We start from the raw sequence: 104495 nt of genomic DNA, 5'->3' as shown, positions 1-104495 counted from the left end.
TCAAGCGATTCTCCTGCCTCAGCCTCCTGAGTAGCTGGAATGCTGGAATGACAGGCATCTACCACCACACCCAGCTAATTTTTGTATTTTTAGTAGAGATGGGGTTTCACAATGTTGGCCAGGATGGTCTCGATCTGACCTGGTGATCCGCCCTCCTGGGCCTCCCAAAGTGCTGGGATTACAGGTGTGAGCCACCGCACCCGGCCTAATTTTTGTATTTTTAGTAGAGACGGGGTTTCACCTTGTTGGCCAGCTGGTCTTGAACTCCTAAACTCAAGTGATCTGCCTACCTCAGCCTCACAAACTGCTGGGATTACAGGTGTGAGCCACTGTACCCAGCCCCAATAATGAATATTTCTAATAAGACAGAAAAGAAGAAAACAGAGAGACACATAAGGAGAAAGCCATGTGAAGGCAGAGGCAGAGACAGAGACTAGAGTGATGGGTCTACAAGCCAAAAACACCAAGAATTGCTGACAGCCACAGGAAGCTGGGAAAGTGGCATGAGGCGGATTCTCTCCTGGAGTCTCCCGAACAAACCTGCACTACTGACACCTTGGTTTGGGACTTCTGGCCTCCAGAACTGTGAGAAAATTTCTGTTGCTATAAACCAAGTGTGTGGTAATTTGTTATAGCAGCCCAAAGAAATGCATCTACTGTACAAGAGTGAGGTCTCCCTCATCACTGCAGTTCCCTAAGGAGGGATGGATATTATATCTTGGGTAAAGGCTGTCTTTTGTGGGTCAGACTCAGGATGCCAGGGAAAGGCTGAGAGTCTCAGGAGAGCCTTCACCAGGTTCAGACTGAGGTTGAGCTTTAGGCTGTGAACTTGCACTTCCTGGCCGAGCTCCCTTACTTGCCCAGGGTAGCACGGATATTGCTGCCCTGTGTCTGAAGCTCTTGGTCCAGCTGGTCCCTCTCCATAGTGAGCTGAAGGGCAAGGTCCCTGATGCTCTGCAGAACCTTTTCAAAGCTTTGGTTGCTAGGAAAGGAGTCAAGAACAATAAATGGAATATAGATCCCGGCATTGACAGTGGAAAGATGACTTGGCTTTGACCCCAGCCCAAGGAGGCACTGCTCTGCCAGGCCAAGCTGGAGCCACAATCCTGGGGACTCTTTGGATAACTTCCATCCTCCCCCTTAACACACTGAAGAGCATTTCATACCTCAAAGCACCTCCCTGTCAGTCACTTCATCTGATCCTCCTATCCCTGAAGCCCACAGGGCAGGGGTTATGATGCTTAGATTACAGATGAGAAAACTGAGCTACAAACAGCACCCTGGCTCCTTGGCTAGCAGATGAGAGAGCTGGGACTAGAAAAAAGATGGGTCTGCAGGCTTTAGGCCAGAACCTTTCTCCATGGACTCCTCTCAACTGCAGAATAGGACCCCAGCCACGGCTGGACTGCCATAGCTGCAGAACTTTTTTTTTTTTTTTGAGACAGAGTTGTACTCTTGTTGCCCAGGCTGGAGTGCAATGGCACGATCTCGGCTCACCGCAACCTCCGCCTCCTGGTTCAAGCAAGACTCCTGCCTCAGCCTCCTGAGTAGCTGGGATTACAGGCATGCGCCACCACGCCCAGCTAATTTTGTATTTTCAGTAGAGACGGGGTTTCTCCACGTTGGTCAGGCTGGTCTCGAACTCCTGACCTTAGGTGATCCACCCGCCTTGGCCTCCCAAAGTGCTGGGATTACAGGCATGAGCCACTGTGCCTGGCCTAGCTGCATAATTTTCACTTTAGACTTGGGGAAAACAGATGTGTGACCAAAGGACCGAGAGCATTACAAGTTAGAAAGCAAAGGAGGTGTATGTAAAATTATATCCTTCCATTTTATGACTGTCTTTGCTTCTTTTTTTTTTTTTTTTTTGAGACGGAGTCTTGCTCTGTCGCCCAGGCTGGAGTGCAGTGGCGCAATCTTAGCTCACTGCAAGCTCCGCCTCCCGGGTTCACGCCATTCTCCTGCCTCAGCCTCTCCGAGTAGCTGGGACTACAGGCGCCCGCCACCACGCCCGGCTAATTTTTTGTATTTTTAGTAGAGACAGGGTTTCACCGTGGTCTCGATCTCCTGACCTCGTGATCCGCCCGCCTCGGCCTCCCAAAGTGCTGGGATTACAAGCGTGAGCCACCGCGCCCGGCCTTGTCTTTGCTTCTTGAAGGAAGCTCAGCTGCCCACTCAGGCCTGGGGCATTTCTGCATGCTGCTGACCTGTTTGGATTGTATTCTGAACTGTTAGTAGTGTACCTAGAGGCTCACTGGATAAGAATTCATGAGAATTTAATCCCTCCTTCACCACCTACTGGCTGTGTAACCTTAGGTAATTTTCTTAACCTCTCTGTTTAACCACATCAAACCAATCTCGTCCAACTTAATTAATTAATTTATTTTTATTTTTATTTTTATTTTTATTTTTTGAGACGGAGTCTTGCTCTGTCGCCCAGGCTGGAGTGCAGTGGCACGATCTCCACTCACTGCAACCTCTGCCTCCCGGGTTCACGCCATTCTTCTGCCTCAGCCTCCCAAGTAGCTGGGACTACAGTCGCCCACCACCACACCCGGCTAATTTTTTGTATTTTTTAGTAGAGATGGGGTTTCACCATGTTAGCCAGGATGGTCTCGATCTCCTGACCTCACGATCCGCCCGCCTCGGCCTTCCAAAGTGCTGGGATTATAAGCATGAGCCACTGCGCTTGGCCAACTTTATTTTTTATGAGACAGGGTCTCACTTGTTGCCCAGGCTGGAGTGCAGTGGCTCGATCACTGCTCACTGCAACCTCAACTTTTGCATCTCAAGCGATCCTCCTGCCTCAGCCCCGCAAGTGGCTGGGACTACAGATGCACACCACCACACCTGGCCAGTTTTTGTAGAGACAGGGTTTTGCCATGTTGCCCAGGCTAGTCTGGAACTCCTGGGCTCAAGTAATCCATTTGCCTTGGCCTCCCAAAGTTCTGTGATTACAGGCGGGAGCCACCACTCCCACTGCACCTAGCCTGGTCCAACTTTTATGTAACAAAGTTGTGAGTTGTTTTTCAGTTGCCAGGGACCCCCAGGTTGAAGATCATGTAACCTGAGCATGACCAGATGATCCAAGCATGCAGCCAATAGTGGAACCTAAGTGCTCAGATCAAGGAGCAGGGACTGAATTAAGAGGTGGACACCTCGTGGTGGGATCCAAGATTCAATAAGATGGAGCCCTGGCATCACCCCATGGCAGGATCCAGTCAGATCCTGCCTCCTGGTATCACCTCATTGAAAGATCCAATCAGTTCTCACCTTATCCTATGTTTATAAAACCTGACCCATCCCCCAGCTCAGGGAGACAGATTTGAGAGCTTCTTCCTGTCTCCTTTCCAGCTGACTTGCAATAAACTTTTCTCACTGCAAAAACTTGATGTTTTGGTGTTTGGCTTTCCATTGCACATGGGCAAATTAACCCAGTTTGGTTCAGTGACATCTGAGCTTCAATTTCCTCAGCCACAAAAAATGAAAGATAAGAATAGTACTTCACAGGACAGTCTTAAGGATTAAAAGAGAGAATACTTTGGGAGGCCGAGGCAGGCGGATCACGAGGTCAGGAGATCGAGACTACAGTGAAATCCCGTCTCTACGAAAAATACAAAAAATTTAGCTGGGCGTCGTGGCGGGCGCCTGTAGTCCCAGCTACTCGGAGAGGCTGAGGCAGGAGAATGGCGTGAACCCGGGAGGCGGAGCTTGCAGTGAGCCAAGATTGCGCCATTACACTCCAGCCTGGGCGACAGAGCAAGACTCTGTCTCAATTAAAAAAAAAAAAAAAAAAGGATTAAAAGAGAGAATAAATGTGGAGAAAATTATTTGTAAGCTTGTAAGTTCTTTACATATCACTTGGAGGCACTAATAGGATTTTTAGGGGTCGCTAAAATCAGTTTCTTTATTTTTATTTTAGTTATTTTAGAGACAGGGTCTTGCTCTGTCACCTAGGCTATGGTGCAGTGGTATGATCATAGCTCATTGCAACCTCGAACTCCTAGGCTCAAGCAATTCTCCTGCCTCAGCCTCCCGAGTAGCTGGGACTATAAGCACTTGCCACTATGCCAAGCTAATTTTTATTTTGTATGGAAACAGGATCTTATCATGTTGCCCAGGCTGCTCTCAAACATCTGGCCTCAAATGATCCTTCCACCTCAGCCTCTCAAAGTGCTGGGATTATAGGCATGGGTCACCACACGCGGCCTTTTTTTTGGTGGGGGTGGGGTAAGTGTCTTTTTTAATTGAAAAGCTAACAAATTTTCCCAGTCCATTTCTCCAAAAAAAACCCCACAAACTGTGTAGTAACTGAGTCTCTCAGCAATATATTCAAAGCTAAGAGGATTTTTTTTTTTAAAGTCCTCAGATGCAATTAAGGAAGCCCTGCTACATACAGGTTAATCAATATCAGTAATACTCCTTGACTCTAGGAGGCTGGAAGATATCCTAGTAACCCCACTCAGATCAATTGTTTCAAGTAGCCTTTTTCCAGTTTCCAGCTCATGAGTAAAGATAATATTTTGTGGCTAGGTGTGGTGGCTCACACCTGCCATCTTAGCACTTTGGGAGGTGAAAGTGAGCAGATCACTTGAGCCCAGGAGTTCAAGACCAGCCTGGGCAACATGGCAAAACCCTATCTGAACAAAAATTACAAAATTTCAGCAGTTGTGGTGGTGTGCACCTGTAGTCCCAGCTACTCGGGAGGCTGAGGTGGGACGATCACCTCAGCCCAGGAGGTTGAGACTACAGTGAGCCAAGATGGCGCCATTACACTCCAGCTTGAGTGACAGAGTGAGTCCCTGTCTCAAAAAAAAAAAAAAAAAAAAAGACCAGGCATGGTGGCTCATGCCTGTAATCCCAGCACTTTGGGAGGCCGAGGCAGGTGGATCACAAGGTCAGGAGATTGAGACCATCCTGGCTAATGCAGTGAAACCCTGTCTCTACTGAAAAAATACAAAAGTTAGCTGGGTGTGGTGGCGGGCGTCTGTAGTCCCAGCTACTCAGGAGGCTGAGGCAGGAGAATGGCGTGAACTCTGGAGGCAGAGCTTGCAGTGAACCGAGATTGCGCCACGGCACTCCAACCTGGGCGACAGAGCGAGACTCCGTCTCAAAAAAAAAAAAAAAAAAAAGATAATTTTTTAAAATTCTATTTCAGAAAACGTTTTGCAAGTTGTTTTACTTACAATGCCAAATTTTTTTTTTTTTTTGATGGAGTTTCGCTCTTGTTGCACAAGCTGGAGTACAATGGCGTGATCTTGGCTCACTGCAACCTCCACCTCCCAGGTTCAAGCAATTCTCCTGCCTCAGCCTCCCACGAAGCTGGGATTACAGGTGCATGCCACCACACCCGGCTAATTTTTTGTATTTTTAGTAGAAACGGGGTTTCACCATGCTAGCCTGCCTGGTCTCAAACTCCTGACCTCAGGTGACCCACCCCCCTTGGCCTCCCAAAGTGCTGGGATTACAGGCGTTAGCCACCGTGCCCAGCCTACAATGCCAACTTTTAAAAAGGTCACTAAAGTTAACTGGACAATAAATTAGGCAGGCATCACTTTACAAAAACAGGGGAAAGCCCAAAATGCCACTTTCTTTAGAGAACCCACATTTCAGTTTTATGCAGAGCAAGGAAGACAGGAACTTTTATCACACTGGAAGAAACTCAGCCATAGGTTTGGAATCTGTACTCAAACTATGCATGCAATGAGGACAATATTCTGCTGGTATAATTGATTTGCGGTTGCATTTGTCTACTGTTTGTCTAATATTCATGATTATAAACAGCAGTGCAACTCGTATTTGAAACAATCCTTACAGTGCTACAGAGTCAGGCACAACATCTGACTTGTCTTCACATCACTGGTTCTCTTTGGGTGCCTGGGCTTCCTGCTCTTCAGTAATGTCATTTTTGATGTTGAAGTTCTTGCAAATCTCCTCAGGAGCTTTCCCCTTGATAGTATTGGCAATGGTCTTGCATGTAATACCAAGCAAGCCTTTGATGTCTCAGGAGTTTGCAGCCAGAATAAGTTCAAAAAGTGTTCCTTGGTCAACTTTCAGGAATTCCTGGTCCCAAACAGAGATATCATCTGTGCGCTTTTCTTTCTACTCATTATCCTCAGAAGGAGGAGGGCCGTCCTTGTCATGTGCAGAGGGCCAGTGCAATCGCTCATGCTTGTAATCCCAGCACTTTGGTCGGTTGAGGAGGGAGGATCTCTTGAGCCTAGGAGTTGGGGACCAGCCTGGGCAACATGGCAAAACTCTGTCTCTACAAAAAAATACAAAAATTAGCCAGGTGTGGTGGCACACGCTTGTAGACCCAGCTACTTGGGAGGCTGAGGTAGGAGGATCACTTGAGCTAAGAAGGTCGAGGCTGCAGTGAGCTGTGAACATGCCACTGGACTCCAGCCTGGCAACAGAGTGAGACCCTGTTTCAAAATTACAACAAAAATAAAATGAAAGTGAGGCTGGGTGTGGTGGCTCACTCCTATAATCCCAGCACTTTGGGAGGTTGAGACAGGAAAATCCTTTGAGGACAGTAGTTCAAGACCAGCTTGGGCAACATAATGCGACCCTACCCCTGCAAACAAAACCAAAACAAAACAAGGAGAACAACAGGTGGAACATCCACAAGAAGATAAGGAGAGCTCTGTTTGCAGGTCTGGCTTCTAGAGGCCACGGCTGCCACTTCCCCTCCCTACCCTGCACACCCAGGAAGGAGGACATATGACCAGATGTCTAACTGAAGCCCAAGACAACATTCCCCACTGCGCCGCTCCCAGGTCTTGAAAGATAAAGCTGGCTACCTGATGTGCTTATGCGCCTGGTGTTTGCCTTCATTGTTCCTTTGGTGCTCTTCATTTATTTTTTAATTTTTTATTTTATTTTTTTTGAGACGGAGTCTCGCTGTGTCGCCCAGGCTGGAGTGCAGTGGCGCAATCTCGGCTCACTGCAAGCTCCACCTTCTGGGTTCACACCATTCTCCTGCCTCAGCCTCCCAAGTAGCTGGGATTACAGGCGCCCACCACCATGCCCAGCTAAATTTTTTTTGTATTTTTAGTAGAGACAGGGTTTCACCATGTTGGCCAGGATGGTCTCGATCTCCTGACCTCCTGATCCGCCTGCCTCGGCCTCCCAAAGTGCTGGGATTACAGGCGTGAGCCACCGCGCCCAGCCGGTGCTTTTTTTTTTTTTGAGACGGAGTCTCGCTCTGTCGCCCAGGCTGGAGTGCAGTGGCGCGATCTTGGCTCACTGCAAGCTCCGCCTCCCGAGCTCACGCCATTCTCCTGCCTCAGCCTCCCAGCTAGCTGGGACTATAGGCGCCCACAACCATGCCCAGCTAATTTCTTTTTTTGTATTTTTGGTAGAGACGGAGTTTCACCATGTTAGCCAGTAGGGTCTCAATCTCCTGACCTCGTGATCTGCCCGACTCGGCCTCCCAAAGTGCTGGGATTACAGGTGTGAACCACCGCGCCTGGCCTTTTTTTTTTTTTTTGAGACAAGTATCATTCTGTTGCCCAAGCTGGAGTGCAGGGTGTGATCAAGGCTCACTGCAGCCTTGAACTCCTGGGCTCAAGCGATCCTCCCTCCTCAGCCTCTAGAGTAGCTGGGACTACAGGCATGCACCACTGTGCTCTGCTTATTTATTTATTTGTTTGTTTATTTATTTATTGAGACGGAGTCTTGCTCTGTCTCGCAGGCTGGAGTGCAGTGGCACGATTTCGGCTCACTGCAGCCTCTGCCTCCCGGATTCCAGAGATTCTCCTTCCTCAGCCTCCTGGGTAGCTGGGATTACAGGCACATGCCACCACGCCAGGCTAATTTTTGTATTTTTAGTAGAGATGGGGTTTCACTGTGTCGGCCAGGCTGGTCTCGAACTCCTGACCTCTGGTGATCTGCCTGCTTCAGCCTCCCAAAGTGCTGGGATTACAGGCGTGAGCCACTTTGCCTGTCCTGTGCCCTGCTTATTAAAACAATTTATTTATTTATTTTTTTATTTTTTGTAGAGACGAGGTCTCACTATGTTGCCCAGGCTGTCTTGAATTCCTGGGCTCGAGAGATCATCCTGCCTCACCTTTCAAAATGCTGGGATTATAGACGTGAGGTACTGCGGCCAGCCTTTGCTCTGCTGCTCTTCCTGTCCAGCCTCAGCTGTCTGGCTGCCACCTGTGCAGGTTCTGCAGGGGCTGTGTGTTCCCTCAGCCCATTTCCCAGCACCACCTGCCTGCTTGCTTCCTGCTGGTCATGACTGGGCTCCTGCTATACGTTAGCCTTCCCCTACCCAGAGCCCACCCCTCCTCTCTCAAAACTGATCCCTCAGGCCAAGAGCCACCTCTGGTCTCCTCAGGAAGATCCTAACCTGTAACCCCTCCATACCTTGTGAGGCTTGTTCCCCCCTTGGGCTATCCTTGCCCCATTCCTCTGAGAACCATTCCCCTTCATTACCCAGAACTCCCCAAACCCAATCCTGCCCATACTCTGCCTCCTCTCTCATCTGCCCCGATGCCTCTTCCATTTTCCTCTCTCCCATCCTTGACTCCTTCACCTCCATCATCCTCTCCTAACTTCCCGCCCTCCACTTGTCCCTTACCCCATTTTCCTCTCCTGATTCTACTCTTCTCCCCATTCTGACCCAGCCTTGAGTTCCCTAAGCCCCTCCCTCCTGCCTTATCTCCCCACAGACTGGAACATCTGCTGCTTCATAAGCAATGGGGAGCTGTATGAGGCCATTTTCTACAGTGGCCTCTTCCTCAGGAACAACACATATGACCTTCACTCCTTCCTTAAGTTCATCTTCTAGGTGTAGAGGGGGACTTGACTCTTCCTCTACCCCTGGGAATTTCCCTCTGTTCCCCCAGCTCAGCTCTACTCATACCCCCATTCCAGAATCCCAGTCTCCCAGAGCGCCTGGGTTCACACCCGCAGGAGTGTCAGATTCTAGGCTTCACAGTCCCAGGAACCAGAAGCCAGCCCACCCAATCTCATTTCTCTATCCCTTCTCCCTAGGGGGTTATTTCTGGGCAGGAAACCTCTCCTCTCAAACTTTCCCTTACTCCTAGTATACAAACACTATCTTTGGATGGAAGCCCATCAGAAAAATTTAATCCAACCTGCTGGGTGAGGTGGAGCTAGTCTTCGGTGGGACTGGAAAGGGTGGTACTCTCTGATGGTTCGTCTTTATCCTGTCTCCCCCAGACTTTAGCCCTCACCAAGGATCAGCAGATAGGATTGTCCTCCATGGGCCTCAAAAGTTCATGCTGGGCCGGGCACGGTGGCTCATGCCTGTAATCCCAGTATTTTGAGAGGCCAAGGTGGGCAGATCACTTGAGATCAGGAGTTCCAGACCAGCCTGGCCAACATGGTGAAACCCTGTCTCTACTAAAAACACAAAAAAATTAGCCGGGTGTGGTGGCAGGTACCTGTAGTCCCAGCTACTAGGGAGGCTGAGGCAGGAGAATAGCTTGAACCTGGGAGGTGGAGGTTGCAGTGAGCCTAGATTGCACCATTGCACTCCAGCCTTGGCGACGGAGCGAGACTCCGTCACAAAAAAAAAAAAAAAAAAAAAAAAATTCATGCTGGGATGCTTGTTCAAGCTGAGTTGGAGTAAGCAGTCAAGAAGAGCCTCAGCAAGACTGGCTCCATGAGGATGGTTTGAGGGAGTGGCTAGCGGTAGGGGTTGTGGGGAGCAACCCAAAGCAGGCTCAGTAAAGAGCAGTTTGAAGCCCACACTGACACAGTCAGGACCCTCTAGCTAGAAAAACAAATGCTTGGGAGGGAGGCACAGCTTTTAGGTTTAAATCTCACTTTAACCACAATGGAGTCACATCACTGGCACATTTAACTCAGGGCCAGGATAGCTATGTGCATTCAGTAAAGGGCAATTTCGTTGTAAACAGCTGGCAGGGTAAGAAGGGAGACAGCATCTCAGAGACACTAAGTGTGAGTTTAGTGATTCGAGCATTTTTTTACATAACATGGACCCTTAATGCAAGCCAACTTCAAATCTGGTGCTCAACCACTGAAACCAGCAATTTGTTCCAATGATAGACAAAAACCAGACTGAGTTGGATTTATTGAGAGGCCAGCTCTACTTTATTTTATGGATGATTTAAGAAATTGCTATGGTTTATTTTGAAAATATTCCATTTTTGACCTATGTATTGACTTTAGAACCTAATCTCTTTGTACGTTATAATTCTGCTTTACTTATTTTGTGATCTTTTCTCAGTCGTTTAACCTCTGAGCCTCCATTTCCTCCTGTGTAAAATAGAGTTAGAAAAACTGGCCTTCAACCGGGCGCGGTGGCTCACGCCTGTAATCCTAGCACTTTGGGAGGCCGAGGTGGGCGGATCACGAGGTCAGGAGATCGAGACCATCCTGGCTAACACAGTGAAACCCCGTCTCTACTAAAAATACAAAAAATTAGCCGGGCATGGTGGTGGGCGCCTGTAGTCCCAGCTACTCCGGAGGCTGAAACAGGAGAATGGCGTGAACCCGGGAGGCGGAGCTTGCAGTGAGCCGAGATTGCGCCACTGCACTCCAGCCTGGGTGACAGAGCAAGACTCCGTCTCAAAAAAAAAAAAAAAAAACTGGCCTTCAAGTAGCCTTGTCCTCTGCCTTTGTCTTCTGTGCTGATGCCACCTCAAGCTGGCCAGTCTCCTTGGGACCAAACACTGTGCCTTCAATTAAGGTGCAGAGTTCTGATGGAGAGATATTTGAAGTTGAGGTGGAAATTGCCAAACAATCTGTGACTATCAAGACCATGTTGGAAGATTTGGGAATGAATGATAGAAGAGATGATGACCTAGTCATTTACCACATTTATTATTATTATTAATTTTTTTAGGTGGAGATGAGGTCTCGCCATATTGCCTAGGCTGGTCTCAAACTCCTGGGCTCAAGTGATCCTCCCACCTCAGCCTCCCAAAGTGCTGGGATTACAGGCGTGAGCCACTGCACCCAGTCCTCTCCTTGTGGTTTATTCTCTCAGTAAGTCTAGGTCCAGGTGGAGGAAGAGGCAGAATGTACCCAATTAGCCAGCACCTATTAGGCAAAGGACAGCCCCTCCTGCACCCCATCTTCATGCGAGGTTGTATCTTGATATACTGACATGGAATAGGAGGGCTTCAATGGGGTGCTCCAGGGCATCTCTGCTTTACTGCTAGCCTGGCCTACCTAACTTGAAATTTCCTAAATCATAACTCCATCCCATTCCTGATTCTTCCTGCCTCCAGTCCTCCCACCTGTCCCACTTCAGGCTTCCATCTATTCTCACTCCTGTGGGTTTTAGAACATCCCCTGGGGCCACCTCCTGGCAGTGAACTGGCTGACCCAGGAAAGGTAGAGGAACTATTTTTTGTCTGATAGGTGGCTGGGGACAGAGAAGTCCTAGCCCCAGATCTCCCAGGGCTGCTGGGCGTATCACAATACCTAACTTTTATCGAAAGTTTATTCTGTGTCAGACACTTTCTAAATTCTCTATATCAGTTCATCCTCCTAACAACCCTCTAAAACAAATGCGATTATTACCTCCACTTTAGACAGAAGGAAGTAAGGTCAAACAGGTTAAATAACTTGCTCAGGGTTAGCCATCTATAATCCCGGTTGGGCAAGGATTCAAAATAGGGGTGTCTATTGCAGGAGCCTGTCCTCTGAACCACGGTGCTGTGATTCCTCCAGGGATCTCCATTTGAGTTCATGGCACTGGCGTCCTTCCAGTTCCTTCAAACATCAGCATTGCCATCCATCTTTCCCACTACTCACCACCCATGACTCAGTAAGGAATAGGATTGTATCCATTCCTCTCCTTCCTTCCCCAGGCCCAACACAAATGCCCTAATCCAGGTCTTTTTTACTTCCCATCAGGATTCTTTTTTTTTTTTGAGATGGAGTTGGAGTCTCGCTCTGTCGCCAGGCAGGAGTGCAGTGGCCCTATCTCGGCTCACTGCAACCTCTGCCTCCTAGGTTCAAGTGATTCTCCTACCTCAGCCTTCTGAGTAGCTGGGATTACAGGTTCATGCCACCACACCCAGCTAATTTTTGTATTTTTAGTAGAGGCGAGGTTTCACCTTGTTGGCCAGGCTGGTCTCGAACTCCTGACCTCAAGTGATCCACCCACCTCAGCCTCTCAAAGTGCTGGGATTATAGGCATGAGCCACCGCGCCTGGCCCTATCAGGATTCTTTGTCTTTTATGGTTATTATTTGTTACTATAAAGATGGCCTGGGCCAAGAGCGGTGGCTCATGCCTGTAATCCCAGCACTTTGGGAGGCCAAGGCAGGAGGATCGCTTGAGCCCAGGAGTTCAAGACCAGCTTGGGTAACATAATGAGATCCCATCTCTATTTTACATATATTAGCCAAGTATGGTGGCTTACACCTGTGGTTCCAGCTGCTAGGGAGGCCAAGGCAGGAGGACTGATTGAGCCTGGGAGGTCAAGGCTGCAGTGAACTGTGATTGTGCCACTACACTCCAGCCTGGGTGACAGAAAAAGACCCTGACGAAGAAAAAAAAAAGTAAAAGAAAAAATGATATTTATTGTATTTATTTATTTATCGAGATGGAGTCTCACTCTGTCGCCCAGGCTGGAGTGCAGTGGTGCAATCTCAGCTCACTGCAACCTCCATCTCCTGGGTTCAAGCCATTCTCTTGCCTCAGCCTCCTGAATAGCTGGGATTACAGGTGCGTGCCACCACACCAGGTTAATTTTTTTTTTCTTTTAGTAGGGATGGGGTTTCACCATGTTGGCCAGGCTGGTCTCCAACTCCTGGCCTCAAGTGATCTGCCCACCTCAGCCTTCCAAATTCTGGGATTACAGGCGTGAGCCACCTCACCTAGACAAATATGATATTTAAAAAGGTAGCATGAGTACATTAAAGGAAGCTTGACAAATAAGCAAAAATCCAACTAGAGCCCAATCCTCTTTTTTTTTTTTTTTTTTTTTTTTTTTTTGAGATGGAGTCTCGCTCTGTTGCCAGGCTGGAGTACAGTGGCGCCATCTCAGCTCACTGCAACCCCCGCCTCCCAGGTTCAAGCGATTCCCCTGCCTCAGCCTCCGGAGTAGCTGGGACTATAGGCATGCACCACCACGTCCAGCTATTTTTTTTTTTTTTTTTTTTTTTTTTTTTTTTTTTTTTTTTCTGTCCCAGTATGCATCGCATTCCTCACTGCGCTCCGCTCCATTCCCCTTCTCCTGCTCCCTCCTAGCTACTACAGCCCCCACCCCGGCTAATTTTTTTATTTTTTGAGACGAGTTTCACCTGTTCCAGGATGTCTCATCTCCTGACCTCATCGCCCGCCTCGCCTCCATGCTGGATACAGCTTGACCACCCCCGCCTAATTTTTGTATTTTTAGTAGAGAGGGGGGTTTCACCATGTTGGCCAGGATGGTCTTGATCTCTTGACCTCGTGATCCGCCCACCTTGGCCTCCGAAAGTGCTGGGATTACAGGCATGAGCCACCGAGCCCAGCCTAGAGCCCAATCTTCTTATTACCACCAATCTTCTTATTACCACCCATCTACCTTTTCCTATCACACAAGTTTTAACAGAATTGAAGCCACTTTGTAAGATTTTTTTTTTTTTTTTGAGATGGAGTTTCACTCTTATTGCCCAGGCTGGAGTGCAATGGTGTGATCTCGGCTCACCGCAACCTCCACCTCCTTGGTCTCAAGTAATCTGCCTGTCTCAGCCTTCCAAAGTGCTGGGATTACAGGCACTAGCCACTGCACCTGACCTAGCAGCCTATTTCATAAGAGCAAAAAAGTGGAAATCACCCAAATGTCCATCAATTGATGAAAGGATAACTAAAATGTAGTATATCCATATAATGTAATATTATTGAGCAAGAAAAAAATTAAGCCAGGCGCAGTGGCATGTGCCAGGAGTTTGAGTCCAGCCTAGGTAACATAGTGAGACCTTGCCCCTTAAAAAAAAAAAAAAAAAGAAAGAAAGAAAATAAATACTGGTACTTGCTACAAAATGGATGAGTCTTGAAAACCTCATGCTAAGTCATAGAGGCCAGTCACAAAAGGTCATATATTGTATGATTCCATGTATATGAAATGTCTTATAGACATAGATTAGTGATTACCTAGGGCTGAGAGAGTGGGGAAAATGTGGAATGACTGCCAACGGATACAGGTGTTCTTTCGGAAGTGATGAAAATGTTTTAAAATCAATTGTGGTGATGGTTGCACAACATTATGAATATGCTAAAAGCTGTTGAATTGTATACTTTGTTTACCTATTTATTTATTGACAAGGTCTTATTCTGTTGCCCAGACTGGACTGCATTTGCCTGATCTTGGCTCACTGTAACCTTGACCTCCTGGGCTCAAGGCATCCTTCCACCTCAGCCTCCAGAGTAGCTGATTACTACATGCTTGTACCACCATGCTTGTCTAATAGTTGTATTTTTTTGTAGAGACAGGGTCTTACTATGTTGCCCAGGCTGGCCCCCAGCTCCTGGCCTCAAGTGATCCTACCACCTCAGACTCCCCAAAGTACTGGGATTACAGGCGTGAGCCGCCTGGCCCAGCTGAATTGTCATTTTTATTTTTATTTTTATTTTTATTTTACTTTTTTGAGATGGAGTCTCACTCTGTCACTGAGGCTGGAGTGCAGTGGCACCATGTCAGCTCACTACAACCTCCATCTCCTGGGTTCAAGCAATTATTGTGCCTCAGCCTCCCGAGTAGCTGGGATTACAGGCACCCACCACCATGCCCGGCTAGTTTTTTTTTTTTTTTTTTTGAGACAGTCTCGCTCTATCCAGGCTGGAGTGCAGTGGCGCCATCTCGGCTCACTGCAAGCTCCACCTCCCCGGTTCACGCCATTCTCCTGCCTCAGCCTCTCGAGTAGCTGGGACTACAGGCGCCCACCACCACGCCCGGCTGATTTTTTGTACTTTTAGTAGAGACGGAGTTTCACTGTTAGCCAAGATGGTCTCGATCTGCTGACCTCGTGATCCGCCCATCTCAGCCTCCCAAAGTGCTGGGATTACAGGCGTGAGCCACCACGCCCGGCCATGCCCGGCTAGTTTTTATTTTTTTAGTAGAGACGGGATTTCACCTTGTTGGCCAGGCTGGTCTCGAACTCCTGACCTCAGGTAATCCACCCACCTCAGCCTCCCAAAGTGCTGGGATTACAGGTGTGAGCCACCGCGCCCAGCTGTCATTTATATTTTTTATTTATTTGTTTTGTTTTTGAGACAGAGTCTCACACCATTGCTCAGGCTGAAGTGCAGTGGCACAATCTCAGCTCACTGCAAACTCTGTCCCAGGTTCAAGTGATCTCCAGTCTCAGCCCCCAAGTAGCTGGGATTACAGGCACCTGCCACCATGTCCAGCTGATTTTTGTATTTTTTGTTGTTATTGTTGAGATGGAGTCTTACTCTGTTGCCCAGGCTGGAGTGTAGTAACGTGATCTCAGCTCACTGCAACCTCTGCCTCCTGGGTTCAAGCGATTCTCCTGCCTCAGCCTCCAGAGTAGCTGGGATTACAGGCATGTACCACCATGCCCAGCTAATTTTTTTCTATTTTTACTAGAGACGGGGTTTCATCATGTTGGCCAGGTTGGTCTTGAACTCCTGACCTCACATGATCCGCCTGCCTCAGCCTCTCAAAAGGCTGGGATGACAGGCATGACCCCACCGTGCCTGGCTCCCATTTATTTATTGAGGGGCCTTTTAAAAAGCAAAACAAAACATATTTTGCATAAATTAATTATACAAAATTTATTTATTTATTTATTTTTAGGATCAGAGTCTTGCTATGCTGCCCAGGCTGGGCTCAAACTCCAAAGCTTTTTTTTTTTTTTGAGACAGAGTCTCGCTCTCACCCAGGCTAGAGTGCAGTGGTGCAATCTCGGCTCACTGCAAGCTCCACCTCCCGGATTCATGCCATTCTCCTGCCTCAGCCTCCCGAGTAGCTGGGACTACAGGCACCCGCCACTATGCTCGGCTAATTTTTTGTATTTTTTAGTAGAGACGGGGTTTCACCGTGTTAGCCAAGATGGTCTCGATCTTCTGACCTTGTGATCCACCCGCCTCAGCCTCCCGAAGTGCTGGGATTACAGGCATCAGCCACCGCGCCTGGCCTCAAACTCCGAAGTTTTATAAAGGGATCCTCCTGCCTCACCCTCCCCAGTAGCTTGGACTACAGGTGTCCCACACTGCACCCTACTTATACAAAAACATTTTAACTCTTTATCATATTTGCTGCAAATATATTTCTCAGCATATTGCTTTCTTGTTTGTTCTATTTAGAGGTTTGGTTTAGTTTTTACTTATACATATATACACCAAAGTTGTAAATTTGTATGTAGTCAAACTGGTCATTCTTTCCTTTTTTTTTTTTAAATTGGGATAAAATTTACTCTTCCTTTTTGATTTCTTCTATAGTATTTAAGCTTGCAAGTTTATCACCCACACACATATTCCTACAAGGCTGATGAATACTATTTAATCTCATTTTCTTCTAACTTTATTTACTTACATTTAATTCTTTAATCTTTTTTGTTTTTCTTTTTTTCTTTTTTCTTTTTTTTTTTTTTCTTTTTTGATGGAGTCTTCTCTGTCACCCAGGCTGGGGTGCAGTGGTGCTATCTCAGCTTACTACAACCTCAGCCTCCTAGGTCAAGCAATTCTCCTGCCTCAGCCTCCCGTAGCTGGGATTACAGGTACCTGCTACCACACCTGCTTTTTTTTTTTTTTGTATTTTTAGTAGAGACAGGGTTTCACCATGTTGGCCAGGCTTGAACTCCTGACCTCAGGTTTTGAACTGCTGATCTCAGGTGATCCACCCACCTTGGCCTCCCAAAGTGCTGGGATTACAGGCGTGAGCCACCATACCCGGACTAATTCTTTAATCTTGTATTTGTTATATTTTATAAGTTAGCATCTTTTTGTGTGGTTTGGTTTGGGTTTTCTACATTACTAGCAGCATGGACCTCATAGCCTCCTAATTAGTTTTCCCTCTCCAGTTCTACACACCTTGTGATCTGCCCACCTTGTCCTCCCAAAGTGCTGGGATTACAGGTGTGAGCCACTGCACCTGGCTGGTCAGTTTTTAATGAGAAAATTGACTTAAAGGGTTTCTCACAGTAGCTGGTGCAGAATGAATGTTAAATGCTATCATTATAATTATCATCCACACTGCAGCCTTGTCCAGTCTGGCTCCAGCTTGTCCCTCCTGCTACCATTTGCCCTTGCTCAGAACCCACTGGTTTTCTTCTAATTTTTTTTTCTTTTTTGAAATGGAGTCTCACTCTGTCGCCCAGGCTGGAGTGCAGTGGCATAATGTTGGCTCACTGCAAGCTCCGCCTCCCGGGTTCACACCATTCTCCTGCCTCAGTCTCCTGAATAGCTGGGACTACAGACGCCCGCCACCATGCCCGGCTAATTTTTTGTATTTTTAGTAGGGACGGGGTTTCACTGTGTTAGCCAGGATGGTTTTGGTCTCCTGAGCTCGTGATCCACCTGCCTTGGCCTCCCAAAATGTTGGGATTACAGGCATGAGCCACTGTGCCCCGCCCTTTTTTTTTTTTTTTTTTGAGATGGAGTCTCGCTCTTTCGCCATGCAGTGGCATGATCTCAGCTCACTGCAACCTCCACCTCCTGGGTTCAAGCGATTCTCCTGCCTCAGCCTCCCGAGTAGCTGGGACTACAGGCGCCTGCCACCACGCACAGCTAATTTTTGTATTTTTTAGTAGAGACGGGGTTTCGTCATGTTGGCTAGGCTGGTCTTGAACTCCAGACCTTAGGTGATCTGCCTGCCTCAGCCTCCCAAAGTGCTGGGATTACAGACGTGAGCCACCTTGCCCAGCCTCTTTTTTTTTTTTTTTTTTTTTGAGATGGAGTCCCGCTTAGTTGCCCAGGCTGGAGTGTAGTGGCATGATCCTCACTCACTGCAACCTCTGCCTCCCAGGTTAAAGCAATTCTTGTGCCTCAGCCTCCCGAGCAGCTGGGACTACAGGCATGCACACCACACCTGGCTAATTTTTTTTTTGGTATTTTTAGTAGAGACAGGGTTTCACCATGTTAACCAGGCTGGTCTTGAACTCCTAACCCCAAGTGATCCACCTACCTCAGTCTCCCAAAGTGCTGGGATTACAGGCGTGAGCCACCGCACCTGGCCTTCTTCTAATGTAATCCAGCGAGCACTCCCCAGCATCAGAGTGTGTTTCCTATACCTGAAATCCTATTCCCCATACTCTTTACTTGACTAAGTCTTCCTCATCCTTCAAGTCTCCGCTGAAATATTCCCTCAGAGAGGCTTTCCTTAACACACCAGATTAAATAAGGTCTCCCTGTTATATGTTTATCCTACACCATTTGGTTATATCATAAATTGTCGGCTGGGTACAGTGGCTCTCCCCTGTAATCCCAGCACTTTGAGAAGCCGAGGAGGGAGGATGGCTTGAGCCCAGGAGTTTGAGACCAACCTGGGCAACATGGCGAAACCCCGTCTCTACAAAAACATACAAATATTAGCCAGGCATGGTGGTGCATGCCTGTGGTCCCAGCTAGTCTGGAGGCTGAGATAGGAGAATTGATTGAGCCCAGGAGGTTAAGGCTGCCTCGAACCATGATCGCACTACTGCACTACAGCCTGGGCAACAGAGTGAGAGCCTGTCTCAAAAAAAAAAAAAAAAAAAAAAAAAAAATTGTCACTGCGTATGTGTATATGTATGTATGTGGCCATTTATTTATTTTTTTATTTTTGAGACAGAGTCTTTTTTTTTTTTTTTTTTTTTTTTTTTGAGACGGAGTCTCGCTCTGTCGCCCAGGCTGGAGTGCAGTGGCGCAATCTTGGCTCACTGCAAGCTCCGCCTCCCGGGTTCATGCCATTCTCCTGCCTCAGCCTCTCCGAGCAGCTGGGACTACAGGCGCCCGCCACCACGCCCGGCTAATTTTTTATATTTTTAGTAGAGACGGGGTTTCACCGTGGTCTCGATCTCCTGACCTCGTGATCCGCCCGCCTCGGCCTCCCAAAGTGCTGGGATTACAAGCGTGAGCCACCGCGCCCAGCCTTTGAGACTGAGTCTTGCTCTGTTGCCCAGGCTGAAGTGCAGTGGTGTGATCACTGTTCACTGCAAACTCTGTCTCCCAGGTTCAAGTGATTCTCATACCTCAACCTCCAGAGTAGCTGGGATTAGGCGTGTGCCACCACACCTGGCTAATTTTTTATTTTTCATAGAGATGGTGTTTCACCATATTAGCCAGGCTGGTCTCGAACTCCTGACCTCAAGTGATCCACCCACCTCGGCCTCTCAAAGTGCTGGGATAACAGACGTGAGCCACCGTGCCCACCCCCATTTGTTGTAATATCTATTTCTCCACCCAATTGTATAATATGCCATATTGTCTTATTCACTGTTCTGTCTCCAGCTCCAGGCATTTTGTAGATGCTCACTAAATTTAGCTTCATTGGCTGAATGGATGAATGAGCTGAGTAGAGTTTATATAGCAGGGACTCAATAAATTTAATTTGAGTTAACCCTAGAACTTCTGTAGTAAAAGCACTCAAGCTTGGGCTTCAGAGGTGGAAACATAAGTTTGCAGAGACTACTACTAAACATATAACCAGGAAAAACTGCACATTTACAGTAGGAGATGGAAGTAAAATTATGGAAATACTCTTCACAATAGCCAAAACCTAGAAACAACCCAAATGTCCAGTGACAGGAGAATGAATAACTGGGTAGAGTCACAAAATGGAATATTACAGAGTTCTCAAAATAAGTAAACTGTAAGCAATATGTAACAATATAAATCTTGTTAATACAATATAATAAGCCACCAAAAATTACATACAGCAATACTCCCTTATAATAATGTAAAAAATAACTAAACTTTAAAAAAAAAAATTTTTTTTTTTGTGATGGAGTAATCCCAAGTAGCTGGGATTACATGTGCCTGCCACCACGCCTGGCTAATTTTTGTATTTTTATTATTTTTATTTTTATTTTTTTGAGACGGAGTCTCACTCTGTCGCCCAGGCTAGAGTGCAGTGGCGCGACCACGGCCCACTGCAAGCTCTGCCTCCCGGGTTCACGCCATTCTCCCACCTCAGCCTCCCCAGTAGCTGGGACTACAGGCGCCCACCACCACACCCAGCTAATTTTTTGTATTTTTAGTGGAGACGGGGTTTCACCGCGTTAGCCAGGATGATCTCAATCTCCTGACCTCGTGATCCGCCCGCCTCGGCCTCCCAAAGTGCTGGGATTATAGGCGTGAGCCACCGCGCCCGGCCAATTTTTGTATTTTTAGTAGAGACAGGGTTTCACCATGTTGGTCAAGCTGGTCTTGAAATCCTGACCTCAGGTGATCCACCCACCTCGACCTTCCAAAGTGCTGGGATTACAGGTATGAGCCACCGCTCCCGGCTAAAAATTCGTATAAATTTTCAGGAATACATACAGCTGATAAGTATGTAAAAGGAGCCAGGTGTAGTGGTGCCACCTACAGTCCCAGCTGTGCATGTAGTCCCAGCTACTTGGGAGGCTGAAGCAGGATGATTGCTTGAGTCTAAGAGTTTGAGGTTGCAGTGCACTATGATCGGGTCTGTGAATAGCTACAGCACTACATTCTGAGCAACATAGTGAAACTCTGTCTTATAAAATATATGTGTGTGTATATATAAGGAAAACAAGAGAATGATGGATATCTTGAGAGATGGAACACATAGCTAGATTTAAGTTATTGCCAAGGTCCTAGCTTTCATGTTGATTATTTCTTTTTTTTTTTTTGAGACGGAGTCTTGCTCTGTCACCCAGGCTGGAGTGCAGTGGCGCGATCTCGGCTCACTGCAAGCACTGCCTCCTGGGTTCAGGCCATTCTCCTGCCTCAGCCTCCCGAGTAGCTGGAACTACAGGTGCCTGCCACCACATCCGGCTCATTTTTTGTATTTTTAGTAGAGACAGGGTTTCACCGTGTCAGCCAGGATGGTCTCAAGCTCCTGACCTTGTGATCCGCCCGCCTTGACCTCCCAAAGTGCTGGGATTACAGGCGTGAGCCACCATGCCCGGCCCATGTTGATTCTTTCTTTTTTTTTTTTTTTTTTTTTGAGACGGAGTTTCACTCTGTCTCCCAGGCTGGAGTGCAGTGGTGCTATCTCGGCTCACTGCAAGCTCCGCCTCCCGGGTTCACGCCATTCTCCTGCCTCAGCCTCCCGAGTAGCTGGGACTACAGGCACCTGCCACCACGCCCGGCTAATTTTTTTGTATTTTTAGTAGAGACGGGTTTCACTGTGTTAGCCAGGATGGTGTCGATCTCCTGACCTCGTGATCTGCCCATCTCAGCCTCCCAAAGTGCTGGGATTACAGGCGTGAGCCACTGCGCCTGGCCGATTATTTCTTATAGTCTTTTTTTGAAACGGAGTCTCGCTCTGTCGCCCAGGCTGGAGTGCAATGGTGCAATCTCCGCTCACAGCAACCTCCACCTCCCGGACTCAAGTGATTCTCCTGCCTCAGCCTCCCAAGTAGCTGGAATTACAGGAATGCACCACCACGCCCAGCTAATTTTTTTTGTATTTTTCGTAGAGACAGGGTTTCACCATGTTGGCCAGGCTGGTCTCGAACTCGACCTCACGTGATTCACCTGCCTTGGCTTCCCAAAACGTTGGGATTACAGGCGTGAGCCACCGCACCTGGCCCCATATGATAGTCTTATAAGTAAATAAATGTGTGCTGTGCATGGAACAATGATGAGAGTATGTCATGAACCAAGGTTATGATTAATCTAGTTCTGTGCATCTGAAGTCCGTTAAAGGAAAGGGAGAGAAATTAGCCTACCTCCTCCTCCAGGCAGCCTCAGTTGTTGGGGGTGATGGGGAGAAGATTCTTCTCCCCTAAGCTCCTTTGGGACTTTTCTCCAGGGACTGGCCCTAGGTCCTCCTCTTGTAGAGGTGAGCTGGTGGCATAGAGGTGGGGCAGCAAGGAGGGAAGTAATCCAGGGTTTGGCTTCCTCTGGAAATGGGTCCTGGAATCAGTGGGAAAATGAGCCTCTCCTGAGGCTGAAGAAGGAATCTGGAAGTGTGAGTCAGCTTCCATTCCCATTCAGCTTCCCACACTCCCCAGCTTAGAACTGTTGGGTATGTAGTCTCCCATCCATTTCATCTATGACTTTAGGGTGGGGGTTAGGAGGAGCCCCAGAGCTGGGCCCTGAGTGAATGGGGCTGTGGCCACATGAATGACAGTCATAGTCGTTATAAACATTCTGGGTACTAGGGAGCTGGGACCAAGGTCTTGTGATGTTGCCCAGCTGAAGTGCAGTGGTGCACTTGGTGCTATCATAGCACACTGTGGCCTCAAGCTCCTGGCCTCAAACAATCCTCTTGCTTCAGCCTGCCACCTGCCAAGTAGCTGGGACTATAGGCACAGACCTATGTGGGCACAGTCCCACTATGCCCAGCTTAAACCAGCACCTTTGAAGTCCATCATGAAACTAGGGAGCCGCTGACTCAATATATATATATTTTTGAGACAAAGTGTCACTTTGTCGTTCAGGCTGGAGTGCAGTGGCGCAATCTCGGCTCACTGCAACCTCTGCCTCCCAGCTTCAAGTGATTCTCATGCCTCGGCCTCCCGAGTAGCTGGGACTTCAGGTACATGATCACGCCCAGCTAATTTTTGTACTTTTGGTAGAGACAGGGTTTCACCATGTTGGCCAGACTGGTCTCAAACTCCTGACCTCAGGTGATCAACCTGCCTCGGTCTCCTAAAGTGTTGGGATTACAGGCGTTCCGAACCACTGCACCTGTTTTGTTGTTGATGTTATTTTTTGAGACAGAGAATCTTGCTCTGTCACCTGGGCTGGAGTGCAGTGGTGCAATCACAACTCACTGTTGTCTCAACTTCCCAGGCCCAAGTAATTCTCCCACCTCAGCCTCCCAAGTAGCTGGGACTATAGATGCACCACTACTCTCAGCTTATTTATTTATTTTAGAGATGAGGTCTCGGTTGGGTGGAGTGGCTCATGTCTGTAATCTCAGCACTTTGGGAAGCCAAGGCAGGCAGATCACTTGAGGTCAAGAGTTCAAGATCAGCCTGGCCAACATGGTGAAAACCCATCTCTACTAAAATTACAAAAATTAGCTGGGCGTGGTGGTGCGCACCTGTAGTCTCGGCTACTAGGGAGACTGAGACAGGAGAATCACTTGAACCCAGGAGGCGGAGGCTGCAGTGAGCCGAGATCATGCCACTGCACTCCGGCCTGGGCGACAGAACAAGACTCCATCTCTTAAAAAAGAAAAAGTAGGCCAGGCACGGTGGCTCACGCCTGTAATCCCAGCACTTTGGGAGGACGAGGCAGGCGCATCATGAGGTCAGGAGATCGAGACCATCCTGGCTAACACGATGAAACCCCGTCTCTACTAAAAAATACAAAAAAAATTAGGCGGGCGCGGTGGTGGGCGCCTGTAGTCCCGGCTACTCGGGAGGCTGAGGCAGGAGAATTGCGTGAACCCGGGAGGCGGAGTTTGCAGTGAGCTGAGATTGCGCCACTGCATTCCAGCCTGGGAGACAGCGAGACTCCGTCTCAAAAAAAAAAAAAAAAAAAGAAAAAGTAGAGATGAGGTCTCACTATATTGCCCAGGCTAGTCTTGAACTCCTGACATGGTGAAACCACGTCACTACTAAAAATAAAAAATAAAAAATTAGGTGGGTATGGTGTCATGTGCCTGTAGTCCCAGCTGCTCGGGACGCATGAGAATCATTTGAATCTAGGAGGCAGAGGTTGCAGTGAGACGACATCATGCCACTGCACTCCAGCCTGGGTGACATAGCAAGACTCTATCTTGAAAAAAAAAAAAAAAAAAAGTCAGGCTGGACTGGGCTAAGGGTATAAAAGAGGGGTTGGAGGTTGCACCAGACTACAGTAGGTTCCTAGGAAAGGGGATGGAGCTCTCTGGCTGAATCAGATCAGACCGGGTCAGGAAAAATGAGGAAGGAGCTGGGAGTCTAGGAGGGACAGAGGTTTGGGGTTGGGTTCAGACCTCTGTGGATTCAGAGGCTCTGGTTAGGATACATGGTCAGACTATTCGAATGAATTAATTCACCAACAGACACATACATAAACATATGCATATACATGCCTGCATACAAACACAAGTATACACTCACTTACCTGCACATATAAACAGATCCAGGCCCTCCCTAGCTCAGCAGCACAAAGCTCTTCAGCAATGTGCTAAGGCTTGGGACTGGGCCCACACATGTACCTGAAAACAAAGGGCATGAGGGCTTTGGAGGGTCTCTCTCTTCCCTCACCCTAGTAATTCCTCTTCACCAGGGTCTCCTGGGGGCAAATGGGGAAGAGCCAGATATGGGGCTCCAGAGGAAGTTGCTGGCCACTGTGTTTCCTGAGTTCAATAGTGTGTTTTCCTGCTTCTCTGCCCTACCCCCTGCCCCCAAGTAGGATGGGGTCCAGGCCTGGCAATCTACCTTTTCCTTTGACTACCTCCCTCCATACACAAACATATACATACAAGACGTGAACCTACAAATACCCAACCGAGTCACACAACCACTGTCCCAGCAGCCCCATAACTCAACACAGTCACACTGCTAAGCCACACATTTAACAACACATCTTCATTTATGGATTTATAGCCTTCACTCACACTCAGCAGTCACATCTTCTCTGCTTTGTTCAACATCATATCCCCAGCACCTAGAATGGGCCTAGTACCTAAAGAGGGCTCAATGAATAATATTTGAATGAATTAACCAACAGACACATACATAAACATACGCATATACATGCCCACATACAAACACATGTATACACTCCCTTACCTGCACATATAAACAGATCCAGGCCCTCCCCAGCTCAGCAGCACACACATACACACAGACACACACTCAGGCTAACGGGCTAGATGTACACCCAGTGCCAGACACAGACCCACTGTAGATGTTACCTGGCACTCTCAGGGTGAGTTGCTGGTGGCAGTTGGCTGGTAAATGTCCTTCAGGCTGGCCAGATCTACAAAGGAAGAGTTGGGGGTGGGGTGCAATAGCATTCCTTGGGGTCCTGACGCACTGGGCTATGAGAAGCCGGGCTGGCAGCAGGGCAGGGCCAAGATAACTGTAGATTGGAGATTGGACAGGTCATACAGTCCCTTCCTCTAGTGTCTTCCTACCAGCTAGGGAGGTGAGGGTAGAGGTGCAGGTCTATGGGGCTTTATTTCAGGTCCAGGGAGACCTTAGGAGGGGAATAGTTTGAGGCCTCAGTTTCCTCTGCCTGGGATGACAAAGAGGGACACTGGATAGGGAGCTTTATGGGCACTAAGACCCCATCTCCAATCCACAGCGGGGTCTCCATATCTTCCCAGTCTTTAATGGTGAAGAGGAGGGGACTTGGAGAGTTAACTACCTGGAAAGGGGTCTGAAAAGTGCCCTATTTATCCTCCCATCCACCCATAGAGCTTCAAGCTACCCACTAGCAACTGAACTGTCTTCCTCCGTCAGCATCCTCACCCAAAGTCAGCAAGGAGACAAACAATCCTCCTATTCTCTTAATCCCCCACCAAGGGACCTTAGCACCAGGGGAGACTAATTTAGACCTCAGCTGCTGACCGGGCAGAGTGGATCACGCCTATAATCCTAGTACTTTGGGAGGCCAAGGCGGATGGATCACCTGAGGTCAAGAGTTTGAGACCAGCCTGGCCAACATGGTGAAACCCTATCTCTACTTAAAAGAAAAAAAAAAAAAAATTAGCCAGGCATAGTTGCGGGCGCCTGTAATCCCAGCTACTAGGAAGGCTGAGGCAGGAGAATCACTTGAACCCAGGAGGCGGAGGTTGCAGTGAGCTGAGATCATGCCACTGCCCCCCAGCCTGGGTAATGGAGCAAGACTCCATCTCAAAATAAATCAACCAACCAACCAACCAACCTCAGCCAGGCTAGTAGGCTGGGGGCTGGGTAGGGGTAGGAGTCTCCCAGGTACTCTAAGTACCCCAACACCGTCTAACCCAAGCCCCCTCCTAGGCCAAGTCCCCTCTCCCACCCCTCCTTCAACAGCATAACCCAAGGCAGTCTATCCCAGGAACCTGCCCCAGGAGGGCCACCTGTCTGGCTGCCCCGACAGCTAGGGGTGAGAAGCAATAGTCCTGGGGTGAGAGGTGGGGAGCAGACTGAGAAAGCCAACTCTCCCTCAACTTTTGAGGGAGATGGGGCCAGGCTGGGACATCTGGGAACAAACTTTAGGGTCTTGGGTGAAGGAGAGGTATAATTCAGGGAAACAACTTCAAAAGAGTGAGGGGAAATGTGAGGTGAGTGAAGGGAGTCTTAGGAACTGCAAGGATGGGGAAAAGACTGCCTTGGACTGAGTCATTATTAGGCATCAATGACCAACCAGGACACTCTCAAACCGAAAAGTCTCTTTATTGATCGGTACCATACATGACTCAAATGGCCCAAAAAAAAAAAAAAAAAAAAAAAAAAAAAGGCATTACAGTTGGGGTGGGATGTCCACCTTCCTCATCCCTTCCCTCAGCTCCTGACTCAATATCCTTCCAAAAGTGGCTGCCGGAGTGGAGGAAATACGGTGTGGGGGACCCCAGAATCCAGAGGGAAGAGTGGGGAGAGAGGAGGTGCTAGCACTTCCTGGGACTGGCCACAGGAAAAGGCAGCAAAGCCACAGAGCTGGCCCAGCTGCGTGAAACCCTTGCTCCTGGCTGCACCCTGGCAGAGCTGAGGATCCCGGCTGCCTCCTCCTCCTCCCTTCTGTGAGGAAGGAGCAGCAGGGGATACTGGCAGGTGAAGACCCTCTACCTCACCTAGGGGGACAGAGGCCTGTTTCTCTCTGGTGGGCTTAGAACTGGGACGTCATCTGTGGCTCCTTCCCCTCTATGAAGGACAGAGTAGGATTACATATGCAGTTGGAGGGGTTGAGGGAGGATTCTGGAGGAAAGTGGCTAAGACCCTCTCCCATCCCATGCCTGCCCAACTGAAACAAAACCAAAAATACAGCAACAAGGCTGCTCCCTTCTCTCCACGCTCCCTAAGGAAAGGAGCCTCCCCGCCCCGCATCCTAGACAGCTGCTCTTGTGGAGGACTTGTAAGGAATATACATACCATGGGGGTGGGGCTGGAAGAGAGGGAGTCACAAGCACTAAGAGGGCAGGCCAGAGTTGAGAATGGGGAGACAGAGACAACAGCAGGGGTCTGTCACCAAGATGTGGCCACCAGTGTCCCCCTACACCATGGCATGCTTTCCTCAACTGCAGTCACCCCAGAGGAAAGGGGGAGAGATGGCAACATGTCTCCTTGGTCTGAAGCTCTCACACACAGATGTATAAAATGGTATGCATACCTCCCTCCCCCACTCTCACCCCCACCTAGGCCCTAGGCCCCCATCTACCAAGAGCAGGGAGGTAGCTGGACTTTTAATAGGGGGAAGAGGGGGGGACATGAGTGATTTTTTTTTAACTTACATTTTTAATAATATTATTTTTTAAAAAACTTGGAGCTGGGTAAGTGGCAGCAGGGAGGAAGGGCCCAGAGCTTTACTCCTCTATTACCAGCTGCCTAGGGGAAGGGGCATTCAACCAAGCCCCGTAACTTTAAGTCCCTAAGGGCTGTGAGTATAGACAACCCCAGGCTTGAAAGGGGTAAAGTCAGGGGGATGGGAAACCCACAATCTGGGGTGAGGATGGAGGCAAATGCCCTGGGGGGTAGTCAGGACATGTCTCAGAGGCCCAGGTTCCAAGTAGGCATCCACATGAGTACCCCCTTCCCCTAAAAGGCTCTGCAGAGGCCAGGCCCAGCCCAGGGCCACTGGGGGGGCAAATCTTGGCACCTGCCCCCAGCAAGTCCAGTTCCTCCCTGAAGCGGGTGGATGGAGCCTGCCCATTTTAGATGCTCAGTCTCTTCATTCTGTCTTCTGCTCCCTGGGGCTGCGAGGGGTGGGGCAGGTAGGCAGAGCACTGGGTGGCCATGGCAGGGCCTTTTACTGGGAGGCCTGTGACGTGGGGTTCTCCGATTTGCTTTCTTGGCTGGACGGAGGCTTGCTGTTCCAGGGGCTGTTGGCGCCCAGTGCAGGGGAGTTGTTAAAGCTGTCCTCGTCGTCAATGCCGTTGGCTGCGTCAAACTGGGTGTTCTCCAGCCGGGTGATGAGCCTCTCGTCCTCGTCCCCGAACTCCCCGCCCATCAGGGTGGGCTCCCCCACCACCATCACATCCTGAGAGTGGCGGAGGTCCCCAAACATAATCGGGGCAAGGGCTCGCCCGGCCCAGGGCGGCAGATACCCCCAGAGCCCCAGTACCCACCCTGGAAGCTCAAGAGTCTCCACCCCCTCCTCATACCCAAATTTAAAACCCCAATTCCTGACACCCTCAGCTCCTGGAATCCTTCCTACTGAAGAACACCAGAGCATCAAAGCCTTTAGCCCATATCCATTACATTCTAGAAGTCACTCTACTCCCCTAGCTCCCTAGCCCATCTCCCCAAAATTTTAGGGAATTCCTCAACTTCTGTCCACATGTAAGAAAGGGAGCATTTCAAAAACATGAGGGAGGGCAGTGTGTGCATGTGCAAGGATGTGTATTCTGGATTTGCAAACACTCCAGTCTGCGTGTCTCTCTATCAGTGTGAGTGTGTGCGCTGGATGGTCTGTGAGCCCCAAGCTGTCTGTCCTGAACGTTCGTATGTCCTCATGGCTGTCTCTGTCCCTTTATGCCTTAGCTTCCTAAGGCTGAGTCTGTGTGATCACACCCATGCAAGTGCCTGACAAGGACTCTCTCACCAGTAAAAGCAGTTAGCCCATGCTGGCAGAGTACATGAGAAAAACTGTCTTTGCTTCTAGGCCTGCTAGTGAGCTCAGGCTTGGACAGGGGTCAGGGGTGAGTGGTGGGGCAGCCCAGAAGAGAGAAGAAAGCCGAGATGCTTACAGGTACCTGGCTGGAGAGGGCGAAGGTGCTAGCTGGGCTCTTCTTCTTGCTGTTGCTGTTGTTGGTGTTGCCACCCCCCGAGCTCATGGTGCTGCCCCCTGACATCTTCCGTTTCCGCCGTTTGCTGGGCTGCTGACGTGTGGGCTCCGCTGTGCCGGGAAAAGGAGACTGAGATGGGAGAGGGTCCCAGGTCCCCTATTCTCCATTGTGGCTCCCAAGGAGCATGAGCTTGTCCTGATCCCAATTTTGTAGACCCAGGAACAAGGAAGGGGCAGGGAAAACTTTAAAAGGAAATAAAGATACAGCTTTGGGGAGCAGTGTGAGATCCTGGTAAGAGCAGGTGCAAGGCACTCACCAGGGGGTGCTACCATGCGCTGCCACTTCTGGAAAAGGCAGGTCTTGAGGCAGTCGCGGGGGCTGAGGCTGTAGGTCTTGTGGCGGGACATGAGCTCTTGCATGGGCTCGAGTATCACACAGAGCTAGGGGTAGACAAGGAGGTGGCTTGTCAGGGGACAGACATGGAGCCGAGACTGTATGGACTGGGGCAGAAACTGGGTGGTCGGAGACTCACTCGGAGGTAGTTAAGAGTGGAATTGGACAGCCCACACCGGGTGATGTTTTTGGAGAGCTGATCCAACATCTGGGGGTCTTGGGCCTAGAGTGGGAGAAAAGACAAGAAAGAACATTGACACCTGGGTTGCCTCTGCTCATCTGCCCTATCATCTGAGCATTGTGACACTCCTCAGAGAGGACAGTCTCTTATTAAACCTGCTGGTCAGATGAAGAAACCCTAACCCTCTGTCTAAGTAGTCAGTCGGGAAATGACAGACCTTGTTCCACCCTTCCCCCTGCCTGCCTTCACTCTTGCATCCTGGGTCCTACCCACGACTCACATGCATGGCAAGGATGCTGCGGGGGATGAGCTCTCGGTGCTGCCGGATGCTGAAGTGCCACGTCTTTATCCGCATCATGTCGTCAAACATGAACTCCAGGTACAACCGGCCCTCCACACACACCTGGGGACAGGCTTGTCAGAACCCTGCCCCCTCCCCACATACCATACCTGAAGGTATGTCTATTACAGTCTCCCATTTGCTTACAACTCTCCCATTGCATACACTTTCGTCACCTGCACATTAAATCTGGGTGCATAAATGTCACAGTACCCCCCACCCATATACCTGGCCCTTACACACACAGACACACAGTAGAAAAGCTTAACCGATCCTTGTCCTCTCACCATGTGGCTAGCGATACACCCACCTGCTCTAAGCTATATGAGGGCAGACTCTTGTTCACTCGTGTAGCCCTGGGGCCCAGAAAACTATCCCATACAAACACAATACATGTTTGCTGACGGTTGCAACATGCCTACCCGCCCTTCTTATTTTGCCATTTCGCATTATGGCTCCCTGGGGAACAGCTGTGAGTATACACTGGGAGAGAGGATGGGAATCAAACCCAGGTGCCATGGTGTTCCACATCCAGCTGGGTTGCTGACCTGGGTGAACATGGGCTTGCCATGCTGGGTCACCATGCTGCCCTGGTCACAGTCGAGGGACACAAAGTTGCTGTGGAATGCCTCCTTGGGGTGCTTAAGAACATAGTACAGCTCCGTAGCACCCCCCTCAAAGATGCTGCGGAAGTAGCGTGGGATCAGGGTCCGGCCAATGGCTGTAGAGATGGGACAAACTCTTCAGGACAAAGGGACCGCAAAAGGGGCCAGGCAGATGCCTCCCCTACCAAGCTAGATATCCCCTGGCACTCCCAGACCCACTTCTAGACCTTAGAACGACATAGGAGGTATACACTCTCATAGCAAGACCCCAGAGGCCACTTACTATATCTCTTTGGTCCATCCTCCAGGCAGAAAGTGATGGTCAACATGGCATCGTCCTCAAAGAACTCAGTCGTGAATGCATCCCACCAGAGATTGTCACATTCCTAGGGAGCACGGTGAGGGGTGTTCATGTGTCATAAGATATCCCATAGGGTGCCCAAATGGCCCTCCTGCTCCCAGCCCCTTTTCCCTTGGCCATACCTCTGTCCAGTTCTGAAGCCTTTTGTTAAGCTCAAATATTCTGTAGTCAGTTTGGTTGCCATATGGTGTGTGCCTCCTGGAGGAAGTGAAGGAGGGAAGTCAGTAGGAGCGGAGCCTGCCCATTCCACCCCCTACCTCGGCCTTCACCCAGTGGAAAGCACCTTCTTCCCCACTGGACTCCACTTACCCAATCCCTGGCTCCAGGTATGTAGGCGGGTACATGGGAGTTGGGCTGTGTAAAGGAAGAGGCTATAAGAATGGGGGTTGAAGACAGGAATTATTGGGGGCAGGGGGCTACTCCCTCCCCTTTCCAGGCAGGATCCCACCTGGAGAAGGGTTAAGAAGTGGCCAAGAGACTTACTTACCCCACATCCCTATCCAGCATGGTGCCGGGATGGAAGGGGGGAAAGGCGTTGCCGTTCGGGGGCTCCTTCGGCGAGTACAGCTTGAATGACTTTGAGGAACAACCTAGACGAGAAAGAAAGGAGTCATAGCTGGGAGCGGTGGCTCACATCTGTAATCTTAGCACTTTGGGAGGCCAAGGCAAGAAGACTGCTTGAGCACAGGAGGTCGAGGCTGCAGGGACCAGCCTGGGCAACATAGCAAGACCTCGTCTCTAAAAATAATTTGAAAAGTTGGCCGGGTATGGTGGTGCATGCTTGTGGTTCCAGCTGCTTGGGAGGCTGAGGCAGGAGGATCACTTGAGCCTGGGAGGTCGACGCTGAAGTGAGCGGAGATCATACCACTGCACTCCAGCCTGGACAACAGAGTGAGACCCTGTGTCTAAAAGAAAAAGGGGTACCCTGACCCCCTCTTGGGAGCTCTCCGATAATCCTGCTAGACTGTGTGGATAGGGATAGTCTTTTTTTTTTTTTTTTTTTGAGACGGAGTCTCGCTCTGTCTCCCAGGCTGGAGTGCAGTGGCAGAATCTCGGCTCACTGCAAGCTCCGCCTCCCGGGTTCCCACCATTCTCCTGCCTCAGCCTCTCCGAGTAGCTGGGACTACAGGCGCCCGCCACCACGCCCGGCTAATTTTTTGTATTTTGTATTTTTAGTAGAGATGGGGTTTCACCGTGGTCTCAATCTGTTGACCTCGTGATCCGCCCGCCTCGGCCTCCCAAAGTGCTGGGATTACAAGCGTGAGCCACCGCGCCTGGCCAGGGATAGTCTTATGGAGCTCCCTGGCCTGATTACAAGAAAGTGGTGGACTAGGGGAGGGGGCTACTCTAGGGAGCACCTGTCTCTCCTTCTAATTCTGGCTCCAATTAAGAAACAAGACTATTCCACCCTAATCCCAGCGCATACCCAAGATCCCATTTCTTCATTTGGCTGAGTCCTAGATGACAGAAGAGGAATTGAAGCTGGGAAGAATTATCACAGAATAAATAAATATCCAATCATTAGAATCTAATTTTGATAAACCCCATTTTAATCTACATAGTTTCATTCAATCATCACAACAACCTTATGAGGTAGCAGGGCTGACCATAACATTCCCATTTTATAGATGAGGCAACTGAGGGCTCAAAGGAACTTGCCAAGATCATAAAGCTAGTAACTGTCAAAGCTAGGACTTGAGCTTGGATCTTCTGATTCCCACATTCTATACTATTTCTACCATCTGACCCCTCTATTGCCCTCTAGAGACCGAAGTGGGGGAGGAAAAGGGAGGATTTTCGAACTCTGCCCCTCCTCCACCCTCAGGGTCTCAGGAGGGCAAGGGATAGAAAGATAAATGGGGGTGGGTGCCTGTTGGGTGTGGCCTACCAGATAACCAGTTGGGCCTTCTGCCTCCCCACTAACAGCCACTCCCTTATCAGCCCAGCCCCCACCCCCGCCCCCGCCCCCAAGGGTAGACAGTATTGTCTCCAAACCAGAAACCCAAAGCCTCAACCCCTTTTCTCTTCTGAGACTTGGGAGTGGGGGAAGCAGGCAGATGAGCCTCCTTTGGATCCCACTCTACCTATAATTGAGAAGTAGGTGGTCTGGGAAGAAGCCTATGTTCCTCAGTCTAGGGGCAAGTGGTCACTAGACAGGGGTCTTGCTAGTGTGTATCTGTGATGTGCAACATGTCCTCTCTCTCACCTCACCTAACAGCAAACAGTTCCTGGAATACTGTTTTCTGACTGGAAGTAGTGTTAAATTCATAGTTGGGTATGAGCCAGGTACCCCTGCAACTCTGTTTCCCCTTCTCACCAGATAGGAGGGGAAACTGAGGCACAGGCCCAAAAGTTCATCTGACTCCAATCACATTTGCTTCCTTGGGTCCCTAAAACTTGACTGCATTTGGAAGGGTAGCTAGATTGGCTGTATCTAGATCTCCTCCCCAACTTAGATGCAAAACCTATTTTGTTGCTTGGGGGGAAGAGACAAAAGAAGACCCTGTGCCAACATGTGTCATTTAATTCTCTCCCCAGGGCCCCGTCCTCACAATGCAGGCAAAAGGAGGGTCCCAGACTGCACAGTCTCTGAAGGTGCCAAGTCAGAGCCTGTGTGTGCCTGCACACACGTGTGCCTCATCCTGCCTAGCAGGCTTTCACCCTCAGCTCGCCCTAACATGCCTATCAAGGGCTGGAACCCAGCAGCCCCAGGCAGATTCAGATGCCCGTAACAGGCCCTCACCCCATGCACGAGCTCTCATGGGCCACATCCATATGCTCCAAGAACAGCACACACAGCCTTCACATGCCAGTCTGGACTGAGCCTGTGTCTCCAGAAAGACAGTCCCCATCCAGCCACCAAGTCTCCCTACTCCACAGACAGGCAGACTAAGGCCACACAGGAAGCCCAAGCTCACACAGCCCACCAGAGGCCAGGCCTGGGCAATAAACCCAAGAGTAGATTTTCAGAACTGGCCCTCATCCCCCAATTAGGCCATCCTTTCTCCCATAGCTTAACCACCCCTGCCTCCTCAGTTTCGGGGCCACTTGAAATGTGTTAGCTCAAGAACCTGAAGAGACAGGAGGCAGGATGCCTGGGTTTCTCTCCAATTTTGTAAAAAAAAAAAAAAACAACTCTCAGAGCCTCCATTTCTCTCTCTAGAGAATGAACAGGCATTGTCTAGGCCTGGGTAAATAGCTCTGAGGAGCCAAAGCCCAAAGCTCTGGGCCTCTATTTACACCTCCAGTGAATGGACACAAACTCAGCATCTCTCCAGAGCCACGACAACTCCCAGTGGCTCCAGCACAAGGGCTTGGGAGTGAGTAGAGAAGGGGAGGGACATCACCCAGACCATCTGTCCCTGTTGCTGCCTGTCCCCAGCAGCAGGAGTAGAGGGAGCAAGGTGGGGGGACGGGGGAGATGTGTCATCCAGCCCTGGAGTCAGCCATAGCCCCCCTCCCACCTCTAGCAAATTGGAAGCCTTTAGGAAGGGGGTGAGAAGAGCCCAGAACTAGTAAAGTTTTCTCAGGGTGGAAGCTGCATCCCGGGGCTGAGGGGGGCACCTCCAGCTGGGTATTGCCATGGTAACCAGGCTGACCCGAGGGCAGGCCCCCTCCCTTTAGGGGCTGGCCACAGGTCAGCAGGCCTGAGCGCCCGGGCGGCTCTGGGCTGGGGCACCTCTCCCCCAGCCCGCAGACCAGGCCCGGGCCGGGCTGAGGGCCTTCCGCCCACCCCCAACAGGCTTGCAGGGTGCCCAGACTTACCTGGGAGAACTGAGGGGGCCAGGAGAGGTGCGGGGAGCGACTGCAAGCCCAGAGGAGTCCTGGCAGGGGTGAGGGCTGACGCGGGCACAACTTCAGCAGCTCATGTCCCGAGTGGGACAGGCAGGCCCGACTGGGAGCTCCAGTCCGCCGGCCGCACAAAGACTGGCACGCACAGCCTCGGCCCGCCCCGCGGCGGCCGCAGCCCCGGGGGAAAGTTACAATGGTCACTGGGCCGGGGGCTGGGGGCCAGGGGGCCTGCCTGGGGGGCGGGGGGCCGCGGGGAGTCCGGAGCCTTCTTTGTTTGCAAGGTTTCCCTCAACAATGGCTGCTCCGCTCTTTCCTCTCTCCTCCTCCTCCTCCTCGGCTCTCCCCGCCGCCGCCTCTCGCTGCCTCTGCCTCCGAGCAGCCCGCCCGCCCTCCCCAGGCCAACGGGCCCCTCTGCTGGGGGCACCAGAAGAGGTAGGACCCGGCACTCACACTCACTCACACTCGCACACTCACACACGCAGCGCCCGCCGGCTGCCTGCCTTTCTCCCTTTCTCTCCCTGCCTCCCTCCCTCCCCACTCGCTCTCTCCGAGCCTCTCTCAGAATGAGGCCCCAGGGCGGGCGGAGGGTGGAGCTGCCCCCACCGGCCCCGCCCCCTCCCTGAGAGGAAAGAGGAAGAGCAACGGAGGGAGGGAGGCTGGGACGGAGGGACTGCTGAGAAAAACAAAAGAGAGATAGAGACTGGGAGAGACAGGGGACGGATCAGATTGGGCCAGGAGAGACCTGGATGGAGGAGAGGCCTGTGGGGGCCAGGAATGAAATGCAGCCCGCCTCCCCGGAGCCCCAGGCGCGGTGCTCAGGAGTGAGCAGGAGGACCAAAGCCACTGGCAGAGATGGAGGAGGGCGGGCTCCTGTCTGCAGACTCCAAGATCTTCAAAGCACCTCCCAAACCTCCCCCAAATCTTTCTCGCCCCAGTGATCGCTCAGGTTGAAGGCTGGCCCAGGCTGCCACCCTGGGCTCCCCTGGTGAAATCCTGGAGCAGCTGTGGGGAGAGGCTCCAGGGGGTTATTTTTGACAGACACACATTCTGACATCAGCCTGTAAACACTGATTGGAGGGAGGGGGACACTCCAGGCTTCCCTGCCCCCAACCCAGCTAAATTCCAAGCCTTGACTTAGATCCCCCTTAACAGGAAGCCCCCTTCCCCACCACCACTGAAGACAAGTGGGTGCCAGGGAAAGAGGTATTGTCAGAGCTAGGGAAAGCCAACTTGGCCATCCAAGGGTCCCCAGAAGGAGCTTAGTTTGCTGCTGAATCCTCCCCACCACCCCAGAAAAAAAAAAAGGTGTGGTTAGTGGATAGGGCCTGTTCTCCCATCCAGCAGGGCATCCCAAGGGAGCAGGTATTTCTATTTTTTTTTCTAAGGTAATTTTGTTGTAGCAGGAGGGAGTATTTCTAAAACTTGGGTAGTGGTCCAGACCTTACTCGTGGACAGATAGGAAAAGGAAAATACATAGCGCGCGCGCACACACACACACACACACACACACGGGAAGGGGGAGCACGAACCTTCTATTTCCTTCTTTGCAATTTGAGTGTCTATTTCTCTACTTCCTGCCTCCTACCCCCAACTATATTCACACATAACTCCAAGGACAGGATTTCTCATGACATACTCACTAGTTAACTGTGCAGTAATATTGCACCTGGCTCTGTGAACATCTTCACATAAATAACACATCTCACTTTCACATAAATCACTACCTGATACACATTTCAACCTGTGATGTATCTTTTTTCCAAGACGGAGTCTCGCTCTGTTGCTTAGGCTGGAGTGCAGTGGCGCAATCTTGGCTCACTGCAACCTCTACCTCCTGGGTTCAAGCAATTCTCCTGCCTCAGCCTCCTGAGTAGCTGAGATTACAGGTGCATGCCACCATACCCAGCTAATGTTTGTATTTTTAGTAGAGACAGGGTTTCACTATGTTGGCCAGGCTGTCTCGAACGCCTGACCTCAGGTGATCCACCCACCTTGGCCTCCCAAAGTGCTAGTATTACAGATGTGAGCCACCGCGTCTGGCCATCAACCTGTGATGTATCTCAAGTCCTAAATATACCCAAATCCTGGATATATACACACACACACAGTCTAAGTCATACACACTGGGACCTATGACACGCATCCTGACCTCAATACACACACCAAAACTGTGTTATAACCCCTAAACCTGTGACAGCCTATCACATACACACCCTGATCATTTATTATGCAAGGACTTAACCTATAAATCACCCTCTCTGAAGCCTGTGTACCATTCCTCATCACAGCCTGGCCATAGAATAAACCCCAGCTTTCACAAACGTACTGAAATCTGTAACATTCAGCCAGACCCTGCAACATACAGCCTATCACTAGGACTTAAGGCATTCCCACTGACTCCCAAATTTACAGCTTAACTCCGGGGTAGTCCCACTTCCCCACTGCCTTTAAACTTTCCAAAGTGCATTCACAGGCAGTACCTCAAGAGATCCTCATAGCACGTAGGGCCAAATATCCTAACAGTGAGATCCTAACAGAACCCACTGAGACAGGATGACCAGGGTGGGTTGGGGGGTGGGGGTGTTGAACCCTGCACTTCTAAACCCACCAGATACAAGCCAAGCCCTGCAGCCATTCCTACTCCCTTCCCCCTCCAGGCCTCAAATCACTGTCCACATGGGGAGGGGGGAATGCGCTCTGGCTTTTGCCTCCAGCCCAGAGCTCAGAACCCTGCACCCACCCTGTCTCCTCAGACAGGAGGGACTACAAGGGCCCTCTAGTGTCGCTGTGGGGTGGAGGGGCCCCTAAATGCCAAGATGTATCAAGACTGGCAAACCATTCAGAACAGGCCTCCTAGTTCTCCTTCTCCAGCAAGTCTGCTCCTTTCTCTGCTCTGACCCGATTCACCCAGTTGCACGGGGGCAGAACAGGTCCAGCTAAAAAGAGCAAGTCTGAGTTAGAAGGCCTTAGAATTGGTGGTGAGGTGGAGGGAGCAGCAAATAATGACAAAGATGATGAGGGAAAGTACTCCTCCTGGAGGTGGGGACTCAAAGGGCAGCAGCCAGCCCCAGCCCACAGGATAAGGTACCAGCACTGCCCCCTGCCCGGGCCCCTGGGGCTCCCTGACCCAGGCCTCCAGTGTGCCTGCCCCCCTTCCTTTGTCTGTGCCCGGCCTCCCGTTGGCCTGGCGCTCTGCCATCCTCCTCTCCTGGCTCCCAGCCGCCACCACTGCTGCCTCCTCCCCTCCCCCTACTCCTCCCTGCCTTAACCCTTCTGAGCCACATGCTGCCCTAGACAGGCCCTGGCCCCCTCAGCATCTTGCTCAAGGTGATGCCCCTTAGCCAGAGGCTCTCCCTGCTCCCAGCCATTCCAGCCCCAGAAGCTGGTCCTCACCCCAGGAGCACTATGGGAGCTGGGCGTGTGTATGTGTGTATCTTGTGGTGCTTCTGCGTGTGCATGTGTGTGGGTCTGTGTGCGCTCTTGCTTCCTCAGTCACATGTGTGGGGCATGTGCTGTCTCTGCTGGGCTGGGGGAGGAGGAGGAGCCCGGAGACAGCAGAGCACAAAGGAGAGACTCAGACAGGCAGGCAAGCAGGCGGCAGGCGGCCTGCCAGGGAGCCTCAGCCCTCACCCCAGGGCTGCTCAAGGTGGGGGAAGTCTTCGGGCCTGGACTGCTACATGCTGCCATGCTATCCTTGTGTTCAAGCGTGTGCTCCCCCATCCAAGCAAGCCGCAAGCCAGGTCCCCTCTCTAACCCCAACTGCTACTATTCCCCACCTCCAGTCTACTCTGAAGCCCTCCCCATGTGGTTCTCCTTGAAGTTTAACCTCCATCCACCCTCTTTGGCATCAATCTGTAAGACTTCTTCACAATCTGGAAAAAGACTCCCCACTCTTCCCTATCTTTTGCCCTCTCTCCCTCAGTCAGACCAGACACAAAAGAAACATGCCTTCTGGGGCACTGACTGAAGTTGTCTTCCCACCCACCCACAAACCCCTGGGCTTCGGCCCTCTTCCTGTTCCCATGCTGCTCCCAGAGACTAAGAAGAGATTTTCTCTCTCCTCCCACTGGACCCAGGCACCCTGCCCCAACTTCAGGGCCAACCTCCCATCCACCTCCAGCCTGACAACCCCTCCATGCATACATACCCGCTTACCCACTATTTGTAGGAACTAAGAATCACAATTTAAGACTCATCCCTCTAGCTTGTTCAGATCCTTAGTTTAACTGCTCCGCTCATGTGTGGTGATGGAGGGTCAGGGCCCTGGGGTGGCCTAAGAACATGATGGATCTGAACGGGGTACCCAGCATGGGTCAGTTATAAAGGAGAAAATCCACACATAAACATGTACACCAAGCTGGTAGAAGAAGGGGCGACGGGGCCAGGCAGGATTCCAACTTGGCAAGCTCTTCCCTCTCCTCTCCCCAATCCTCTGCAACAGGAGCCAGTGGTTCCCCTACTCGGATATTCTAGGATTCTTAGGTTCTCTTATTCCTCCTTCTGGGACCCATGCCCCTTAAACATCAGCCTCAGCAGGCACCTCAAGTGTGTGCCCAGCCCAGCTTGGCCTGGGTCACATGATTTTCAAGGAAGCTTCCGCACTGGCAGCTTCCCTTGGGGATTTGTGGGGGAGTGGGGGTTGTCCAGTTGTGAAGTATGTAGCCAAAGCGGGCTACATTCAGGGACACTGACTTCCAGGAGAAAGCTGACTCCAGTCTGGGGCAGGAGGGCCAATTCCAGGACCCAGAGTCCCGGGGATGAAGACAGACAGTGTGCCGTGAGGCCCTCTGTAGACTACCTCTCCAGTCGCATGGCTTCTCTCTTTCCTCCTGGCAGTGAGGTAGATGCCCCCTGCCCCCCCCGACCAGCCCCCCAGGAAAAAAACTCAGACCTAGGCTATCCCTGGCAAGAGCTGATATGTTTTGGGGAGGCAGGGATCTGAGCCTGGGTCCTCTCTCAAGTTCTCAGTTTTGGGTCAAGTATTGCTCCCCCAGCTTACCTCTCCACAAATCACTCTATTTCCTAGCCTGCCCTCCCACTAGGGCGGAGATGCAGACCCAAGGGTCCAATTATCTGGCACCTCTTAGGAGTACCTCCGGTGCCTCAGGAGGGCCAACCTTCCCTGGCAACAGGCAGGAAAAGTTGAAGGGGGGGGCAAGATGGGCCCCAATCAATACCTCCCTGCAAACAGGGTCCTCAGAAACAGCATGGGGGGGATGTCACAGGATAGGTAAGTGGCAATGGGCAGCAGGGAAGGGGGGGCAGCCCAAACCAGCCAATCACAACTCTATGGTGACCTGAGGGGGGGGTCAAAAGTCCAGAGTCACTTCTGATTGGCTAACAACCTGGAATTCTGAGAATTTCAGCCCCCCCAAACCTCTCCCCAATTAGCCTACCCCCAAAAAACCATACACATAAGCCACCCCCAGCGTCTCCTCCCCGTGTTTCTGGGCTGCTGCGCATTTACACATTTGGGGAAAACGCTACCCGCCGGCCTGAGGCCCCGCGTAGCCCTTCCAGCCCCCGGCTTCCCCCATGCCATCGACGCCCCCCACACAAGTTCTCGCCAAACACGGGGTGAGGGGTCCGCGGGGACGGTTGGGCAGGAAGGGGCCAAGTGGCCGCACGCCCCACTCACCAGGACAGGCACAGCCCACTGACATCTTCACATCGCCCGCCTCTGGGGGCCCAGCCGAGTCACGGTGCCCGCCCCTCGCGGGGACAGGCCAGGCATGAGCCGCCGCCGCCGCCCGCGGCCCCCGCTGCGCTCGCCGCCGGCCCGGCCCGGCCTCGGCCCGGTGCGGGCGGCCTCTGGCTGCTGCGCGGGGCCTGTCAGGCGCGGAGCAGACAGGAAGGAAGCCAGGCAGGAAGGCGAGCGGCCTCTGCGTGTGTGCGCGCGGGTGTGAGTCCGCGGAGTGTGTGTCCGTGTGTGCGCGTGCGTGTCTGTGCGCTCCCGCCGCCGCCGTCGCCGAGCGCCCCCCTCTCCGCCCTCGCGCTCGCGCTCCCTCGCGCCGGCGCCGGCTCCCCAGCCCAAGCCGGGCAGGGCCAGGCTTTATTAATATGCTAATTGTCCTGCTAGTGGGAGGGGAGAGCCGTGTCAAAGTGACCCGGGAGAGCGCGCAGCAAGCAACGACGTGCGTGCGCCGCGCGGCGGGCGGGCGGCGAGGGACTGGGAGCGCTCGGGGAACGGCATGCATGTGACGCAGCTTGTAAAAAAGGAGACGGAGGCAGAGACCCCAGAGAGGGAGGGCGAAAGGAAGGGCTTGGAGGCGCAGCCGCGCGCTTGGTGTCCGTCCTCAGGGTGTCACCGGGTGGGGAGTCTGGCTGAGCCGGAGCCGGAGCTGGAGCGGGAGCCGCGGCTGGGGGAGGCGGAGCCGGGGTGGGCAGTGTGGTGTATCTCTCTCCACTCCGGGCCGCGCTCCGGTAGGGAGAAGGGACTGCAGACCCCCTTCCCGTGCTCCCTGCTGAGACGCCAGCCTTCTTCTGGAGGCCCGTTGTTTCGCGTCCCTACCCTAGGCTGGGTGGGTAAAGAAGCATTCTCTTAATTTTTGTAGCAACCCCTCAACTCACCCCCTCCCTAAATTAACCACTCCTCCTTTGGCTGCGAAACCAGTTGGGACTAGAACTAAAAGGGTTAATTAAGTGGGGTCCCCGCCCTCCTCCGCCTAAGGGCTTGGGATCTGTGTTTTGCTGGGGGGAGGGGGCTGCGGAATGACCACCAGATTGGATTACGGAGGGGCGATACAAGGCCATCGTTCCTCCTTGCAGACTGACGCATCAGTCAAGACACTCTCCTCCCTTCCCCCCTTTCTCCAGCCTTAGTGCCTTCACCTCCGTACCAACCCCCAACCCCACCGCCTCCGACCCCCCTGCCTGGAAGCTGCTGTCTTTTGAGGGCTTCGGAGATGAGAACAGGAAACAGGCCCCCCAGTGCCCCCTAACCCAGAGAGGCAGAGGCTGTGGGCCGTGGGGGGTTGGATGGGAGATGATATGGATGGTCAATGTAAGGAACACTCCTTTCCCCTGGGAGGAGCCTCCCAACCTTCAGTCACACTTCAAGGACTCCCCAACCCAGTCCTAGGAGGGGAGGGGCTCCATCTCCATCCCTTCCCAAAAGCTCAGCTTTAGCTGCCTCATAAACAGGAAATACCTATTAGCCAGGAGGAGGGAAGGGAGGGGAGCCTCCTGGAGTAGAGAGTTGACCCCCTCCCTCCTGGGGTCCCCAGCTGCTAGCTTTTCTTTCTTAAGTTTCAGTATGGGCTCCAGGGATAGACGATGGAGACTTGGACTAGTGTCTCCTCCCTAGGGTATCTGGCCCTGACTGGGTAGGGGGTTCTCCTCTTTGTTACTTAGAAGGGTGTTGGTTGAGAAGGCTGTTTGGTTCCCTCACTCTGGCTCAGAGTCCGCACAGCTGGCTTGACTGGCTGGGGGAGGGTTACAAATGCGGAGGCTTAAGTGTTTATGAGACCTCTTCTCTCCACCTTAGGTTTTTGCTGAGGGAGCATGAAATGCTGGAACGGTGCAGAGTCCGGGGATTGAAAAGAAGGCCTGCCTAGGAATGGAGACCCTCCCCACCATGTGCTTAGGATGGGGGATAGGGGAGCTCTACACTGTGGAGTCTCCCACCCCCAGGTTTCCCCATCTCCACCCCCACCAGGAGCAGAGAGGACCTGACTGAAGCCATCCAGACTCGCACAAGTATTTCCTTGGCAGCATCCCCTGCCTGAGTGCTCCTCCTCCCTGCATTCCCCCAGACAAAGGTCAGCACTAGAGGGAGTAGAGAGAACCTAAGGCAACAGAACACTGGCCTGGAATTGTGGATACCTAGGTTTGAACGCAAGATTCGCTCCTCATTACCTGAGTGATTTAAGACAACTGACCACCCCACCTGGAACACTAGCTTTATTCTCTGTAACTGGTACCTATGGCTTGGTGAGAATCAAACTAGACAATGTACACCCAGTCACGTAGCCCAGTGTCAGCCAGGCAGTCCTGTAGATACGTGTTCTTTCTGCCTTTTTTTTTTTTTTTTTAAGATTATCCAATTCCAAGAGAGGAGGGGGCTGGATTGGCAGGACAATTTGAGATGGTTTGGAAGAGGGGGAATACCTATCTTGACCTCCTTCTCTCTTTTCTGTCCATGAATTTGCCTTCCTCCAATCCTGTGACCACTTACGCCTAAGGCCACTCATTCCAAACAACTAGCTTGGTCAGATTCCATGCTGACCAACACAATGGTGATCATCTGGGTGGACAGGGGGACTGCAACCCACCCTATAAAGGTCTTTGCCTCCTGTGAATCTGAGATTTCCCTCTCCTGGATTACACATGTGGAAGGTAGAAGCTTAGGAAAGAAGGAAAAACTGCCTTACTTGAGCATGCACTAGTGCCAGGCACTGCCCTAGGCCTTTTACACCGGCCAACTCATTTACCTTTCATGAGGACCTTTGGAAGAAGGTGCTATTACCTCCATTGAACAAGTAGGAAAACTGAAGTTCAGAGATGATAATAAATTTGAACTTGCCTGTAAAACACTGTTCTCCCTCTTCTTCACCTACTAATTAATGCTTCCTTAACACCTTAGTTCTAGCTTCACCTTCTCTGGGAAAATTACCCTTCCCACTCCCACTGACACTATAGCCCAGTTACCCGTAAGGAAATACCATCTCAGTACTGTTGAATGGGTGGTTAAAATAAGTGATTGGGGCTCCTACAGGAACTCCATTTAGGCAAGTTAGTTAACTTTGCCAAGGTAAGAGAGCTAACAAGCACTTGACCCATTGCTCCACTCCTTGCCTTACTACTAGTGTGGATCAGACCTGGGGAGGGAGAAGAGAACATCTTTGGAGCATCTCTGGGAATTGTGGTATAGGCAAAAATGGGAAGAGAGGTCACAGACACCTGGCAGACAAGACGGGATGTGGTAGGAAGGGGGTGGAGTCTATGTGAAGGAAGGGTCTTTAACTTAATGACAATGTCCTGGAGGACTGGAGGATTAGCTGATTTGTATGGATGGGTGTAAGTGCCCAGTGTTCTCTCTCTCCCTCTATCTGTGTGTGGTAAAATTCACATAACATAAAATTAACCTTTTTTTTTTTGAAGGAGTCTCGTGCTGTCGCCCAAGCTGGAGTGCAGTGGTGCGATCGCGGCTCACTGCAACCTCCGCCTCCCCAGTTCAAGCAATTCTCCCTGCCTCAGCCTCCTGAGTAGCTGGGATTACAGGCACCTGCCACCACGCCTGGCTAATTTTTGTATTTTTTTTTAGTAGAGACGGGGTTTCTCCATGTTGGTCAGGCTGGTCTGGATCTCCCAACCTCAGGTGATCCGCCCACCTCGGCCTCCCAAAGTGCTGGGATTACAGGCGTGAGCCACCACGCCCGGCCTTTTTTTTTTTTTTTTTTTTTTTTTTGAGATGAAGTTTCGCTCTTGTTGGCCAGGCTGGAGTGCAATGGCGCAATCTCAGCTCACTGCAACCTCTGCCTCCCGGGTTCAAGCGATTCTCCTGCCTCAGCCTGCTGAGTAGCTGGGATTATAGGCATGCGCCACCATGCCCAGCTAAAAATTAACCATTTTTAAATGATAAATTCAGAAGCATTCTAGCTTTTTGTTTATTTTTAAATTTTATTCTATTTTTTTTGAGACAGAGTCACGCTCTTGTTGCCCAGACTGGATTGCAGTGGCACGATCTCGGCTCACTGCAACCTCCGCCTCCCAGGTTCAAGCGATTCTCCTGCCTCAGTCTCCTGCCTCAGTCTCCTGAGTAGCTGGGATTACAGGCACCGCCACTACGCCTGGCTAATTTTTGTATTTTTAGTAGAGACTGGGGTTTCGCCATGTTAGTCAGGCTGGTCTTGAACTCCTGGCCTCGTGATCTGCCTGCCTTGGCCTCCCAAAGTGCTGGGATTACAGGCGTGAGCCACCGTGCCCAGCCTTCTTTCTTTTCTTTTTTATTGAGACAGTCTCGCTCTGTTGTCCAGGCTGGAGTGCAGTGGTGCAATCTCAGCTCACTGTAACCTCCGCCTCCCGGGTTCAAGTGATTCTCTTGCCTCAGCCTTCGGAGTAGCTGGGATTACAGGCGCACACCACCACACTTGGCTAATTTTGTATTTTTAGTACAGATGGGGTTTCACCATGTTGGCCTCCAAGTGATCCACCCGCTTCGGCCTCCCAAAGTTTTGGGATTACAGGCGTGAGCCACTGGGCCCGGCCTTTTTTTTTTTTTTTTGAGACAGAATCTTGCTTTGTCACCCAGGCTGGAGTACAGTGGCATGATCATAGGTAACTGCAGCCTCAAACTTCTGGGCTTAAGCAGTTCTCCTGCCTCAGCCTCCCAAGTAGCTAGGACTGTAGGTGCACACCACTGTGTCCAACTAACTTTTTTATTTTTTGTAGAGACAGGTTTCTTGCTGTTAGCCAGGCTGGTCTTGAACTCCTGGCCTCAAGTGATCCTCCTGCCTTGACCTTCCAATGTGCTGGGATTACAGACATAAGCCATTGCCTGACCCTGGCCCTTGTTTTTCGTTTTTTATTTTATAGTCTTGCTGTGTTGCCCAGGCTGGACTCGAACTCCTGGGCTCAAGTGTTCCTCTTGCCTCAGCCTTCTGAGTATCTGGGACTACAGGCCCATACCACACCAAGCCTCTAGTATTATTTATTTATTTATTTATTTTTGAGACAGAGTCTTGCTCTGTCACCAGGCTGAATGCGGTGGCTCGATTTCAGCTCACTGCAACCTCTGCCTCCCCAGTTCAAGCGATTCTCCTGCCTCAGCCTCCCAAGTAGCTGGTACTACAGGTGTGTGCCACCACACCCAGCTAATTTTTTTTTTTTTTTTTGAGACGGAGTCTTACTCTGTCACCAGGCTGGAGTGCAGTGGCACTATCTCGACTCACTGCAACCTCCGCCTCCTGGGTTCAAGCAATTCCCCTGCCTCAGCCTCCTGAGTAGCTGGGATTACAGGCGTGAGCCACTGCACCTGGCCCAATCTTTTGTATTTTAGTAGAGACGGGGTTTCACCGTGTTGGCCAGGATGGTCTCGATCTCTTGACGTCATGATCCGCCTGCCTCAGCCTCCCAAAATGCTGGGATAACAGGGGTGAGCCACCGTGCCCAGCCACTTCTAGTATTTTTTAGTACTAGTCATTAGTGCAAGATGGACTCTGGACACAGGCAGGAGATAATGAGAAGAGGTTAAGATTAGGAAAGGGGAAGGGAAGAGGAGCCTTACAAAAAGGCAGACAGCAGAAGCAACTGGCTAGACTCATTCCAATAGAGGTAAGCCCCCTGTTTGTCCCAACTCCTAGAACCGCTCCCATCCAACTCCCTCTGCTGACCTTGGCCTTCTATATTTTCTTATATTTCTCTCACCCTTGAAATTCCTTCAACTAGCCGGGCGCGGTGGCTCACGCCTGTAATCCCAGCACTTTGGGAGGCTGAGGCGGGCGGATCACGAGGTCAGGAGATCAAGACCACAGTGAAACCCCGTCTCTACTAAAAATACAAAAAATTAGCCGGGCGTGGTGGTGGGCGCCTGTAGTCCCAGCTACTCCGAGAGGCTGAGGCAGGAGAATGGCATGAACCTGGGAGGCGGAGCTTGCAGTGAGCCGAGATAGCGCCACTGCACTCCAGCCTGGGCGACAGAGCAAGACTCTGTCTCCAAAAAAAAACAAAAAAGAAAGAAATTCCTTCAACTAGTTACTGGCATCACTCTATCTTTCTTTTCTTTTCTTTTCTTTTTTTTAGACAGAGTTTCGCTCTTGTTGCCCAGGCTGGAATGCAATGGCGCAATCTTGGCTCACTGCAACCTCTGCCTCCCGGGTTCAAGCAATTCTCCTGCCTCAGACTCCCAAGTAGCTGGGACTACAGGCATGCACCACCATGCCCAGATAATTTTTTGTATTTAGTACAGAAGGGGTTTCACCATGTTGGTCAGGCTCATCTCGAATTCCTGAACTCAGGTGATCCACCCGCCTTGGCCTCCCAAGTGCTGGGATTACAGGCGTGAGCCACTGCGCCCGGCTTGGCATCGCTCTGTCTTTCAAGGATGAGTATTGACCTGGATGCTATGGCTCACACATGTAGTCCTAGAAACTCAGGAGGCTGAAGAGGGAGGATCACTTGAGCCCAAGAGTTTGAGACAGCAGTGAACTGAGATTGCACTATTGTACTTTAGCTTGGATGACATAGTGAGACTCTGACTCAAAAGAAAAAAAAAAGGATGAATCTTTCTCCAAACAGACAGCAGATGATATATGTCTTATTGATGGCCAAACCTCCAGCATCTAACAGAGTGCCTGGAACCTAGTTTGTGAACTATAACTTTTTTTTTTTTTTTTTTTTGAGATGGAGTCTTGCTCTGTTGCCCAGGTTGGAGTGCGGTGGTACAATCTCAGCTCACTGCAATCTCTGCCTCCTGTGTTCAAGCGATTCTCCTGCCTCAGCCTTCCGTGTAGCTGGGATTACAAGCATCCACCACCATGCCCAGCTAATTTTTATATTTTTAGTAGAGACAGTGTTTCACCACGTTGGCTAGGCTGGTCTCGAACTCCTGACCTCAGGTGATCCGCCTGCCTCAGCCTTCCAAAGTGCTAGGATTACAGGTGTAAGACACCACGCCCAGCTGTGAACTGTAACTTTTGTTGAATGATTACAGCAATTTTTATAGATCGTCCCTTGCCCTGACATGTGACTCCTCCCCTCTTGTCTATTTGCTATCATCATCACCATCATTATTTACAACCATCAGTCGTTTTTCTGCCAAAGCAGTTTCTCAAAGTATGTAAGAAATTCCCAGGAAACTTGTTAAACATGGAGAAGGCACCACCCTTGGATGAACTACATCATATTTTTGGAGAACCAAGGAATATGGTTTTTTATTTATTTTATATATATATATAAATTTTTAAAAAAATTGAGACAGAGGTCAGGCATGGTGGCTCAAGCCTGTAATCCCAGCACTTTGGGAGGCTGAGGTGGGCAGATGACCTGAGGTCAGGCATTCAAGATCAGCCTGGCCAACATGGTGAAACCTCGTCTCTACTAAAAATACAAAAATTAGGCAGGTGTGGGGGCACAAGCCTGTAATCCCAGCTACTCAGGAGGCTGAGGTAGGAGAATCGCTTGAACCTGGGAGGCAGAGGTTCAGTGGGCTGAGACCATGCCACTGCACTCCAGCCTGGGCAGCAGAGTGAGACTCCGTCTCAAAAAAATAAATAAATAAAATAACATTGTGATAGAGTCTTGCTCTGTCTCAAGGTCGAAGTGCAGTGGCGCAATCTCAGCTGGAGTACAGATGCACGATCTCGGCTCACTGCAACAGCCACCTGCTGGGTTCAAGTGATCCTCTCATCTCAGCCTCCCGAGTAGCTGGGATTACAGGCACGTGCCACCATGCCTGGCTAATTTTTGTATTTTTAGTACAGACAGTGTTTCACCATATTTGCCAGGGCAGCCTCAAACTCCTGACCTTAAGTGATCCACTGGCCTTGGCCTCCCAAAGTGCTGGGATTACAGGTGTGAGCCACCACGCCCAGCCAATTTTTCTATTTTTAGAGACAGGGTCTTGCTCTGTCACTGAGGTTGGAGTGCGATTATAGCTCACTGCAGCCTCGAACTTCTGAATACAAGCAATCCTCCTGCCTCAGCTTCCCAAGTAGCTAGCTAGGATTACAGGCACACACCATCATGCCCAGCTATTTTTTAAATTTTTTCTTTTTTTTGAGACAGAGTTTCACTTTGTTGCCCAGGCTGGAGTGCGGTGGCATGATCTTGGCTCACTGCAACCTCCGCCTCCCGGGTTCAAGCAATTCTCATCCCTCAGCCTCCTGCATAGCTGGGATTACAGGTGCCTGCCACCATGCCCAGCTGATTTGTTTTTTTTTAGACGGAGTCTCGCTGTGTCGCCCAGGCTGGAGTGCAGTGGCGTGATCTCAGTTCACTTCAAGCTCCGCCTCCCAGGTTCACGCCATTCTCCTGCCTCAGCCTCCTGAGTAGCTGGGACCACAGGCGCCCGCCACCACGCCCAGCTAATTTTTTGCATTTTTAGTAGAGACGGGGTTTCACTGTGTTAGCCAGGATGGTCTTGATCTCCTGACCTTGTGATCCGCCTGCCTTGGCCTCCCAAAGTACTGGGATTACAGGCGAGAGTCACCACGCCCGGCCTGCCCAGCTGATTTTTTTTGTATTTTAGTAGAGACGGGGTTTCACCATGTTGCCCAAGGTGGTCATGAACTCCTGAGCTCAGGCAATCCGCCCATCTCGGCCTCCCAAAGTGCTGGGATTACAGGCATGAGCCACCGAGCCCGGCCTATTTTTCAAATTTTTTCTAGAGACAGGGGTTTCACTATGTGTCCCACAGTGGTCTTGAACTCCTGGGCTCAAGCAATCCTTCCATCTTGGCCTCCTAAAGTATTGGGATTACAGGTGTGAGCTGCCACACCTAGCTGGTTTAAGATTTCTCACAAGGTTGCAGTCAAATGGCCAGCCGGGATGTAGACATCTTAAGGCTTGACTGGTGTTGCAGAATCTGCTTCCAAGCTCACTGTCATGGTTGTTGGCCAGCCTCAGTTCTTCACTGGTTGTTGGTCAGAAGCTGCTGCTTCTTCTTTTTTTGGGGGGGACAGAGTCTTGCTCTGTCACGAGGTTGGAATGCCGTGGTGCGATCTCAGCTCACTGCAACCTCCGACTCCCTGGTTCAAGCGATTCTCCTGCCTCAGCCTCCCGAGTATCCAGGATTACAGGCACGCGCCACCAGGCCCAGCTAATTTTTGTAGTTTTAGTAGAGACGGGGTTTCATCACGTTGGCCAGAATGGTCTCCATCTCCTGACCTCCCACATTTGATCTGCCCACCTCAGCCTCCCAAAGTGCTGGGATTACAGGCATGAGCCACCGCACCCTGCCCCTATAAAAGCTTCCATTTTTTTGCCATGTGGGCCTCTCCATAGTACTGCTTATAACGTGGCACTTTGATTTCCCCAGAGCAATAAATCCAAAAGAGGGAGAAAAAGAGAGCAAGAGAGAGATATAAAATAGGAGCCCCTAAGCCCACAGCTGCAGTCTTTTTTTGTTTTTAAGAGACAGAGTCTCGCTCTGTCGCCCAGGCTGGAGTGCAGTGGTGCAATGTTGGCTCACTGCAAGCTCTGCCTCCTGGGTTCACCTGCCATTCTCCTGCCTTAGCCTCCCGAGTAGCTGGCACTACAGGCGCCCACCACCACGCCGGGCTAATTTTTTGTATTTTTGGTAGAGACAGGGTTTCACAGTGTTAGCCAGGATGGTCTCGATCTCCTGACCTCGTGATCCACCCACCTCAGCCTCCCAAAGTGCTGGGATTACAGGCGTGAGCCACCGTGCCTGGCCAGCTGCAGTCTTTTTATAACCTAATCTTAGAAGTGGCATATCATCTGGGAGGCACTTCTGCCGTGTGCTATTGGTCACAATCCTGGTACAGTCTGGGAGGAAACCCACAGATGAGTGTGAATAACAGGAGGCTGATTATTGGGAGCCATCTTGAGGGTTTCTCTCTCTCTCTCTCTCTCTCTCTCTCTGTCTCTCTCACTCTTTTTTTCCTGACACTATCCACCTAGAGATTGAGGGTTTCTGAACATACCAGGTCTTTGCAAGTCTGGAAATGCAATTTAGGCAGTGTATCAGAGTTCATCAGTTTCAGGACACCGATTCACACAAATCAGGTTAACAGGAAACCTTATCTTGGTATGACTTCCTCCCTTTTCTGGAACTTCTTAGCTAAATTGGTCTTTCTTTTGAACACAACAAATTTGTTCCATTTCAGAGTCAATTCCCTGGCTGATTCTCTTTTTTTTTTTTTTTTTTTTTTTGAGAGAGAGAGTCTGGCTCAATTGCGCAGGCTGGAGTGCAGTGGCACAATCTGGGCTCACTGCAGTCTCTGCCTCCCAGGTTGAGGCAATTTTTGTGCCTCAGCCTCCCAAGTAGCTGGGACTGCAGGCGTGCACCACCACACCTGGGGAATTTTTTTTTTTTGAGACGGAGGCTCGCTCTGTCACCCAGGCTGGAGTGCAGTGGTGCAATCTTGGCTCACTGCAAGCTCCGCCTCCCGGGTTCACTCCATTCTCCTGGCTCAGCCTCTCCCAGTAGCTGGGACTACAGGCGCCTGCCACCACGCCCGGCTAATTTTTTTTGTATTTTTAGTAGAGACGGGGTTTCACCATGGTCTCGATCTCCTGACCTCGTGATCCGCTCGCCTCGGCCTCCCAAAGTGCTGGGATTACAGGCATGAGCCACCGCACCCAGCCAAATTTTTGTATTTTTAGTAGAGACAAGAGTTTCACCATATTGGCTTGGCTGATTCTTTTACCACAGAATATTCTTTGAATGCCTAGGTAGGTCTTCCTTTTGAGCAGGTCTTCAAATGTTTCCTCCGCAGAGGCTACACAATGTAAAATTATTCCCTCTTATCTTTTACACTTTCCATCCCATTATTTTCTGACAGCATGTATGGCTCTCTGAACTTGTTTTAATTCTTTGTTCACATGAAGATTGTTTCCCGAGGAGAATATAAGCTCCATTCTGTTAAGGAGAGTTTTTTGTTTTGTTTGTTTTTGGTCCATTTTGTCATTGCTGTAGTGCCTGGCATATGGAAGGCACTCAACAAATAAGCGATTATGCTGGTTTAATTCACATAGAAATATACGTCACATGAACTGGAGATTTTTGTCTCACTTGATCAATACACTTTCTTCCCATAGAAAATTAGTATTATTATTTTTGAGACAGAGTTTGACTCTTGTTGCCCAGGCTGGAGTGCAATGGCACGATCTTGGTTCACTGCAACCTCCGCCTCCTGAGTTCAAGTGATTCTCCTGCCTTAGCCTCCCAAGTAGCTGGGATTACAGGCATGTGCCACCACATCCAGCTAATTTTGTATTTTTAGTAGAGAGGGTGTTTCTCCATGTGGTCTGGCTAGTCTCGAACTCCTGACCTCAGGTGACCCACCTGCCTCAGCCTCCCAAAGTGCTGGGATTACAGGTGTAAGCCACTGTGCCTGGCCCTATTATTATTATTATTTTGAGACAGAGTTTCACTGTGTTATCCAGGCTGGAGTGCAGTTGCACAATCTTGGCTCACTGCAACCTCCGCCTCTGGGGTTCAAGTGATTCTCCTGCCTTAGCCTCCCGAGTAGCTGGGACTATAGGTACACGCCACCATGACCAGCTAATTTTTGTATTTTTAGTAAAGAGGAGGTTTTGCCATGTTGGTCAGGCTCGTCTTGAACTCTTGACCTCAAGCGATCCACATGCCTGGGGCTCCCAAAGTGCTGAGATTACAGGCGTGCACCACCATGCCCGACCTCCACAGAAAATTATAAGTCAGTTACTGTAATCAGATGAGTCTTTGGCAAGCATAGAGTCAGAAAAGGAGAAACGATTGGAGGTTCCCAATTTTTGGTGGCCTATGGCTCTAAGGTTTTCCTTCATGGTCATTAGGAATGCACTTAAGGACTAGTAGTCACAACACCCCTGTTCAGGTGGCACTGAAGACCCAGAGATATATTACCTTTTTTGAGTAGATTTTATGGAGACACCAGACTTAGATGCATAGATTGTTTTTTCAGATGCTGAATAAAGCAAAAAAGTGGCAAAACGTTCTGCTTTCTTTTATTAGTCTTCTTCTCAAAGCCTTATCACCACAAACCAGTAGCATTTTTTTTTTTTAATTTTTATTTATTTATTTATTTTGAGACGGAGTCTCGCCCCGTCGCCCAGGCTGGAGTGCAGTAGCGTGATCTTGGCTCACTGCAACCTCTGCCTCCCAGGTTCAAGCGATTCTCCCTGCCTCAGCCTCATGAGTAGCTGGGATTACAGGTAGGCGCCACCACACTCGGCTAATTTTTGTATTTTTAGTAGAGACAGGGTTTTGCCATGTTGGCCAGGCTCGTCTTGAACTCCTGACCTTGGTGATCCGCCTGCCTCGGCCTCCCAAAGTTTTGGAATTACAGGTGTGAGCCACTGTGCCCAGCCTTAGAGCATGTTTTAGAGTATGCACCTTCCACACAGGAAAAACTGTGCCATCTGTATTAACCTTGCTGGCTGCTCATAGGCAACTTTATTTCAAACTTTATTGTTGCTCCTCATATGACTATTTTATAGAGAAAACTGAACAAGACACGGTTTCCAAATTAGTGGCTTTTAAAGCCTTTTTGGGAAGACAAAATTGATTCACCTGAAGCAACTAATTAAGAAACAACTAGGCCGGGTGCGGTGGCTCACGCCTGTAATCCCAGCACTTTGGGAGGCCGAGACGGGCAGATCACGAGGTCAGGAAATTGAGACCATCCTGGCTAACATGCTGAAACCCCATCTCTACTAAATATACAAAAAAATGAGCCGGGCGTGGTGGCAGGAGCCTGTAGTCCCAGCTGCTGGGGAGGCTGAGGCAGGAGAATGGCATGAATCCGGGAGGCGGAGCTTGCAGTGAGCGGAGATCGCGCCACTGCACTCCAGCCTGGGTGACAGAGCAAGACTCCGTCTCAAAAAAAAAAGAAACAACTAAACAGGGCTGGGCGCAGTGGCTCATGCCTGTAATCCCAGGACTTTGGGAGGCTGAGGCAGGCGGATCACCTGAGGTCAGGAGTCTGAGACCAGCCAGACCAACATGGAGAAACCCCCTCTCTACTAAAAATACAAAATTAGCCGGGCGTGGTGGCACAAGCCTATAACCCTAGCTACTCGGGAGGCTGAGACACAAGAATCACTTGAACCTGGGAGGTGGAAGTTGCGGTGAGCCGAGATTCGCCATTGCACTCCAGCCTGGGTGACAAGAGTGAAACTCCATCTCACACACAAAAAACAAAACAAAACAAAAGAAACAACTAAACAGCCAGGCACACTGGCTGACACCTGTAATCCCAACACATTGGGGGGCCAAGGCAGGAGGATCTTCTGAGGCTAAGATTTGGAGAACAGCCTGGGCAAGATGTGAGACCCCCCCAGACCCACCCAAAAAATTAGCTGGGCATGGCCAGGCGTGGTAGGTCACCCCTGTAATCCCAGCACTTTGGGAGGCCGAGGCAGGCAAATCACGAGGTCAAGAGATCGAGACCATCCTGGCCAACATGGTGAAACCCCGTCTCTACTAAAAATACAAAAGAAAAATTAGCTGGGTGTGGTGGTGGGCACCTGTAGTCCCAGCTACTCAGGAGGCTGAGGCAGGAGAATCACTTGAACCCAGGAGGTGGAGGTTGCAGTGAGCCAAGATCGCGCTACTGCACTCCAGCCTGGCGACAGAGCAACACTCCATCTCAAAAAAAAAAAAAAAAAAAAAAATTAGCTGGGCATGGCAGTGTGTACCTGTAGTACCCAGCTACTCTGGAGGCTGAGGCAGGTGGATCCTTTGAGCTTGAGAGATCACAGTGAGCTATGCTATGATCTGCCACGGCACTCTTGCTCACCACAGTCCACGCTCCAGCCCTGGGTGACAGAGTAAAACCCTATTGTCTAACAAAAAAAAAGAAGAAAAAAAAAAAGAAACAACATCTAAGAGAAGGTCCAGAAAAGGTCCTCTCTTTTCATGAACATTTGTGGGGATGTATAGTGATGCAATGTTTCCAAAGAGAAATTTTCTACTGTATTTCAAATACATGCATTTTTTTTTTTTTTTTTTTTTTTTTTTAGACAGAGTCTCGCTCTGTCGCCCAGGCTGGAGTGCAGTGGCGCAATCTCGGCTCACTGCAAGCTCCGCCTCCCGGGTTCATGCCATTCTCCTGCCTCAGCCTCTCCAAGTAGCTCTAGGACTACAGGCGCCCGCCACCACGCCTGGCTAATTTTTTTGTATTTTTAGTAGAGACGGGTTTCACTGTGGTCTCGATCTCCTGACCTCGTGATCCGCCCGCCTCGGCCTCCCAAAGTGCTGGGATTACAAGCGTGAGCCACCGCGCCCAGCCTAAATACATGCATTGTTTAACTCAGCACTTGAATTTCATGGAAACTATTCCACAGAAAGATTGCACAAAAGTGCAAAGATACATGTACATGACATATGCAAGGGTGTTCATCATAACAATATGTAATAGTGAGAAACTGTAAACAACTTAAATATTATTTATTTTTGAGAAGAAGTCTCACTCTGTCACCCAAGTTGGAGTGCTGTGGCATGATCTTGGCTCACTACAACCTCCACCTCCTGGGTTCAAGCAATCCTCCTGCCTTGGCCTCCTGAGTAGCTGGGACCACAGATGTGTGCCACCACATCCAGCTAATTTTTTAATTTTTGGTAGAGGCGGGGTTTTGCCATGTTGTCCAGGCTGGTCTCAACTCCTTAGTTCAAGTGATCCGCCCACCTCGGCCTCCCAAAGTGCTGGGACTACAGGTGTGAGCCACCGAGCCACGGCCAGAAACAACTTAAATATAATTTAAATAACAATACATTCATAAAATAGAACTGGTGCTAAAGGCTTAGTAAATATTTAGCTAGTGAATGGATTAACATATTGTTACATAAAAAAAGCAAATCACCAATTTGTGCCCCTATATATTTTTCCATTCATAGAAAAAAGTGTTAATGAATACACACTAAAAGTAACAAGGGGTTTAAATCTGGGCAGTAGAACTGTAATTTGCAGGCCTAGTACATTTTTTTCCTCTAAACAGTTTTGTACTTTTTGAAATAATTTTTGTGCTTTGTAATAAAGTTATTTAAAAATAGAAAAACAATATGAAGTAGCTTTTAAGTGGCAAATGAATGAAGAGTAGAGACAGTGATGGACCGTAGAAACACAGAGCGGGATCCCTCTTTGCTAGGACAACCAAAGCCTTTCCTAGACTAAATAAGGCATGAAATGTTTTGAGGTTCAAGTATTCCAGGTCGACACATAGGCAGGAGAACACCTGCTGTCTTTAGGGAACAGCAAGGAGACCTGGAGCAGCAAGAAACAAATTTGATAGAGAAGGCAACGTAAGTTTCTGAGTAGTAGCAGAGAGGGCGGAGAATGCGACATTTTCCGATTAAATTTGCAGTATTGCCGCAGTATGGGATTAGGTGAGGATTAGCGCTTGGAGCGCAAGTGCCCACTAGGGGGTGGTGTTTCAAAACATATATAGGCCCAGTTGGCCCCACTTGGACTAACGTGAAAGGAACGTACAGCAGGTAGAACGTCAAAGAGGACGTTCCAACAGTTGGACAAGTTAACGACAATAAAATACGCAAATGTTAACTTTCCCCCTTACTGCTAAGCGCTCCCTAAATCGGTAACCCAGTGTAACGCGAAACTAAGCCCTACAGGATGCCTGGAGCTAGCGCCAAACGGTCCCCACTTAAAGCGACTACTAGTCCCAGGAATCTTCGCGCGAGGCCAAGGCCTTCTTCCAGGGTGCAAGTGGGTCTCGCCGCACGGCTCTCTGGGATTCGTAGTCTTGCAGTGTCATTCGGGAGTTGTAGTTCCCTTCCCACAATCGGCTGGGCGAGGCGGCGCCGGTGATCAGAGCAGCGCTGGGTGTTCAGGGGCCAAGATGGCGGCGCGCCGGGGACGGAGAGACGGAGTCGCGCCGCCCCCGAGTGGGGGCCCCGGTCCGGACCCTGGCGGGGGAGCCCGCGGCAGCGGTTGGGGGAGTCGAAGCCAAGCGCCGTATGGGACTTTGGGCGCTGTGAGCGGCGGCGAGCAGGTGAGAGGCTGGCTGGCGGCCCGCGGCAGGCAGCAAAGCAGTGTGTGCCGGGTGGTGACACGTGGACGCCACAGGAAAGGGAGGAAGCGCCTGAGAGTCGATGCGGGGTGGCCGCGGGAGCCGGGCCGGACCAAGTGGACCCTAGGCCGTTTGCTGGGGGTAGGCGGACAGAGGCAGCGTCTCTACGGCCATTCTTGGGGGACGCTGGAGGGGCAGAGTGGGGTGTCGGAAACATAACCCGCGGTTGGGGGTCAGGGGTTCGGACTTGGGGTCGAAGGCTGAGACCTCCCTGTAAGGATGCCCAGTGAGGCTCCCCGAGCCTGGCGCCGCAGTTCCCTTTTCGGAGCCACGTGGGGTGGGGGGAGCAATTTTCCCGGGAGAACTTGTCTCCTCCCCTCCCCCTCTAGGCGGCCCCGGCATCCACGTGGGTCGGGCTCCTGGTGGAGGGGGGCGCAGGCCGCGGGTCCACGTGGGGGCGGGGAAGGAACGTCCACGTGGCTCCCGTCCCAGGCTGTCGGGCATCTAGTATCGGCCTTGGAGCCTGGCTGACGCGAACTGGGTGTGTCTCCACCGGTCCCGCCATCTCCTGCCGGGGCTGGAGGCCCGGGCCGGGAAGGAAGGTAAGGGCTGCTAGAGTTAACTTTGTTCAGAGCCTTGGAGGTTTTTTTTTTTCCCTGCTGCTTGGGTCCGCAACGTCTCTCCACTGCGGATGGTGAAGGACTCTCCAGATGTTCCGGGAGTTTGTTCCCTGCGGATGGCTGAGTGTGATGGGGAGGGTAGAGGGCTGAGGCTGAAGGGTTATGGAGGAGTGAGTTTGTGGCACTTCTGTCTGACCGGCTTGGGGTGGGTTGTGAGTCACGGGCATTGGCGTTTTGGTTGCCTTGCAGTCTTGCCTTAATAGTGATTCAAGGGGCATGGGGAGTGTCAACATATACCTGGGACAAGGTTAAGAAAGGGAAAGGGAATCCTCTTCTCTCCTCACTTTTCCCTCCAGTATCTCTTTTGGGAAGGCATGCTCCTGTAATCTGACACGCAGAAACTGGGGTGGTCCGTACTTATGGCCTTTAGATTTTTTGCTGGGGATGGGAAAAGTTGGAGGCGGTTTGAGAACTGTTCAACATGTTGTTCAACAGTTGAACATGTACTGGATGAGGGGGAATTCTGTTAGATTTTTTTTCTTGGCCTTCAAAAAGTGTTATTGTTCTACTCTACGATGGAGGGCATCTTAAAAGTTTCCACCCAGGGTGGAAGGGGCAGGAATTAGTTTGAACTGTTACCTCTCTTAAACAATTAAGCTGAGTCCTTGACAGCATTTTTTGCGTGTTACTAGGTGGAAGTTGGGCTGCAGGCTGCCTGGTAATGTCAGGTCCGGCAGACCAATCCAGGCCCTTGCCCAGGGGAGAATGGTTTCTGGGGCAAGAATTTGGGAGCGCTGATCCCTTCTCCCCTACTTTCTCAGAGGTCACATCTTTTGGGGCTGGTGCTGCCTACCTACCAGGGCTCCAGGGACTAGGCCGTAATCTCAAGGCAATGCCCAGCTCTCTATGAACCATTCATCTTCACCTCCATCAGGTGTCCAGTCAGAGACACACCCTCACACCTGACCTCACCCATCACTGAATTCCCAAATAGCACAGGGAGAGTCAGGAAGGATCCAAGATCCAGCTATAATAGTTAAGTGGTAATTTGGGATTGGAGAGGATCTCATGGGGAGATTGTCATTCCCTTCCCCCCAAAACCAAAGATGGGTATATGTGAGCTGGTCAGTCAACCAGTTATTGAAATACCATTATGTTTAGGCACAGGGGGTACACTGGTAAACCACACAAACATGGTCTTTATCGCTCAGGATCTATGTTTTAGTCAGCATAGACCGATGATAAATAATAATGGGACGAAAGTGCAGGATATTTGGGATTATGTAATTGGCAGTAGTGATCTACTTTGCAGAGTCTGGGAGGGGACATTTAAAGCTGAGATGTTAAGACTGTGGAAAACCTTTAATCAGGGAATAGTGAAGGCCTCAAGGAGGAAGAGAGCATGGCTTATTGGAGAAACCAAGACCTGTACTACAGAGTAGTGGGAGAGGACATGCTGGAGCAGAAGTCTGGTGGAGAAGACAGGACTTTTGTAAGCTATATATTTATATATATACACATATTTTTGTTTGTTTGTTTTGTTTTTTTGTTTTTGTTTTTTGAGATGGAGTCTTGCTTTGTCACCCAGGTTGGAGTGCAGTGGTGTGATCTTGGCTCACTGCAACCTCCATCTCCTGGGTTCATGCTATTCTCCTGCCTCAGCCTCCTGAGTAGCTGGGATTACAGGCATGCACCACCATACCTGGCTAATTTTTGTATTTTTAGTAAAGACAGGGTTTCACCATATTGGTCAGGCTGGTCTTGAACTCCTGACCTCAAGTGATCCACCCATCTCAGCCTCCCAAAGTGCTGGGATTATAGGCGTGAGCCACCATGCCTGGCCTGTAAGCTATATTAAAGAGTTTCAATCTAATGCTAAGAGCAGTAAAATGCCATTGAAGGGATTTAGGGAGGGTCTCAGGCAGTGATCAGATATGCATTTAAAAAGTTTCTGGCTGTTTTTGAACCCTGGAGGGAGAAGGTTTGGTGGGGGAAAGCTAGTTGGGAGGTTTTTGAAGTTAGAGATGCTGATGGCTGGCTCACTTTCAGCCTGGGCTTAGCACTCGGATGATCTTGGTACTTTGGGAGCTGTGCTATTTGGGAATTGAGTGATGGGTGAGGTCAGGTGTGAGGGTGTGTCTCTGACTGGACACTTGATGGAGGTGAAGATAAGTGGTTCATAGAGAGCTGGGCATTGTCTTGAGATTCCAGCCTAGTGGCTGGGGCTCTGGTAGGTAGGTGGTGGCAGAGCAAGTGGAGTTGCAGCCTCTTGGCTCACCCTGGAGTGTTTGCAGAGCCAGGTGCTATTCAGCTGCTGGTTTGTAATTATAGGATTGTGAAGGCTTGGGAGGAGTTAGTGCCTAAAACCTACCACGTTTCGCTTATTCTCTGGGCCTGGCCTCCTAATGTGTCCTTAACCAGCCTTTCCTTTTCCTGGGCGTTGGTACTCAGCTCTGTTAGGAGGGTATGTATTGGCGGAGTGTGGGGGGTGGGAGTGTGGAAGACACCTGTTGCTTTTTTCTTTTGAAAGTGGTGCAGAATTTCACTTTGTTGCAGAAGGGGAAAGGGAAGGTCTGGCCTGTCTGTATGTGATCCGGTTCTCAGGCCTTTTTACTTCATGTTTCCTATGCGGTAGTTTCCCCTTATCCACAGTTTCTGTTAACCTGCCGTCAACTGGGGTCTAAAAATACGTGAGTACAGTAAAGTGAGATATTCTGAGAGCCAGAGAGACCACATTCGCATAAGTTTTATTATAGTATATTGTTTTAATTATTCTATTTTATTATTAATTTCTTATTGTGCCTAATTTATAAGTTAAACTTCATCATTGGTATATATTGGTAGTATCTGGTTTCAGGTATCTACTGGGGATCTTGGAACATATCCCTCTAGGATAAGGGGGGATTACTGTAGTGGAGATCCCCATGGCTCTGGCCTCACCACTACCATTCTGGTCCCTTCTGGCCCTGCCCACACCCACACTCTTGACAGGTCTGGGCGGGCTGCTTGATGCCTGACACAAGAGGCCGTAAATGCTGCTAGTTCTTAGAGGAGTGTGGGGCGGGGCCTTTCCATCTAGGGAATCAAGCTTTCTCTTCACTTGCTCACCTGGTAGGAGTGGAGAAGAGGCCCTTCCCTTGGAATTACCATTGAGAGGTTGAGTGTCTCACTGTTGGGCCTTCAAAATAAGTGTCGGCCGGGCGTGGTGGCTCACGCCTGTAATCACAGCACTTTCAGAGGCCGAGTCAGGCGGATCACTTGAGGTTTGGAGTTTGAGACCAGCCTGGCCAATATGGTGAAACCCTGTCTCTACTAAAAATACAAAAATTAACCAGGCGTGGTGGTGGGCGCCTATAATCCCAGCTGTTCCAGAGGCTGAGGCAGGAGAATCGCTTGAACCCAGGAGACCGAACCCATGAGTGTCATGGGGCTGGGGGTAGGGGGTGGGGTGTGATTGCCAGAAAAGTTAATGCTGCAGAAAAGTCTATGATTTTAGAGTTATGAGGAGAGATCACCGTGGGCTGGGGAAGCTGGGGTGTCTTCTTGAAGAAGGTAGGATTTGCACTAAGCAGAGAGCAGAGACCTAAATGGGATTTGAGGTAGGTGAGGTTGTTGGAGCTGAAGCTGTCTCCTTGCTGACCTCTTTTGCTTTGGTGTGCCCCTCAGACTGTTATCTTCACTGCTGCCAGTAGATGATTCTGAACAATCTTGATTTTCCTGATGTTTTCACTCCCGGGTTTTAATCTCCTGTGACTCTAGCTGTTTCTGGTTGGAGCCCAAACATTTTTCTGCCCCAGAAGGTCCTTGAAAACTGCCATCCTGGTTGGGGCTTTTGCTCATAGGTTGTGCTTCTCTCTGCTCTGCTAGCCCAGAAGTTTGGCGACAGTGTTGCTGCTGCTGAGTTTGGGCCCAGCAGTGGAGGGCACCTGATTTATGGAGCATATCAATCAGCTGCTGCTAGAGAGCTCATACCCTTCTCACCTTCTTCTCTGCTCCAGGTGCTGCTGCATGAGGACGGGGGTGATTCTGGCTTTGTCAGTCTCTCTCGGCTGGGCCCATCTCTGAGGGACAAGGACCTGGAAATGGAGGAGCTAATGCTGCAGGATGAGACACTGCTGGGGACCATGCAGAGCTACATGGATGCCTCCCTTATCTCCCTCATCGAGGATTTCGGGAGCCTTGGAGAGGTGAGCTGGGGCCGGACTCTGAAATCTTCAAGCAGGAGGTTTACATGGGAGGTTCTAGCTCAAATTCTTGGCATGGCTCTGCTCTCCCAGGACCTTAGCTTCTTCCTGGGTGCCCAACCTGAACCCTTCAAGTGTATTTTTGTCTCTAAGTGGGAATTAGACTGCAGGCTGCCAGATTATGTCCCATGTAAGAATTCCTTTCCTAGCTTAGACTATAGTCCAAGGCCTTTCCCACTGTCTGGGCCCCTGAACTACATGTCCAGAGGGTTCTGATCTCTGTTTTTCAGCTCATTTCTAGCCTAGCCGATGGTTGTCTGCTGAGCATCCCACATCTTATTTGAGGGTAGGGGAATGTGTGAAACCCAAGCTTGAGTCAAGTCTGACAGGTCTCTGTTGACACCAGAGAGCTGGTGGATGGTAGCTGAGATTGGAATCCATGCCTTCTGGTATTCAGATCCCTCTCACTGCCCCATTAGCTGAGTTGAACCTGGGAGACTGATTCTCTTGATATCCAGTCCTTAGTAGCATAGTAGGTCATTAGGGATGTTGGTAGGACCTTCTGGTTGTTTTTCTGGAGCAGAGCAGGTTATCTCTGGAGGACCAGAATGAAGTGTCGCTGCTCACGGCTCTGACGGAGATCTTGGACAATGCAGATTCTGAGAACCTTTCTCCATTTGACAGCATTCCTGATTCGGAGCTGCTTGTGTCACCCCGGGAGGGCTCCTCTGTGAGTGTGGGACCAGGGGAAGGGGATTGGTACAAAGTTTAGACCCATGCCTGTGGACCTACTCATATAGCTCTGAAGCATAGACTGATCTCAGGTCTTTCTTTCCCTCTTAGCTGCACAAGCTGCTTACTCTCTCTCGGACACCGCCAGAACGTGACCTCATCACCCCAGTTGACCCACTGGGGCCCAGTACAGGCAGCAGTAGAGGGAGTGGGGTAAGCCTGACCTTGGGGGCTTCAGAAACTCCCAGGTGGGAGGAGTGTGTGGGGACAGGTCTGGAAAATACTTTCCCAAAGAAAACTCCTCCTGAGACCTCTCTTCTCTCCTGCAGGTTGAAATGTCTCTTCCAGATCCCTCTTGGGACTTCTCCTCACCCTCTTTCTTAGAGACCTCTTCCCCCAAGCTTCCTAGCTGGAGACCCCCAAGATCAAGACCACGCTGGGGCCAATCCCCACCTCCCCAGCAGCGCAGTGATGGAGAAGAAGAGGAGGAGGTGGCCAGCTTCAGTGGCCAGATTTTTGCTGGGGAGCTTGACAACTGTGTGAGCAGTATCCCGGACTTCCCCATGCATTTGGCCTGCCCTGAGGAGGAAGATAAAGCAACAGCAGCAGAGATGGCAGTGCCAGCAGCTGGTGATGAGAGCATCTCCTCCCTGAGTGAGCTGGTGCGGGCCATGCACCCATACTGCCTGCCCAACCTCACCCAACTGGCATCACTTGAGGATGAGCTTCGGGAGCAGCCAGATGATTTGACACTGCCTGAGGGCTGTGTAGTGCTGGAGATTGTGGGGCAGGCAGCCACAGCTGGCGATGACCTGGAGATCCCAGTTGTGGTGCGACAGGTCTCTCCTGGACCCCGGCCTGTGCTCCTGGATGACTCGCTAGAGACTAGTTCTGCCTTGCAGCTGCTCATGCCTACACTGGAGTCAGAGACGGAGGCTGCTGTGCCCAAGGGAACCCTGTGCTCTGAGAAAGAGGGGTTGTCATTGAACTCAGAGGAGAAGCTGGACTCAGCCTGCTTATTGAAGCCCAGGGAGGTCCTGGAGCCGGTGGTGCCCAAGGAGCCTGAGAACCCACCTGCCAGTGCAGCACCAGGTGCCCAGAGAGCTCGAAAGGGCAGGAAGAAGAAGAGTAAGGAGCAGCCAGCAGCCTGTGTGGAAGGCTATGCCAGGAGGCTGAGGTCATCTTCTCGCGGGCAGTCTACCGTAGGTACAGAAGTGACCTCTCAGGTAGACAACGTGCAGAAACAGCCTCAGGAAGAACTTCAAAGAGAGTCTGGGCCTCTCCAGGGTAAGGGGAAGCCCCGGGCTTGGGCTCGGGCCTGGGCAGCTGCCTTGGAGAATCCTAGCCGTAAGAACTTGGAGAGAAGTGCTGGACAATGTAGTCCTGCTAAAGAAGGCCCTCTAGACCTCTACCCCAAGCTCGCTGACACTATCCAAGCCAATCCTATACCAACCCATCTCTCATTGGTCAACTCTGCCCAAGCCAGCCCCATGCCAGTTGACTCTGTTGAAGCTGATCCTACTGCAGTTGGCCCTGTTCTAGCTGGCCCTGTACCTGTTGACCCTGGGTTGGTTGACCTTGCTTCAACCAGCTCAGAACTGGTTGAACCTCTCCCGGCTGAGCCAGTGCTGATCAACCCAGTCATGGCTGACTCAGCAGCAGTTGACCCTGCAGTGGTTCCCATCTCAGATAACTTGCCACCAGTTGATGCTTGCCACCAGTCTGGCCCAGCACCAGTTGATCTAGCACTAGTTGACCCTGTTCCTAATGACCTGACTCCAGTTGACCCAGTGCTAGTTAAGTCCAGACCAACTGATCCCAGACGTGGTGCAGTGTCATCAGCCCTGGGGGGTTCAGCACCCCAGCTCCTCATAGAGTCAGAGTCCTTGGACCCACCAAAGACCATCATCCCTGAAGTCAAAGAGGTTGTGGATTCTCTGAAAATTGAAAGTGGTACCAGTGCTACAACCCATGAAGCCAGACCTCGCCCTCTCAGCTTGTCTGAGTACCGGCGACGAAGGCAGCAACGCCAAGCAGAAACAGAAGAGAGAAGTCCCCAGCCCCCAACTGGGAAGTGGCCTAGCCTTCCAGAGGCTCCCACAGGGCTGGCAGACATCCCTTGTCTTGTCATCCCACCAGCCCCAGCCAAGAAGACAGCTCTGCAGAGAAGCCCTGAAGCGCCCCCTGAGATTTGCCTTGTGCCTGTAGGTCCCAGCCCTGCTTCTCCTAGTCCTGAGCCACCTGTAAGCAAACCTGTGGCCTCAGCTCCCACTGAGCAGGTGCCATCCCAGGAGATGCCACTGTTGGCGAGATCTTTCCCTCCTGTGCAGTCTGTGTCCCCTGTTGTGCCCACACCTCCTGCGATGTCTACTGCCCTGCCTTTCCCTGCAGGTAGGCTGGGCATGCCCCCCAGTCTGCCCCCACCTCCCTTGCAGCCTCCTAGTCTTCCATTGTCTATGGGGCCAGTACTACCTGATCCGTTTACTCACTATGCCCCCGTGCCACCCTGGCCTTGTTATCCTCATGTGTCCCCTTCTGGCTATCCTTGCCTGCCCCCCCCACCAACAGTGCCCCTAGTGTCTGGTACTCCTGGTGCCTGTGCTGTGCCTCCCACTTGCAATGTGCCTTGGGCACCCCCTCCTGCCCCAGTCTCACCTTACAGTTCCACCTGTACCTATGGGCCCTTGGGATGGGGCCCAGGGCCTCAACATGCTCCATTCTGGTCTACTGTTCCCCCACCTCCTTTGCCTCCAGCCTCCACTGGGAGAGCTGTTCCCCAACCCAAGATGGAGTCTAGGGGCACTCCAGCTGGCCCTCCTGAAAATGTACTTCCCGTGTCGATGGCTCCTCCCCTCAGTCTTGGGCTACCTGGCCATGGAGCTCCTCAGACAGAGCCTACCAAGGTGGAGGTCAAGCCAGTGCCTGCATCTCCCCATCCGAAACACAAGGTGTCTGCCCTGGTGCAAAGTCCCCAGATGAAGGCTCCAGCATGTGTGTCTGCTGAAGGTGTGACTGTTGAGGAACCTGCATCAGAGAGGCTAAAGCCTGAGACCCAAGAGACCAGGCCCAGGGACAAGCCCCCCTTGCCTGCTACCAAGGCTGTTCCGACACCAAGGCAGAGCACTGTCCCCAAGCTGCCTGCTGTCCACCCAGCCCGTCTAAGGAAGCTGTCCTTCCTGCCTACCCCACGTACTCAGGGTTCTGAAGATGTGGTGCAGGCTTTCATCAGTGAGATTGGTGAGTGCCACACAGTTCCCCCACATAGTCCCCAAGTTGGCTGGGGGACTCTTCTCTGTAGAATAGGATAAGCCACCCTGATGAGGCTGGCCTTTGTTGGATTTCTTTGGAGGAGTTTTTTTGTTTTTATTTTGAGACAGAGTCTTGCTCTGTCTCCAGGCTGGAGTGCAGTGGCGCAATCTCGGCTCACTGCCTCCCGGGTTCAAGCAATTCTCATGCCTCAGCCTCCCAAGTAGCTGGGACTACAGGTGCCTGCCACCACGTCCGGCTAATTTTTGTGTTTTTAGTAGAGACGAGGTTTCACCATGTTGGCCAGGTTGGTCTTGATCTCCTGATCTCGTGATCCACCTGCCTCAGCCTCCCAAAGTGCTGAGATTACAGGCGTAAGCTGCTGCGACATGACTTTTTTTATTTATTTATTTTTTTTTAAGATGGAGTCTCCCTCTGTCGCCCAGGCTGGAGTGCAGTGGCATGATCTTGGCTCACCGCAACCTCCACCTCCCGAGTTCAAGCGATTCTCCTGCCTCAGCCTCCCCAGTAGCTGGGATTACAGGTGCTCACACCCATGCCCGGCTTTTTGTATTTTTAGTAGAGATGAGGTTTCACCATGTTGTCCAGGTTGGTCTCAATCTCTCCTGACCTCGTGATCCGCCCGCCTCAGCCTCCCCAAGTGCTGGGATTACAGGTGTGAGCCACCGCCCCTGGCCTGTTTTTATTTTTAAGAGATGAGGTCTCACTGTGTTGCCCAGGCTGTACTTGAACTCCTGGGCTCAAGTGGTCCTCCCACCTCAGCCTTTCAGATAGCTGGGATTTATAGGCACAGGTGTGTGCCATTGTGCCTGGCTGTGGAGGGTTCTTCAGAGGCAGAGCTCTGTGTTGGTTTGAATCCTTCATGCTTTGTGCTGCTACCTTGGTTCACTTAGTACAGAGGGCAGGGGGAGTGGAAAGGGAGAAGTGAGATGATTTGGGGGCTTCCTGGGACCTGTGTACTCAGTTGATAGGGGCTCGTTTTCAATCCTGTGTTGTGTGCCTCCACAGGAATTGAGGCATCGGACCTGTCCAGTCTGCTGGAGCAGTTTGAGAAATCAGAAGGTGAGGGAACATGGGTAGTTTTGCTCCAACTCTTTTTTTGGTGATACTTCTTTTGGGCCCAGCCCTGTGGTTGCTTAAACTAGGGTGAGAGGGGACAGCCTTAGCCACTAGAGCAGACCCCTAATTGGAAGAGGGAGACAAGATTGAACTGTGACGGTAATCCAAGCCAGGGACGGCAGTGATACAGTAAGAAAGGTATTAAAAAGAGTAGACTGGGAATCCAGGCCAGGCGTGGTGGCTCATGACTGTAATCTCAGCACTTTGGGAAGCTGAGGCGGGTGGATCATGAGGTCAGGAGTTTGAGACCAGCCTGGCCAACATGGTGAAACCCTGTATCTACTAAAAATACAAAAATTAGCTGGGCAAGGTTGCGGGCACCTGTAATCCCAGCTACTAGGGAGGCTGAGGCAGGAGAATTGCTTGAACCCAGCAGGCAGAGATTGCAGTGAGCTGAGATCATGCTATTGCACTCTAGCCTGGGCCACAAGGTGAGACTCTGTCTCAAAAAAAAAAAAAAAAAAAAAAAAGGGAATCCAGGCAGGTTGGGGTTGTTTAGGGACATTTTTCTAGAGGGAAGTAGCTTTCAGGCTGGGCATTGAAAGACAGGAATTCACAGAATATGTGTGGCAACTAAAGGCAGAGGGTAGGTATAGGAAGAATGGCATATGGCACATTTGAAAGGCAATGAATAGCTGGCTTTCTCAGTATAAGGCATGGATGTAGGTGCTATGGAGGACACTGTATCCTGTTCTCAAGGAGCTTATGGTCTAACTGGGGAGAAGAATCTACAGAAATGATTCCTGAGTTGGTAACAAGGCAAAATAGAAAATGTGATTTGTAGAACGAGAGTAGGCTGTGAGGCCAGGAAGCTAGTTAGGCCGATCATAGATCACTTTGAATGCTAGGCTTATACATTTGGACTTTATCTCAAATTCAGTGGAGGAATGTGGGTGTTTCTGAGCAAAAAAAAGACATGATTAAAAATAGTACTTGGGCATCCACTGGAGGAGACTGGATCTCTTTGGGGAGATCACAACAGGGAATATGTAGGCAAAGTGGATTTTCCTCCTTTGGGTCTCAAAGCAAGCCCTTCTGTGCCGCCTCAGTCTAGAACATCTGGTTGGGCTTTTAACTAGTATGGTTTCTTTGCAGCCAAAAAGGAGTGTCCTCCTCCGGCTCCTGCTGACAGCTTGGCTGTAGGAAACTCAGGGTAAGTATGGAGACGTGAGTGAGTTACCCTACAGCTGTTGGTCAGCAGCCGGCTGACACTCCAGGACCGTCAACTGGATGCCTCTGTTTGTAGGGACGTTGTAGTCAGCTCTAGAGTCTTTCCCTGTTTCCCCACCCCTTACTCTGCCTATCACTACTGGGCAGTGTCTTGGGTGGTGAGGTGAGAACAGGGCATGTTCACTGCCCTCCAGCTGATTCCAGTTGGGTTCCAAATGTCCCGGAGGTGCCTTTTATCTCCTGGCAAGTCATGCCTTTGGGGATTTCTTTCCTTCATTTAATAACACTTCAAGTTTGCTCAGTGCTGGTAATGGTGTAACTTAAAGTGAAGGAAGATGCTAATGGCTAGGACTCATTTTTCATGTTCATGGTCCTCCATCCTGTTCTGCCAAGCATGTTCCCCTCCACATTGATTTCAGGTTGGTGTGAGCTGGGCAGGTGAGACTCGATGTGAAGGAGGTGGGGGGTATTCAAGGTCATGGCCAGCCTGCCTCTTGGAATTGGGCAGGGCTCAGTTGAGACCCAATCTGTAGTTCAGTCAATAAGACCCTTTTGTGCAAGAAGATGATGATGGAGGCAGTTTGTGCATCCCTTTCTTCTCTGCACCCACCCCCTACCATTGATGTCTGAGAAAGGCAAATGTATAAGATATTGAGGAGGCAATGAATCAGGCTTTCCCTTTTCCCCCCCCGCCAGCGGCGTTGACATTCCCCAGGAGAAGAGGCCCCTAGACCGGTTACAAGCCCCAGAACTGGCCAACGTGGCAGGTGGGTTCAGGGTGGGGAATTCTGCCTGTGATTAGTCTATGCAGCAATATTTGCTGAGCCTACTCCAAATCAACTGTGTGTAGGCATTAAGGATATAGAGATCTGATCTCCAGCCTTGAGATACTCACAGTCTAGGGGGCAGACGTGTAAACGAATGAGCATGTTGAGTATCAGGTGCTATGTTACAGCCTATGGGCCAGGCGCAGTGGCTCGCGCCTGTAATCCCAGCACTTGTGGGAGGCTGAGGCGGGCAGATCACTTGAGGTCAGGAGTTCGAGACCAGCCTGGCCAACACAGTGAAACCCTATCTTTACTAAAAAAATACAAAAATTAGTTGGGTGTGGTGGTACACGCCTGTAGTCCCAGCTACTTGGGAGGCTGAGGCAGGAGAATTGCTTAAATCCAGGAGGTGGAGGTTGCAGTGAGCTGAGATCGTGCCACTGCACTCCAGCCTGGGGGACAGAGCAAGACTCTATCTCAAAAAAAAAAAAAAAGGCCGGGCGCGGTGGCCCGCGCCTGTAATCCCAGCACTTTGGGAGGCCGAGGCGGGCGGATCACGAGGTCAGGAGATCGAGACCATCCTGGCTAACACGGTGAAACCCCATCTCTACTAAAAATGCAAAAAAATTAGCCGGGCGTGATGGCGGGCACCTGTAGTCCCAGCTACTTGGGAGGCTGAGGCAGGAGAATGGCATGAACCTGGGAGGTTGAGCTTGCAGTGAGCTGAGATTGCACCACAGCCCTCCAGCCTAGGCGACAGAGCAAGACTCCGTCTTAAAAAAAAAAAAAAAAAAAAAATCTATGGATTACAGTGAGATGTGAAGAGGGACAGTCAGGGAAGGTTTATATAGAAACTAATCCCCTAAGCTGAGGCTTGAGAAACTCTATCAGGTGGTAGATTTAGGGGACAGGGCATTCTAGGAAGACGGAGCAGCTTGAATGAACTGAAGAAACAAAACCAACTGGGTATGTTTTGGGGAATTGTGAGAGGCTTGGTTTGGCTGGAGTGTAGTAGCTGATCAGGGCAGTGGGCAGAGGTAAAGCGAGAGAGAAAACTGGAGTGGTACATAGAAGGTCAGATTATAGGGACCTCGAATGCCATATTAAGCTCTTTGGACTTTATCCTGTGCATTGAAGAAACTTTGCCAGATTGGTTTTTGGGTGCTCCATCTAGCAGGAATGTAGAAGACAGGTGGACTCTGAGGCTGGAAGTGGGGAGATGATAGAAGATGACTGCATGAGTCCAGGCAAGATGCAGCCCAGAAGTCAGGCAGTACTGGGTGGAGGGGGCGGATCTGAGAATGGAGAGCTTAGACTCTAGGACCTGGCTACTAGGTTTGGGTAGTGAGAGGATGAGGGCTTCAGGAAGACCCTAGCTGGCTGGATTTCTCTTGCTGGTCCCCAAGTTGGGGAACATGGGGAAGGAGCAGTTGAAGCAGTGGGAGAAGTTGGGCTGCTTACCTTGCTTGGTGTACTTTGTGAGATGAGGTGGGGGTCTCTGGAGGCTGTATACACAGTATTTGGAAGCATAGAATCGGATCTCATCCTGCTATCTCCATCCTCCCTCCCCACCACAGGGCTCACCCCTCCAGCTACCCCTCCCCACCAGTTATGGAAGCCCCTGGCTGCTGTCTCACTGCTGGCCAAAGCCAAATCTCCTAAGTCCACCGCCCAGGAGGGAACCCTGAAGCCTGAAGGAGTTACGGAGGCCAAACATCCAGCTGCAGTTCGCCTCCAAGAAGGGGTCCACGGCCCTAGTCGAGTCCATGTGGGCTCTGGGGACCATGACTATTGTGTCCGGAGCAGGACTCCCCCAAAAAAGATGCCTGCCCTAGTCATTCCAGAGGTGGGCTCCCGATGGAATGTCAAGCGCCATCAGGACATCACCATCAAACCTGTCTTGTCCTTGGGCCCAGCTGCCCCTCCGCCCCCATGCATAGCTGCCTCCCGGGAGCCACTTGATCACAGGACTAGCAGTGAGCAGGCAGATCCCTCAGCGCCCTGCCTTGCCCCATCCAGCTTGCTGTCCCCTGAGGCCTCACCCTGCCGGAATGACATGAACACTAGGACTCCCCCTGAACCCTCAGCCAAGCAGCGGTCAATGCGCTGTTACCGAAAAGCCTGCAGGTCAGCCAGCCCCTCAAGCCAGGGTTGGCAGGGCCGCCGAGGCCGCAACAGCCGTTCTGTCAGCTCTGGGTCCAACCGGACCAGCGAAGCATCTTCCTCCTCATCCTCATCGTCGTCTTCCTCATCCCGATCTCGGTCCAGGTCCCTCTCCCCCCCACACAAGAGGTGGCGAAGGTGAGCTTTGATGGCCCTGTAGGTCCTCTCCATTTAGGAAGTTCACGTACTTCTGTGGTTTACTTTGAAAGCTTTTACCCGTTGACTTTGGTACTTTCAGGTGCTAAGGCTTCTATTTCTGTCTTTGGCTTTTGTGTTTTCCCTTTTCCTGGATTGTTGAAGGAGGCAAGCTGTGAGACGATTGCTTCTGTCCCCTGTTGGAGCTTGGGGTGTCAGTGAGGTCTCCTGCTTCCTTGAGACCTGCCTTGGGGAGACTTTTAGGGTTTGATTTTGACCATATTGATTTTTTTCACATACTGTATCAGCCTTCATTTTTGGTATTCTGGGTGCTATGTGAGGTAGTGGGTTACTTGTTAATAGAAAATAGTTCTTCCCTTAATCATCTGCTGAAGAAGGTGTCTGGGGCAGTTCCTTTGGGTGTCACTATGGCCTCATCTATTTCCTGGCAGTATCTTTTTTTTCCCAGTAACCAAGTTTTCCCACTTAATGAAGAATTCTTGGGTTTTGGAGATGATGTATATCTTCAGAACTGGCCCATACTACAAGTCTAGTAGTTACCTCTCTCATGGTCACAGTATTTCAGTGAGACCTGGTAGGGGAGCAATAGTAACCCAAAAGACCCAGGCTTGGCCCCAGCACCACAGATAGCTGGGTGTGAGACCTAGGGCTCAGCCCTCTCCCTGAGTCTCCATTTATATTTCTTCCTTTTTCTGATTTGTTAAATATTTTTCAATTTTTAAGTGCACAATTGAAAATAAATGTGATCTCTTCCAAAACACTCCACAACATTCCAGGTGCACCTAAAGTTCCATGAAGGGCCTCAGTTTGTTCATCTCTGAAGGAAAATTGTTTTTCTAGACCTCTTCTACTCTGCTTCATCTTTGGTCCTGAGCTTCCTAAAAGAAAGACAGGACTGGGGCCTGGGTGAGATAAGCAGAGTATACCTGAACCACTCCCAGCATTCCTGCATGCCCTCTTATCCTTCAGGTCCAGCTGTAGTTCCTCTGGACGTTCTCGAAGATGCTCTTCCTCTTCTTCGTCATCATCTTCCTCTTCGTCTTCCTCATCCTCATCATCCAGTTCTCGAAGCCGCTCACGCTCCCCATCCCCCCGCCGAAGAAGTGACAGGAGGCGGCGGTGAGCATGTGTTCAGGGAGCGCCATGCACCTGGGATGCAGGTCCCTAACAGTTGAGTCTTGAATTGTCTTATGTTTGGGGGGCTGATGACACCGTCTCTTGTCAGGTACAGCTCTTATCGTTCACATGACCATTACCAAAGGCAAAGAGTGCTGCAAAAGGAGCGTGCAATAGTGAGTAGAGGAACAGATCATGGGAGGAGGGGGCTTACCCCCTGAGCCTTGAGCTCAGAGAGCTGCCTGCAACTGTAGCCCTGGCTAATGGTGTGTTGATTTTTTTTCATTTCCAAACATAGGAAGAAAGAAGGGTGGTCTTCATTGGAAAGATACCTGGCCGCATGACTCGATCAGAGCTGAAACAGAGGTTCTCCGTTTTTGGAGAGATTGAGGAGTGCACCATCCACTTCCGTGTCCAGGGGTAAGCTTGGGCCCCAGGCTCAGGATGTTCTTTCTATCCCATTCATCTACCTTGATGTTTCTTTGTCTTGCCTCCTTGCTCTGGTGTGCTGAGCAATATGGGGCACCTTCATTTCTGCAGTCAAAGGGTTGGCCACTGGGAATGAGAAGAACCACCTCTGTACCTTGGGGTGCTGTGTCTCCTCCATGGCATGGGCCCATATAGCCACTCCAGCCCCTGCCTCACCCTCCTCCTACCAGGGACAACTACGGCTTCGTCACTTATCGCTATGCTGAGGAGGCATTTGCAGCCATTGAGAGTGGCCACAAGCTGCGGCAGGCAGATGAGCAGCCCTTTGATCTCTGCTTTGGGGGCCGAAGGCAGTTCTGCAAGAGGAGCTATTCTGATCTTGGTGAGTGGAGGGAGGGCCTAAAGCTTTGGAATACTTCATCCCCTCCCCAGAAGGGTTCCTAACCCTTTGTGAGTGGGGCTAGGCAGACTTATCTTAGTTTGACATACAAAGAACCCAAGGGGGCTGGGCACGGTGGCTCACGCCTGTAATCTCAGCACTTTGGGAGGCCGAGGCGGGCAAATCATGAGGTCAGGAGTTCAAGACCAGCCTGGCCAACATGATGAAACCCCGTCTCTACCAAAAATAGAAAAAATTAGCTGGAGGTGGTGGCACGCACCTGTAATCCCAGCTACTCGGGAGGCTGAGGCAGGAGAATTGCTTGAACCCGGGAGGCGGAGGTTGCAGTGAGCTGACATCACAACACTGCACTCCAGCCTGGGCGACAGAACGAGACTCTCAAAAAAAAAAAAAAAAAACCCAAGGGGTGGGATGAGAGGAGAAATGGGGACTGGGGACTCGCCTGTCTCTTTGACTTAAAATTAGAGCAATTTTCACTCCATCCGTTTTTGGGATGGGAGATGGCTAGCTGTTTGCAGACCCTGTGGTTGGGAAGTGTGGTCAGAGACCTTGAAGTTTGTCTTTACCTTTATAGACTCCAACCGGGAAGACTTTGACCCAGCACCTGTAAAGAGCAAATTTGATTCTCTTGACTTTGACACATTGTTGAAACAGGCCCAGAAGAACCTCAGGAGGTAACCTTGGGCCCTTCCCCGCTACCCTTTTTCTCCTTTGGAGGTGTCCAACCTCCTTCACCCCCTTCCCCTACTCTAGGGGAGAGAGCTGCTAGTGAGATGACTGTTTTATAAAGAAATGGAAAAAAGTGAAATAAAAAATATGTTGAATCAGATTTTTTAAAAGGGGTATTTGTTTTTTTATAACAGGTATTGAAACAAGTTAACTTGCATTCTTATGTAAGATAGGTGGGGCTGAGGGGATCCCCAGTGTTTGGAACATAAGTCACTATGCAGACTAATAAACATCAACTAGAGAGAACTCCCAACTGCTGTTGTGCGTCTTTATATGGTGCTAATGCCAAATGTATTCACTTTTCCTATCTGAACATGGTCCAGGGACATGCCTCTCACTGGTCAGGTGCAAAAATCCCACTGGATTTGAAACTTGGTTCCTCAGATGTATTGTCTAAAATGAGTCATTTAGGACAGTGCTTCTCAACTTTAAAGGGAATTTGAATCGTCTAGCAATCTTTTTAGAATGTAGATTCTGACAATGGGATGATGATACTGGTCCAGGAAGGGATTTTGATAACAAGGACTTAGAGAAGCTCACACTTGTTCCAAAGAAAGGTTTTCTAAACTGGGACTGGCGTATACCTTCATCATGTCAGTTATATTCATCATTTTATAATAGCTTGAGCACACTGCATGGCACAGCAGGTGCTCAAATTTTTTTTTTTTTTTTTTTTTTTTTTTTGAGACGGAGTCTCGCTCTGTCGCCCAGGCTGGAGTGCAGTGGCGCGATCTCGGCTCACTGCAAGTTCCGCCTCCCGGGTTCACGCCATTCTCCTGCCTCAGCCTCTCCGAGTAGCTGGGACTACAGGCGCCCGCCACCACGCCCGGCTAATTTTTTGTATTTTTAGTAGAGATGGGGTTTCACCGTGGTCTCGATCTCCTGACCTCGTGATCCGCCCGCCTCGGCCTCCCAAAGTGCTGGGATTACAAGCGTGAGCCACCGCGCCCAGCCTCAAATGTTTTAAATAATGCATGCATGTGGGTAGAACAGGAACCGTGGGGAAGAGGGAACTGTGGAGTTTTTTGTTTTTGTTTTTGACTTTTTGTTTTGGAGATGGAGTCTTGTTCTGTCTCCCAGGCTGGAGTGCAGTGGCATAATTTTGGCTCACTGCAAGCTCTGCCTCCCTGGTTCAAGTGATTCTCCTGCCTCAGCTTCCTGAGTAGCTGGGATTACAGGCACCCGCCACCATGCCTGGCTAATTTTTTTGTATTTTTAGTAGAGACAGGGTTTCACCATGTTGGCCAGGGCTGTTCTTGAACTCCTGACCTCAGGTGATCCACCCACCTCAGCCTCCCAAAATGCTGAGATTACAGGCATGAAACACCGTGCCCAGCTTTGTTTTTGATTTCTGAGATAGGATCTCACTCTGTGGCCCAGGCTGGATTGCAGTTCCAGGATCATAGCTCATTGCAGGTTTGACCTCCCTGGCTCAGTCGATCCTCCTGCCCCAGCCTCCCAAGTAGCTGGGACCACAGGTGCATGCCACTACACCTGGCTAATTTTTAAAATTTTTTGTAGAGATAGGGGGGGTTCACTGTGTTGTCCAGGCTGGCCTCTTAACTCCTGGGCTCACGGGATCCTCCCACCTAGGCCTTCCAAAGTGTTGAGATAACAGTTGTGAGCCACTGTGCCTGGCCAATTTTATATAGGAGAGGGGAGTGTCTGGAGACAGGCAAAGGAGAGGTGTGTTCCCATGAGGATCCTTATCCTTCCTGAGCGGCATTAGTGGGAGGTAGCCAAGGGGTAGTGGGTAGGATTGAAGGGATTGCTAACTGCTAATATGATCTGAAATGTGGCAGAACTTGGAATTAACTTGGTAGGTCTGAGCATTGATACCGGAGTTACTCATGACAAAGGCAGTGTGAACTCTGACCCCGGAGGAAGAAGGGTTATTTTCAACAGTCTCTTCAGCTTGACTAGATTGTTGCTGTGTGTGATTCAGGTTTGGCGCATGACGCCTTTCCTCTTCATGGAGCTGACCTAAGGCGGAATATAAGGGGGATGGGAGGGGCGGCTTGGGAAATCAACACCTCCCACCCTCAGGACGGATAACTTGAAGGATCTTCTGCAGCAGAGGCAGGAGTCTGGAGGCTGGGATGGTATCAGAAAGGGCCTCCCTGTGTGTTGGAGGCAGTGAAGACAGAAGGGCGAGAATCCATTGGCCGCGCCAGTGCGCCATGGGGGCGATTGGGAGATCTGGTAGACCAACTGTTCGAGCCCGCTTGTCCACTCATTACTCTGGAATCCGAGTCCCAGCAGGGGCGCGGGAAACCGCTGCTCTGAGAAAAGGTACCTCCCCCCAGAAAGAGCGCGGGAAGTCCTGAGTTTTCCCGCCACGCCGAGGGCGTGACCCCTGACGTCAGAGCTCCGCCTCCACAAACTGGCGGCCGGTGGGCTCCGCCCTAAACCAAGATGGCGATAGGCGTGGGACCGGAAAGAGTTTATAGATTTCCCGTCTACGCTACCTCTGAGGTGAAGGTGGGACTGCCCTGTGGAGCCCCACCCTTTCCGTTATGCGCCCGCGCGGCGCAATGACGTAACAAGCCCGCCCACTGCTCATGTTGAGTTCCTGAGTTGTGCTGTGTCGACAACGGTAGTGACGCGTATTGCCCGGAGGATGGCGGACGCCGGCATTCGCCGCGTGGTTCCCAGTGACCTGTATCCCCTAGTGCTCGGCTTCCTGCGCGATAACCAACTCTCAGAGGTGGCCAATAAGTTCGCCAAAGCGACAGGAGCTGTGAGTTCCGGGCTTGTGGCGGGGACCGGGCGGAGATGACCACAAGGCTTCAGGCCTTGACATGCTTAGGTTTCCAGGTGGGGAAGTCTGTGGGGTCCGCCAGTCCAGTGTCTGCAAGGCCTTTACGCCGACCCCTCGGCAGTGACCAGAGAAAGCCTGCGGCCTCGGTCGCTCATCTTCCTCCAGGTCTGACTAGATATCGCTGAGTCTTGTTGCTTTTTTTTTGTGAGCCGTGCAGCGGCGGCAGCGTGGGAGCCTCGTGGCCCCAAGTCACATGGCTGGCAGAGTGCAGCGGGGAGCTAGAGCCTTGTCCACTGAGGACACTGGTTCTTCGGCATCTTCTGGGGGGCTTTTCGTTGGGTGAGGCAAACCGCAATTTGACCTTAGCCTCAGTCACGTTTACTGGGAGTCAAAAGCAAGTGAAATTGCTTTAGAATGAAGGTTGGGATTTTCGTTAGTAAAGAAGAAAATGAATGAAAGTAGAAGCAGAGTTTTGTTTTGAGTTACACTGAGAATTGAGCGTCATAAACAGCCCTACCAAGTAGGCATAGTAGTGGGCTTGGAGCTTTGGTTAATTGAATCAAACAAACCTAGGCTTGGGATCAGGCTCTGCCACTTTTAGATACGTGACCCGGGCAGTTTATTTAATCTTTCTGTGTCTTTCTACAGGGATGTCATCATCCATTTTATAGGATTTTTGTGAGTTTCAGTAAGATGATGTGTAAGAGTAGCAATCTCAGTGCTGGTACAGAGGAATCTTGTAAAAGTGAAAGCTGTACCATAGTTATGGCAATTTAGGATGCTCCAAACACATGTAAGAGTAAGAGAACCTGGAATGTGAAAGGTTTGTAACCTACATCAACGGACATTCCTGCATGGGAAGACACCTTGAGAGAGGAGAGAGTGGAGGTCTTCTGCAGGGATGATAGCATGACTAGGAAGGATGGTTTGCACTTTTAGCAGAATCAGGCTGCAAAAGCAAAGAATCAGATCAGCCTCAGAACTTCCTTAAGCTGGGACAGGCTGCCATGTGATCTAACTGCTTTCTTAATGAAACTGTTTAGAGTTGACTGTTAAGGAGACTGCAGAGAGTGCTTTCACAGTGGGCTGGATGGAATTGGACATTTCAGAGTTAGGGTTCTTTTTTTTTTTTCTTTTTTTTTTTTTTTTGGGACGGAGTCTCTGTTGCCCAGGCTGGAGTGCAATGGTGCGATCTCGGCTCATTGTAACCTCCCTCCCAAATTCAAGTGATTATCCTGCCTCAGCCTCCCGAGTAGCTGGGATTACAGGCGCGCACCACCACGCCCGGCTAAGTTTTGTATTTTTAGTAGAAACGGGGTTTCACCATGTTGGCGAGGCTGGTCTTGAACTCCTGACCTCAAGAAATCCACCCGCCTCAGCCTCTCAAAGTCCTGGGATTACAGGCGCGAGCCACCGTGCCCAGCCTCAGAATTAGGATTCTGAAATGGTTTTATGTGAGAAAAGCTAATCTTTGTGAAGAGCTTACTAAGGGTCAGATGCTAAGCCCTTTACGTGCATTTAATTTTTTTTTTTTTTTTTGAGGCGGAGTCTGGCTTTGTCGCCCAGGCTGGAGTGCAGTGGCATGATCTCAGCTCACTGCAACCTCTGCCTCCCAGGCTGAAGTGATTCTCCTTCCTCAGCTTCCCAAGTAGCTGGGACTACAGGTGTGCCCCACCATGCCTGGCTAATTTTTTTTTTTTTTTTTTTTTTTTTTTTGTATTTTTAGTAGAGACGGGGTTTCGCCATGTTGGCCAGGCTGCTCTTGAACTCCTGACCTCAAGAAATCTACTGCCTCAGCTTCCCAAAGTGCTGGGATTACAGGTGTGAGCCACCGCACCCAGCCAACATGCATTATGTCTTGTCCTCTCGATAACTTAATGCGATGTGTAGTATTATCTCCATTTTATAGAAAAGAAAATAATCTCAGGGAGATTAGGTAATTTGTCCAAAGGTGAGTTCCCATCTGTACTGACTCTGATCCTTTACTCTTTTTTGGACCACAGAGTCTCACTGTTGCCCAGGCGGGAGTGCAGTGGTGCAATCTCGGCTCACTGCAACTTTCGCCTCCCAGGTTCAAGCAATTCTTGCGCCTCAGCCCATGCCTCAGCCTCCCGGATAGCTGGGATTACAGGCGCCTGCCTCCATGCCCAGCTAATGTTCGTATCTTTAGTAGAGATAGGGTTTCACCTTACCAGCCAGGCTGGTCTCAAATTCCTGATCAGGTGATCCACCCACCTCAGCCTCCCAAAGTGTTGGAATTACAGGCCCGTGAGCCACTGCACCTGGCCTGATCCTGTACTCTTCTGTGTATTGTTTTGTGTTTGGTTGTTTCTTTTAGAGGGTCTCACTCTGTTGCCCAGGCTGGAGTACGGTGATGCAATCATAGCTCGCTGTAGCGTCGAACTCCTGGGCTCAGGCAATCCTCCTGCCTCAGTCACTGGAGTAGCTAGGACTACAGACATGCGCCACCACACCTGGCTAATTTTTTTTTTTTTTTGAGACAAGAGTTTCGCTCTTGTTGCCCAGGCTGGAGTGCAATAGTGCAATCTCGGCTTACCACAACCTTCACCTCCCGGGTTCAAGCGATTCTCCTGTCTTAGCCTCCTGAGTAGCTGGGATTATTACAGGCATGCGCCACCATGCCCAGCTAATTTTGTATTTTTAGTAGAGACGGAGTTTCTCCATGTTGGTCAGGCTGGTCTCGAACTCCCGATCTCAGATGATCCACCCGCCTCAGCCTCACAAAGTGTTGGGATTACAGGTGTTTAGCCACCACAGGCCGAGCCACCACAATGCCATTGCAATCCAACCTGGGCGACCAAGAGCGAAATTCCGTCTCAAAAAAAGAGAGAGATGGAGGTCTCACTGTCTTGCCCAGGCTGATCTTGAACTCCTGTCCTTAAGTGATCCTCCTGCCTTGGCCTGCCAAAGTGTTAGTGTACCTGCGCCCGGCCTGAATGCATTTTTTTTTTTTTGAGACTTACTCTCTTGCCTAGGCTGGAGTACAATGGTGTGATACTGGCTCACTGCAACCTCAGCCTCCTGGGTTAAAGCGATTCTCCTGCCTCAGCCTCCTGAGTAGCTGGGATTACAGGTGTGCGCCACCACACCCAGTTAATTTTTTGTGTTTTTGGTAGAGACGGGGTTTCACCATGTTGGCCAGGCTGGTCTCAAACTCCTGACCTCGTGATCTGCCTACCTCGACCTCCCAAAGTGCTGGGATTACAGCAGACCTGAGCCACCGTGCCTGGCACCTAATGCAGTTCTTTACATTCAATACAGTACTTACCAGTCTTGTTTCTTTCTTTTTTTTTTTTTTGAGACAGTCTTGGTCTGTCGCCCGGGCTGGAGTGCAGTGGCGCGATCTCGGCTCACTGCACCCTCCGCCTCTGGGGTTCAAGCGATTCTCCTGTCTTAGCCTCCCGAGTACCTGGGATTACAGGCACCTGCCACCACACCCAGCTAAGAGACAGGGTTTCTCCATGTTGGCCAGGCTGGTCTTGAACTTCTGGCCTCAGGCGATCTGCCCGCCTTGGCCTCCCAGAGTGTTGGGATTATAGGCGTGAGCCACCACATCCGGCCTAGAGGCTTATTTCTAATGATTTGGTATTATAATCCACATTGCAGGAAAAACCTTCTTGTATTAGTGTTTGTACTCTCAAGTAATGGATAAGATTACATTCTTAGATAGTACATTGCTAGAATAAAGAGAGAGACTTTTTTTTTTGGCAGGGGGGTAGAGATGGGGGTCTTGCTATATTGCTCGGGCTGGTCTTGAACTCCTGGCATCCAGTGATCCTCCTGTCTCAGCCTCCCAAAGTGCTCAGATAACATGAGATAACAGGCATAAGCCACTGTGCCTAGTCAAAAGTGGTATGTTTTTTTTTTTTTGAAATGGAGCCTTGCTCTTGTTGCCCAGGCTGGAGTGCAGTGGCGCGATCTCCTAGGTTCAAGTGATTCTCCTGTTTCAGCCTCCTAGGTTCAAGCGATTCTCCTGCTTCAGCCTCCCAAGTAGCTGGGATTACAGACGTGTGCCATCACGCTGGGCTAATTTTTGTTTTAGTAGAGATGGGGTTTCACCATGTTGGCCAGGCTGGTCTTGAACTCCTGACCTCTTGATCTGCCTGCCTCGGCCTTCCAAAGTGCTAGGATTACAAGCATGAGCCACCGTGACTGGCTGATTTTTTTTTTTTTTTTTTTTTTTTTTTAGGACTTTGATCAATATGGATTGGCGGGCAGGGGGTTAGATGGTTAGATGGTGCCACAAACATAGGAGTAGCCCGTTTTTTATAACAGAAATTGGGACATCCACAAATAGAATATTTTTCTCCTGATTTATGCACGTAGCAAAAGTTTTATGAAGATGTAACATTTATACCAAATTTAGTAATTATGTGTATAACAGGCCACATTTAATGAAAGCATAACCAGGATAAAATAATTTCCTTACCCAGCTCTTTTTCTTCTACAGACACAGCAGGATGCCAATGCCTCTTCCCTCTTAGACATCTATAGCTTCTGGCTCAAGTAAGCCTTTCCTGTTCCATTTTGGCTATTTTCTCCCCCAAGATGGGCTGGGTTATGTTTCTTGGTTTGGGAAGATTCCAGTCTCCTAGAAATTGGTCTAATCTACCTCAGCAGGTCTGCAAAGGTCCCAGAGCGAAAGTTACAGGCAAATGGACCAGTGGCCAAGAAAGCTAAGAAGAAGGCCTCATCCAGTGACAGTAGTGAGGACAGCAGTGAGGAGGAGGAGGAAGTTCAAGGGCCTCCAGCAAAGAAGCCTGGTAAGGCAGAGTAGCGGGTGGGCTTGGTGGTGCCAGGAAAAGAATTTACAGCCTGCTTGTTTTACATGGCTGATTCTTACTGGGACCTGTGTTTTTGTTCAGCTGTACCTGCCAAGCGAGTCAGTCTGCCTCCCGGGAAGGCTGCAGCCAAAGCATCAGAGAGCAGCAGCAGTGAAGAGTCCAGTGATGATGATGAGGAGGAGGACCAAAAGAAGCAGCCTGTCCAGGTTTGCAGCTTTGGGAAGAAAAAGGGGTTTAAGGATTGGAAAGGAAGAAACCTAAAATCTTGGCCTCTAGCTTGTAACCAAGGGGTGATGGCATCAATACAATAGGTGATTATGAGGAAGAAAATCTGGGGATTTTCAGGGAGCTGGTAAAAGTATGAGGTCTGGAAGGGATGTGTGAGGTTGAGGTCAGGCTCAGAATCTAGAGGAAATTAAATCCATTCTGCTTGAGGAGTTTGGGTTCTTCTGGGACACTATTCAGGGCTCCAAGAATAAGAGTGTTTTCTTGGGAGCTTTGGCAGGATATGGCAGGAACAGGGCCAATGTATCAAGTGGCTGAACTTTGTTGTTTCTTAAGAGTTTTTTGCCCTTTCCATATCCTGTCCTTAGCTTTCGCTTGCTCTTACTGCTCCATTAGGCCCCTAAAAATAAAAGGGACCTAGGATGCCCTTTGGGTACCCGGAAGCTTTTGCTGATTTCTCTCCTTGTGTCTTTTCTAACAGAAGGGAGTTAAGCCCCAAGCCAAGGCAGCCAAAGCTCCTCCTAAGAAGGCCAAGAGCTCTGACTCTGATTCTGACTCAAGCTCCGAGGATGAGCCACCAAAGAACCAGAAGCCAAAGAGAACACCTGTGGCAGTTAAAGCTCAGACTAAAACCCCTCCCAAACCAGGTACTGTTTCTGTTCCCAAGAGGCTGGGCTGGGGACCAGATTGCTCTGGGGACTGGAGTTAAAATTGCTGATTTGGCACAGGGGTGAAATGGTACTGTTTGTTGAACTGGAGGTATTGATTACTGGTCTTTTAATTTTAAAGGTTTTACTAATAAATAACAAGATTTCATAGGAGCTAGTAAATAGAGAAAGTTATTGCAGCAAGGAAAAATGTGTATTTTTTTAAATGGTATCCATTTGGTATTCTTCTGTGAAATTTCATAGACATTTTATGTTTTCACACATCCCATTCCACTGTAACCACTTAAATATCTATTTGTTGTGCTTTTCACTGCCATATTTACTCTTCTACGTTCATTCTATGAGACAAATGAGAATTTTTCTTTTTTTTCTGTAACTTGTGATGAGGGTTAGATTATTTCTCTGAATGGAGGTTGAAGTGAAAGACTTTAGAGGGCATATTGAGATTATTTATGTCATCTTTTCTAAGAAGACAGTTTTATTCCTGCCATGGGATAGGAAAGGTATCCTTTGATGTGGTAAACCATTGCTGGCATTCTCCTTGATGGCTGCTCTAAAGTTGAAAGAACTGGTGGACTCCTGGCCAGGCACAGTGGCTCACACCTATAATCCCAGTACTTTGGGAGGCTGAGGCAGGTGGATTGCTTGAGGTCAGGAGTTCAAGACCGGCCTGCCCAACATGGCAAAACGCTGTCTCTACTAAAAATATAAAAATTAGCTGGGCATGGTGGTGGGCACCTGTAATCCCAGCTACTCCAGAGGCTGAGGCGGGAGAGTTGCCTGAAGCACTGCACACTAGCCTGTGCAACAGAGCCAGAATCCGTCTCCAAAAAAAAAAAAAAAAAAAAAGAAATTGGTGGACTCCTAAGTTCTCTGCTCATAGGAAGGAGGTTTTTCATGGTCCTGACTTGCCCTAATACTCCTTACTCTTTCTTTTTCTTGGGTATTCCAGCTCGAGCAGCACCTAAAGTAGCCAATGGTAAACCAGCCAGTAGCAGCAGCAGCAGCAGCAGCAGCAGCAGTAGCAGTGATGACTCAGAGGACGAGAAGGCAGCAGCCACCCCCAAGAAGGTCTGGGCCATAACTTCTATCAGGGAAGAGGTGACCAGGGTGGGATGTGTGTGTGTCTCCATTCCCTGGCAGGATTGGTTGGGTCAGCATTTTCCTGTGGTAATCAATTTTCTTTCTAATGCAGACTGTACCTAAAAAGCAAGTTGTGACCAAGGCCCCAGTGAAAGCAGCTGCCACCCCTACCCAGAAGAGTTCCAGCAGTGAGGATTCCTCCAGTGAGGAGGAAGAGGAGCAAAAAAAACAAATGAAAAATAAACCAGGTGACTGGACATGAGGAGCGAAGCTGTATGACTGTGGTCGGGGCCCAGCTGCAGTAACCACATGGACCTCTCCATAGAGCTGCTTGAGCGTCCTCAAGACATGACAGCTAGCTTCTCCCAGCACTAGTGATCCGGGAAAGCAAGGAGAAATCTCACAGTGCCTTGTATAATCTAGACTCAGAAGTGACACCATGTTCTGTTAGAACTGAGTCATTGATTCTGGCCCATACTCAAGTGAGGGGGAATTAAGCTTCATTTCTAGAAGAAAGTAGGATCAAAAAAAGTTGTAGACATATCTTAAAACCATCACACTATCCTTTTTAAACAGGTCCCTACAGTTCAGTCCCCCCGCCTTCTGCTCCCCCACCAAAGAAGTCTCTGGGAACCCAGCCTCCCAAGAAGGCTGTGGAGAAGCAGCAGCCTGTGGAAAGCAGTGAAGACAGCAGTGATGAGTCTGGTGAGTCAGAGGGATGCAGCCTCCCCTCAGCATGGGTCTGGAGGAGGGGATGAGGAATTAAGGGAGAGAGAAAGCCTTCCATCCTTCCATTGCTTTTTGCTTAAAGCAAGACAGAGCTAAGGCTCTGTGTGTGTCTTTGCATTCTTTTTATTGCTGTCCTGGTTGGGTTGGGACTCTGGACCCAGCATAATGCTACAGGTTCTCCTCAGATTCAAGTTCTGAAGAAGAGAAGAAACCCCCAACTAAGGCAGTCATCTCTAAAGCAACCACTAAACCACCTCCAGCAAAGAAAGCAGCAGAGAGCTCTTCAGACAGCTCAGGTAAGGCATATGGAGGCCCTCAGTTCAGTGAGATGCTCAGGCAGCTGCTAAGGGCTCCCCTGAATCTGATTTGGGGAGCTGTTGATTCCATCCCTTCTGTGTCTAGACTCTGACAGCTCTGAGGATGATGAAGCTCCTTCTAAGCCAGGTGGTACCACCAAGAATTCTTCAAATAAGCCAGCTGTCACCACCAAGTCACCTGCAGCGAAGCCAGCTGCAGCCCCCAAGCAACCTGTGGGCGGTGGCCAGAAGCTTCCAACGAGAAAGGCTGACAGCAGCTCCAGTGAGGAAGAGAGCAGCTCCAGTGAGGAGGATAAGACAAAGAAGATGGTGGCCACCACTAAGCCCAAGGCGACTGCCAAAGCAGCTCCACCTCTGCCTGCCAAGCAGGCTCCTCAGGGTAGTAGGGACAGCAGCTCTGATTCAGACAGCTCCAGCAGTGAGGAGGAGGAAGAGAAGACATCTAAGTCTACAGTTAAGAAGAAGCCACAGAAGGTAGCAGGAGGTGTAGCCCCTTCCAAGCCAGCCTTTGCAAAGAAAGGAAAGGCTGAGAGCAGCAGCAGTTCTTCCTCTGATGACTCCAGTGAGGAGGAAGAAGAGAAGCCCAAGGGCAAGGGCTCTCCAAGACCACAAGCCCCCAAGGCCAATGGCATCTCTGCACTGACTGCCCAGAATGGAAAAGCAGCTAAGAACAGCGAGGAGGAGGAAGAAGAAAAGAAAAAGGCAGCAGTGGTAGTTTCCAAATCAGGTCTGTACCCAATGAACATGCCCTCTGGGTTTTGTCCCCCCAAATCAGGATGGGATATACTCTTTGAGAGTGGGGTAGTGAGAGGAGGCCCACCACTGGGCTTCCAGTTGTGGAAACTGGGAGGAAGAACAGGAAACTGGTCTCCGTATTTTTTTTTTTTTTTTTTTTTTTTTTAATTAGAGTCTCACTGTGTCATCCAGGCCGGGGTACAATAGCATGATCCTGGCTTGTGCAGCCTTAACCTCATGGACTCAGGTGATCTTTCCACCTCAGCCTCCGGAGTAGCCAGGACTACAAGCATGCACCACCATGTCTGGCTCATTTTTTAACTTTTTATAGAGACAAAATCTCACAATATTTCCCAGGCTGATCTGAATTTCCTGGGCTCAAGCGATCCTCCTACCTTGGCCTCCCAAAATGCTGGGGTTACAGTTGTGAGCCACTGCACTTGGCCTGAGTCTGCCTTTTTGTTTTGTAGGTTCATTAAAGAAGCGGAAGCAGAATGAGGCTGCCAAGGAGGCAGAGACTCCTCAGGCCAAGAAGATAAAGCTTCAGACCCCTAACACATTTCCAAAAAGGAAGAAAGTAAGTTGTCTCACTTTCCTCTCAGGAGCCAGCTCTTTAAAAGTAGAAAAATCTAGGATCATCTGGACAGCTCTGCCTGGCGTGACCTGGCACATGTGCCCATGTGTATCACTCAGGAGAGCTGTTACATGACCACTCTGTCTTTAATTTCCTACTTCATTCTTCTGTAGGGAGAAAAAAGGGCATCATCCCCATTCCGAAGGGTCAGGGAGGAGGAAATTGAGGTGGATTCACGAGTTGCAGACAACTCCTTTGATGCCAAGGTGAGAGAGAGATCTGTGCCATTCTTGGGAGGGAGGATGGGTAGAGTCAGAGAGGACAGCTCTTGGTTCAGGTTGGTGGGAATCTTCTCTGGGTTCAGGTTTCCTTGAGCAGGGAGTAGAAAGAATAAAGTGACAGGGCCCCAGCATGGTCCTCCTCTGTTAATCCCCCTCTCTACTTACCAGCGAGGTGCAGCCGGAGACTGGGGAGAGCGAGCCAATCAGGTTTTGAAGTTCACCAAAGGCAAGTCCTTCCGGCATGAGAAAACCAAGAAGAAGCGCGGCAGCTACCGGGGAGGCTCAATCTCTGTCCAGGTCAATTCTATTAAGTTTGACAGCGAGTGACCTGAGGCTATCTTTGGTGAAGCAAGGGTGATGATCGGAGAGTACTTACTTTCTCCAGTGGACCTGGGAACCCTCAGCTCTCTAGGTGAGGGTCTTGATGAGGACAGAAGTTTAGAGTAGGTCCTAAGGCTTTACAGTGTAACATCCTCTCTGGTCCTTTTTTGTGTTCCTAGTTTTGTACAGACTTCTTTTGAGTGTTGAGTAGCAGGGACAAAATAAGGGAATGTTATTTTTTAAGAAAATTCATTTTCATTGTTGTCTCTTTCCTTTTCTGTGAAAGTCCTCATACTGAGAAATTTGTATATTTTATATTAAATCACTTAGTATTGATTTTTGTTGTGATTTTCAAAGGTGGATTCCCACAGATAAAATCTTGGCTATTGCCCTAAATATAGTAAAGGGTCACATGTGTGACTTTTTATAATAAGAAGAAAATTCTGCCTTTGTGAGGGCACATGTCCAAATTTCATCCTTCCTTCCCTCAAAACCCTAGAGAGGGGCATTAAAGAATTGTTGATGTATATGCAATGTCTGTTAAGCATGCACTATGTATTTCATCCTCATTTATTGGGTCTGGGACTGAAGTTTTTAGCCAGCATGGACCTAACCTACGTTTTGGGATAAAATTCACTGTTTTGTTACAGGCAAAATTCTGGTGTGGCGTGAATGCCATGGGTCATTCTGAATATATTTTTTTCTGTAATTTTATCATTACATGATGTTTGCAATACGTGCTTTGTTTTTTTAATTTGAAAGCAAACTTTTCTACTGTTGAAAGACATTTTTTGACAACTTGACCCTTCCTAGTATTGAGTACTAAGTTGAGGACTCCATCTTCTCTTTTTCTACAGTATAGAGAACAAAATGACATTAGTTTGAAAAATACATATCACTTGGTATCACTGTCTTGGTTGCAGTGGTGATACAGAATTGGCTTCATTAATTCCTACATGGTTGAGAATCACTGATCAAGAAAGTAGGAAAAAAAAACGTTAAAACCTCAATCCTCAGTAGGAAGGTAGATTACATTAGGTGAAATTATAGGTAATCTATGTATGTGCTAATGGGGTTGAAAAGAAACTTACAGAGCATATTACCTGATAAACTTGAGTGGGTTTGGGAGAACAAACTAATAGGATTATTGTGTCTCGTAGTTGGTACCTGGGAGCAATTGACATGCCCCCTTCAGAACCTTAACTGTTAGTAACAGTGGCTGTAACAACACAAACCAGTGACCAGAGATACAGCTCTTAGGCCAAGCTGGCCTGACGGTATGACTGCAGGAAGTGACTGAGCAGTAGTGGTACTCAGCCAGACCAAGACGGAGAGGGAAGAGTCCACAGCTTTCTGGAAGCTAAGGCATTCTGGTGGTAGGAAAGTGTGCCCCAAGCCTTCATGGATGAGTTATAGGTCTTAAGATTAGTCTCCTCTTGTTTGGATTCCATACTTGCTAAATAACCTGATAATAACCTGGTTTTCCATGTAACTGCCTCTAGGAAGAAAATGTACTGTTCATGCTGACACAGATATTTCAGTCTGCATGGTAAAAGTTCTACATCTTACCACAAAATAATAAACTGGCTGGTTTATAATGTGTCTTGGGAGTTTTATTATTGTGAATCTAAACCCCTTCCACCCCCTACTCAAACCAGAACAACTTTGGTGCCAGTTATAGGACTGGGGTCCAGAGCTGTGATTTCACTGCAGAGGCCTTTTGGCAGCAGCTTGCAGGGTTTTCCTGGCCACAGCTTGTCTCACGGTGCCTTTTCCAGGCTATATTCTAGCTTATGCATAGTCCAAATTGGGGGTTGGCAAAATGGCCTATGGGTCAAATCCAGCCCATGATTTGTTTTTATATTACCTAGGAGCTAAGAATGGTTTTTACATTTGTAGAGGTCTTTTAAAAAGAGAGAGAATATGTGACAGAAATCTTACCAATGGCCCACAAAGCCTAAGATATTTAGGATGCAGCCCTTTACAGAAGAAGTTTGCCAATCCCTGGACTAAATCAGCGATTCCTAAGACATCAGCTGAAAATTAGGATCATCTGAGGAACTTAGAAACACGGGTACTCGCAAATCAAAACCACAACGAGATACCATCTCACACCAGTTAGAATGGCGATCATTAAAAAGTCAGGAAACAACAGGTGCTGGAGAGGATGTGGAGAAATAGCAACACTTTATACTGTTGGTTGGACTGTAAACTACTTCAACCATTGTGGAAGACAGTGTGGCAATTCCTCAAGGATCTAGAACTAGAAATACCATTTGACCCAGCCATCCCATTACTGCGTATATACCCAAAGGATTATAAATCATGCTGCTATAAAGACACATGCACACGTATGTTTATTGCGGCACTATTCACAATAGCAAAGACTTGAAACCAACCCAAATGTCCATCAATGATAGACTGGATTAAGAAAATGTGGCACATATACACCATGGAATACTACGTAGCCACAAAAAAGGATGAGTTCCTGTCCTTTGTAGGGACATGGATGAAGCTGGAAACCATCATTCTCAGCAAACTATCACAAGGACAGAAAACCAAACACCGCATGTTCTCACTTAAAGGTGGGAATTGAACAATGAGAACACCTGGACACGGGGTGGGGAACATCACACCCCGGGGCCTAACGTGGGGTTGGGGGAGGGAAGGGATAGCATTAGGAGAAATACCTAATGTAAATGACAGTTAATGGGTGCAGCAAACCAACATGGCACATGTATACATATGTAACAAACCTGCACGTTGTGCACATGTACCCTAGAACTTAAAGTACAATAAAAAAAATATAAAAAGAAACACGGATACTCAGGGGCCCATCCTGAGATCTATTGAGTCAGACCCTGGTGCTTTCTGGTGAGGCCCGGGCGCTAGGGTATTTTTAAAGCTCCCAGATGATTCTAATGAACAGGTAGAGTTGAAAACCGCTTATCTAAAGAGTATTTGAAAAGAAGTGAGTTGGTATTTCCCACCTTCATGCTTCCATTTTCAAATATACTTGTTACAAATAATATATAAAATGAAAATTTCAGGCCAGGTACAGTGGCTTAACGCATGTAATCCCAGCACTTTGGGAGGCCAAGGCAGGCGGATCACCTGAGGTCAGTAGTTTGAGACCAGCCTGGTCAACATGGTGAAACCTTGTCTCTACTAAAAAATACAAAAATTAGCTGGGCGTGGTGGCACGTGCCTGTAATCCCAGCTACTCAGGAGGCTGAGGCAGGAGAATTGCTTGAACCCTGGAGGTGGAGGTTGCAGTGAGTTGAGATCGTGCCACTGCACTCCAGCCTGGCGACACAGTGAGACTCTGTCTCAAAAATTAAAAAAAAAAAAAAGAAAAATTTCATCTCAGCTCTGTTTCCTGGAACCTGCTTCTGTGTCTCCTTCCAGACAGTTTCTAGGTATGTGCTACTATATGCGTCCTCCCCTCCTTTTTTTCCTGGCACAAATGGGGCAGTTCGTCACGTGCAATGTTTTGCAACTTTCAGAGCTCATTTCACAGCAGAACACAACAGCTCATTTTTAATGGCTATATGGTACTCCGTTTTAAGTTATTTAAATTAGTACTTTAGGGGCAGAAGTTTAGGTTAGGTATTTTGACACTGGATAGTCTTATACATGAGACTGAGTATCTGTGTGTTTTTATGTAGGAAATATTCCTAAAAATGATGGCTGGTTCAAAGGATATTTGCATTTATTAATAACATTTTGATCATTATTGCCCTCCAAAATCGTTCTACTAATCGTATAGTTTCAGCAACATTTTATCAAAGTGCCTCTTTGCCCTCTTGCCAACACTATTTACCAAATTGATCTTTGCTACTTGGATAAATGAAAATGCTCTCTCATTTTTGTTTGTTTTTGTTTTATAGTGGTAAAACACAACATTAAATTTACCACTAACCATTTTTAATTGTATGGTTTAGTAGTGTTAAGTATATTCACATTGTGTAACAGATACCTAGGACGTTTTCGTCTTGTAAAATTGAAACTATATTCATTAGACACTAATATCCCCTCCTCCCCAGCCCTTGGCAACCATCTTTCTACTTTGTTTTTATGATTTTGACTACTTTAGATACAACCTCATGAGTGGAACAGTAATGATATTATCTTTTTGTAGCTGGCTTATTTTACTTAGCCTATGTCCTCAAGGTTCATCCATGTTATAGCAGGTGACAGGATTCCCTTCCTTTTTAAGACTGCATGATATTCCATTGGACGTCTATACCACTTTCACCCAGACTGGAGTGCAGTGGCGTGATCTCAGCTTACTGCAACATCCGCCTCCCGGGTTCAAGCAATTCTCTGCCTCAGCCTCCTGAGTAGCTAGGATTACAGGCATCCGCCACCACGCCTGGCTCTAGACGACGTCTCTAGACGAAGTTTCACCATCTTGGCCAGGCTGGTCTTGAACTCCTGACCTTGTGATCTGCCCACCTCGGCCTCCCAAAGTGCTGGGATTACAGGAGTGAGCTACCACGCCTGGCCTTGGCATTTTTATTTTATTTATTTTGAGACAGGGTCTTGCTCTGTCACCCAGGCTGGAGTGCAGTGGTGCAAACTTGGCTCACTACAACCTCCACCTCCCAGGCTCAAGCAATCCTCTCATCTTAGCCTTCCTCGTAGCTGGGACCACAGGTATGTGCCACCACACTTGGCTAATTTTTGTGTTTTTTGTAGAGACAGGGTTTTGTCATGTTGCCCAGGCTGGTCTCGAACTGAGCTCAAGCTATCTGCCTGCCTTGGCCTCCCACAGTGTTGGGATTACAGACAGGGGCCACCGCGCCCAGCCCATTTTCATTTTTAAGTTGAATACGACATACATCCATTAATTTATTCTCCTTAAAACAGACAAATAATTTGTGAGGTTGCTGTTTATTGTTTAAAGCTATGACTTTTCTTTTGCCTTTTATAACCCTTCCCAGTCTTGTTTGCTTTTTTCAGACAGAACTCATTTCCTCTTAGGCCTTGCAAAGCTGAGCCTGCTACGTTTTGCAGCTAGTGTGTTACACAAATGAGGCGGTTTAGCAAATTGCCTAACAGTATTCATTAGGAAGGTTAACCTGAGTCTACATTTGTTTGTTTGTTTGTTTGTTTGTTTTTGAGACAGGGTCTTACTCTGTTGCGCAGGCTGGAGTGCAGTGGTGCGATTACGATCACCGCTCACTGCAGCCTCAGCCTCTGGGGCTCAAGCAGATACTCTGACCTCAGCCTCCCGAGTAGCTGGGACTACAGTAGTCACTAGGCTTGGCTAGTTGTTTTTTTTGTTTGTTTTGTTTTTGTTTTTAATTTTGTTTTGTTGAGATGGGGTCTCCCTGTGTTGCCCAGGCTAGTCTCAAACAATCCTCCCACCTCATCCCCCCAAAGTGCTGGGATTACAGGCGTGAGCCACTGTGCCCAGCCCAGAGTGTACCTTCTGATGTAAAATTAGAATACTGGCTGGGCCTGTAATCCCAGCACTTTGGGAGGCCGAGGCAAGCAGATCATGAGGTCAGGAGATCGAGAGCATCCTGGCTAACACGGTGAAACCCTGTCTCTACTAAAAATACAAAAAAAATTAGCTGGGTGTGGTGGCGGGTGCCTGTAGTCCCAGCTACTTGAGAGGCTGAGACAGAAAAATGGTGTGAACTGGAGAGGCGGAGCTTGCAGTGAGCTGAGATCGCACCACTGCACTCCAGGCTGGGTGACAGAGCGAGGCTCTGTCTCAAAAAAAGAGAGAATACTATCGCATCTTATTTGTAGATTCTTGACTCTCTCAGAGGCTTGTTGTAAGGACTGAGAATTTAAAGCACTCAGCACAGTCCCTGGCCTATTATAAGCACTCCATAACTGCCTCTTGCTCAACAAAAAAGGCTTTGGAAATGACGTTCTTTGGTTTCCTTGTGATGTGCAACATGCCATTTCGGCAAAGGCATCAAGCATATGTTAACGATTATTTCCCTGCAATGGTTTTTTGTTGTTTCATGTTTATCATCTTCATTCCTGATGCAAAAATGGATATGTGGAATTGGTCCTATTAGAAACTTCTTAGTTTTGGGAAGGATCTGGAATTCCCACCCCTTGCTGACAGGCTCTGGCACTGAAATCCGCAAATTCAGTCAACCAGACACATGGCTCATGCCCCTCTGCATCATGCTTCATGGACACAGGCAGGAGACTTCCTAATGCCCTGTTGGGGGCTTGCCCTTCACCCGGTGTAGCCTCACTGCAACCCTGTTAGGTCGGTATCGAGTAGATCATTCCATTTGGAGCCAGGGAAGTCTTTGCTTTTGAGGACTGCCCTGTGTGTTGTAGGATGTGTGGCAGCGTCCCTGGCCTCTAACACTGCATGCCAATAGTTTCCCCTAGTTGTGACCACCAAAAACGGCTCCAGGCATTGCCAAATATTTCCTGGGAAGGAAAATTGCCCCTAGTTGAAAACCACTACAGAAACAGCCCTGAGTATCACATGATTTACTTAGGGTTGATGAAACTGCAACTTAGTGGCACATTGAGACAAGAACACAGGTCTCTGTATGTCCAAACATGGAGCTACCTGTATTCAATAGTCTTTGTGAACCTGCTATGTACTCGTCATAGAACTCCCAGAGAGCTCAGTGTCTAATGGGGGAAGTCAGGCATGGGAATGTTTTCTGTGCACTGAGCTGAGTTCTGTCCCAAACTGAAGGTCAGAGTGGCACCCCTAAGGGTACAAGCAAGAAAATACTTGGCTTGGCCCGGCGCGGTGGCTCACGCCTGTAATCCCAGCACTTTGGGAGGCTGAAGCAGGCAGATCACGAGGTCAGGAGTTCGAGACCAGCCTGGTCAACATAGTGAAACCTCGTTTTTACTAAAAATACAAAAAATTAGCCAGGTGTGGTGGCGGACGCCCGTAATCCCAACTACTCGGGAGACTGAGACAGGAGAATCGCTTGAAACCGGAAGGCGGAGGTTGCAGTGAGCCAAGATCGTGCCACTGCCCTCCAACCTGGGCAACAAGAGCGAAACTCCGTCTCAAAAAAAAAAAAAGAAGAAGAAGAAAAGACTTGGCTGATGTTGGCCTAGGATTCTGAAGACAGCAGCAGTTTGCCAGAAGCGAGAAAGGTGCATACCATGTAAGGAAGGGTGCCTTTTCCAGTGGGAGAAGAGGGCTGTTAGAATGGGTCAAGCAGAGGTGTGTGGGAGGTGGGGGCAAGATACAGCGAAATTTCACTGAGGGTTCAATGTCAATGGCCTTTTGTACCTAAGTTAGGAATTAGTACTTTATTTTGTCCACCTGAGTATGTTAGGAGATTTGATAGTCTAATACAATACTCCTGGCACTAATCCGGTTGCAGTGAAAGCAGTATTTCTGCCGGACCACCAAGTTCTCAAATCCCTCCTGAAGAGCCTGTCTGCAGTTACTGATGGGGCCAGTAGGTGGCGATCTTACCCCCGTTTAGGGAGCTGGGCTAGACTTAAATAGAAGCTTAACTCCTTGCTCCAGTGCTATTCAACAAACTCGAAGAGCCGGGCGCAGTGGCTCACGCCTGTAATCCTAGCACTTTGGGAGGCGGAGGCGGGCGGATCATGAGGTCAGCAGATCGAGACCATCATCCTGGTTAACACAGTGAAACCCCGTCTCTACTAAAAATACAAAAAAAAAAAAAAAAAATTAGCTGGGCGAGACTCCGTCTTAAAAAAAAAAAAAAAAAAACCTTGAAGAGCCTACTGTGAGCCTTTGGATACACAGATGAATAAGACACAGGCCCTCATCTGAGGCTCTTTAGTTTTGGAAATTAGAGAAGGGGTTATTTTGTTTGTTTGTTTGTTTGTTTTGAGACGGAGTCTCGTTTTGTCACCCAGGCTGGAGTGCAGTGGTGCGATCTCGGCTCACTGCAAGCTCCGCCTCCTGGGTTCACGCCATTCTCCTGCCTCAGCCTCCCGAGTAGCTGGGACTACAGGCGCCCAGTACGGCGCCCGTCTAATTTTTTTTGTATTTTTTAGTAGAGACGGGGTTTCACCGTGTTCTCCATCTCCTGACCTCATGATCCGCCCGCCTCGGCCTCCCAAAGTGCTGGGATTACAGGCGTGAGCCACCACACCCGTCGGAGAAGGGAGGTTTTCCGTCTCTGGTCTGTACTGGTTATCTATGAGATGTTACCTGATACCTGAAAGCCAGTGGCAGGCAACATGGCTTGTAGAAGATTCATGTTCCCCGTGGAACCCCAACCCTACCCCCAGGTCCTGGCAGGGCCTTGGGGCTCCTGCAAGGGTGACCAGCTGCAGATCCCACTGCTGATGGAAATTGCTGGCCTGTGTTCTTCCTAGGTCTGGGAGCTCAGAGGCTTTGATGCCTTCTCCTCTCTCCTCTCTCTTCCCTCCTCTCCCAGCATAATCTCAAGGAGCTCAGGATTGAGGAGAACAAATGCCAGGCTTCCGCCTTGGAAGTGGATACTTCCAAGTGGCAGAGGGAGTACAGAGTATTTCAACAAATTAGCCTGCCAAACAGAAATTTATCCATTCAGCAAAAATTCATCCATTCAGAAAATATGAGTGGCTGCCATGTGCCTGGTACATTACATGTGATCCTGTGTGGTAGCTGTTGCGGATACAATCCTGAACGAACAAAAAGCACAGTCCCAGCAATCAAAGTTTACTCAGACTAGTGAGGGACAAAAATATTAATCCGCACAAATAAATGTGTAAATACAAACTTCAGTGTGTGAAGGCAGGTTGTACAGAGCTATGAGAGCATGTAATAGGGGCAGCTGACCCATGTGGTGGTGGGACTTCCTCATGGATAGCATGACCATGTAACTTTTTTTTTTTTTGAGACAGAGTCTCGCTCTGTCGCCCAGTCTGGAGTGCAGTGGCATGATCTCGGCTCACTGCAAGCTCTGCCTCCCGGGTTCACGTCATTCACCTGCCTCAGCCTCCCAAGTAGCTGGGACTACAGGCGCCCGCCACGCCAATTTTTTGTATTTTTCATACAGACAGGATTTCACCGTGTTAGCCAGGATGGTCTTGATCTCCTGACTTCGTGATCTGCCCGCCTTGGCCTCCCAAAGTTCTGGGATTACAGGCGTGAGCCATCGTGCCCAGCATGACCATGTAACTTATTGTCTGAACTGGGATGCTTTTGAGAGGAAGAGGGAGGGAAATTAGGCTGAGATGAATAGGTGTAAAGTGAGGCTATGCTAGTCATGCCAGGACATATGGTCACTCTAGTAATAGAAATCTGACAACAGGAAGTGATGTTTCAGCCGAAACCTGAAGGTAAGAGTTAATTAGGTGAAGCTAGGGGGTTGGGGGTGCTAGATGTGTGAGTTTTCCAGTTGGAGGGAATAGCACGTGCAAAGGCCTTTTGGTGCCTTGGGAGGATGATGGAGACCCCACACTAAAAGAAGGTCTATGCAGCTGGAATGCAGAGTGAGGAGAGAGAGCAGTGTGACATGAAGCTAGAGAGGTAGGCAGGGGCAGAGCAGGCAAAGGCTTTGTAAGGCATGTTTAAAATGTTGGTCTTTAATAAGGCAATAAGGGTCAGGCATGATGGCTCACGCCTGTAATCCCAGCACTTTGGGAGGCTGAGGCAGGCAGATCCCCTGAGGCCAGGAGTTTGAGACCAGTTTGAGGCCAGGAGTTTGGCCAATATGGCGAAACCCCGTGTCTACTAAAAATACAAAAAATCAGCCGCGCGTGGTGGTGGGCACCTGTAGTCCCAGCTACTCGGAAACCTGAGGTAGGAGAATTGCTTGAACCTGGGAGGTGGAAGCTGCGGTGAGCTGAGATTACACCATTGCACTCCAGCCTGGGTGACAAGAGTGAAACTCTGTCTCAAAAAAAAAAAAAAAAAGTCAATAGGAAGCCATTAAAGGTGTGAGTGTCTTAGCTTGGGCTGCAATAACTAAATACTAGACTGGGTGGCTTAAACAACAGAAATTGATCTCTTACATTCTAGACTCTGGGAAGTAAAGCATCGAGGGGCCGACCAATTCACTTCCTGGTGAGGGCTGTCTTCCTGGCTTGCAGATGGCCATCTTGCTGTGGCCTCACATGATGGGGGCAGAATGGGGCGAACAAATTCTTTGGTGTCTCTCTTTTTTCTTTTGTGTTTGTTTGTTTTAGAGACAGGGTCTTGCTATGTTGTCCAGGCCATAGTGCAGTGGCTATTCACAGGTGTGATCGCAGCACACTACAGCCTGAAACTCCTGGGCTAAAGTGATCCTCCCACTTCAGCCTCCTGAGTAGCTGGGACTACAGACATGTGCCACTGCACCTGGGTCTTCTGTCTCTCTCTTTTTTTATTTTTTTGAGATGGAGTCTTGCTCTGTCGCCCAAGCTGGAGTGCAGTGGCATGATCTTGGCTCACTGCAAACCTCCACCTCCTGGGTTTAAGTGATTCTTCTGCCTCAGCCTCCCGAGTAGCTGGGATTACAGGCGCATGCCACCAGGCCTAGCTAATTTTTGTACTTTTAGTAGAGACAGGGTTTCCCCATGTTGGCAAGGCTGGTCTAAAACTCCTGATCTCAGGCTGGGTGCGGTGGCTCACGCCTGTAATCCCAGTACTTCGGGAGGCTGAGGTGGGTGGATCACGAGGTCAGGAGATTGAGACCATTCTGGCTAACATGTGAAACCCTGTCTCTATGGAAAATACAAAAACTTAGCCAGGTGTGGGGGTGGGTGCCTGTAGTCCCAGCTACTCGGGAGGCTGAGGCAGGAGAATGGTGTGAACCTGGGAGGTGGAGCTTGCAGTAAGCTGAGATTGCGCCACTGCACTCCAGGCAGAGCTTGCAGTGAGCCGAGATCATGCCACTGCACTCCAGCCTGGGCGACAGAGCAAGACTCAGTCTCAAAAAAAAACAAAAACAAAAACAAAAAAAACACTCCTGACCTCGTGATCCTCCCGCCTCAGCCTCCTGAAGTGTTGGGATTACAGACGTGAGCCACTGTGCCCAGGCCACAGTCTCTTCTTATGAAGGTACTGATCTCATCTGAGTCTGCACCATCATGACCTCATCTAAACCTAATTAGGTGGTGATTAAAGGCCCCATCTTCCAACATACCACACTGAGATTAGGGAGTCAGTATATGAACTTGAAGACTTCACAAACATTCAGTCCATAAGAGTGAATGTGTATGCGGGTGTGGTTTTTTTTTAATTAAAAAAAATTTTTTTTCTTTTTGAGGCGGAGTCTTGCTCTGTCGCCCAGGCTGGAGTGCAGTGGCACTATCTCGGCTCACTGCAAGCTCCGCCTCCGGGGTTTGCGCCATTCTCCTGCCTTAGCCTGCCGAGTAGCTGAGACTACAGGCGCCCGCCACCACGCCCGGCTGATTTTTTGTATTTTTAGTAGAGACGGGGTTTCACCGTGTTAGCCAGGATGGTCTCGCTCTCCTGAACTTGTGATCCGCCCACTTTGGCCTCCCAAAGTGCTGGGATTACAGGCGTGAGCCACCGCGTCGGGTTTTTTTTTTTTTGAGACAGAGTCTCGCTCTGTCGCCCAGGGTGGAGTGCAGTGGCGCGATCTCGGCTCACTGCAAGCTCCACCTCCTCGGGTTCACGTCATTCTCCTGCCTCAGCCTCCCGAGTAGCTGGGACTACAGGTGCCCGCCACCACGCCCAGCTAATGTTTGTATTTTTAGTAGAGATGGGGTTTCACTGTTAGCCAGGATGGTCTCGATCTCCTGATCTCGTGATCTGCCTGCCTCAGCCTCCCAAAGTGCTGGGATTACAGGCGTGAGCCACTGTGCCTGGCCTTTTTTTTTTTTTTTCTAGAAACAAGGTCTCACTATGTTGCCCAGGCTGGTCTGAAACTCCTGGCCTCAAGTGATTCTCCTGCCTTGGCGTCCCAAAGTGCTGTGGTTACAGGCATGAGCTACTGTGCCCAGTTGTGTATGTGTGTGGTTTTTTTTTATTTTCTTTCTTTTTTTTTTTTTTTGAGACGGAGTCTCATTCTGTTGCCCAGGCTGGAGTGCAGTGGTGCCATCTCGGCTCACTGCAAGCTCTGCCTCCTGGGTTCACGCCATTCTCCTGCCTCAGCCTCCCGAGTCGATAGGACTACAGGCCCCCGCCACCACGCCCGGCTAATTTTTTGTACTTTTAGTAGAGACGGGGTTTCACTGTTAGCCAGGATGGTCTCGATCTCCTGACCTCGTGATCTGCCCGCCTCGGCCTCCGAAAGTGCTGGGATTACAGGTGTGAGCCACCGCGCCCGGCTGTATGTGTGTTTTTAAAAAGGATTTTATTAGGGAAATTTTCACATACTTACCAAAGTAGGAAGAACAGTACAATTAAGCCCCATCTTCCCATCCAGCTCTTAATAATACACAGCCCATCTTATTTCATCTCTTATTAGCCCAACTCATTCCCCTTCCCACTTCCCATTGGATAATTTTGAAGCAAAAACAAGACTTTTTTTTTTTTTTTTTCTAAGCAGTCTCACTCTGTTCCCCACGCTGGAGTGCAGTGGTGCAATCTCGGGTCACTGCAACCCTGCAACCTCCAGCCAGGCTCAAGTGATCCTCCCATCTCAGCCTCCTGAGTAGCTGGGACTACAGGTGCACACCACCACGCCCAGCTAATTTTTCATCCCATCAGAGCAAGTAAACATGTGGGTGCCACGGCTCTTGTGGGTACTGTCTCCCTCATGGTGAACAAGCCTCCTGGTGTTTCGTCCAAGAAAAGGAAGGGTGTCAGCAGAACCACAGTCCTTTTTCATTTATAAACTGCCTCTTCATGTTGCCTGCTCAAGTTTCCACCTAGAATTGCTGTCACTGTGGCTCTTTTTCTTTTTTTTTTTTTTTTGAGACGGAGTCTTGCTCTGTCGCCCAGGCTGGAGTGCAGTGGCACTATCTCGGCTCACTCGAAGCTCCGCCTCCCGGGTTCACTCCATTCTCCCGCGTCAGCCTCCCGAGTAGCTGGGACTATAGGCGCCCGCCACGGCGCCCGGCTAATTTTTTGTATTTTTACAAAATACAAAGTAGAGGCGGGGTTTCACCATGTTAGCCAGGATGGTCTCGATCTCCTGATCTCGTGATCCACCCACCTGGGCCTCCCAAAGTGCTGGGATTACAGGCGTGAGCCACCGCCCCCGGCCCACTATGGCTTTTTCTAAAAATCCTTCTATTTAACTGGCTCACTGAAATTAGTCATAGGAAACTTGTGATTTGGTGAAGAAGCATTCCTTGTAATAACCAAATGACGGGATGGTTTGCATAGCAACAGTATTACACTTACGGGGGCCGTCTCTAGAATCCAGGAAGTCTCTGGGTCTAAAGGATAGACAGTTCTTCCTGCTATGAATGAGAGTGGACTCTTCCTCTCACTCCCAACTGAAACCACAAACACCTAGAATCTTCTGGGATTCTGACTTAAAAGTCCTTGTTATAGAAGACCTTGTTGCCATGGAACATGAAACTGTGTGTGTCAGATGGAGAGATTCCCTTAATTTAAGAGCCTTAAATAGCCCTGAAAGTACACTGGGACAGTTTGCCATGGAATTAAAATTAGAAGTGAATATTTTTAGGTGCCCTTGAAGCTTTCTGGGGACTCAAAATTATCAAGAGTCAGGGACAGTCCGGAGGAAGAACCTCTGCAAAAGTGGGTTCCTGGAAGTATGGACGGATGTGGCTTTTTGTAGAAATTGGTGGGGACCAGTGCCTCGTGAGAGCGGAATGGCCTGGCGTAGCCAGTGCTTCCCGGCAACACGTGGCTCTGCCAGCCTCCAGAATTCCTCCGTTCTGAGCTTGATGCCCTTAGCCTGTCCCCCACCTCCTTCCTCCCCTCCCCTCTAGCCCTCTCACAGGGGTGATTGCTACCTCTCTTTTCTTGGGCCTAGGCAAGTTTTAGAGGAGTTCCCAACCATTGTCACGCCAGTGTGCTCCCTGGGCTGGATGGCCTGGGCTTGCGTGTGACCCGAGGGCTCTCCTGGAGCCTTCCTTTTTCCCAGTCACTGTCCAAGCCACAGTGCACTCATTGGATGTCTGTTCTTAACATAGCTCATTGCTTCTCTTTTTACATTAAAAAAAATCATTATTGCATTTTGGAAAGCAGTGCTTATCAAAAGCAACTTTTTTATTTTTTTGAGACGGAGTCGGCCGGGCGCGGTGGCTCACGCCTGTAATCCCAGCACTGTGGGAGGCCGAGGCGGGCGGATCACGAGGTCAGTAGATCGAGACCATCCTGGCTAACACGGTGAAACCCCGTCTCTACTAAAAATACAAAAAAAAATTAGCCCGGCGAGGTAGCGGGCGCCTGTAGTCCCAGCTACTCGGGAGGCTGAGGCAGGAGAATGGCGTGAACCCCGGGGGGCGGAGCTTGCAGTGAGCCGAGATCGCGCCACTGCACTCCAGCCTGGGTGAAAGAGCGAGACTCCTTCTCAAAAAAAAAAAAAAAAAAGAGACGGAGTGTCTCTCTGTCGCCCAGGTGCAGTGCCGCGCCCGGCTCAAAAGCAACTTTTAAAACCTATTTTATTGTTCCTTTAAATGTTCTCTCCCGCTGAAACTGCCTTGGGGAGGCTAGCTGCTGCTCTTCCATTTCCCCACATCAGGGTATTCTCACGTCACTGAGTGGAGATGACTCCAGGTATGTTTAGACTGGACAATTCACCTATACTGTGTAGGAAATTACCTCCTTAATTACCTGGTAGAATTGTCAGCAGACATGTTCATCCGAGGATAGTACTGCTGTTTTCTATTAATAATTTGCTGACTTTTATCTAACCTGCACTCATGTACAGATTATTAAAAGTTTTAAAATGTAACTGATCAGTATTGATCAATCATTGTCTTGACTTTTTTTACAGTATATATTTCTTTTTTCTTTTTTTTTTTTTTGAGATGGAGTCTCGCCCTGTCGCCCCGGCCGGAGTGCAGTGGTGCCATCTCGGTTCACTGCAAGCTCTGCCTCCCAGGTTCACGCCATTCTCCTGCCTCAGCCTCCCGAGTAGCTGGGACTACAGGCACCCGCCACCACGCCCAGCTAATTTTTTGTATTTTTAGTAGAGACGGGGTTTCACCGTGTTATCCAGGATGGTCTTGATCTCCTGATCTCGTGATTCACCCACCTCGGCCTCCCGAAGTGCTAACAGGCGTAAGCCACTGAGCCCACCCCCTACGGTGTATATTTCTAATCATATTTTTTAAAGCCAAGAGAACTGGTTGAATGAATGTTTATTTTCCTGAAGCTATTTTTAAGATAAAGCTGACTAACGGCCTGTAAACTTTGCATATATGTGTAGTTTGATACATATTGTCACATTTGAAAATCTTGTGAGTTGTAACTGGTTTTATACAAAATATCAAATGTGGAAATTGTATAATTACAATCATGTAATTAAACTCCCCCCCAAAAAAATACCAAAATTAGTCGGGCGTGGTGGCATGTGCCTATAATCCCAGCTACTCGGGGGGCTGAGGCAGGAGAACTGCCTGAACTTGGGAGGTGGAGGTTGCAATGAGCCGAGATCTCGCCATTGCATGCCAGGTTGAGCAATAAGAGTGAGACGCCATCTCAAAAAAATTTAAAAAGTGAAAGCCTTTAAGGAAAAAGGCTTTACTTTTCACACTTAAAAGAATTATCAGGCCGGGCGCGGTGGCAGGCGCCTGTAGTCCCAGCTACTCGGCAAGAGAATCACCTGAACCCAGGAGGCAGAGGTTGCAGTGAGCTGAGATTGCACTACTGCACTCCTGCCTGGCGACAGAATGAGACTCCGCCTCAAAAAAAAAAAAAAAGAATTATCAGTATAGTAATTAGTTGGTATCATTAAACATCCAGTCAGTACCACCATCCAGTCAGTAGAGTGGGATTTCACCATGTTGCCCAGCCTGGTCTCAAACTTCTGGGCCCAAGAGATCTGCCCACATCTGCCTCCCAAAGTGCTGGGATTATAGGCATGAGCCACCACACCGGGACTTTAAAAAATTTTTTCTTGAATTGAGTAGTGCTTTAGAATTATCCATTAAGCTTCATGTTTATGTTTGCTGTATTTCACACGCACATACAAAGTGGTGTTGTTGTTTTAAAGAAGAATGCTGTGTTTCCTTGGGACAGGTGAGGTGAGAGGAGAAACGTAGAAGGAGAAAAGTAGAGAGATGGAACAAAGAGGGCTCTGAGGAATACAAAACCTGCAATACGAAAGGGAAAAGAGTGGCTGTGGGGGCCGTGGACCCTGAGAAGGTATTTCCAGGGTTCTCCACAGAGGGACCCTAGACCTTGCATCTGCAAGCCCACTCAAGAGCTCCAGGCTTCTGGAGAGGTCTCCAGAGAAAGACAGCCCCAGGAGTGATGATGGTGAGCCTGCCCGGGCCAGAGCAACTCCAGGACAAAAAGCGAAGGGGCCTGGGAAGTTGGAGAAAGTTTCTTTTCATTTTCTCTTTTTCATTTGAGAAAGGCAGCAGAGAGCAGTGGAAAGGACCAAAGGGCCCCGTGTCTGAATTATAGCACTAGTAGTTGTGTGATACTGGGTTATGATACTCCGTTAAAATTTTTTTCTTTTCTCTTTTAATCTCCTCTAATTTCTTTTACCAGACTCCATTAATTTTTATCTCAGCTTCATTATACAGGTTGAGTATCCCTTATCCAGAAGGGCTTCAGATTTTGTGTTTTTTTTTGTTTTTGTTTTTGGACTTTGGAATATTTGCATGTACATAATGAGATATCTTGGGGATGGGACGAAAGTCTAAACAAGAAATTCATTTATGTTTCATATACATTTTATACACATAGCCTGAAGATAATTTTATTATATATTTATGTATATAAACATAAAAATATATGTGTATATATATTTTTTTGAGATGGAATCTCACTGTCGCCAGGCTGGAGTGCAGTGGCACGATTTTGGCTCACTGCAACCTCCACCTCCTGGGTTCAAGCGATTCTCCTGTCTGAGCCTCCCGAGTAGCTGGGACTACAGGAGTGTGCCACCACGCCTGGCAAATTTTTGTATTTTTTAATAGAGACAGGGTTTCGCCATGTTGGCCAGGTTGATCTCGAACTCCTGACCTCAGGTGATCTACCCGCCTAGGCTTCCCAGAGTTCTGGGATTACAGGTGTGAGCCACTACACCTGACCAATTTTATATTATATTTTAAAACAATTTTGTGGCTGGGTGGGGTGGCTCACACCTGTAATTCCAGCACTTTGGGAGGCTGAGGTGGAGCCCAGCATTTCGAGACCAGCCTGGCCAACATGTTGAAACCCCGTCTCTACTAAAAATACAAAAATTAGCCAGTAGTGGTAGCTGGCGCCTGTAATCTCAGTTATTCGGGAGGCTGAGGCAGGAGAATCTCTTCAGCCTGGGAGGTGGAGTTTGCAGTGAGCCCAGATCACGACACTGCACTCCAGCTTGGGCAACAGAGTGAGACCCCATCTCCAAAAATTTAAAAAAAAAAGAAGCTGAGGTGGGCGGATCACTTGAGCCCAGGAGGTCAAGGCTTCCGTGAGCTGAGATCACGCCACTGCACTCCAGCCTGGGTGACAGAGCAAGACCCTGTCTCAAAAAATAAAATAATTTTGTGCATGAAACAAAATTTTGACTTCACTTGACTGAGACCTGTCATATGAGGTCAGGTGTGGAATTTTTCACTTGTGGCATCATGTTGGCACTTAAAAAGTATCAAATTTTGGAGTATTTTGGATTTCAGGTTTTGGATTAGAGATGCTCAGCTCAGCTTGCATGTAAATAATAACAATAGCCAAGCTTTATTATATGCTTACAATAAGCCAGGCCCTGTAAACCTTGTAAATATGTCTCATTTGGCCAGGCGCGGTGGCTCACGCCTGTAATCCCAGCACTTTGGGAGGCCAAGGCAGGCAGATCATGAGGTCAAGAGGTAGAGAACATCTTGGCCAACATGGTGAAACCTCATCTCTACCAAAAATACTAAAAAAAATTAGCTGGGCATGGTGGCACGCGCCTGTAGTCCCAGCTACCTGGGAGGCTGAGGCAGGAAAATCGCTTGAACCTGGGAGGTGGAGGTTGCTGTGAGTACCACTACTCCAGCCTGGCGACAGAGCGTGACTGCAACTGAAAAAAATATATATATATGTGTGTGTATATATGTGGGGAAAAGAAAGAGAGATCAGCCTGTTAACTGTGTCTATATAGAAGGAAGTAGACATAAGAGACTCCATTTAGTTCTGTATTTGAGATGCTGTTAATCTGTGACCCTACCCCCAACCTTGTCCTCGCAAGAGACATGTGCTGTGGTGACTTAAGGTTAAAAGGGTTTTGGGCGGTGCAGAATGTGCTTTGTTTAAAGATAAAGGAGAAAACCGCCTTTAGGAATAAGGTGGGGCTTGCTGAAGCAATACTGCTAAAAGGTTTATGGAGATGTTCGCATATACATTTCAAAGCACAGCACCGGTGATGGTAAAGATAATTATGAATAAATACTAAGGGAACTCAGAGGCCGGGGCCGGTGTGGGTCCTCCGTAAGCACAGCACCGGTCCCCTGGGCCCCGCTTTTCCTTCTCTACACTTTGTCTCTGTGTCTTATTCCTTTTCTCAAGTCTTTCGTCCCACCTAACGAGAAGCACCCACAGGTGTGGAGGGGCAGGCCTCCCCTACATATATATATATATATATATATATATATATATATATCATTTACTCCTTATAACAGCCCTCGAAGGTATTATCCATATTTTACAGGTGAGGAAAATAAGGCAGACGGGTTATGTTACCTGCCCATATTCACGCAGGCAAACATAGAGCTGAGACTTGAATCCAGGCAATTGGACTCAGAATCCATGTCCTTACCACTATATTACCATTGCCAAGAGATATAACATTACAGAATTGTTTTATTGGTTATAGATAATTAATGCAAAGTACCTGGAACCAAGTAAATATAGTCGTCCTTCAGTATGGGGGAGATTGGTTCCAACCCCCCCAATACACCAGATATC

The 104495-nt window shown here is 49.6% G+C and overlaps 3 protein-coding genes and 1 long non-coding RNA gene across 8 annotated transcripts; 3 read left to right on the top strand and 1 right to left on the bottom strand.

Moving 5' to 3' along the window:
* Positions 1-27369: 27369 nt before the first annotated feature.
* On the bottom strand, positions 27370-40912 carry LDB1 (LIM domain binding 1). 3 transcript variants are annotated; one of them, XM_030807946.1, is made up of 11 exons: positions 40240-40912; positions 31297-31399; positions 31119-31163; positions 30932-31007; positions 30732-30834; positions 30392-30564; positions 29784-29906; positions 29462-29545; positions 29246-29369; positions 28891-29039; positions 27370-28181 (listed from the first exon to the last, which is right to left on the bottom strand). In XM_030807946.1, exons 1-11 carry the CDS (start codon positions 40796-40798, stop codon positions 27951-27953), a joined length of 1770 nt encoding a protein of 589 aa, XP_030663806.1. In that variant the 5' UTR covers positions 40799-40912; the 3' UTR covers positions 27370-27950. The 3 variants fall into 3 exon arrangements, with proteins under 3 accessions (XP_030663806.1, XP_030663810.1, XP_030663814.1); XM_030807950.1 differs by having other exon boundaries at positions 28897-29039; XM_030807954.1 differs by lacking the exon at positions 40240-40912 and adding an exon at positions 34575-35191.
* Positions 40680-43133, top strand: LOC115833561. Its single transcript, XR_004028950.1, has 2 exons — positions 40680-40735; positions 42088-43133. It is a non-coding gene; the product is annotated as an uncharacterized LOC115833561 (long non-coding RNA).
* Positions 43134-56004: 12871 nt separating this feature from the next.
* Positions 56005-73357, top strand: PPRC1 (PPARG related coactivator 1). 2 transcript variants are annotated; one of them, XM_030807933.1, is made up of 14 exons: positions 56005-56234; positions 60871-61059; positions 61640-61786; positions 61900-62001; positions 62118-65025; positions 66064-66117; positions 67270-67327; positions 68041-68111; positions 69689-70412; positions 71400-71549; positions 71656-71722; positions 71845-71966; positions 72206-72357; positions 72950-73350. In XM_030807933.1, exons 1-14 carry the CDS (start codon positions 56082-56084, stop codon positions 73051-73053), a joined length of 5001 nt encoding a protein of 1666 aa, XP_030663793.1. In that variant the 5' UTR covers positions 56005-56081; the 3' UTR covers positions 73054-73350. The 2 variants fall into 2 exon arrangements, with proteins under 2 accessions (XP_030663793.1, XP_030663796.1); XM_030807936.1 differs by lacking the exons at positions 68041-68111; positions 69689-70412 and having other exon boundaries at positions 56013-56234; positions 72950-73357.
* A 2159-nt stretch (positions 73358-75516) lies between these two features.
* Positions 75517-87205, top strand: NOLC1 (nucleolar and coiled-body phosphoprotein 1). Of its 2 annotated transcripts, none has more exons than XM_012505739.2 (13): positions 75517-75844; positions 80337-80392; positions 80504-80649; positions 80752-80876; positions 81377-81542; positions 82516-82634; positions 82759-82894; positions 83223-83351; positions 83561-83671; positions 83778-84419; positions 84898-85004; positions 85175-85267; positions 85451-87205. In XM_012505739.2, exons 1-13 carry the CDS (start codon positions 75725-75727, stop codon positions 85607-85609), a joined length of 2109 nt encoding a protein of 702 aa, XP_012361193.2. In that variant the 5' UTR covers positions 75517-75724; the 3' UTR covers positions 85610-87205. The 2 variants fall into 2 exon arrangements, with proteins under 2 accessions (XP_012361193.2, XP_003255436.2); XM_003255388.4 differs by having other exon boundaries at positions 75580-75844; positions 80507-80649.
* The last annotated feature ends 17290 nt before the right edge of the window (positions 87206-104495 follow it).

Source organism: Nomascus leucogenys, chromosome 3, assembly GCF_006542625.1.
Source record: "Nomascus leucogenys isolate Asia chromosome 3, Asia_NLE_v1, whole genome shotgun sequence".
NCBI lineage: Eukaryota > Metazoa > Chordata > Mammalia > Primates > Hylobatidae > Nomascus > Nomascus leucogenys.
The sequence above is the reverse complement of the archived record's forward strand: the minus strand, read 5'-3'. Positions and strand labels throughout refer to the sequence as shown.

Bases quoted from the DNA above. Each gene is read 5' to 3' on its own strand.
- LDB1 (XM_030807946.1), bottom strand. From the start codon at position 40,798: ATGCATGCCGTTCCCCGAGCGCTCCCAGTCCCTCGCCGCCCGCCCGCC. The intron at 31,164-31,296 runs GTAAGTAAGTCT...TCCTTTACACAG, and splicing joins ATGCTGGATAGGGATGTGGG to CCCAACTCCCATGTACCCGC. The intron at 31,008-31,118 runs GTAAGTGGAGTC...CACTTCCTCCAG, and splicing joins TACCTGGAGCCAGGGATTGG to GAGGCACACACCATATGGCA.
- PPRC1 (XM_030807933.1), top strand. From the start codon at position 56,082: ATGGCGGCGCGCCGGGGACGGAGAGACGGAGTCGCGCCGCCCCCGAGT. The intron at 71,723-71,844 runs GTGAGTAGAGGA...TTCCAAACATAG, and splicing joins TGCAAAAGGAGCGTGCAATA to GAAGAAAGAAGGGTGGTCTT. The intron at 71,967-72,205 runs GTAAGCTTGGGC...TCCTCCTACCAG, and splicing joins ATCCACTTCCGTGTCCAGGG to GGACAACTACGGCTTCGTCA.
- NOLC1 (XM_012505739.2), top strand. From the start codon at position 75,725: ATGGCGGACGCCGGCATTCGCCGCGTGGTTCCCAGTGACCTGTATCCC. The intron at 75,845-80,336 runs GTGAGTTCCGGG...TTTCTTCTACAG, and splicing joins TCGCCAAAGCGACAGGAGCT to ACACAGCAGGATGCCAATGC. The intron at 80,877-81,376 runs GTTTGCAGCTTT...CTTTTCTAACAG, and splicing joins AAAAGAAGCAGCCTGTCCAG to AAGGGAGTTAAGCCCCAAGC.